Source organism: Microcebus murinus, chromosome 23 (assembly GCF_040939455.1).
Source record: "Microcebus murinus isolate Inina chromosome 23, M.murinus_Inina_mat1.0, whole genome shotgun sequence".
In the NCBI taxonomy this organism is placed as follows: Eukaryota; Metazoa; Chordata; class Mammalia; order Primates; family Cheirogaleidae; genus Microcebus; species Microcebus murinus.
In genome coordinates, this window is record NC_134126.1 from 22,977,649 (window position 1) to 23,109,216 (window position 131,568).

The window sequence follows — 131,568 nt, forward strand, 5'->3', positions numbered from 1 at the left end:
TCCCTGCGCCCAGCCTGTGGGCTTCTAAACACATGGGCCAGTCACGAGAGGTCCAGAGTGGAAACTGTGGCTTGTGTCATGCAACCCACCCCCACGGCACCTACCCCAACTTCTGCAAAAGTCCACTTGCAAGTCTGTTGTTTGGAATGCAAAACATATTTTCCCATAGAAACGCTAAAACAGCGGAATATTTTAGTTCCCGAGCCAGCTTCCAAAAGTCTATTTAATGCAGATAAAGCCCAAAGGTATAAACATTCTTTATTTATTGATGCATTCATCCCCAAGCATTTATCCAACACCAGTTATGTGTAATTTGCACATTATTTTATTATTGTGAGATCCTAATCAAACACAATCTTCTAAACACATCACTGTCTTCAATTTTTATAGCTTTCATTGTTTTTAACTTCCAAATGGTCTTCTCTTTTCTCAAACATAATTCCCTTCTTCTCTCCTTCCCTCTAACTCACCCTTCCCACCTTAAGAGAAAAAGGCAAAGCGTGTGTAAGAGTCAATGAAAATGTTCATTTGTCAGAGACAGAGAGTCCCCAATGCCTCTTGGCACCCGAGGGCTCCTCTGCCCTGTGGGGGGCCCAGGCCAGGCTCACATGAGAAGCTGCTCCCTGCGCTTCCGCGGGGCACTGCCGCGACTTGGGTGAAACTGAGAATTAGCTCCTCATCCGTTATCTTTGCAATTACTAAGGGTGTACCACCGACCTGAACAAAAAGCCACTTTTAAAGGCTTAACACAATCACTCTTGGTTATTTTTTGCCTTCCCATAAAATGCAAAGGTAATTGGAGCACATTGCCAGCTCAGCACTTCACGTGTTTATTTCCTTCCATGTCGCTGCATGTCTGGCTGTCAAAGGACAGACATGCGCTGTCGCTCCTGAGGAGCAGGAGATGGCCACGTTGGGGTGGAGATTGCAAACCCTCACCAAATTAAGGTCTTTGGTATTTTCTCCAAGTTTCTTCTGGGCGGGAGTATCATGCTAGATGGCAAACTTAAACTGATGTAGTCGTTCACTCATTCATATGTTCATTCTTTCACCAAATACTTACTGAATGCTCTCTGTGTGCCAGGCACTGTGCTTGGTGCTGAAGGTGCCTGTGGCATTACCGAGACAATATTATCTCTACACATGGAAGAAAGCCCAAGGAGAGTATTCTCTCCTATCCACCTTCCCCCAACCCCTGCCCCAAATAAACTGCTACCTGCTTAGGGGAGAAGTGCGAGTGGGGAGAGGGTGAGATAGGGCGAACTAACTCCATGCATGGGTCCTACTCATTCCTAATCAAGCTCAGGGTCAGGAGATAATAGAAACCTCATGAAAAATCAGGGAGCCCCAGAACAGAGGAGACTTGCACCGCCTTCTACAGGTGACTTCCCAGAGGAGCCCATGAGTGAGGGTAGAAGCAGCATGGCTGGGTGACGGGCCAGGAGCAGCCTCACACGTGTGCAGAAAAAGTGGCCAAGACCTCCCAGTGGCTACTGCCTCCCACAAGCAGGACCCAAGAGGGCTGAGAGAGGCTGGAGGACACAGCCAGTTTGGGAAAAGGAGGATGCAAAAGTTACTGGAGCGCTGGCTCAGGCCTGTAATCCTAGCACTCTGGGAGGCCGAGGCAGACGGATTGCTCGAGGTCAGGAGTTCAAAACCAGCCTGAGCAAGAGCGAGACCCTGTCTCTACCATAAATAGAAAGAAATTTTAATTGGCCAACTAATATATATAGAAAAAATTAGCCAGGCCTGGTGGCGCATGCCTGTAGTCCCAGCTACTCGGGAGGCTGAGGCAGCAGGATAGCTTGAGCCCAGGAGTTTGAGGTTGCTGTGAGCTAGGCTGACGCCACCGCACTCACTCTAGCTTGGGCAACAAAGCGAGACTGTGCCTCAGAAAAAACAAAGGTTACTGGAGGCTACAACAGGGCCTGGGTCATTTAGGAAGAAGCCCAGAGGATGGGTGCCAATGATCAAAGGCCGAGGGGACCCTGTATTTCAGCAAAGCCATTGTGGACAAACACCAACAACCGTGGAGCAGGCACCTCTCTTGGCACCAGGACAAAAGTAACCGCCACCCCCGCCCCACATTGTACCTAGAACTGAGAGCCCCTCCAGGAAGACTGCAAGAAAGAGACTCAAGGCAGAATGCTGAATTTGACTAAGCTGATAACCGGAAACAACTCCATAATCATTAATTTGAGTTTATCTGAAGACGACTAGATTACGTTTCCCGTGACAGAGGGAGGGTTCAGAAATTAAGAATTACAAAATATAATCTATTATATTTTGCACGTGAGAGTGTGTGGTCTAGGAAACTTGTTCCTGCTTTACAGACGAATAAAGAATCACACATCTTCATAAATCCTCTGGGAAAACAAATAGCTGGTGACTTAGAGGTTGAGAGGGAGGAACTAACATTGGATGGGCCCTCTCTTTGAGGAGGGCCCTCCAAAGAGAGCTGAAGCCTGGACGAGAAGGAGCCAGCCTTGCAAAGCATTATAAGAAGAGTGCCGTAGGCAGAGGGAATAGCACAAGCCAAGGTCCTGGGGCAGGAAAGAGCTCAGTGATTGAGGGACTGATGGGAGTTTAGCGTGACCTGGCGCAGTTAGCAAGGCAGAGGGGGCATAGGCAAGTTTGGAGAGATAGACAGGGCCTTTGGGCCCACCAGTGGTCAACAGGCCCAAAGCTGCCACACACAGAAGTCCTGCTCTTCTTGCATCCTGGCTTTGTTAATAATCCTTCCTCTCTTCTCATCATACTTATGGTTCTGCCTCACCATCGAGGCCCTTCTCCCTGTGCCTTTGGAGACCCATCCCCCATGCAGCCCTCAGAACACAACTTCCCTTGTAGAACTTCTCCTTTTGGTACCTGGCAGGTTGGAGAGGGCTCTTGAAAATGGGCAGCCACAGGGCTGTGTTTACATGCAGTGTTTACACCCAGATTCCTGGGTCTGTCTCCCAGGCTCTCTCATGCAGTAGGCCTGGGCGGGGCCCTGCAACCTGCATGGTTAACAAGCTCCACGAAAGTTCCATGCAGGTGGCCTGGGAGCCACACTTGGAGAAACTCCAGGTGAAAAAGAGAGGCCATATGTAGGCAAGAGGGAGAAAGAGAGGGGCGACTTAATGAGGAATTTTAACTCCAGGGGAGCATGATGGTCTTTTGTGTGTCAACTTGACTGGGCCACCGGGTTCCCAGATATTTGGCCACACGTTATTCTGGGTGTTTCCGTGAGGGTGTTTTGGGTGATGTTAACATTTAGATGGAGACACTGAGTAAAGCAGGTGGCCCTCCCTCAGGAGGTGGGCCCTATCCAATCACTTGAAGCCCTGAAGGTAACACAAAGACTGCATAAAAGGGAACTCCTCCTGTCTGACTGCCTTGAGCTGGGACATCTGTTTTTTTTCCTGCCTTTGGACTTGAACTGGAACATCGGCTCTTCCTGGGTGTTGGGCCTCCCAGCCACGGGCCACTGTTGGTTCTCCTGGCTCTGGAAGCTTGCTGGCTGCAGCTCTTGCGACTCATCAGCCTCCATAATGGCACGAGCCCCTTCCCTTGTCATAAATCTCTTTTATGTTTCTATGGATCCTATTGGTTCTGTTTCTCTGGAGAACCCTGACTAATACAGTGACAGCTGGTTTCTCTTTTCCGAATGCTCAGAACCTTGTCATACCGTAGAGGAAACTCCCGATGGTAAAGGTTGTTAATAAGTACATATTGGGCCGGGCGCAGTGGCTCACACCTGTAATCCTAGCACTCTGGGAGGCAGAGGCGGGCGGATCACTCAAAGTCAGGAGTTGGAAACCAGCCTAAGCAAGAGCGAGACCCTGTCTCTACTAAAAATAGAAATAAATTAATTGGCCAACTAAAATATATAGAAAAAAGTAGCTGGGCACAGTGGCAGGTGCCTGTAGTCCCAGCTACTCGGGAGGCTGAGGCAGGAGGATCGCTTGAGCCCAGGCGTTGGAGGTTGCTGTGAGCTAGGCTGACGCCACGGCACTCTAGTCTAGGCAACAGAGTGAGACTCTGTCTCAAAAAAAAAAAAAATATATATATATATATATACACATACATATTGGTATAAGAAATCAACAAGTGCTTTGTGGCATGGGTCTCTCAGGGGAAATTTTAAGAAATAATTATAACTACTATTTATGAGTATCCTGTGTGTGAGGCGTGACACTTTATCTCCACTCCTTATAAATACTCAAGCAACCTCTGGCTTTCTTGCAAGCTTCCCCTCCAGGACGGCAGAGATGCCATCCGCTTGGGTCACTTCCGTTTCTGCGCAGTAGAGCCTGGCCCGCAGGAAGTGCTCGGGAAATATCTGCTGAACGCGTCAGTGGGTTTATTTCTAATCTTTACAACAACGCCACGTGGTAGATACTATGATTCCCATTTTAAAAAAAGCAAACTGATGCTCAGCAGGAGGGTGGTTATTCTCTGATTACTGCGCCCCACCCCCACCCCCTTCCATCCGCGTCCTGCCCCGCTCTGTGCCCGGGGAGGCTGACCTGCACAGGCGCATAACCCCGCTCCTGGCCGGGGACAGAGAGAGCTCAGGGTTAGGACCTCTGCTCCAGGGTATGGGTCCCACAGTGGCTGTGCTTCTCCAGGGCCACAGTGGCTCCAGCTTTCTACAGCATCCAATAAAATATTCCCCCCTCTTGGCCCTGTAGGCCTGGGGCAGTAGTGGTTTCCTGCTATTACTACTCCCTGGGTGCTTCAACATCCCTGGCTGGTTCCCTTAATCCTGCCAATGCCTCAGTTAAACCCTTTGTCTGTGCCATCAGTTTCCTGCTGGGATCCTGACTTGATAAAAGAGAAATTAAGTAACAAAGTCGCACAGCTAAAAGGTGGGGGAGGCAGGCTTCAGGCTGCAGCGTCTAGCTCTGATGCCCCTTTTCATTTCGGTGTACCTCGTGACCTCTTCTCTCAGAAATTGGTTAAGAATGATCCTACTTCATGGCAGCCTGTGCTGTCTTCTAGGACATTCTGTAGCCTTGGCATTCTTTAGCACTCTGTCATGGAAATAGGGCTCAGCCTGCTGTGGCCCAAGAGACCTGGATTTGAATCTAAGTTCTGCTATGAGCTATGTAAATCTGAGCCAGGGCTTGACTTCTCTGAGCCTCTGTTTCTCCGTTTGTAAAATTGGCTTATACTACAGCAGGAGGGAATGAGCATTAAATAAACCCAAGCTTAGCCAAGTTGGCATTTCCATCCCGTTCTCCTAAGTTTGGGTTTCATGGCAATGCCTGAATATCTTCCTGACATTACTCAGTCTCAGTTTAAAAAATGCTGCTCAATCTCTATGCAGGAAGAGATGTCAGGAGTTTTGGCTGTTTTTTTTTTTTAGTTTTTTTTTTAAATAAAACAACACTACATGGGCATGTTTCAGGAGGAGGTTTCCAGAGTCCTCAGCACAGGGTACAGAAGCCCAAGCCTTCTTTCAGGCATTCAGTTTTACTTACTCTCTGTGACATGGTGAAAGGTGAACCTCATGCTCAGCATGTTTTTTTCTCCAGCACTAATGACTGTGCCTAAAATAGGGCTTTGTCGGGGAGAGCCCACACGTCCCTCCCCTTGGAGGAGTTCTGAAGGCCACACTGCTTTGCAAGGTGCCATGGGTTTGAGAGCCATTGGTTGGCAAACCCAGTCTCTTTATAAGTCTCACAATGTGTAAGTGAAAATGCATGAGTACGAACTCACCAATACAGAATTTATTGGATTTGGGGCAAAGGCTGGCCAGGTTCCTTCTAAAGGATCGTACAAAACAAAGGTTAATATTTTAGGTGAGAAGGGTTGGCAGATAAAGTACAAGATGTCCAGTTAAATGTGAATTTCAGATAAACAACAAATACAAGTATGCCCGCTGCAATATTTGGGATATCCTTATGCTAAAAATTCTTTGTTTTTATCTGAAATTCACATTTACCCAGGCATGGTGTATTTTTATTTGCTAAACCCGGTAGCAAGGAAAGGAAAATGTTTCACTGGCTTGAGAGAATGTTGTTTTCAGGCATCCTTCACTCATTTCAGAAGCTTTATTTTACTCGGAAACCAATGTACTTGTTATAAATTGTTTTTTTATATTCATTAAAAGAGGACTCTAAATAACATTCTGTATCTGAGTTCTAATGTCTATGTTCTAGAAAATAATAAAACTGTATTTCCTTAGGGATATGCAATTATATTCTTTATCTAGAGGCCATGTATCTAATATCAAATGTTAGAACACTGCCAAGCTTTTATCGTATATGGGTGTGTGATATTTCATATGTATATATTAAATATGCCTCTTGGTACTGAGTAATTATTTTATCCTTTTCATTTGTATGGTTTGCATTTTTATAGTATAGGCCGTATTTTGTTTATGCTGTTTATTTCTCTTCAAACCATTGTCATATAAAGTATAACTTTGATAGTAGTGCAAAGATCTAATAAACCACAAACATTTTTTTGTATTTTAAATTGCATAAAGCACAGTTCTGTTGGCAAAAACAATGACAATGACAACAACCACAAAACAAACTCCTACATACCCACAAAAGATGCCATGGGTTTCAAGCAGTTTACTCAAGGCACTGCTGATGTTTTCATAGACACCCACTCAAAACTGATTTTTCTAGTCATTGATGTTCTGAGTTCTTGATTTGGGGATTTTCTATTTCAAAGGAGCAGAGGGAAGCAGAGTAGGAAAATGGCTAGGGTTTCCACTACAGGCGCACACACACCAAGAACAGAAAGTAGTGTGAATAAAGGCAGAAGCCCCACTGAACCACAGGACCAAGAACTCACAGGGGCATTTCCTCTGGGGCCTGCAGACCTGGACACGATCAGTCCTGTAAGCCAGTGGTCTCCACATTAAAAATGCACTAGATGAGAAAATTCCTGGCCTGGATAAAGTTGAAGAACACATTAGTGAAGTGGAAAAGGGTGCTAAGTAATGCACTCAGAATATAAACTAAGAAGAGAAAGTACTAAGAGACATGGAAGATCAATTAATAGATACCAGCCCTTGTCTAATAATTCTGAAAGAAGAGATAGGAGGAAATGACAGTGAAGCAGTATTTGAAGAGACAAAGCTAAGGATTTTCCCAAATTGAAGACTTGATATTAAACATACATTTGAGTGCCAAGCATAGAAATAAGGATAGATTTATACCTAAATACCCTTAGCAAAATTGCAAACACTTAAGGATACAGAAATAAGCAAAAGTTAATATATCACCTCATACCTGTCAGAAAGGCTGTTATCCATAAGATAAAAGATAATAAACGGTGGTGAGGATGTGAAGGAAATCAAAACCTGCACAGCGTGGGTGGGAATGTAGATTAGTACAGCCATTATGGAAAACAGTGCAGAGGTTCCTCAAAAATTAAAAATAGAACTACCATCTGATCCAGAAATCCCACTGCTGGGTATCTGTTCAAAGGAAATGGAAGTGGTATTTAGAAGAGAGATCAGTCTGCACTCCCATGTTTATTGCTGCATTATTCACAATAGGCAAGATATGGAATCAAATGCCTATCAATGGATGTGTGGACAGAGAAAATGCATATACACAATGGAATACATTCAGCCTTAAAAAAGAAGGAAATTCTGTCATCTGCCACAACATAGATGAACCTGGAAGTCATTATGTTAGGTGAAATAGGCCAGGCATAGAAAGACAAATACCACATGTTCCCATTCATATGTGGGAGCTAAAAAGAGTTGATCTCATAGAAGTAGAGAGTAGAATGGTGGTTACCAGGAGCTGGCATGGTTGAGGGACTTTGGAGTTGGGGAGATATTGGCCAAAGGATACACATTTCAGTTAGGTAAGAGGAGTAAGTTTAAGAGATCTATTATACAACATGGTGACTATAGTTAATAACAATATACTGCATTCTTAAAAAAATGCTGAGAGTGGATATTAAGTATTCTCAGCACAAAATGATAATTATGTGAAGTGATGTCTATGTTATTAGCCAGATTTAGTCATTCCATGATGTATTTTTACTTTAAAACATTATGTTGTATATTATGAAAAAAAGTACATTATATATTATGAACACATATAACTTTATTTGTCAATTTAAAAAAAAGGTTAATAAGATAAAAGATGGATTATCTACAAAGGAATTCATTTGACAGAAGCCTTCTCAGACAACAATAGATTCTAAAGATAACAAGGGTAGTATGTTCAAAGTGCAGAGCGAAAATAATTGTTAATCTAGAATTCTACATCCTGAAAAACAAAGACATTTCAGACATCCAAAGATCAAGAGGTTTTACCAACCACAGACTGTCACTTTAAGAACTACTAAAGAATATTTTATTTTGATAAAGATAATTACCTGATTGTTAAAAAATAACTTCATATTTAAAAAACTACAATCCTGGAACCAAAATAAATAGGGAACAGGGCTTAAAATCTAACTAAAAAGTTCTGAGGCCCTTGTTGTGGTCAAGAGGACAATGAAGGTTCTATTTAAATATATATATATATACATATATATATATTCAGTAAAAACAAAATGAAAAGATAAACAAAAACAGGACAATAAATGAGTAAAGTGTTCAACTTATGAAACTAGGCAAAGAACAACACAGAAATGTAAATTAGAAATAACAAAATAGTTAATGTAAGAGAAAAAGGGAAGAAATTGTATTTATGGAAGAGGAATAAAACAAACAGTTGATTTTTGAAACAACTTGCTGAAAAAGATAAACCCTAAGTACAACAAATCAAGAAAAAGGAGACAAACACAAACAGAAACTAGGAATAAAAAGAGATGGAAATAGATACAGTGGAGATTTTAAAATATGTAAAAGGATACTATTAACTTTATCCCAATAAATATGGAAACTTAGAAGAAATGGATAATGTTCAAGAAAAGAAAATTTGCTAATTTATTCAGATGAAATCAGAGTAAAGCCTTAGCCATTAAAGAAATTAAATTATTAATCAAAAGTTCTTCCACCTCCAAGACACGGGGCCCGCATGATTTTAGCAGATCTTCAAAAAATAGATAAACCCTGTTTTAAAAAACAAAAACTGTTTTGGAGGATGAGAGAAAAAGGGAAGAGAATTACCTAACTTAGTTTTTGAGATATTAAAGTCAGACAGGAATAGTACAAGTAAAGAAAATTGTAACTTAATCTCATTTTTTATTTAGATACAAAATCTTAAAATATCATGACCAAGTGGAATTTAAGTGAAGGCATCATTCGACTAGAAAACCTATTAAACAGATTAAAAAGAAAAGCCTTTTTCTTTTATATTTTATCTTGTTAGTATCATCTCAATAAATGCAGAAAAGACATTTGACACAATGCAGCATTCATTCATGTTTTTTTAAAAAAAACCTTAGCAAACTATGTACAGAAGGCAACTTTCTTTACCTGACAAAGGCCATATATCAAAACTCTACAAGCAAATATTACACTAACTAGTGCTATTTTAGAGACATTTCCATTAAAGTCAGGAATAACATCAGGATACCAGTTATAAGCCTCTGTTCAGCATTACATTGAAGTTCTTATCTATTCAATACGAAGGAATGGAGACAGAGAGATTGCAAACTGTTCTTGTCTGCAGAAAATGTGACTGTCTAAAGAACCCAAGAAAATTCACAGAGAAACTCTTAGAACTAAAAGGTATCCAACAAAAGTGCTAGATACAAAAATCATCCAGAAATAAATTGGATTTCTAATAGTAATAACTAATTAGTAAATATAATAGAAAAAACAATCCTATTCATAACAGTAACAGAAATTATGTGGCACCTAGAGATAAATTCATTAAAAAGTAGGCAAAACCTCTATGAAGAACACTATGAAAGTAATATTGAATAAAATAAAGGAAGACCTAAATAAATGGAGAGTATTACCATGTTTATTGATTGGAGTATTCAGTAACATAAAGAATGTTGACCATCTCTATATTTATTTACAGATTTGATGAAATTTTAGTATTAAAAATCCCTGAAATGTGTGTGTATGTGCAGTTCTTAACAAGCTAATTCTAAAAATCATGTGAAAATGCCAAACAAAAGCCAAGACAATTTTGAAGAAAAAGAAGAGAAGGTGGCAGGACTTGTCTTATTCGATAATTAGACTTATTAATAAGATTATGGTGTTACTGGCACAAGAAACAGACCAAGTTGAATGGAACAGAACAAAAGGCCCAATATAATCTATGCACATGAGGAAACTCTATACACAACTGAAACAGCATCACAAAGCAATAGGGGAAAAATCGTGGGACTGGGACAACTGGTTATCCCTGTGGGAGAAAGTGAAATTAGATTCCCACTCACACCATCGATAAAGATTAAAGACCTAAATATGGAAAGCGAAACTCTACCACTTTGAGAAGAAACTATGGGAAGATACATTTATTATCATCAATCAGGGGGAAGTTTTTAATATAAGATACAAACATACAAATAATAAAATAAAAGGCGTATATTTTACTACATTAAGACAAAAAACTTATGTACAAAAAAGACAATATAAGCAAAATGGAAAGATATTATAGAATGGTAGAAAGTATCTACAATTAATATAACAAAAATGGGAGATATTTTAAGAAGCAGATATTATATAAGCTTACTTCTTTGATCACAGGGGAACCCAACTAGCTATTAAAAATAGAAATTCAGACAAAAATAACTAAAGTAGAAGGACAGAACAAAAACTAAATAAAACAAAAATGATAGTATAAGAACAGCAGTTAGAAGATAATTATAATAAGAGCATACCATATCAAAAGTTGTGACATGCTATCAGAGCTGTAAAGATAAAGTATAGTCTTATTGGTTTTATTAATAATTATTTTCAAGGAAAGGAAAAATGAAACTATTCAACTCAAGGATTTATAAAAACAACAATGACAACAAAATCTCTAAGAAATCAGGAGAAGAATAAAGGCAAAATTCAAACTAAAGGAATTAGAATATAGGGAAACTTACAGAATTAATTCAAAGGCTACTTTTAAAAACAGCAATAAAATAGATAAATGTTTAGAAAAACTAAAGAAGAAAAAGACTCTATTGAAAATAAAACTAGAGATAAAAAGAGGATTCAGCACCAGATATTATATTTGAAATATAATATTATATTTTATAAAATTATAAGTTATAAATTTGAAAACCTAGATGAAATGGATCATCTTCTGGAAATATATACATTACCAAAAGTAGGAGTATAAAACCTAAATACACCAGTCACGGCTAAAGCAACTGTAAAAGAAAAGAAGGAATGATTTTCCTCCAGAAAAAAGTGTCTAGGCCTAGCAAACCTTATAGCAAAAAATCCTTCAAATCTTAAGGAATTGGTAATCACCATGTTTCAACAATTTCAAAACTTTGAAAATTATGGAAAGTTTATTTAATTTATTTACAGAGGTAACTCTAATGGCAAATCTTGAAAAAGACAGCTCAGAAAAATTATAAAACTATCTAAACTATGAACATAGAAAAGAAAATCCAAACATAAATCGTATCAAAAGAATAACCCATGTAGGGTTTAAACTAGAATGAAAAGATTTTATGTTTTAATATTTGAAAAATTCAGTAGTGTAATATATTGCATCCACAGGTCTAAAAAGAAAATCAAAATAAGATTCTCAATAGATGCAGAAAAAAACATTCAAATCCAACAGCTAGTCCTTATTCAAAAACAAGTACAAATTTAAGAACTTCTTAACATAAGAAAAAGTCGATTTCAAATAGTCAAGACCATCTTTAAGAATAGAATACTAAAGCAATATTATTAAAATCGGTAAAAAAGCATATATAGTTTATTGCCATTTTTATTGAATTTTGATCTGGGAGTTCTAACCAATGAACTAGGGTACTTATAAAATATGATGCATAAACATTGGAAAAAAGTAAATAGATTTGTAATTATTTGTAGATGATATAATTACATTCCTAGAAACTCAAAAGAACAATTCAACTAAAAATTATTAGAATTGATATGTGAGTTTAAAAAACAGCTACATATAAAAAAGACACAAAAGCCAATAGCTTTTCTACACAGAAATTTTCTGTATAAAAATTTTCTATAGCAATTTCCTATATAGATTTTCTTTATAGAAATACTATGAATATCCAGCTAGAAAATATAATTAAAAAAATAAAATTACAATAGCAAAAATCAATAATGATGATGTTGGGAACTTCTGTAAAATGCCTTGGAGAATGCTTTAAGGAGAATGTGAGAGACCCATATTTAAAAAACTATAAAATGGTATTGAGAAATGTAGAAGATTTTATACTAAGTTTTTTGGCAATGATGTCAGTGTTTTGCAAATTAATTTGTATGCACAAGAAAATTTCTATAAAAATCTCAACAAGATTCTTTTCAGAATTTCACAGAATCATTCTAATGTTCACTGAAAGAATAATTATGTATAAACAGCAAAGAAAATGTTGAAGATGAAAAGTAATGATGAGACGGTGGCCCTACTAGCTCTTGAACCATTTTAAAGTAAGTGTCAATAAAACAGTGTGGAACTGACAAAAGAACAAATGCACAAACGTAGAAATCAATGGCACAGAATAGATATTCTAAGATCACATTATATATAAGAACTTAATCTTTGGTAAAGAAAAAAATCACACATCAGTAAAGAATAAAATTATTATTTAATAAACTGTGCTGGGTTCATTGATTATTTAGAAAAAAATTAATTTAGAGACCTTAAATCATTGTCAAAATTACTTTAGATGGATAAATAGAGGCAGTTAGATATAAAATACATAAACATTAAGATAAAACTAAAGAAAAACTAGAAGCACATGAAAAAATGTTCAATAACTTTAATTATCAAGGAAATGCAAATTAAAATTACAATGAGCTACCCCTGAACACCGAACAGAAAGGCTAAAATAAAAAAGACGAACAACACCAAATGTTGATGAGGACATGGAGCAACTGGAATTCTCATGCATTGTTGGTGGGAGTGTAAAACCATACAACCACTTTGGAAATAAGTCTGGCAGTTTCTTATAAAATTAAACATATATTTATCCTATGCCCTAGCAATTCCACCCCTAGGTATTTACCCAAGAGAAATGAAAGCATACGCCTACAAAAGGACATTTACAAAAATGTTCATAGCTTCTTTATTCACGATGGCCCCAAACTGGAAACAGCCCGGGTGTCCATCAATAGAAGAATGAATAAATGAGCTGTCAAATGGACACACTATAACGAAAGCTTAGTTTTAGCAACAAAAAGACACAAAGTCCTAAAGTTATACCAACATGAATGAATTTCAAAACCATTATGCTGAATGAAAGAAATCTTACACAAGAGTTCATGCTGCATGATTTCATTTATAGAAAGATCTAAAATAGGCAAAACTAATCTATGGTTAAAAAAACTAAAAGCCATGGTTGCCTCTGGGTAGAGTGGGAGTGAGGGTTGACCAGGAAAGGACACAAGGGAACTTTCTGGGCTGATGGTAATTTCTTTTTTTAAAAAACAGGTTTATTTAGATGTAATTTATATAATTCAACCATTTAAAATATACAATTCAATGTTTTTAAATATATCCATAGATATGTGCAACCATCACCTGAAAAAGTAACCTGTACCCTTTGGATTTTTATATCTTGATAGGTACATGCATCATTTATGATTTGTCAAAACTCACTGAATGATCCAAGATTTGTGCATTTCCCTATAATTATATAAAATATGTAAAGTTTATCTTTAAAAGGCTTTTTTATTAGAAGAAGATATGAAATAATTTTCAAAGTTCTATATGAAAAAGCTCATTCTTCAGAAAAAAATGGATAGTTTAAATCTTAAAACCTCTGTGTCAAAAAAATGTGTAAATATAACTAACATTCAAATGCAAATATCAGGCTAGAGAATAATTATTATTTAAAAAATAATAGACAAGGAGATCTTTGTCTATATATTTTATACATGTGTAAAACATTCTAAATTATTGCTGATATTAAGATACCAACAGATATATAGGAAAAGACTGAACAGAAAATTCATAAACAGAAAATAAAACTTGTTAACAAACATAAGGGGAAGTTTGTGTTTACAGAAATTAATATTGAAATTACATCAAGAGCAACATATATCAAAGGCCCTACAATTTCATACTCTGATTTATTTAACTTTGAGAAATACATTTATTCTCCTTTGAGAAAATATATTTAAAGTAACTAAGAATTGTTATGCACAAAGATTTGGCTGCAAGAAGTTTATTGCAGTACTGTTTGCAATTTCCAAGAGTCAAGTATTACTCAAATGTTTAACATAGAGTATTATTAGTTAAATAAATTACAGTACAAAAATATTACATTAACTTAGGACTCTTGTATAACCATTAAGCATTGTGCTGTAGAAGAATACTTAATCATGTGGGAAGATGTTTACATTTTGAGTTTTAAAAAGGCCAAAAAAATTCCTTGATCCTGTTATGCCAGCACCTTCCCTACTTCCTAGACATTCAGCTTCTGTCGAATTTCTCCCTTCCCTTCAGAAGCTATTCCTATTTTTTACTCTGGTAGGAGGAAACAGGCTGGCAGAGAAAAAATAAAATGCTTTAAAAATAAAAACAAGAAGGGTGCAAAATACCTTTTGGTTAACTTTTTTATTGGACATCTACCAAAATTAACAAACAAATGAAAAACAAGAAAACAAAGAGAAAAGAAGTAAGGGCAGGAAGGAAAGATGGAGGGAGCAAGGAAAAAAAGAGAGAAGGAAGAAAGGAGAAAGAAATAAAGGAGTACTATGAAGAAAAATTAGAATGAGTTTATTCTATGAGGGTTCCAAACAGCCAACATTTATTTTAGAATATATGTTAAACATTTGGATCCATCAACAATCTACTAACTTAATAATACTATTAAATTATTTATAAGTGTCTATAAAATAAATAAACCAGGATCAAAAGCAAGGAGATTTTTTACTTGAGATGACTTAGGGAATGGTCATCCAAAACCAAATTAGAACGCCTGGTCCAATAAACATTAACGTAGCTACAGTAATTATGGGGTAGAAGATGTGAAATTACGACTGTTTTGGACATACAGCTTTGAGATAAAGAGAGTAGTGGAGGTCAGACCTTAGAAATGCCCCCAGTCGGGATTGATCTCACTGGAGAGTCTGCCTAGGACCAAAATACCAAATGACAGTCACTGGGAGAGCACAATAAATTTTCTTTCTGGCATCATCCTCAGATGTTTGGGATGGGACCACAGATCTTGACTATCTTTAATAACCGTTTTGGATTGATTGGCCACGAATATACCGGCTTATATTTACTGTTTGAAGTAAGCCCAACAGTGTTATTAAGGAATCCAGGGAAAAGAGATCAGCCAATACAGGTAGTCCACAAAAGCACACCTGAGCCTCTTAGTGGGGGGTAGGTCACCATTCTTGGTGTGTATTTTTCTCCAAAGGCCCTCCTTTTTCCATGATGCAATTTTAGAATATGCAAAGGGCATGTACTCAAGGGACAAGATTTAATAAAATTATTTTTACTGCTTCATCAAAGACATTCTTAAGTGAACAGGAATATTTTTTTTGTGGAATTAAGCTTGGTAGCTCAAAAGTAATTATCCATTTATAAAGGATTTATTGATAAGTGAATGCATAGTTAGTTCATGACTTTTTACATTAAAAAAAAGGTTTTCTTGTCCACTCTCCATGTGAATGACACCTTGCTAGTTGCTGGAGCACAGCTGAGGAGGAAAGAAGGCATGCTTGAGGAGGAAAGTAGCCCCGAACAAGAATGGGAAGAAGAGTTGATTTAGGGATGGAGGGAAGGGGGAAAACAGGAAAGGGAGACAAAGAGAAGCCAATGCTGGAGAAGAAAGAACAAGAGAACAAGGATTTTGTAAAAAGCTATAGCTATACTTGCAAGCCTTCATCAAAATTTAGAAATATGCCCTCACATATAAAATCAAGTGGATGTTTTTCCTGGAAAAAAATGGCAGGATTAAGTTTTCATAATTTCACCTTTTTGTATAGCTTCATTTATTTTTTAAAAAATTATTCCTTTAAATGTGTATCTGAGAGCAGAACTTGTATTTTAAGAGCTTATCCAGCCCAACCACGTCTTCACCTGTCATTACAATGCTCAGATGCCCGGATCACTTCATTGTCATTACACATGCAGTGATAATTTCAGGTCAAGAATCAGGGGTGCAATTAAGTCTGACAGCTCTCCTGATTTATCTCCAACATATAAATTAATTAAAATTACTGCCACGTTTTTAAATGAGCCTCTTCTAAGGGCGTGTTCCTGAGTTGAGTGTGCTACTTTCATCTGATTTCAGCAGTTAGTCCCCAAGGATATGAGCAGTTATTTTTCCTGATTAATGCTAATGCCTTCAGTAGAGGCATCTCCAAGCCTGGCCCCATTTGCTGAGCCCCCAGGCCCAGAGCAGGGAGAACTAAAGGCGAGAAGAGACCAACTAATCAGAACAGAGCTCTGGTACTCATAGCTCTTATCTCATTCATTAATTCTGTAAATACTTACTGAGCACCTACTAAATTAGACACTGGGTCTACAAAGTGGGCAGAACCCATCCGTGTTTTCCCAGAGCTCAAGTCTTTTCCTCTGGGGCAGGCAGAGCAAGTGTTATTAATATTCCCATTACAAGATGAGCAAATAGAGGCAAGGAACCAACACTAAGCTCTGGAGCAAGGCTGGAGCCCAGCTTTCCTCTCCTGAGGTCTAAATACTCAGCATACTCAATGGCTCTTTAAACTTTTTCCTTAATAATTAGACAAAGGAGCTTTATTTAAGAAGGCATTCCCCTAGCCCCCTCCCCCATGGGCTACTGCCCCCCATCTTTAAAACTGGGAGAAATAATGTCGTGTCCTCATTTCTGCCTTAGAAGCAGCAACACATTTCTTTGAACAACTTCAGACTATTATTACAGTTATCAACCCTGGTGATAGTATAAAGAAACAATGTGCTGAAGTCGTTAAACCCATCTTTCCCTAGAGTTGGGTAAATGAAAACTAAGACGATAATTTTTTTTTTTCTATAAAAGGTCAGACATCAAGGTGTTCGGATAACAATGCTTGATCTGTCATGGTCCTTGGGGAATCCCGAGTTCACCTGCCTTTCAGAACTTCCGACTCTTTTTTGCACAGAATCAGAGCCGAGAGAGAGAAAAGGGCTGTTTTTCCTGACAGCATTTTCTTATTCCTTCACTCATCTCAGCTGTCAGCAGCAGCTGGGTCTTTCAGTGTGCTCAAATGCCCGCTGCCTTGTAAACCTTCTCTCTAATACCGTGCATTACTCATAGTTTGAAAATCACGTTGACTCCCGAAACATAATTATGTTAATGTCAGATGAGTCAGCGGGAGGGCACCAAGCTGCTCCTAGGGCAGCTGCGCCTCCCGCCACCCTCCTCTAACCGCCTGGGTGCCCGGGGCTTAAAAAAAACAAAAACAAAAACAAAAAAACCCCATTTTATGCTTATGACTCAAAGAACAGCTTCAAAGAACCGGCCAATTTTGTTTTTGCTGCAACATGAAAGGAACAGTTGAAGTAAAATTGCTAACCCTAGGTTAATCTATTTACATGAAGAAGAAACAGGAATTTGGAGAGTTTCTATAGAAAATCTGTGATCCTCCCCACACACACATGAGTTGGGACATGTCACTCTGGTCCCTATGCAGTGATGATCTGTGACTTCCCAGGTTCCCCTAGGAGGAGTTTTTAAATGTGTAGGGTGTGACGCCAAGCAGCCCAGGAGGTGCATGGTCCGAGACTGTTCTCCTTGGCACCAGTGGGGACTGGGAAGCCACTGATTTGCGGGGGGGACTCTAGACCCTGGCTGGGCTGGCCCCTCCACCATCTTTGCTCCAGCGGCATGACCCCTCAGACCGAGCTTGCAGCCACTTTATTGGGCTGTTTTCAGCATCATTTGTAACCTCTTGATCGTCTCTCCTCCCTCAGCTGCTGCGAAAGGAACAGGAACGGAGCACGACAGGACTGGCGGTTTCCACGCTAGCTGACCATGACCCCTCCCCACCCTCCCCAGCCTTGGTCCTAGTTCAACCTGCCAGTCCCCTCTCAGTCTGCCTTACCTTCCCTGTCCAAACTCAGGGCGTCACTTAAATACATCCACAGAGTGCTTGGTTATCTCGCGGGTGTCTCACAATAACCCATATTTTATAAACGAGAAAACTGAGTTTCAGAGAAGGCGTGCCCTTGTCCAGAGTTGCACAGCGAGTGGCAGAACCAGACACTCAAACTTGTGTCCTTGCTACTCTGCCAATAGCAGAACAGCAGATCCACATTTAAAGCGATGCAGAGTACCAGCTGGGCCGGACGGCCCCCAAATACATGTGTTTTCACAGATCAGAGGAGTAACCAAAATCTAAAGAGAGACGATGACTTACTTGCCCAAGGTCAAACACAAGGTCTCCTGACTTCCACTCCAGGGCTTTTCCTCTCTAACCTCTTCACCTCCACACTTTGGACTTATTCCAGCTTAGATGCAGCAAGAGTTAGATATCCCCATATCCAGACCACATCCATCTTACACTGCTGATACAAAGCATTCTATTCCCAAAGCACTAGGGCCCCAGAAAAGGAGGGGAACACACAGGAGGGAAGGGGTTAACCAAATCCAGTAGATTTCCCATCATAAGATGAGTAATCAATACCCCAGATTGACTACAGCACTGATCAGCAGTATCCTCAAAATATAGATTTATCCAGGATAAGACCAAGAGGGCACCACTGCCTCAGTGGGGTGCTGATATGGCCCCACAGTTGTTTTGTAACTTGCGTGGGGGTGGGGGAAAAGCCTAAACCAACCTAGAGATTCGGCAGTGCCCTAACTCAAGGCCTTTTCCATCCCCATCCCTCCAACCACCTCGTTGGGTGCCATGTGCACAGAACTTCTCACTGTCCCACCCCTCTTTGGGGTGGCACCCACCCAGCATGGCCACAGTGGGTATCCCCCCAGCTGGAGGATTCCTGACCAAACACCTTTCTCCCGTGACATTTTCCCCACTTGGCCCCAAAGACAAAGAAAAGTCAAGACTCACATTTTGGGGTGAGGGGCTGAAAATCCTTAGGAAACTGTGGAGCAACCTACTTAGAGAAGGATTTCTCCTCTCGTTGGGTCTTCCCATCTGGTCCCATCCAATTTATCCTCAAGGCATGGTTGGTCAACTAAAGCTGGCCCCGCCCCCAACACCCCAAAGCAACCAACAGCTGTTGCTATATTGAGTGGCAATATGATGTCATATCATAGGTGACTAACCCACCGAGGCTTCCCTGCGAGCCATCATCTAAATATGACAGCCTTCCATCATCCTGACCTTTTCACGGGAGAAAGCTGAGTGAGGGGCTTGACACTGACCCGGGGCTCCAGTGCACTGCTGGCCTTCTGTGGCCAGCACCTCTGGCTGGGCAACTGAGGACACCCATGCTCCCCGCCCCCACCCCCACAGATTCCCTTTCTAGTAGGAGAGACACTTTCACCCAAGACAGCTTTCCCCACTGGCCTGATTTAAAATTAGTAGCCAACTGAATAGATAATAATCAATATAATAATCACAGTCATTAGGGAGAAATTGGGGGTGGGAGGATTGTATATATCTACCATGCCATGTATTCCAGGTGCTGGGTTAGAGTCTTTTCATATAGCTTTGCATCGAACTCTCAAAATGCTCTGAGGAAAGCACGACAATCTCTGTGGAGTTAGAGAAACTGAGATCAGAGAGGTTAAGAAACTTTCCCAAGGTTACAGAGCTGGCCAGTGAGGGGGCTCAGACTGCAGCCCAAGTCTGTGTGACCCCACAGTGGAGTGAGCACTACAGAAAGGTGTTAGCACCTCACCTGGCTTTTGAAAAAAAAAATAGACTTTATTTTGTAGAGCAGTTTTATATTCAGAACAAAATTGAGAGGCAAGTACAAGAGCGATTTCCCACATACCCCCTCTCTTTACACTTCCACAGGCTCCTCCATTACCCACACCTCCCACCAGACTGGTATATTTCTTACAATCAATGAACCTCATTAACACATCAGTATTCCCAGAAGTCCATAGTTTACGTTGGGGTTCTCTCTTGGCGTTGTACATTCTGTGAGTTTGGGCAAATTTTTGATCACATGTATCTACCAATATAGTATACCGAATAGTGTCACTGCCCTAAAAATCCTCTGTGCTCTGCGCATTCACCCCTCCTTCCCACGAACACACAACAACCCCTGCTCTTTTTACTTGCTCTGTCGTTTTGCCTTTTCCGGGATGTCATATACAATCATGAGTCACTTAAAGGTGGGAATATGTCCTGAGAAATGCATTGTTGGGTGATTTTGTCATTGTGCAAACATCATAGAGTGTACGCACACGAATCTTGATGGTACAGCCCACTATACACACCTAGGCTGTATGGTACACACAGCCTGCTGTTCCCAGGCTGCCAACCTGGTAGCACTTTATGGTACTGAACACTGCAGGCAGCTGTAACACAGTGGTAAGCATTCGTGTATCTACACATAGAAAAGGTAATGTGTTGTGCTACTACGTTACAACAACTATGAAGTTACTAGATGATAGTAGTTTTTGAGCTCCATTATAATCCTATGGGACCACTGTCATACATTCAGTCCATTACTGACTGCAACATTGTTATGCTTTGCGCGGTGGTGTGTCCATGTGGTTATTCTACCCATCCACCCATTCGTCTAGTATGTATTGAGCATTCTTATGGCTGAATGTGTCTCCCCCAAAAAATCATATGTTGAACCCCTATCCCCCAGTATGAGGGTATTTGGAGGTGGGGCCTTTGGGAGGTAATTAGGTTTAGATTAAGTCACGAGGATGGTGCCCTCATGATGGGATTAGTGCCCTTATGAGAAGAGGCAGAGACAGAAGAGCTCTCTCTCCAGGGGCACACACCAAGGAAAGGCCATGTGAGGACACAGCAAGAAGGTGGCTGTCTGCAACCCAAGGAGCTGGCTCTCACCAGACACTGAGTCTACTGGGACCTTGATCTTGAACTCCCCAGGGGCTCCAGAACTGGGAGAAAGAAACGTCTACTGTTTACTCCACCCAGTCTAGGGTATTTTGTTAAAGCAGCCCAGGTTGGCTAAGACAAACACCTCCCATATGTTGATCTTAGATGACAAGTCCTTAGAGGACACTGAATCTGTTTAGCTGTAATTTTTTGTGCAGAGTTACAACTATCATAGCTCCTTACTCCATTAATAAATATTTTGATGGGGAGGTGGAGAAGTGTGTGGGAAGATAAAGACAAAGCTGGTGACTGAAAATAAGAAGCCTGTGAGGCCATCTGAATTAGTAATTATTAATTATTATCATCAAGTTATTCATTACTTATTATGCATAACATACTATATTACAATTATTGAATTATCGTGATTATTACTACTATAACAAAACCTTATGCTGCACTTTTTGTGTTGCAGAAACTAAGTGCTTTTATACACATGGTGAATCTAATTGTTGCCTGAAAAAGTTGTACAGGCTGAAATATAAACAAATAAAGTTTCGAATAAATTCCTGGAGGGCAGCTCTAGAGCAAGTTATTAGCATGGAGTTAGGAATAACCAGGGTGCATTTCTAACCTATGACAATGATGTCATGAAGGGCAAGTGACATAGTCCAGCCCAAACCATCTGAGTGTGGAACAGGAGCTATTGGAGCAGGAGCTGAAGTGGACAGAGCTCCTGGTTGACCTGAGGGCCGCTGCTAAGGAGTCACCATGGAATTGGATTCAGCCAGGCATCCCTGAGCCCCCGCAACGCTGGGAAACCCTCCCGCCTCTGTCAGGGAGCAGGCTGTGTGTGTCCCGCTGCCCTGTGCCTCTTCCTCCGCGAAAGGAAGGAGGGCTTTGCTTTGTGTCACACAGTGAGTCACCGGCACAGTTGGAAAATGACCCAGGATTCCTGCTCTTTCCATTGCCAGGGCTGCTTGCTGGAGATCACAATCCTTCCACATTAGTGGCCTGTCACATTTATGGCTCTTAATGACATTTAATGGGGCTTTGGGGATAGAGAAAGGGTGGGGAGTGAAGGCTGGCAGATTAAAAAGTCAAAACCTGAAATGACACGCAAGATCTGTATTACCGAAGGTTTAAAAATGGCAATCCACCTCACCGTGTCATTCCACTGGGAAAGGTTTCCTGGGTTTGAGGAGGAACAAGCCACTCACCTGTCTTGAAACTGGGTGGTAGAGAGAGAGAAGGAAAGGGGACACGGGAATGGACAGTGGGCCTAAAAGATCACGTTCTCCAATTCTTCCCTACGATTGCGCATCTATATTTTTACTTCATGTCATTACATGTTTTCCCTTCCATCATATATGACATGTTTCAGTTTGCCATGCACGTTCACGATCACTGCACTACCTGAGTCTTACAGGGGTGTGTCTGATCCATGGAGAAGAAGTGGTCTGGAAGTCAGGTGACTAGGAGTCTCTAGTCACTAACAGGGCCAGGAAGGTCAACTCACCTGGACCTTAGTTATAAAACAGGGGGGGGCCTGCCTGGTTGGCCTGAAGGTAATCTATTGCTCTAAGCCTCCATATCTGTGTGTCCAGCCCCAATAGAGAGGAACATGTGGCTACCCCCACCCCCTAAATACCTGTGGCTGCTTGTGGTTTTCTCCCTCTCCTGGGGAGCTCGCAGAAGCTGTTTTGCCACAGGCACTAGAAAACCTGGCCAAACAGGAAGAGCAGTGGGCAATGCTTCTATTAGCCTGAGGGGCAGGAGCAGGGGGACACAAAGGGGAGAGCTTGGTGGCCACTGGAGACTGGGGAGGGAAGAGGAGTCAGTGTGAAATGTTTCCCAGCAGTGAGCTGGGGCAGGAAGGTGATTCTGGCACAGCCAGCATGTGCAGCCTGAGCATGGTGCCGTGACACCTAGCCGAAGACCAATAATGATTGTTAGAAGATAGTAGTGACAGCGGCTCACTCACATGGCTCCTTTTCCAGTACACAGTCACCATCACTTTGCTCAAAACTTGGAGAAGCTGTCGTTGTCTCTAATTAGTTTTTGGCACAAACAGACTGTTCCGATAGAAAACGTTCTCTTGTCTCACAGTGCAGAGGGGATTAGGACAGAGGAGAAACGAAGTATTGCTTCTGCATTTGGGCAGACTGACCACTGGCATGCCAGGGGAGGGCTCTGTAGGCAGGATGGCCTCTCTGGTTTCCAGAGAGGAAACACAGAGACAAGGACAGGTCTGGCAGGGCTGGGACCAGCAAGGTGCCCAAGGTGCAAAGTCGAAGGGGGCCCTCTTTCTCAGGGTCCTGCATGGTCCTCTGTAAACTGCTAGCTCCCTGTGATAGTGCTGCACCATCGAGTGCTGGACGGAGATCCTGGCCTCTGGAAGCTTCCCCAGGCAACAGTAGCACAGGAGGAGGGTTTGCAGACAAGTGCATGAGTTTTAACGCCCAGGGCATTAAGTAACTGGTCACATGATCAATGACAGTTTAGACACAGTCAAAACAGTGCCCAGCTGGCCCAAGTTGATGGATTACATAAATACATATTTAAACCACAGCCTTTCTCTACCAGCAGAGGCATGAGCATGCGCTGAGAGGCTGTAAGTGAAGGGTTAAGGAGTTAGGGGCCATCGAAAACTGTTCCTGAATTTAGGGTCCGAATCAGGGGGCAACTGAGACAGCTATCTATCTGGTTAATCAAGGAGGGCTTCCAGGAGGAGGTTCTGAGACCTCAAGGAACCTTCAAGGAGGCCCAGTTGCTCTCCTGTGTTCATCACCATCCCGACAGTCAACACTCCTAAGTACAAAGGGGAGTAAGACCGGCTGTGAATACACGGGAGGGGGAGTGGAGTCGTCTACCCAGAGCTGTCACGGTCCCAGGCTTGGCCCCTTTAAGACATCGAAACTCTGAACATTGTACCAGCGGCCTCGCGGCCTCCTCTTGGCGCGCTTACGTCACCCTTCGGGGAAGCGGCTGACGTCAGCGCGTTCTTGGCGACGGGGGCGGGGCAGCTGACTCACCCGACCGCGCCCCTTGCCCCCGGCCCCGCCCCCGCCCGGCCGCGCGCACGTGAGCGCGCCGCGCTGCGTGCTAATTTTAGCTCGCGCGGCGTCCTCGGGGTCTCGCGAGGTAAAGACCGGCCGAGGGGGCGAGGCGGGCGGCGAGCGTCGGTCTGCTCTTCCCCTTCGTTCCCCGCCGTGGGTCCTCCTCGAGGACGGGGCCCCGCACGAGGGTTGGGGGCCCCGCAGGGCGACTCGAGGCCGGGCCGGAGGGTGTCCTCCGCGTGGCCGCGCACCCCTCACCCGGCCCTGCTCAGGGTGGGCGCCCAGGTGTCTTCCTGGACGGCGACCCCGGGCCTGTCGTGGGCAGGCAGGGTTCTGGAAAGTTCCCTGGTGGACGGGGTGAGGTGTGGGGCTCGGGCCGGCAGCGTGGACAGAGCCCGCCCGGGCGTCGGTGACCAACGCCGCTGCCACAAAACCCAGGTGCTGCGCCTGAGCCCTGCGTACCGGGGTGACCGTCCAGGAACCAGATAAAAGCTGCTTTTTTTAAAGCAGGCGGTGCCAGGCACCTTGTGAAATCGACACTCTGGGTCCTTGGTGAAAGTCGGGGTCCTGGAAGGAAGCTCTGTCAGCGAAAAGTGAACCGCAATTTTCACTTTGCAGGGCGAGCTGCCGTGTCACAGTGACCCGCTTTCTGTCGGTGTGGTGTCCTCAGGTTTCGCAGGGTTTGTTTCCCTAGGCAGGTATGAAAAAGCAATGTTCGTACAGCCTTGGACCTCATGAGATGATGTTGAAAATCACGATATATTAAATATAATGACAAACTGGGCAGGTTAAATGGTAGTATGGGAACATTTCCCAATGGTTGGGTCAACTTTTTCTATTTCAAGTTTTTGAAGGCTATACCCTTAAAAGAAAACTTAGTCTATGCCCTTTTCTTAGGGAAGAATGGTGGGAGGTTAGTTGTGGAATGAAGAAGGTAGCTTTGGGGATTGTGACATGAATGAATGACAGGAATTGGCAAGTATAATTTTCAGTTGTTTTTCCAGAAATACCACATTGGCCTTTGTAAATCGGAAATCTTTCAGATGTGGCTATGGAACTTGCAAGCTCTTTAGGGTTTTATATCCACCTTAAAACCGTTTTTATAGGCCTGACAGCTACTAACAATCTAATATTTGTAACAAATGCATCCACGAGTACGCATAGTGTTTTATGTTGCTTATATAGCAACAGAGGTCTCTTCTAATTTTGCACAGGTGCAACCAAATTTTCCTCAGTGTAATTTTGGGGAGGCCCTTAAATTGAACAGGTGTGAACGATGATGGATCATGTTCTCAAATTGAGCTGGTTTCCCATTGTGTGTGTATATGATGTATAAGAACCTTAAGATAAAAGTTCTCATGTTCAGAAATTAAAATTTTGGGGCTGGAAGCAGAGGTTTTGCTTGATAAATACTTAACCTTGGAATGGGCCACCTGCATGCTGTAGGTAGCCTGTTAGCATTTCTGCAAAGCCTTCCCTGCCCCCACCTGTACCTGTTTGCTTTGAACACACTTCTGTTATTCAGTTATTGGTCACTGTTGGGAATCCCGTTTGCATACATATTTTCTTCCCCCACTATACTAAGCTCTTGGGAGTGTGGATTAGTATCTGTCTTTGTATCTCTTCCATCTAGAATAGCTTATGTAGTAAGAGCTACATTTTTTGTGGTGTTTTGTTTCATTGAATAGATGTGGGTTTCCAGAACCAGATTGACATTTTGGAAATGGAAAGTTTTTGTTTTTAAATAATTGAGAGGGATTGCACTGCAGATCTAGGTTGCTACTAGGGGATACAGTATTCTTTTTAATGCCCTTCTAACCCTTTTCCAGCTCCTACCACCACCATCCATGAGGCAGGAACAAAGTAAAATAAAACCAACAACCAAACTCTAAATTATTCTGGGATCTAATAGTACCGTGTACTTTTAGATTCAAGATGGTGGGGCTTTGTCTAGCTCTCCAGGCCATAACTATCATCCACACACTGGCATTGTTAGATTCTTGTCTCAGAGGAGTTGGCTAATCTTCATAATCTTTTAAAATAGAAATTTCAGTACCTCTGCTGCTTCTGTGAATAGTTAAGACTAGTTGCTAAATGGGTGTTTACATTGGAAATAGAATCAATTTCTACGCAATCATGGCCTACTCTGAGATTTAAGAGTATAAAATGAAGAGATGTTATTTATTTTTTTCCATAGTCATTATTGTTAAAGAGAGGGAGATCTTTATAGTAAAACTATACTAGCCAGAACTCTAAGCAGACTGGAGTTGTTGTCACACTCAATTTTATGAAAGACTAATGACAGCATAGTAAGTTGCTATCAGAGATTTCGTTTTGAAAATATGTTACAGTGATTACTAATGTTTTTTTCAATGATAACCCAGCATTCTGCAAAATCCTATATCAGAAGACTTAAGGCACATCCACTATGTTTAATTAATTAAGTCAAGAAAGTAGAGGTGTGTGTTTGAAAGATTTTAACACAATTCTAATTAGGGTTTTAGAATGTGGTCCAGCTAAAATTTCTCATACAGAGTTACATGAGGGAAAAAACAGGTAGTGGCTTTCATAGAAATGGAAGACTACAAGGAAAGAAGAAACAAAGGACACTTTGCTGTTGGCTAGGGTAAACTTTGACAATTCTTACTCACTTTGATACCACCCTTATCACCAAGAATACATCTTTAGGCCCTGTTTCAATTTGGATTTGGATTTTTTTTACCCTCAAAGTAGAGCCTTCTATAATAACAACAACAATGTTCATTTATTGAGCACTGTGTGCTGGGCCCTGTGCTCAATACTTTATGTACTTCAATCAATCCCTGTTACAATCTTATGCTAAATGAACTATTTCCATTTTATAGGCTCAAGGAGGTTAAGGTACTTGGTTAAGGTCACACTGCTACTAAGAAACAGAACCATGATTTGAACCCACATTATATTAGTGTTCTCCAGAGAAACAAAACCAATAGGATATATAGGCATAGCTCACTTTATTGTGCTTTGCTTTTATTGCACTTTGCAAATATTCCTTTTCTTTTTTTTTTTTTTAACAAATTGAGCAAGCCTATTGGTAGCATTTTTCCAACAGCATGTGCTCACTTTGTATTGCTGTATCAGCATGTTTTAGCAATAAAGTATTTTTAAAGTAAGGTATGTATTAATACATTTTTTTAGACATAACGCTATTGCACACTTGATAGACTATAGTGTAAACATAACTTTTATATGCACTAGGAAACCAAAAAATTTGTGTGAATCACTATTGTGATAGTTTATTGCAGTGGTCTGGAACCTAACCCACGATATAACTGAGGTGTGCTTATGTGTGTATGTGTGATTATATATATGATTTATTATAAGGAATTGACTCATGCAATTATGGAGGGTAGCAAGTCCCCAGATCAGGATCAGTAGGCAAGTTTGAGACCCAGGAGAGCTGATGGTATACTTCTAGTCTAAGTCCAAAGGCAGGAAGAGCTAGTGTCCCAGTTTGAAGGTAGTCAGACCGGAAGAATTCTTACTCTGGGGAGGATTAACATTTTTATACTATTCAGACCTTTAGCTGATTGGATGAAGCCCATCTACATTATGGAGTGCATTCTGCTTTACTCATTCTACCAATTTACATGTTAATCTCATTGAAAAACATCCTCACAGAAATACCAGAATAATGTTTGACCAAATATCTGGGCACCGCATGGTCCAGTCAAGTTTGACACTCAGCCTTATTAACTGTCACACAGATCAATCTGAGTTTCAAAGCTGTTGGCCTTAAACTTATGGCACAGTGTCTCCTTCCATTCCTTCCACTTTAGGAGTCACAAAGTAGTTTTAACCCCAAGTCTTTTATTTCCTTACTTGGAACATCTGTCAAAGCTCATCCCACTTATATCTGAAGAGCACAGTTAATTATTGCAGGTGTTTAAGTATCAGCAACTAACTCAGAATTTCCTTCCACAGTAGCACAAACAATATAGCCATTTCATTCCCGAGAATAACTTCCCAGTTATATATATAACTCTCTAGTTATACTCCAGACTTTCTTTTTATTCATGTAGCCCTTTGAACAAATTCCTTCCATACCAGCAAATCTCACCTGACTCCTTGTTCCAGTCCTCTCTATTGACCTCCTTGAAGGGCACCAAGCCCTGATGATAGAGTCCAGTGAGCCCATGAGATTCCTTTCTTTCAACTGCCTCCTTAGGTCCAAACTTTCTTATTGCTTGCTCCTCACTTACTTCTGCCATCATTCTTGCTGTCATTTTAAAATTCTAACCTCTCAACCCCCTGTGCCCCAAGAGAGGCAACTGCCAGTATAAGGACTTCACGTGGTTGAGTTCAGAATTGTGCACTCAACATCCTAGAGATTGCTTGTTTTAAAATACTATCATGATCTATTTGGTTTTTTTAAAATAAATAATAGTTTATTAAATATATTTACTTGATTGCAATTTTGGAAAAAATAAAAGTTATTAGAATAATTTTTACCTAGTTGGCACTGTTCTGTTACACAATGTTATGTAGGTGGGTGTCATGAGTATCATAATACCACTTTCTTTAGCATTTTTTCATGAAGAGCCTCTGAGCATTTCTTCGTAGCAGGAAGTTAGTTCTTTAACATCCAGAACAAAGTCATTCTCAATTTAGTAATGCTTTGAATATTTTCTCTTCTTTTCCAATTTTTAATGCTATTTTTTGTTGTTGTATATTATTAAAGATAAAAACATCAAGTAGCATTTTAAAAACATGTTGATAGACAAAATCAAATTTTATTAATATTCAAAAGATGTGGTGGAGCCTGTCTAGCTTTTAAAAATGAAAATTTTAACATGGATTTTGGAAGATGGGCTTCATTGGGGGAGGGCAATTGTTACAGATAGTTAATCACATATGACATTGTCATTTAAGGTATTTTTCATCCTTCTAAAAGTTAATTTACCAAGCACAACACTTGAAGGGTATTTTTTCTTAAAACCACAAATAAAAATACATTTCAGTCTTCTTCCACATTAGAAAAGAAATCAGGCATGTATTTTTTTGATTGACAAATGACATCTGCCACAATTACATTGCTTTAATCAAGGCAAGAGAGATCTTCCTGTTATACAGTACATTTGTTCCAGGGTTTTTAAGGCTTGGAATTACATTATCCCTTCTAATTTAAATTGGGTTGGTTGTCTTTGGTGTATGTGATGGAATATTAATAAAAACAGGATAGTAAAGTAAGGATGCATGAAAATCTAAGTTGAGAAGATTCATATATAATTTGTTACTGTATTTAATTCCCTCTTCCTGTGTTCTTAATAGTCTTTATTTTTTTAATCCAGTTCAGTGAACATAATTTTTTTTCTTTTGCCTTTTTTAGAAGCCGAGCTACAATAATGTTTTAGGAAGCAAGGGAATCTATCATCAAGTAATGAAGCTAGCTAGTAATTCTTTGTCTTTAAGCTATTAAATATAGAGTTTTGGGTATATATTGTAAACAGCATTATGGTAATAGTCTGGAAGTTTAAATCATAATTTTTAACAGCCTTAGAGTATTATTTTCTGTTTGAGATATTTTTAAATATAACATTGCCTCAGCAACATGTGGTTATAATAAATATTTTGCAATCAAAATAATTTTAAAAATACCTCAAATATTTTTAAATCCTGTTTAAAAGTATTGATATTGATAAATTGGGTTATATAATATAAATTGCTTTATTAGCTCTATAAATAAATACAATTACTAGACCTCTGCCACTCCTGAAAATAAAATTTGGTTTGCCCCTACATTGTATATTTTTAATTTTATTTTTATTTTATAGCTGAGTAAGATTTCAGGCTTTTTTTTTTAAGTCAGGTTTAGTCAGGTATAATTACATGCAGTAAAATTTACCCTTTTAGGTGTAAAAGTTCTGTGAATTCTGACAAACACAGGTCTATAATCATTACCACAATCAAGACAAAACATTTCCATTACCCCAGGAAGTTACCTTGTACTCCTTTGCAGTCAATCCCATTCCTAAAAATAAAATTTAAAATACAATTAATGAAAATAAAACTTTTATACACTGGCATTGGGCCATTGTTGTTTTAAGTTGGATTATAACTTTAATTAGTGGGAAAGAAAACATAATTGAAACAAACCTAAGATTTTGAATATATTACTCTAAAATGATTGAGTAGAAGTGTTAGAAACAAAATATAAAGAATTGATTTTTATTGTGTTTTATTCCATCTCCCTGTTGTATGTTTACCTTTCTTCATACCACATCCCATCCCCCAAATATTATGGTATGACTAAGTCCTTAAGACATTTTCTCTTGCTAGCTTGCATTTTAGTCTTTTCCTTGAATATTAAAAGTGGGATATTGTTTCTGCTCTCATGAAATAAACAACTTAAGGGCAACCGTATTATTTATCTTCATCTGTTTATTACCATCTCTTCTATACAAAAGAAGCCTAAATATTTGTTAAATGGATGAAATTTTCATTGGGATGGTTTTAAACTGCACAAAGAAGGATCTGAGAATGACTTGGATTTTCTCCTGTAAATGTTGAGAGTAAAAGCACTACTAGATTAAAACTTAAAATAGGTTCAAAACCTAGGTTTTAGAGTTGGATCTAAATTTTGACACCATCTTTTTCGTTTTGAAACTTCAGGCAAATTAATTCTCTGAGGATCAGTTTTGTATGTATAAAACTCCAATAAAAAATTGCATGTCCCATTAGAACTGCTGTGAAGAGGAATTTGAGATTAAAGTACTTGGCCCAGTTACTTGCTTACAGCAAACATTCGATAAATGATAGCTTCTGGTGTTAAATTATGATTAGAGTTTATAGAGCCTCTTACCTGTATTAAAAAAAAAACTTTAGACAAGTTAAATTTAGCAGAGTTTTTTTGAGCAAAGAATGATTCAAGAATTGGATAACCCTCAAAATCGGAACAGGTTCAGAGAACTCTGGCCTGCAAGTGGTCAGGCAGCATTTATGGATAGAAAATAGAAGTAAGATACAGAGACAGCTCAGTTGGTTTTAGCTTGGGCATTTGCCTCATTTGAACATGGTCTGATCACTTGGCCATCTGGAATTGACTGAAGCTCAGCTGCTGTGATTGGCTGAGACTCAGCTATTTGTTACAAAAGTATACTCCTAAATTAGGCTTTCAGTTAGTTTACTTACTAAGTACTCAAGTACAAAGGTGTCTTCAGGCCAAATTTAGTTTAACAATTCCCCCTCCTTGGGTCAACCTTCAGTGTTGAGAGATCGACCAAAACCTTGGGCATTGACACTACTCTCTGTCACCATCATAAGAATTTCATTTGGTCTTAGTATAGAATTCACAAGTCATAACATCACATCAGTTGAGTGATTCTTTATGTTCTTGCTGATTTAGTCAAGGTGAGATTATTCTATGCTTGATGGATGGCTGCATACAAACATTTCAGACTTGAGAGGATATGGCACACTGGGGGACTATCATGATTTCTATTAGGAGGATAATACTAAAAGAGCAAAGTTTACTCCTTAGCAGGAGCCCCTATGAACTAAACAAGTCAAATTTAGGAGATATAGGCAGTTCAACAATATTTTAGTCCAAATTGGTCATAGCCCTTGTGAAAAGTGTGATGGCAGTTAAGGACCATAGTTTGCTATAGAATGGTTTGATTTAAAGAAGTAACCAATTTTGTCATTAGCCTATTGACACAAGTCATAGTAATCTGGAGACCCACTAGAGGAACATAAAAACTTGAAAACCTTGGAAAAGCCAATCTTGCCATTGCCACTCAGGATTCCTGCAAACCAACTGTTAGCCGATTCCATAGACACATTAGGTGTTCCTTTCCCTTGAGAAATCTCCTTAATTTATTTGGTGTCTAAAGAAACAATGGTATCTCATAAAAAAAAAAATAAAGCATCACAAAAACCGAAACAAAACACCAAAAAGAAACAACAATATCAACTACCCTTTTAGTTAAGCTTTCTATAGTGGCAAAAAATCAGGGGAGAAATATGTACACCATTCAGTTTTGTTCAATAGCATACATAAGCCCACAGTTTGAGCAAAAGGGAAATCAAAAGCGGCTGGATGTTTCAGCAAATGTTTTTATTAAACATGTATGTTATCCACCTTTTGGATAACAAAAGGTGTGAACCACTGGGAGGTCTGGTTGGCCACACAGGCCAAGATATTCCCCCAATTTATGGAATAGTTTAAAATTCCATACTACTGGTACTCCAGTACTGCCAAGAGTGAACCCTCAGGAATCCCACTGGAATCCTTCTTCAGTGGAAACTAGCTTATCTTCATAAGCCCAACCATTGCTCTGTGTTTTTTGTTTGTTTGTGGGGTTTATTTTTTGGTACGGCATAAGCCTTAGCTAAAGGCACCCACAGATTATGGTCTCATGGGTTTCCCCATAAGGGGATGGAAGGCATTAAGACAGCAGGAAATAGGGGAAAAGGGAAAAAGACAATGCATTCATGATGTCAGAGAAATCTTGATCCACAAACTTGGGAAAGCTGTCCTTGTCTAGGAAGCTGTCTGCTTTTGGGGAAAAACTTCCTGGGTCAACTTTACCTTAATTTCTCCACCACATGTAGTCTAGGAGCCTGGAGGGGCCCTTCTGATTTGAGAGCAGTGGATCCAAGACTTGAGACCCTGAAGTTTTACTGCATAGAGAAACTTGGTGTGGTCTGTTCCAAGAGAGTTCAAGGGCTGATTTTTCAAGTCTTTCTCTGTTGTTGATTCCAAAATACCCAATCTCTGGTTTCTAGATCACGAAGGGTTTGGTCGTCTCAGTCGGTGGATCATGAAAAGCTTCGTTTGCCTGGTGAAATTACACTTCAGCATAATGCATTAAAGCAGGGGTCCTCACACTTTTTAAACAGAGGGCCAGTTCACTGTCCCTCAGACTGTTGGAGGGCCGGACTATAGTTTTAAAAAAACTATGAACAAATTCCTATGCACACTGCACATATCTTATTTTGAAGTAAAAAAACGCAAATGGGCAAAAACACCCACATGTGGCCCACGGGCCGTAGTTTGAGGACGCCTCCATTAAAGCCTGGGAACGTTTGCTCATATCAGAGTTTAGGAGAGTAAGAGCTACATGAGGTTTTATTATTGAGAACATAGGCCTTCCAGTGACTGTTTCATAAAGGTTCAACTTACGTTTCCCACTAGGGGTGGATCTAATTGCCATCAAGGCCAGCAGCAAGGCTATCCAATCTATTCAGTTAACTTTGCCAATTTCAGTTTTTAAGATGCCATTTGTCCTTTCAGCCTTTCCAGAAGACTGAGGGTGATAGGGATGATGGTAATGCTGTTGTGTTTGTAATACATTGTCTAATTGTTTTCCAGTAAAATGGATATCTCCATCACTGGAGATTTCTCTAGGAATGTAACATAAAAGAAACACATTTTTAAACAACATTTTAGCTACTGTTATAGTATTGGCCTTCCTGCATGGAAAGCTTCTATTCAACCAGGGAACATGGACTATTTCAGGAACATATTCAGATCCTGTTGAAGGCAGTAATTGAATGACTCCCCTCTGTAAATGTTCAAATGGTCCATTGAGTAGCAGAAATGTACTACTTGGAGTTTTTAATGTCTTTCCAGAATCATGGGTTTGACAAACCAAATATTGGTTATAAACCATTTTAGCAATTTTAGAAGTCACCATACCAAGATTTTTCCATAATTGGTATCATTTTGTACACTCCATGTTGAGTTCTGGGGTGCAGACGTTTTAATAATGGAAGATTTAAGGTCTCATGAAGGACCAGGCAGTGTCTAGCTTGTTCAGGTTCTCCATGATCCATGCTTAACATTGGATATACAACCTCTTAAATATCAATTTTGTTTCTGTAATTCAGGTGCACAACACTGGCTTTTATTTGCTTGCTTGTTTTTAGACACAGGGACTTGCTTTGTTGCCCAGGCTGAAGTACATGGAGTACAGTGACATGATCATAGCTAACTGTAACCTATAACTCAATTCCTGGGCTCAAGTGATCCTCCTGCCTCATCCTCCTGAGTAGCTGGACTACAGGAGCACGCCACCATGCCTGGCTAATGTTTTTCATTCCAAAATTTTTTCAGAGAATGGAGTCTTGCTGTGTTGCCCAGGCTGGTCTTGAACTCCTGGCCTCAAGTAATCCTTCCACCTCAGGCTTCCAAGTAGCTACAATCACAGGCATGAGCCACCATACCCAGCCAGTTTAATAACTTTTTATAAGAAGAGGTATCCTTTTGAGATGCTCCAAGGGCCTATTGGGAAAATTCCAAAGTTAACTTGAGGTCAAGAAAAAGAATTAATTTAGAATTTGATTTTGGGAAGTTTGTCAAAAATATCAAAAGTTTTAAAACCTTTGATCAAAATAGGATCATAAGTCACTGTGAACAATAGTCATTCATTTAACCAAAGTGATAACTACAAGACTTCAAAGGCAAATACAGGTTACATGGTTGTAGATAAACCTTAGCTCTTTTAATAGAGATGACTTGTTTTTTTTTAAGTGATCAAAAACCTAATAAAGACAACATGAAGCACAGGTAATTATCTTGGTAAAACACGGAATTTTTATTTCCTAGGTCAATTACCTAAAAGGTAAAGAAAAATCTTTCCCAATTTCCTAATAAGAGCAGAGGCTAATACTCCAAGAAAACCTTATTGTTTTAACAGAGAGGACCAAACTCTAGTTTTGTATCAGTGTACTTTTGATATTAATACTCAATTTTTACAAAAACTTATAAATAATTTCCTTATAATCTTAGCCAGCTTGATAGCACATAAAAATCCTTTCATAGGATTCACCTTCCACAAACCTACAACCTTCTTGTATCTCTTCAGTTATTTGTCCTGTACTTTTCCTCTTTCTCATTTTGGAACAAACTGTCATTCTATTATACTTTAGTACAAAAATTATTCTCTTTTTCCTGTAACAAAAACACATCTTCCATACTTTATACATTCATTTACCAAAAACATGTCTTATTTTCCTTTCATATGGAGTTGTCTTCCTCACCATTTCTAGTTTTCATTACCATATATTCATTAGAATTTTTGACTCTTAGTAACCCTAATTTTTAATGAAAACCCAGGAGGTAAAGCAATTTTAAGCTGTCATACACCAACATTTTATGAGTATATGTTTCATAATTTATAGAAACATACTTTCTCATAGAATGATTTCTTCATGTTTACTGACAAACTGAAATATATTTAGCTTCTCTATGTCATGTAGGTATATATACTTTTAAGCTTAGTAATTAATGTTTCAGTATTTTGACTTACTTAGAAATGACTCAGACATAAATATCTATTGCTTAATTTAACATAATTTTAAAATTTAAATTACTTAAAAAGATTTTTGAAAATGTGACAAGTTCATTTATGAACTTTTATGCAATTTACATTCATGTAATTTACTTGTTCTTAACAATTATGCTTGAATTGCTCATTAAACAAAATTAGCCATTGTGGGGGGCCAAGGGAAAACTTCTCTTTGCTCTCTGAAGCTTCACTGAAGATCAACTTGCAAAAGGCAGATTAATAGGAGAAACAAACGTACAAATTTATTAGTGTGCACAGGGAGAAAATCAGAATGATTACCCCACCACACAATGGTGTACAGGTGGTTACATACCCCTCTTCTTAGGGGAAAGGGAGATAGGGGAAGTGTGGATTATTTTAGGGGGTAGTAAATGGTTTTTAGGGGAATTCACGGGGCTTGAAGAATATACACTGGCCTAGTACCACCAAGTCTGTTGGGCTCACAGAATGGATAATGGTTTATGACAAAAGTCTATCCAGGTGTGTTGACAGACTTCAGTCTTCTTGTGATATGAGTTCAGTTAATGAAAACACAGGAAGGGGACCAGAGATGATTGTTTTTTTCTTTTACAAGTTTGGATTTTAGGCAGATAAGGGAACTTCGAGAACAACTTCATCCCATGCTTTGGGAAGGAGAGGATTGAGAGATTGGGGGTGTGGGTGGAGTGTCAGACCTTGAGAGACTTCTTGTTCAATTCAGCATGTCAAAGTGCCATGCTTGGTGATACCAGTTTCTGAGCCCAAACACCATTGAAGGAGTTCAGGAAATGCCAAAATATGTATATTAGTATGCATATTTTTGGTACATCAATTACTTTGAGCTAAAGGCACTTGAAAAATAGCATTCTTTCCCCAGAAAACATTTACTCTGAGAACTAGACTAGACTAGACTAGACTAGACTAGACTAGACTAGACTAGAAAATCCCACAGTAGTCCGGTAGCATTCGTGGTAATGTTTTTATTCTGAAATAAATGACCATATATTAAATGAAGATTCAATGAAACAATATTTCCTCACAGTTAAATCTACATTTAGCATTGCTGTCAAAATATATCTAACCAGTTCTTTCATTTTTCATAAGTATTATTAATTTTTAGCTCTTTTTAAAAGTAGAAAAAAGTCTTTCTCAGACTTGATATGATTTATAAACAATGATCTCTGAAATACTGACTGATGTATTCCTATAAATAGAACTATCATAAATTTAGAAGTAATTTTTATAAGTGAGAATATATCACAGATGTTGAGTTTTTTCTTCATAAAAGTTTTCCCAAATTTAGCAAACTTTTACTTTAGAAAAATATAGACAGTAAGAATATTGTATAATTTTCAGTTATTTGAATCTTGTATTTTCTGTATTCAGAAGTTCTGTACTATATTAAAAAAAAAAAAAAAAGGCCGGGCGCAGTGGCTCACGCCTGTAATCCTAGCACTATGGGAGGCCGAGGCAGGCAGATTGAGGTCAGGAGTTCAAAACCAGCCTGAGCGAGACCCCATCTCTACTATAAATAGAAAGAAATTAATTGGCCAACTAATATACATAGAAAAAATCAGCCGGGCATGGTGGCGCATGCCTGTAGTCCCAGCTACTCGGGAGGCTGAGGCAGAAGGATCACTTGAGCCCAGGAGTCTGAGGTTGCTGTGAGCTAGGCTGACACCACAGCACTCACTCTAGCCTGGGCAACAAAGCGAGACTCTGTCTCAAAAAAAAAAAAAAAAAAAAAAAAAGAAAGAAACACTCAGATCAATAGAGAAACTAGTTAACTTGTATGTAAGGATAACTCTGTAGCCATAGGATCTAAATAACTAAAAATTGTGATTCATTGCTTTCCACAATCCTGTCAATATTCAAAAGCATATACTGGGCCCGGTGCAGTGACTCACGCTTGTAATACCAGCACTTTGAGAGGCAAAAAGAAAAGTCTTTAAACTTTTCTTTTAACTTCAATGTTAGTATATGCTGCTGCTGCTGCTTTTAGAGACAGGGTCTCACTCTGTCAAGTGATCCTCCTGCCTTGAAGTGCGAAGCACAAACCACCCTTCTGTCTCAGCCTCCCTAGTGGCTAGGACTACAGGTGTGTGCCATTGCGTGTGGCTAATTTTCAAATTTTAGTTTTTATTGGGACTGGGTCTCACTATGTTGTCCAGGCTGGTCTCCAAGGGCCTCATGTGATCCTCCCACTTCGGCCTTCCAAAGTGCTGCAATTACAGGCATGAGCCACTGCCTTCAGCCTAGACTCTTGTATATATAGTTGTGTCAACTAATTATGGGGGAACCAGTAATATTCCTTGTTCACCTGACTTAAGTATTTCAGTGTTAAATTCATTCTGTGGATGGAATAGAAGTAAAATATCCGTAACCATTGTATCTTATTTGTTTATTTTTTGATGATCATAGCGGCTTTATTCACAATTGCTAAAAACTTGAAGCAACCAAGATTTCCTTCAATGGATTTGATAATGGATAATAGATAAACCAACTGTGTGACACATATCTAATGAAATATTATTGATAAAAAATTAGTTATCAAGCTAAAAAAAAGACATTGATTAATCTTAAATGCATAATGCTATGTGAAAAAAGGCCAATCTGGAAAAGTTACATAGTTTATGAGTCCAATGACATGATATTTTGGAAAAGGCAGATCCTAAAGATGGCAAACACTTCTGTGGTTACCAGGAGTTGTGTTGGGGAGTGTTGTATAGATTAAGAACAGGAACTTTCAGTGCAGTGAAATTATTCTATATAATACTATAATGGTGAATACAAGACATTCTTACACATTTCAGAAACTGGGAAAATGAAGAACTGGTCAAGTGCAATGCTTTTTAAAATGTTTTGCTTTCAGGCTGTAGTCTCAGCTACTGGGGAGGCTGAGTGAGACCCTGTCTCAAAAAAAAATTTTTTTGTTGTTGTTCTGCTTTCTGAAAACTAACTGTCCAATTAAACTGTAATATTAGCATGTGACACTATAACTGCTTATTGCCCCTACTTACTTATCTCTTCCCCTGGACTATGAGACCCCCAAGTGAGAAATTATATCTTTTCATATTTGAGTCCTTAGTGCTTAGGAAACATGGAAAATACACAGTAAATTCTTGTTGAGTGAACATGAATGACTAGCAAATAGATACAAAAGGTGAGTTATAATCACCTGTATTTTGAAATAAATCAAATAAGTTTCTCTGCTCTTATTCGCTATCCTACAATCTCTTTTTTATACCCAATAAGCCTGGTCTGTTTTTGTCTCTATACGTGTGTGTGTGTGTGTGTGTGTGTGATGTGAATGTTTCAATGTAACACTGCCTTTCCACACTCACCTTCTTTTCTACCCCTCCAGTCTTGAATCAGAGGGACAGCCATAATTTGAGGGACAGCCATCATTTTCCCACTCCTTTTATAAAGGAAGTGTCTTTACATACTTTAGATGTCCATTAAACATTTTTTCTAGGTGAAGATACGTGATTCCTTTGTATTGGATGTATAATTTCATAGAATTATTAGAGGGAAAAGATAAACATAAAGTCATTTTTAAAAAGAAGCATCGGCATGGGATGGAGCAAACATCAGACGACTAGAAATACTTTATGGGAGGAGGTGCCGTAGTACAACCCGACCCCTGATTTGGGAGATCTAGAGTCTGGTTAGTACTGGGGCTCCCCTGACTAACTGCGAGACCTAGACTAGTCCCTGGGCTTCTAGTTTGTTTCCTCATCTGTAAAATCAAGAGGCTCAGTGACCTTTAAGATTCCTTCCAATTCTATGGTTCTATGCTTTGAATGGCTTTTAAATAACAAAAATTGCCAACATTTAGGCCTTAAGCTCCCCCCCCCCCGTGTTTTGCTCCATTGTGCTTTCACTAGATCATTATGACGCATACACGAGTTTTTTAGAATTTCTATTTTTCAGATGGGAGGCTAAGCGGGTGACTGTGGGTCATGTGATGGATTGCCTAACCTCGTCTTAGGCAGTGCTCTTGGATCATCACATGTTTGGAAAGAAAACAGGCTCATCTCTTCAGGACAAAAGAGCTTATTCTCCATGGCTGTGATGTTGGCTCAATCTGTTATTCTCGTAACTTTTTCAGATGAAATTGAGTAATCTCACTTTTCACATTTTCCCCTTCCCTCTCTCTCTTATACACAAACAAACCAATGTTGTTGTTGTTGTTTTAGAACAACTGCAATGTAAAAAAAAAAAAAATCACTATTCATTCTTCCTGGTATTCCAGGCTCCTAACATAATTCCTTTTAGCCTCCATAAGTTACTCCCAGCCTTTGTTCTATTTCCAGCGTTAGAGCATTCTTCTGGGTTCCTGATGTTGGTCCACCTCTCCTCTCCCCTGAACACTGGATCTCCACTCCTTCCATCAGCATTTTAAAGGCTTTGAGGGATGGACTCCTACATAGAGCACAGAGACACCAAACGTTGTACAACTACAGATAAATCCTGGCTTTTCAAATAGAAAAATGCATGTATGTATAAATTTAGACAGTGCAAAAGTCAGGCTTCTTTCCATCCAGACCCTGAGTCCTTCTCAGAAGTAATACTTTGAGTTTTGACATAACTTATATTTTAAATATAAACCAGACATTATCTTTGGTTTGACTTCCCTTCTCCAAATGAAAACGAAAAGCTTGTTTCTTTTGAGCAGTATATACAACCTGATTTATTACCATCATTTAACACCATGACATGCTCTATTTTAAGTTTTAAGATAAGTAATAGATAGTAAGTCAGAATTATATTAGAAACAAAAAAGGATTAAAGGTGCACCAAACTGAAAGCAAAGAATTGGTTTTGGTACACGTTCTACCCCTTGAATCAAGCAGTCTACAAGAGCCACCCACACAGAAATTCTGTGCTCCGGTGACTTTCTGTATCCACATCTACATGTGCATAATGAAATCCACCAGCATCACAATACAAATCCATATGACTCTTTTATTAAAGGAAGAAAACTAACATTTTTTGAGAGGCTAAATATGCCCAATATCTAATGCTAATAATAATATATAATTATCTCATTTAATTTTTAAGAACTTTAGAAGATCAGCCTGTTCTATGTGTGATGATATAGAAATATCTTCAAAATAAATCCTATAAAAAAAGATAAGATACAGATGAGCATGATGACATTGGTTAATGTAAAAATAAAAGTAGGTCCTTGCACATGCCTAGGAAAATTCTAGAAAGCATATTAACATAATACTAACAGTGGTTAACTCTGATAAATATTACTGGGGGTTGGGAATAAAGAAAAAGAATTTTAGTTTTCATTTTATATTCTTTTGCACTTAAAAAAAAAAAACTAAACTCCAGGGCAGGTACTGTCTTATTCTTGTGTCTGCTTTAGGAGAAAGGAAACAAGAGGAGACTTTGAAGATCTAAGAAAGTCAGTATTTGTAGTAGTGTATTTTATTTTATTGTTTTCTTCATCTGTGAAGAAAATGATATAAAGTATAAGAAAAGACATTTGCCTAAGTATAGATAAACTCATAAGATTTTCTTTTACAGGGATAAGAGGGGAGATCCTAAGTTGTCTTTGCTCTACCTTTGGAATATTTTTTTTTCTGCGACAGTCTCACTCTGTTGCCTGGTGTCACCCTAGCTCACTGCAACCTCAAACTTCTGAGCTCAAGCAATCCTCCTACCTTAGCCTCTTGAGTAGCTGGGACTACAGGCGGGCACCACCATCCCTGACTAATTTTTCTATTTTCAGTTGCCCAGCTAATTTTTCTTTCTATTTTTAGTAGAGACAGGGTCTTGCTCTTGCTTAGGCTGGCCTCAAACTCCTTAGGTTAAGCAATCCTCCCACCTTGGCCTAGAGTGCTAGGATTATAGCCATGAGCCACAGCACCCTGCCTCTGCCTTTGGAATCTAACTGCCAATTTTTTGGCAAATGTAGCTCAGAGATAAATGGAGGTGAAGCACAACAAAGACTTGCATATGCAATATGAAGCAATTTCAGTATGTGTTGCTTAATGACAGGGACACATTATGAGAAATGCATTGTTAGGTGATTTTGTTATGTGAACATCAATGTGCACTTATATGAACCTAAATGGTGTAGCCTACTACACACTAAGCTGTATGGTATAGCTTATTAGTCCTAGGCTGCAAACCTGTACAGCACGTGCCTGTACTTGGTACTGTAGGCAACTGCAACACAATGGTCAGTCTTTGGGTATGCAGACATATCTAAACATAGAAAAGGCATAGTAAAAATAAGGCATTTTGGCAGGGTGTGGTGGCTCACGCCTGTAATCCTAGCACTCTGGGAGGCTGAGGCGGGCAGATTGCTTGAGGTCAGGAGTTCGAAACCAGCCTGAGCAAGAGTGAGACCCCATCTCTACTATAAATAGAAAGAAATTAATTGGCCATCTAATATATATAGAAAAAATTAGCCGGGCATGGTGGTGCATGCCTGTAGTCCCAGCTACTCAGGAGGCTGAGGCAGGAGGAATGCTTGAGCCCAGGAGTTTGAGGTTGCTGTGAGCTAGGCTGATGCCACGGCACTCGCTCTAGTCTGGGCAACAAAGTGAGACTCTGTCTCTAAATAAATAAATAAAAAATAAATAAATAAATAAATAAATAAATAAATAAAAAAGCATTTTAATCTCATGGGACCATGGTTTGTAATTGACCAAAATGTCATTATACTGCACATGACTATACAGTGATTCAGTTCTTGTTGCTCAATGTAAGATTCACTCATGTCTTCATTCTTTGCTTTGGTGTGTAAAATATGTTTTACATTTGGATAAAATGCCCTCAAGTATAAGAATGTGTCTGAACACCTACATGGTGCCTGTATCCCCAGACAACTGTAAAACGCAAAGATAATCCAAATAGAGAGTTGGCTGAAAGACCTGCTATGTGATATTTGCAGGTTTCGGTTCAAATGAAGTATCAGTATTACCCTTAGTCCCAGGCAAGACGAAGCCTCTGTCCTGGGTTTCAGAGGGCTCAGCAATCTCTCTCTCTCTCTCTCTCTCTCTCTCTCTCTCTCTCTCTCTCTCTCTCTCTCTCTCTCTCTCTCTCTCTCTCTCTCTCTCTCTCTCACACACTTATTAAAGAGCACATGGCACCTCTACCGTAGGATCTGCTGCTTAGCACTGACCTCATCTAGCCTGTGACTCTGAACTTCTGCTCCAGTGACTAACAAAGTTCAAGTCCTGGAGAAACGCTTCACTACATCTCTTGCTATAAGGTTTTTGTAAATTACACGGCGCCAGCAGCAGGGGCAGATGTTGTTTTGAGGTACTGGGAGGATTTGAGTGGCAGAAGCACTTGGTATAATAAAAGACAGCCGGGCGCGGTGGCTCACGCCTGTAATCCTAGCACTCTGGGAGGCCGAGGCGGTCGGATCACTCAAGGTCAGGAGTTTGAAACCAGTCTGAGCAAGAGCGAGACCCCATCTCTACTATAAATAGAAAGAAATTAATTGGCCAACTAATGTATATAGAAAAAATTAGCTGGGCATGGTGGCACATGCCTGTAGTCCCAGCTACTCGGGAGGCTGAGGCAGGAGGATCGCTTGAGCCCAGGAGTTTGAGGTTGCTGTGCGCTAGGCTGACGCCATGGCACTCACTCTAGCCTGGACAACAAAGCGAGACTCTGTCTCAAAAAAAAAAAAAGTAAAGACAGTTAACTTGTCAAATTCTCAGAAGCCACAAAGGCAATAGATTCTTGCATAAAGAGGTACCCTTCCCTAGGAGGTCACTTGCCAGAGGTCACACTGCTGGTGACTGGTGACATCAGCAGTAGGTCTAGGTCTCCTGCTCTCCATCTGGTATCCGTTTCATGTTCCCTGCTGCCAGGGCCCGTTTGCTGAACCATTTAGAGCCTGCATTCCTCATGGTAGGGATCCAGCACACTGGATAGAATGTGCTCTTGTTTTCCAAACAAAATAAAATTTATCTGATGTTGTGATGATAATTTCTGAGTTCCATTATTCTATGTACTGAAATCATACAAATAGTCGAGAATTCAACTAGAAGGGCATCAGTGGAGGCCAACAATTTTTCTTCATCTCTCTCTGCCCCACCTCCTGCATCTCAGCAAGATAATGTTCAAACCCCTCCAGCCCTCTTCTTTCCGTCACTGTTTAGCCCTCTTTTTTAAAAAAAAAAAAGAAAGAAAACCAAAACAAAAAGCCTGTATGGATTTTATAACCCTTTTTGATAAAACGGTTTAATACCTTATAGAGCTTAAATTAGAAAATTCTTTTTGAAGTCTAACCTAAAGGGCTCCAAAGGAAACCCCTTTCAAATAAGTATGTATGTATGAAAAGAATATAGGAAGACCAGAAAACTGTCAGTGAAAAACAACATGGAAACCATAAAAGGTAACTTCAATTGCTAAACACAGACCACATAAGGAACTGAAACACGAAGGAAAAGGCACCAATCTGGAACTTAGGTCAATTCCTCCCAGAAGAGGAATGAAGCATGGCAGAACTGAAGGCTCGGGCTGATAAAAGCAGAAAACCCCGAAGAGGAAATGCAAGTCAAATGACAAAAGACAAAGGGAAATTGAGAATTCTTTCTATAAAGAGCTAGAGGAAGAAAAAGGGCAATACTGCCTTATTAGGTGTGAGAGGAGGAGATGTACACTCGCCAGCCCAGTCAACACACGGATTCAGAGGGGGCCAGACAGCTCCAGGGTGTGTAAGGCTGGTGGCGGGCCCCCTTCTCTCCCTAGATCAGAAAAAGAAAAGGCTCACGAGACCAGACCCACCAAGCACAAAACTGCCAGGCCCCACTGAGAGGAACCACACCCAGAAGTCCACCTAGATAAGAAAGTTTTGGCTCCCGAATTCTGCAAATACTGACAGCCCCTCCTATTTCTCAATGACCACCGAAGGTCGCCCCAGCTCTTCCCACCAAAAGTCCCTAGCCCAGCCCAAAGGGTATAAAAGGCCGCACCCCCTTCAAACAGGGGCAAGACTTCTGGGGCCCCCCTCTCTTGGGGCCCCAGAACCTCATCCGGGAGCACTAAATAAAGCCACATGGTTTGGCCCCACTCTTTCTCTCTGTCTTTTTGCCGCCACCGAAAAACCTTACACAGGGGAACAAGTGGGCTGGCTGTGCCCTAGAAGGACATTGGAGGTAGTAATTGTGCCTTCCTAAAAGGTTGTCACGAAGAGTCAATCAGACAATGTTTATAAGGCACATAGCACAATGTCTGGTACCTAATAAATGCTGGATAAGTGGAAGCTGTTATTAATATCATTACAACTTATTAATCCAAAGTTTTAGTCTTTCTTTATGATATTGGTTATTATAGACATAGTAGGGTAGTTATAGGACCTTCAAATACACAGGTAACTGCCCTCCCAGTATACTGGATAAGGCCATTGTTTCTAATAATCTGTTTTAATCAAAACCCTTGACGATGGGCCACGAGTGGCAAATTTTACTATGTTGAATTTATAAACAGGGAACATAGCAGCTTAAGCAATTCCCAACAAGATACAGCAAATCAGTGGCTTAGCTGAACAACAGACCTGCCTCTCAGAGTTCTGTACTCTAGCCAGGAAGTCCTGCTAAGACAAAAATAGCTGTTTAGTTATTTTACATTCTTTCTTAAAATCTGTATCATCAAGTACAATCTAAGCAGTGATTTAGACTGATTTAATTTAGAAAAATCTACATTTGCCCTGTGATAGTAAATATTTCTTAACAGGCCATTTATATTTGCAAACTAAGGACAGCAAACATGGAAGGGACTGAAGCAGTTAATATTTAAAATATCTTCATATTGCCACAAATCATTCACAAGTTGATATCCTCATTAGAAAAATCTCATCTTCCACATTTATCACACTAAAAATTTGTTTTATTTGGCCTTATTTTCTGCCTCTCTGTAATACTAATATAAATACTAGTGATATTAATATTAATGGCCAATACTTATTCCTGCTTTCTTACCACACCTCTTCCCTCTCTCTCAGGTCTCCTGCTTTCGGTTCTAAGATAGCACATAGAAGAAGGATATAAATTGGTTAAGAGACTTCAGAGTGAGCATTTACCCATCCCCATACTATCGTCAGGATCAGAAATCCCAGACAGCCAGAGACGGAAAACATATAGATTAGGGGTTTGCAGTTCTAAAATTCAAGGCTCAGTAAAATTTCAAAAAAATTGGGGGAATTGGCAATGAGATGCCACCCTTTAATTTTGCCAAGTAAGGACATTTAAAACAACAATTGCTACAATATGCTGAAAGCATTCTTTTTTTTTTTTTTTTTTCCTGAGACAGAGACTCACTCTGTTGCCCGGGCTAGAGTGCCATGGCATCAGCCTAGCTCACAGCAACCTCAAACTCCTGGGCTCAAGCGATCCTCCTGCCTCAGCCTCCCGAGTAGCTGGGACTACGGGCATGCGCCACTATGCCCGGCTGATTTTTTCAATATATATTAGTTACCAATTAATTTCTTTCTATTTATAGTAGAGACGGGGTCTCGCTCTTGCTCAGGCTGGTTTCAAACTCCTGACCTCAAGAGATCCTCCCACCTCGGCTTCCCAGAGTGCTAGGATTATAGGCGTGAGCCACCACGCCCGACCTAAAAGCATTTTTTACTAAAAGAAAGAACATGTCTACTTTAAGAAACACTTGGTAGGAAAGACATCAGAGTAAAGGCAGTCCACAAGAAATAATAAATGATTATTTTTTTTCTTATTTTTTTTTCTTTCAGCATATTATGGGGGTACAAATGTTAAGGTTACATATATTGCCCTTGCTCCCCCTCCCCCTCGATAAATGATTATTTTAACACATGTCACATGTATGTGTGTGTGTTTACTAAATTAAAAAAAAATAGTTTTTCCTCATTTTGCCGGAGACTAGTGAAAATGGACTAGCCTAATTTTGTGGATTGCTCTTTGGGAGTTGCTCTAGAGACTTTGAAAGAATCCTTTTTGGGGCTAGATAAGTGTAAAAGCCAAAAACAAGCAGGTGACTTTTATTGAGGGGCTGCTCTACTTCCAAGCCCTGTGCTAAGTGCTTTGCTTGCCTGAGGAGTGAAGAACTCCTGGTAATGTTTGAGTAACGCAGCCTGCCCCTGCTTTTGTCTGATTCTAATGACTGTGAATACCAACGCAAAACAGCTCATCGGTGAGTTGATCCTTCCAAAAAACACAATCGCTCTATGAAATTTTGAAACTGCAATATAACAAAGGCATGAGCAGCCTTTTGGAGGCTGTTGCATTAGCATCTAACCATAGGATTCAATGTTCTTCTTTCACAAAGGGACAGAAAGTTGCCAGGTTTTTTGGCACAGGCTTCTGGGCCATGACAAAGCACTGCTTTGACCAGTGTGCTGAGCCTGGTCTGAGACCACAACAACCAACCAGTTATGACAAACCAAAAATAGTCCCAAAGTCTAAATTGAGACACATGGAGAGTGACCACCCTGAGTCACCCAAACTCGTTCGTTACATACTTTATTTTTGGATGACTTTAATAGGGACTGAAAGTGTTTCATTTGGTGGTTCTTCTCTCTAATAAGAGCACAAAGAAAGGAACTAAGTCATGTGGTTCTGTCTCTAACTTTTCACCAAGGTTGAAACTAGCATAGATGATGTGATTCCTCCGCTTTGGAAAGCCCACAGCTAATTGGTTGGGATGATAAGTCTCTCTGAACTGACTAAACTGCCAAAAGGATCTTGGTTCACAATCCCTTGTGTAAGAAAACTGTGCTTCCAGGAAAGCATGTTATCATTTCAGGATCTTTGCTGCCATTCAGGGTGACAAAACACAGGTAAATGAGAATGTTGATGTGGAGTAGAATGTAATAGAGATCTTATTTGCCTTATTTGGGCTTTATTCCTATCTATTCAAGATGTTGAGTAAATTTTATGTGGTTATAATTTGCATTATAAATCTTCTAATTGTATTTCATCTCAGCAAATGTATTACTCTCCTCATCCTTAAAAATGAAGTTCATGAGTACATGTGACCCAGATTCTTCACCATCACCTATCTGGTCTTCCTACCACTCCAACCTCATATCTTATCGTTCTCCTTCCAGTCACTGCTCCTCATCATTCTCTTTGTTTTTGCAAAATGCCAAGATCATTCTACTTTAGTGCCTTTGCATTTGCTATTTCCTCTGCCTGCCGTGCTCTTCCTATCATCTTTACAAAGTTGGCTTCTCAAATATCATTCCTTACATAAGCCTTCTCCGACCACTTGGGCTGAATAGCCCATCATCATCAGTCACTCTCTAATATATCATAATATATCACCTTATTTTATTATCTTTATAGCACTTATGAATATCTAATAATATCTTGCTCATTTATTTGTTAACTTGTTATGTGCTTGCCCTCTCTAGAAGGAAATCCCCATGACAATAGGGACTTGTCTTGTTCATTCCTATAACCCAGCAATGAAATATGTCTGGCACATAGCAATATTCAATAAATATTTGTTGGAAGAATGAATGAATGATGGATGAAAGAATAGAAGAATTCCTGAGCATTATCATAGTTTGTCACCTTTATCACAGAGATTTCATGTCTAACTGGCACAAAGGCTAATGTAGGTTCATTAGTTCTCTTGAAAATTTTATCAGTAAAATTATCAATAAAGATAGGCCAATGATTCACGATTTTTCTTACCTGGCTTGGCACCCTACAATTGATCCTATCACTGAATAGTTGCCAAATATCCACTTCATTTAAGTTTTGTACCTCATTCTGAGAGAATGATCTGATAAAGGTACTAATAAAATTACAATAAAGAAGGGAAAGAGTAGATGTAGTGATTTGGAATAGATTAATACTTCTTTGTGGTTTTTTTTTGTTTGTTTTTTTTTTTTTTTTTTTTTTTTTGGAGACAGAGTCTTGCTCTGTTGCCTGGGCTAGAGAGTGCCATGGCTTTAGCCTAGCTCACAGCAACCTCAAACTTCTGGGCTTAAGCAGTCCTTCTGCCTCAGCCTTCCGAGTAGCTGGGACTACAGGGATGTGCTACCATGCCTGGCTAATTTTTTTCTATGTATTTTTAGTTGTCCTGCTAATTTCTTTCTATTTTTAGTAGAGAGAGAGAGTCTCGCTCTTGCTCAGGCTGGTCTTGAACTCCTGACCTCGAGGGATCCTCCCGAGTTGGCCTCCCAGAGTGCTAGGATTACAGGCATAAGCCACCATGCCCAGCCAGATTAATACTTCTTAAAAGTATTTATTTTAAGCCATCAGCTAACATAATAGTTACTATTAGGAAAAAAAAAACACTAAAGGCAAGAGGTCCATTATTCCCATTTTAAAAATATTGATATAGAAATTCTAACCAATGTAATAAGAAAAAGAAAGAAATGATACAATTATTTGAAGTAGAGACAAAATTATCTTTATAGATAATAATAATCCACCAGGAAAATTCAAGATAACTTTTTAAAAGGACTGATAATGGAGTTTAATAAGATAGAGTTATAAATTAAGCACATAAAAAGTGATAGACATTGTATTGAGCAGCAATAGTTACATAGGAAACATACAGGAAAGAAATAGCTACACATTTTGTGAATGTTAATATACCAGCCACAGTTTTTCTTTTCCTCATGTCTAAACATGGCATTAATCTTAAACAGAAGAATAGGGATTTTAATGCAATGTTGCATTTTCCTAGGGGAAAAAAAGCATAATTTATCACTTGTCCATTTATACTCCTTCTCTGTTTATAGTTCTATGCTAAGAACTATGGAGAAAACAAAGAGAAAAGAAGAAAGCATCATCCCTGCTCTCGAAGACTTTGCCATACTGTTGGAAAGAAATACTGTAAAGTAGGCATAGGAAACGACTAGAAAACCATTTCTGGCAACATTTATTTAGTAGTTATTGAGCATGTGTAATGAGAAGGTCCTTTTGCAAATTGTGTGTGGAGTGGGGGGTGGACTTACCATAAATACGATCAGAACTCAGTCCTTGCCATCTGTGCAAGCTATTAGGGAGAATACGGCACAAATCTTTATAAAGCAATTAATCTGAACTTTGAAAGAGGAAGGACAGCTTTCAATGAACAGATAGACCACATGGGATTCCAAGTGGAGAGCATGACTTTGGATAAGAAAGTGTGGGACGTATTTGTGAACACTGAGGAATCCTGTTTGGCTGGAAGATAGGTATACATGAAAGGGGATTGGGGAGTAAGACCAGATGGAAAGATTGGAGGTCAGGTCTCATAGATGCAGGTCTTCAATTCTTAACTGCAGAATTTTGATCATGTTGGCTGTCATCAGAGAGTCTTCAAACATTTCAGAGGAAGAAACCAACCTTATTGCTCTGTTGTAGGCATGTTTGACCGTGGCATATGGGCTGAGTTCAAGTGCAGAGAGACAGAGGGAGGGGCTGTTAGGAAGCTTGGGGGAAACAGGAAGCAGGAACCTGAACTGGAGTAAAGTTGAGAGACACTGCAGAGGTGGGCTAGGAAGACTTCAGCACCTAAACAGTACTTGGCCTTTAGTAGGCATTCGATAAATAGTCACCAAATTAATGAATAATTTTATATCCTCCCCTTAAAAATAAATTCTCAGAGCAGCATATAGCTTTCTTCCAAGAACTGTTCACAGTTGTGATCTTAAAAAACTTATTTGAAAGATTGCTGAATGCCTTTTCTCCCACCATCAGGGGTAAGACCTTGTCTCTCTTCTCTCTCTCATTTTCACTCTCTTTCTCTGTCTCCTTTGTTATTCCCTCACTACCTCCCCAGAGTCAGGCCTAAAGGAGGCATTCGGTGAATGCTTGTTGACCCTATAACTTGTCAACTCATCAGACGTGGCACTGAGAAATCCGGAGGAGTGCAAGATGAAAACAAAGTTTTGAACTTTATTTCAATGTTAGTGGCATGTTTTCCTTTACAAATATTAGTAGAAAAAGTTATTAGGAGGAGCTGGTTTGGGGGACAAGATTATTTGTTCACTTTTAAACTGCTGCGTTTGAAAGAGTAGGATGATTATTTAGATGAAGTGATCAGCAGACAATTGAGAGTCTGAAATGAGAACTCTGTAGGTAAGCTGGACTAGGGTTAAGCATCTGGGAGACATCTGCATAGAGGAGAAACTGGATTGAGGAAAAATCTTGGGACACACTCCTGTTTTCAGTAATGCACAGGATGGGTCAGCAAAGGAGAAAGAAGTAAGTCAGAGTTGAGAGATCAACTGTATCCTAATCCCGCCAAAGATAAGGGAAGATTTTCAAGAAAGTAGTTAACAGCTGCAGCCATTAGAAAGATTGGTGAAGATAAAATTCTAGAAAAGCGACTACCTCTGGCAGTTAGCGTGAGCGATTTCAGAGTTTGCGTAAGCGCGGAGGGAGTGTGGGAAGTGAAATCAGATTTAAATGGACAGATTTAATGGACAAGGCATGAGATAAAGGCAGTAGATACAGATTATTCTCTTAAGAAACTTGATAGTAAAGGGTGGGAAGAGAGAGACGTAGAGGTGTTTGACTTGTCTGGTTTTGTTTTTTGGTAGACATCCACCCTTAAGTAAATAACTTGGCCAGACTATTGGAACTACATGCCCATCCGGTCGAGGGTCTGTCACATAACTCCCGTGGTGCATTCTGTCCCCAGTGGCTCGTCCACAAAGAGCTGGCAAGGACCAGCTAGAGCAGCAGCGTAGGCTGGGTGCTGTGGGAGAAGATGCAGACTTGCAAATATAACAGGTGACAAGAGGCAGCAGGTTGGGAGAGACTATGACAAAGAGCAGAGACAGAAGTAATGACAGTGGTCCTCCGACGCCATTGACCGTAGTGCCAGGCGCTGGGATCTGGGTAAGGGAAGAATGGGAGAGATGAATAAGGTCTCGTGGGGGGGAAACTGACGGGTTCTTAGCTGGAATAGTGAGGGGCTGGAATGGCAGAGGAGGTATCCATCCCTCAGCTGAATTTGAAGGAGTCAGAGTGGGGAAGAGAAGGAACCTTCAGCCTGGGGACACTTAAAAACAACACAAGCCGGCCGAGCTTGGTGGCTCATGCCTATAATCCTAGCACTCTGGGAGGCCGAGGCGGGAGGTCACTCAAGGTCAGGAGTTCAAAACCAGCCTGAGCAAGAGCGAGACCCCGTCTCTACTAAAAATAGAAAGAAATTAATTGGCCAACTAAAAAATATATATAGAAAAAATTAGCCGGGCATGGTGTCACGCGCCTGTAGTCCCAGCTACTCGGGAGGCTGAGGCAGGAGGATCGCTTGAGCCCAGGAGTTGGAGGTTGCTGTGAGCTAGGCTGATGCCACGGCACTCTAACCCGGGGAACAGACTGAGACTCTGTGTCAAAAACAAAACAAAACAAAACAAAACAAAACAAAAAATAACATAGGCCTAAAGGCTGCTTTCTGTGTCGTCAGTGAAATCTCCCCCTGACTGCAGGTGACGTGGAGGCTTCCAGGTGAAAGAGGTCACAAAGGTGATCCTGAAAAACCATTCACTGACCCAAGGAGGTAGATAACCCTCCTTCATGCCTAAAGAAAAGGTTTCTTTTCTGCTTGTTTTCTGTTTTTCCCATGCTGTTTCTCCAAGCTGGAAGTGGAAATATACTTGTGTGTCATGATCACACTGCTGGTTAGGAAAATGGTTTTCCACCAAAATAAAAAATAAATAAATCTCCATGATCTGTGATATTCACGGGAAGGGCCATCTCTAGACCAGGCAGTGCTTGACCACTCACCTTTTTAGCATAGGAGGAAGGAAGGGCTCACCACAGTCATCAGAATCAACCCACTCTCTCCCCCACAGACTGCGGGGCGGATACAAACAGCCTTCCCAGATGCCCTGTCATCTTGTGTCATCTCTGTCATGAGACCAGGGACGGTGTCCCCTGAAGGTGCATGTGACTTCAGGTCTTCTCCCACCACATACCTTTATCATCACAGTCGTAGTTTTAAAGGAGCTGGTTGAACATACCCTTCTTAATACACTGGACAGCAGACCCTTTTCTTAAGAGCCACTTCATTGTTTGTACTGGGGCTGGACTAAGTGACCTCTGAGACCCTTTCCAAGTTCAAAAGGCTTTCAGGGCTGAGAGCTTGACTCATGAACTCCCTTGGGGGTCACTTGTAGCTTGTTTACTCCACTAGGAGAAGTCTGAACATATAGGGGAAATGAGCGTCCCAAAGCTTAAAGAGAGCATGGTTATAAGGAAGTGGCTTTATAATGTTCCACAAAGGGCGGCTACCGTGTTTCCCTGAAAATAAGACAGGGTCATATATTTATTTTTCCTCAAGAAGACACCCTAGGGCTTATTTTCAGGGGATGTGTTATTTTCCCCTCAAAGCCTCAGATTGCAGCACGCACAGCATGGCCGGGACCTGACAGGGGGAGCTGACCTTGTTGGTGGGGCTGCCCGCACCTCTCCGGTCACCTCTGGGGTAGTAGCTGTCATGATGGGGCAGATGAGAAGGGCTGCTCGTCTTCTTTCCTGTTCCTCGACGAAATGCATGGGTTGTGCAGATGCGCTGCATAGCCACGCCCGTCACTAGGGCTTATTTTCGGGGTAGGGCTTCTGTTGCGCAAATGCTTAGCAATCCTGCTAGGGCTTATTTTATGGGCAGGTCTTATTTTCGGGAAAACACGGTACTTCCTCAGGGAAGCAGAGAGAGGATGTCCAGAGTCTGGGGACTTGCAGGTGCAGGTGGTACCTTAAAGGACTGACGGATATTCCTTTCGCCTGTGATATTCCACAGTGACTATGCTGGGGCTTAGTGCAGTATTTTGTACAGCTTCTCTGATTAAAAATTTCCTAATAAGTACAACTTTTCAAGAAAGTCCTGAGGGCTTGGAATCTGTGGAATTGGTAGAAGACATTCACCAAAGGGTGGTGATGGACCGTGTCATCCAAGTCTACAGTATCCATGAAGTGCACGTGCTGACAAATCACGACCACTCTAGCGAACAGTCCAGATTTGTGGGTTTTGAAGAATCCACAACATGACATTTTCATTCCTTCTGGCTCAGTAACTAACTTTTGGAAGTTCTCTGGGATCGTTTGGGAGTTTCAGTCTATAAAAATCAAGGGGCCAATATAGGAAAAAAAAACCTCACATCCAGGAGCAAAAACAACATAGTCTTCTTGGGTGTCTCAACATGTTTATCTCAACTTCTGTTCTGCAGACTTGTCAAACAGTTTATATCAAAGACTCAGGAACAAATGGTGTGGCTGTGCTCTGGGGGACAAAGCACTTCGGAGATGGATAACAGCACGATTTCTCTTGGTGTCATCGTTTTTGGCAGCTCTAGCCTCCCGGCTCAGGCGTGCAGGCTGGTGTGAATGAGATGAAGGACGCGCTTTGTTAGAACTGGCCACTGTTCCTTGAGCAGAGATGGAAACCAGGGAGAATTCTCACTTTCATCTACAACGGGGCGCTTTCTTGATTCCTTTGTTTATTTCTCTTTTGGTGCACGACAAAATGCAGTTGTCCTTCGGTGTCCACAGGGGATTGGTCCCAGGATCTCTGCGGATACCAACATCTGCAGATGATCAAGTCCTCGGTATAAAACGCACACACTCCCAGACACTTGAAATCGTGTCTAGATTACTCGTAACACCTACTACAATGTAAATGCCGTATAGTTGTTATACTGTATTGTTTAGGGAATAATGACATGTTCACTACAGATGCTTTTTTTTTTTCCTTCTGAATATTTTCAATCCATGGTTGCTTGAATCCATGGAGGCAGAGCTGGTGGACAAGGAGGGCTGACTTATTTGGTGACAGTCATCGGACTATAGAGACTCGGAGTTCCCTGTCACTGTGTTACGGGTTTCACAGAGGCTCTTCGCGTTTTACAGAGGAAGCAGGCCCAGGGAGAGGGCCACACCCGCGAGAGAGGGTCATGGGCACACACTGACTGTCAGTCCTTCACTGTACCCAGTCACCACTGACCCGCCCCTCCCCCTTCCACAGACTACCTCCTGACCTTGTCTTATTTATTCTCTCCCCAAAATTTGTGCTTGAACTTGATTTGAGCCCAATTTCACCCCGATGCAAAGAGTATTGGGAAGAAAGCTCTATTTCTAGATGCGAGAACTTGACATGTTTCCTGCTGTCCGGAATGGAAGGTAGTAGGAACCAGCGGAGAGGCAGCCAGCGGATGGATTTGCTCCGAGGGAAGCGTCCCCTGTCCTCTCAAAGAAAGGCAGCTCTTCCTCAGCCACTGCATCACGTCTGGAGTCCTGGAATGCCACCTCACCACCTACTCCTGCAGGAGGAATCTCTCAGATATTCAATTTGATATTCAATCTGAGACGTCTCTCAGATATTCAGTTTGCATCCGTGTGGAAGTGGGAAGAATGCTCCCCCTCTTCTGGAGTTGCTGTGAGACTCGTGAGTTAGGGCATCTGAGAGTGCCCGGCGTGGCACTTCTCCAGAGGTGGCCCCTTTGTCTGCTCTTCCTTGAGCTGCGGCGAGCACTCCTTCTCCTGGAAAGCAGTGCGATGCTGCAGGCGCAGGGTGACACACGGCCTTGGTATCCCGGGGAGGACGGTTAATGGGAAATGACTTCAGTTTACTGCATCTTCTAGTAATCCTGTGATGCCATCGCCAAACAAAAAGCACATGACTACTGGTAAGCTCGCTGCACCTGAAAAAGAAATTGGATTCCACTCAGAAACGTAGGCTGTCAAGCTAATCGCTCTGATCCAATAACGTGGCCCTGCAGAGTGGCATCATCAGTCCTGAGACGCAGCGAGCAGGAGGGAGGGCAAGGAGGGAGGGGGAGCACTCAGGGAGGCAGCTGCCCGGCTCTCCAGATGCTCACGCCAATGAAAAATTCATAAGGAGATATTTTATAGCCAATGTCTAATACCACTGCTGGATCACAGGCTGATCTGAGCCAATCAATAGCATCCATCATCCTGAAAGGAACTAGTGAGTGCATGTTTATGAGAACTGGGAGGGTTTCCAAGCCAGGGCCAGTTTCTGGTTACTTGGTATGTGTCACCCTTAAAAATACAGGTCTTACTTTGAAAATGGAACCCAGGACCTTTTAAAAAATTACAGAGGTGAGAGGAAGAGAGAGGTAGTACTTTTTCAAATCTATGGGGGAAAATGCTTGAATTCTTTTTAAAAGTCAACCCAAGGACTAATTTTTAAATTGGAATAATTCTTTGGGTTTCAATCTTTGGTGGCCATTCTTTGTATATGATTTCTTTTTACTAAGCTCCAGATTTTTTTAAAATAACTCTTTAGCATCTGTCTTAAACTCCTCTAAATACAAATGGAAATGTATGACAATGAAATCACAAAAAGAAACATAAATAGAGTCAACTTTACCATTAGAAAACACTAAGTTCCGGGTTGGTTTGATTTTAAAAAGCTTTTAAAGATCATAGAAACTTCAACTTGAGTCTAAAGGTTTCTAGACCGGCTGTGATTTAAGGGCAAAGTGGGGTAGAGACTGCGGGAAGAGCCTTCGGGGCTGTGTGCTCAGATGTCTGTGGAGTATTTCAGGGGAAACCACACCTCGGCCTGCTTAGATGGGAAAAGCTCTGAGCAAACCAGGGCTTTCATGTGTGTGTTCCAGGCATGGCTAAATTATAGCCCTCCCTGAGGTCTTCAAAGCAGATTCCATCGGATGCCATCTCTCCCACCCGCACCCAAATTGTTTTTGAACAATGAATTAAACATCAAGAGCTCACAAATGGGAAGTCTTGGAAAATCAACGTGTGAGGTAGGAAGACAGGACGGGATAGGGAGAGTTTCATCCTTTCCTTGGGGATGGTCTCAGGAAAGAAGCTTTGCCTCGCACCTTCGTAGGCAAATAAGATTTCTTTTCATAGCTGTAAAAGTTAACACACGCTCATTGTGTTTGAAAGCTATAGAAAATACAGAAACGTAAAAATAAGAAAATAGCAATCATCCCTGAGCCTGGTATCCTGAAAAATCCACTTAACAAGGTGATATATTTTCTTCTAGGCTGAGATACACACACACACACACACACACACACATCTACTAAATTGGAATCTTAATATATATATAGTTTTATATCCTAACTTTCCAGTGTGTACTTATTTTGTAATCATTTTTACATCTCAGAATAGTCAGTTGTGATATTTTATTGACCAGTTAGTACTCTATTAAAGGAATATGCCATTCTGTGCCCTTCCTCTACTGAGAGACAGACCATGCATTTTCAAGCCCAGGACTGTGCTCATACAAGCTCCTGGCCTGGCCACCTGCCCTCCCGTCTCTGCGCACTGAACCCTTGCTGGGCTATTTGGTTCCAATGCTGCCCACCCTGAAGCCTGCCCTGCTTCCCTGCTTGGAATTAATCACTCCGGAGAAGCAGAAGAGTAGAGTCAGGGGAGCTTGGGCTTTGGGGGCTGACAAGCTTGGGCTCCATACCCGGGGCAGTGCTTACCAGCCGTGTGAACTTGGCAAGCTTTTTAACTAAGCTTCTGTCTCCTCACCTACAAAGCACGGACAATACTTTAGAGTATTAATGGAATGATTGAGTAGCAGAATGTATACGTTAGTTTTTTTCCCCTCCACCCTTTTTTGGTTTTCTGGTTTCTCTCTTTAGCGCAGAGTAGTGCTTAAGAGCTTGCGTGAGCTTGAGCAAATAACCTAGTCTCTCCGTGCCTCAGTTTCTTCATCTGTATTATGGGGATAATAACACCCATCTCTGCAGGTTTTTAGGGAAGATTAAATTAAATGGTCAACATAAGACACGTGGTGCTCAGGACAAGTAGGAGCACAATAAACTAAAGCCTTACAGGGCCTCGCATGGGTGTCATTTGATTGTTGTCACCAGAGCGTGAGCCCCTTTATGGCTTCACAGTGGACTGTAGGTTTGTAAGTTCTCCCCTGTTGGCTGCCTCTTTGGTTCTCTGCCTGGTGAGCTTCTGAGCAACCCAGTGCCAAGGGCTGGGCCATTCTTCCCTGCAAAGGGCTCTGGTCACCCGGACTTCCCCGCAATCCCTGCTGGATGGGCACCCCAGAAGGGAAGAGCCCTTCTGAGTGAGTGGGCAGGAGATGGGGGAGACCCTCTTTAACCCCTGCCTAGCATCCAGGTATCAGGCCAAAGAGAAGGAGAGTTTGGCTGTGAACTGCCTGAGATTTGATTTAGTGCCCAGAAGAAAGCCCCGAGAGAGAAAATTTCAGGGAATGGCCTTAGCAACCTCATCCCCCGCTTGGACCTCATCCTTCTGGGGGCCGGGGTGGCGATGTCTCTCTCTGACAGGGTGGTGGTGGCATCCTGGTTTGGTGTCACTAGGAAGGAGCACGATGAGAGGTTGGGATTCGCTCAGAAACCAGCACGGGGTAGCAGTCTTGGAGCGCGTCTGCGCACATGTTGCCGCCTAGCAGAGGTTCTCGAAGTGTGGTCCGGGAACTTCGGCATCACCTGGGACTGAGTCACAAATGCAGAGTCTCCCCCACCCCCAGATCTGGCCAGCCAGAAACTCTGGGGTGGGACCCAGTGGTTGGTGTTTGGTGAGCCCTGCAGGGGTGGTCTGGGGCACTCTTGAGTTGGAGGACCACTGCAGCCCAGGAACCCGCAGGAAGAGAAGGGAGAGGAGGGCAGTCCGACGGCATTCCTCTTCCTCAAGCCCTTTCTGGGGACCACTGTGCTCCTGCCCCGACGTTCTCACATCAATTCCTCTTTGTCGGCTTAAGCTTGTCTCAGAGGATTTCTGAACCAAAGAGTTGGGAGTAATAAAGCAGGGGTCATTCAAAGAAAAATTGTAAGATAAATGAAGCTCTGGGGTGCCCAGGCACCCTGGTTCAGCATCTCCCCATTTGGGCCTCCCCAAAGCCTCTGCTCAGGAAGCCAGCTGGTGACCAGAGCTCCCCGGCTCCCCCTTTCTGAGCCAAAGTCCAGCAGTTTGTCCAACTGTGTCCCTCACAATTCAACCCAAGGAGAAAAGATCAGATGTGGGCACAAATATACACGTGCGAATGTTCACCTCGGTATCGTTTATGTAGGATAAAATGGGGGGTGGCATCAGGGAACGACCCAAATAGCCAAGAGTGTAGATCACACAGATGATGGCACGCCTGTATGATGGAACACTATGCAGCCATTTGAAATGGTGTCTTCATGACACTCTTGGTGTCAAGGGGGAGTGGTATCTATATAATGACAAGTGTTAAGAATGGGTGCAAAGTAGTATACAGAGAATAAACCCACGAATGTGCACAGAGAAAAATCTAGAGGTAAATACAAAATGTTAAGAGTAATAATCATCTCTGGGTAATAATATCACAGAGTATTTTTTTTCTTTCTGCTTTGTTAACATTTTCCAATTTTCTTCCTTTTACTTTCTTTTTCTTTTTTCATTTTTTAACTTTTTGGTACTTCCCACTTTTCTACAATAAACATGTATATTACTATTGCAAATAGGAAAAGACATAATAATGTTGTGTGAATTGAGCTGGTCGTTTTATCCCTCCATCTCAGTTTCTTGCACTGCTGTGGTACCTCTCTGGGGTCCCCACCCAGAGGGGGGGGAATAATGACTATTGGCAGCTTCTCCCCCACAAAAAAAAAAAAAAAAAAAAAGATTTTCTCCTTTAACCTCCACTTCACCATATTGTTTACCAAGAATCAAATGAATCTGGAGGCGACTTTAGTTCCTCTGACCATCTTACTTTGATGACAGCAGTGACTAGCTGAGTTGTCATAACCAGAACGGGCGCAGGTGTGACCGTGCCAGGCCCAGACTGCAAACAGGCATGGCTGGGAAGGGCACGAAGCAAGGTCAGAGAGGCCACTGATGTGCAGGGCAGTTGAGAGGGGCCCAGCGCTGGCCTGAGCCGGCCACGGGCAGCCCTGCCACGGTGCCCTGAGGACATGGCCAGCTCTGGCAGCCAGTGGTCCTTGGAAACGAGCAAGTGGGCACATTCCGGCAGCCTGAAAATAACATGATGGCCCCCACAGCGCCTGGTGCTTCCTGAGTATTTATTAACCCAGTAAATATTTGTTAAGTGGAGGAATAAATGAAGCTTCATCCCGGTTTATGGCAACTGAGACCCTGCTGCAGAGAATGCCAGGCTGGGCCAGGGGTCTGGGCACAGAGAAGCTCACAGGGCACAGGGACCGGGACAGCTCCGCTGCACACAGAGAAATGGCATGGAGCAGCGGGGCAAGCAGGGGCTCTAGAAGCCAACCCAGGCATCGAGCCCACCTCTGCCCCCGAACCCCCTTGGGCCTCATTTGCGAACGGGCAACGTGAGGGTCACTCTGCCCACCTTGCAGGCCTGTTTACAATGCTTCTGTGAGTTCACACGAGGCACCTGCAGGACAGTTCCAGGTGTGCTTCGGTGGCTCTGGGGCCGCTGGTGTGGGATTAAAGCAGGAGCTCTGCTGTGACCTGGGCCACCAGGGCAGGGGAGGACGGGCATGCTGCCGCTCGCCCAGGAGCCCCGGCAGCCGCTGGCGCCAGCGCCAAGCCTGGGTGGCAACTGAGGCTACGGCTGCCCCCTCTGGCCCGTCTGGCGCAGAGGCTGGCCAGGCCTGGGCCTGGAGGTGGATTTAGCAACTGAGCCGGAGAAGCAGGGAGAGGCTGGGAAGCGAGGAGGGGACTGGCATCGAAGGCCAAAAGGATAGGAAACAGGCGAGGCGGGGGCGTGAGTGTCCCGCAGGATCTCAGGCAGGGGATAAAGGTCGGTCTTCTCTCTCTCAAGGGCAGTTTGGAGTCGCCTTTACTGGAGGTGACTTGTCTCCACAAGGAGTTCTTAGAGCTCTTTGCTGGTGTGCACAAGGCCCTGGGACCTCTGTTCACACGCTGTTTGCACGCAAGATGTAGGACTTTCGATGCTAAAACAGGGATGCAGGCCGGGCGCGGTGGCTCACGCCTGTAATCCTAGCACTCTGGGAGGCTGAGGCGGGAGGATCACTTGAGGTCAGGAGTTCGAGACCAGCCTGAGCAAGAGTGAGACCCTGTCTTTACTAAAAATAGAAAAAATTAGCTGGACATGGTGGTATGTGCCTGTAGTCCCAGCTATTGGGGAGGCTGAGGCAGGAGGATCACTAGAGCCTAGGACTTTGAGGGCTCCTGCCGTGGCAGCCCCCTCGGGGCCAGGGCATTTTCAGGGACGAGAGGTACTTACCCCTACCTGCTCAGTCCTTCTTCTCACATCCCCTGGCTCCTCTCTCTAGAGCTTTCTTGTTGCCAAGGGACATCCTTGCATCATAGGGTTCATCTCCACCTAGAGACAATGCTGTGCTCATGTTTATCCCGCTAATCCCCGAGCCCTGTCGCTCCCGTTCCCACCGCGCCTCAGGAAGATTCCCGCTCTCTCCCGGCTGCCTTGTGACATAGTCACCTCTGTTCCATGTCAGCATGTCCCAGATAGCACGCTTACTCGGGCTGGGGCTGTGTCTTGTTCTTATTTCTGCCCACTGCGATCCCAGCTCAGTGACTGTCCCACAGCAGGTGCTCAGCACACATTGGCCGGGTGTGATGAAGGGTGAGGGCGCGGGGGGCGGGGGCAGGCACTGTGGGTGGGCCACCCCAAATCCTCCCGCCACCTTCTCCCCTGGCCTTCTCCTACTGTGGCTTTGGAAACCAAAACTTCAATTGTCCAACTACTCTTGCGGCTAGCGAGATAGTGCTGGCCAAGAGGATATAAGGGCACATCTTCAAGGAAAGCTTTCTTTCCAGAATAAGAGGCAACTCGTGTAAGAGAAAAGCCTCTGATCCTTTTGACCTTCCATCTTCATCTTACCTGGAATGCAGACATGATGCCTGAAGGTGCAATAGCTATCTTGCAACCAAGAGGCAACGAGCAACAGTCAGAATGGCCAAGTGAAAAAGAAGAAACTACCTTTGATCTGGATGGTGACACTGATGACCACTGCTGCTGGGCTGAACAACCAGGTGGAGACTTCCTGAGATGTAGGACTTTCGATGCTAAAACAGGGATGCAGGCTGGGCGTGGTGGCTCACGCCTGTAATCCTAGCACTCTGGGAGGCCGAGGCGGGAGGATCACTTGAGGTCAGGAGTTCGAGACCAGCCTGAGCAAGAGCGAGACCCTGTCTCCACTAAAAATAGAAAAAATTAGCTGGGCATGGTGGCACATGCCTGTAGTCCCAGCTATTGGGGAGGCTGAGGCAGGAGGATCGCTAGAGCCCAGGACTTTGAGGTTGCCGTGAGCTAGGCTAACACCTTGGCACTCTAGCCCGGGCAACAGAACAAGATTCTGTTTCAAAATAGAAAAGAAAAGAAAACTAAAACAGGGATTTCATGCAAAATCCAGGTCTTGGGCGAACCTGGATGTCGCTCACCCTATCCCAGCCCTGGACTAACTATCTCCAGAGACATATTACACAGTGAGAAAAAGGAGCCTGTATCCATCTCAGCCATTTAGTGAGGTTTTCTCATTATTTATAGTCAAAAGCATTCCTGCCCATGGAAACTTGGTATTTCTAAGATTCAACAGACAGACGTGTACAGAGCTGCAGGTCATTGGTACTAGCCGCCTTCCCAGGGGTTATCTCAGCTGAGTCTGATAATGATGCTTCATGGTAGGTTTTGTTATACCCAAGGCCTTAAGAAGTTTAGCCCAATAGTCCTTTACGTTGCATGTCATGCCCTTCTCTTCCCAAAGCCCTCTGACTCATTTTCTTTTAACTCAATATGTGATCATATAATGTTATTCTAAGAGCAGGCATCATGCTTTTCCACTGAATTAAAGTTACTGTGAGACACAGTCACTGTGCCTTCCTTCTTATGGTTTCTCTCTGGATTTTTCTGGAAAAATCTTCGTGATCTAACTTGTTTATCTGTCATTGCTATTAATGAATAAATGCACGAGAGAAATGGTTTACACAGATTTAAATAATATTTTTTTAAAAAATTATTGTTGAATGGTTCAAAAGGTACACAGGGGAATGCAGTAAAAAGTTTCCTCTCCACCCCTGTTTTATAGACAAATGCTGGGAAATTTTCCATCAGTTTGAAATTGATGATTTTGAATGTGGGTAACAGTGATAGTCCCTTAAATTTGTATCCAGTGTTTGAAACCACAAAATACTTTCAAAGACACAATGTCAAACAAGAAGAGTGGGCCCCAAACAGAAACCCTCTGGATGACGGGAGGAGAGAACAGTCTTGTCTACACAGCGAGAACCAACCTCAACTGCAGTCAGAGACTGGCCTCAAAACCTGTCTCTCATACAAACTGGCTTTGTGACTTTGAGAAACTCACCCAACCACTTTGAGCCTCTGTAAAATTATGCTATGTAAAATGAGCACGATAATGCTAGAAGTGGTGTTATTTAAGGATTAAATTTATCGAAGAGAGTTTTACAAATTGAATGAGCTTCTGCAGCCTGGAACCTGCAGCGTGGAGGGTCAGCTAAGATCTAAACCCGGGTTTCTAACAACCTTCTCTGCTCCTGCAGGGGCAAACACGAACCCCCGTGAGCACAGAACTCCCCGGCAACCCTGACTAGGCTGGGCACCTGCTTCTACCCACAGGTGCGTATTTTGTTGCATCTGTTTCCAAGGGGACCAATGGACTCGCGCTTTCCCTGCTCTGGTCCTCACTCCCCGTGTGTAATCGGGGAGTGCCCGCTGGCCTCTGGTGCAGGGTGATGCTCGGGCGAGCAGGCGGTGACTGAAGCCCTGCCAGCTGTGTGGGCTGCCACCGGCAGCTCCGCGCTCAGATGCAGTTAGCCCCGTGTGTCACAATGCTTGGCAACGGTTGCGGGAGGCAGCGAGGCCTTTGCTCATGCCACTGTCCCGCTGAGTGGCTACGATTTCATTTAGCTGTTAGCTTGCTGGGCCTTTTGCAGCATCCTGTCCTGATCCTTCCTCCCTTGGCTAATGGGTCAGTCCATCATCCCAGACTTTTCAGGGAAGACCAGGGGCGTAAGTATAAAGTTCCTACGTCTTCTCCCTGAAGCAATTTCAGAATGATCACCTTGCATAATGAAAACATGCTACATGTTTTAGGAGGGAAATTTCCTGGGACTTCCCCATTCCTGCTGGGGTAGACTCTGACCCCGGCACCCAGGGACTCTGAGCTGGCTGTATACCAGGGTAGGCATTGAGATGCTTGTTCATGCAACATATTTTAATTGAGCACATACTGTGTGCTGGGAATAGGGCAGTGAACAATATAGATAAAAAGCCCTGCGTTTGTGGGGCTGACATCGTGGTGGGGAGGAGAATAAAGGGAAGAGCCAGGCAAATAAACTAAAAATAGGCGTGTTAAAAGATGCTATGAGGCCGGGTGCAGAGGCTCCTGCCTGTAATCCTAGCACTTTCGGAGGCTGAGGTGGGAGGATTGTTTGAGGTCAGGAGTTTGAGACCAGCCTGAGCAACAGAGTGAGACCCAATCTCTACGAAAAAAATAGAAAAATTAGCTGGGCATGTTAGCAAGCACCTGTCATTCCAGCTACTCCGGAGGCTGAGGCAGGAGGATGGCTTAAGCCTAGCAGTTTGAGGCTGCAGTGAGCTATGCTGACACATCTGCACTCTAGCCTGGGAGACAGAGTGAGACCTTATCTTAAAAAAAAAAAGGAAAAGAAAAAAAATAAAATAGGAAAGAAATCGGAGAGAAGGAGCTGGCCATAGGGGACGCTCTTCCCAGGACAGAGTAGGTCTGTGACTCTAACCTGGCCAGCTCCTCAGGGCTGGGTCTAATTCCTGCACCCCCAAGCACAGATGTGGGGGCTGCTAGGATGGAAAGAGCCCCCCAAATCCTCCCAATGCTGATGGCAGAAGTGTCCCCAACGAGCCGGATCCTACCCAACGCAACCCCCTCCATCCAACCCTGCCAGAATGTCCTTTCCATATTTTTCCCTCCTTCCTCCCCAAAATACTGGCTACCTGAACCCAGCCATTCAGACCTGCATGGTCCAGTGGGGAGACCAACCAGCCAGCAGACTGTGACAGCACAGAGACAAATGATCTGGCAGGGCCTGTACGACGCTTCAGGAACTGGGCTGTCCTGGGCTTCTGGAACTTTCAGGAGCCCTGAGCCCTGGGCGGGCTGGCAGGGCGGGGGAGGCTTCTGTAGGGTTCAGTCCTGTGTCTTGTAGGACAAGGAGCAGCATCCCTGGTCTCTTTCCACTAGATTCCGGTGGTACCCTGCCCCCAAAATAGGACCACCAAAATTTCTCTAGCCATTACCAAGTGTCCCCTGGGGGGAGGGGGTAAATTGCCCACAGTTGAGAGCCACTTGTTTAATTCAATGCCCCTTAGCTTATTTGACCCTTTATTTTTCTGGAACCTCTGTTAATGCTGCTCGTAGCCTGTGGCCGTGCTCTGCGAAGCACCGGCTTCCAGACCAAGCCACGGCCCCCATCACGGGGTGCAGGGTGTTGGCATCTGGGCCCTGCCTGGCGTTCTGGCCATGCTGTACCACGCAGCTCCCCACTTTTGCTGCAGTAGAGCCCAGCTGTTTGTGGCTGCCTACGCATATTCCGCATGTTACGTCCCTGACCTTTGCTCAGGCTGCTTCTGCTGCCTGGAACGCCCTTCCGCCTGTGCTCGCCCAGCTCATTGTTTCCTTCTCCGACACCCCGCTTGGGCACCTTTCATGGGGGGAAAGTTCCCAAAGCTCAGGCAGGGCTGGGCAGCCCACTGACCTCCTGAGCTCCCAGGACACCTGCAGCCCCAGCCCTTCCTGCCTCTGGCATATAAGATATGGGACCTGGAGCCCTGCAGGCCTACAGCGTAGGGAGTTCGGGGTGATGAACCCATTCCTCCCACTTGCCCCGCAAGGCAGAGACCCTGCGGTTCACCCCTGTTATCTCCCGAATCTGGCAACCCTGTCTGGCACAGAGTAGGAGCTCCATAAAGATCAAAATGAGCTGAGAAGTAAATAGAAGGAGAAGATGATCGAGATAAAGATAAAGGGAGCGAGGACAAGAGAGCGCAGGTTCAGAGCAGGGGAAGAACCGGGGGCTATCCTCTTTCACAAGGCAGGAAGAGGGGTTAAGTTCCCTGCCCTCGTGCCCTTCTCCTGCAGGCTCAATGCTCCTCCCACCTAACCTTTAAGCTCACATCCACCTCATTTTCCAACCCTTTAATCATCACTGTCGTTGGCATCCCCCCTGCCTTCTCCACGTTTTCTAGAGCGCTTTCGTGAGTAGCCCCATGGTGTGTTCAGAGCAGCAGGAACCCAGAGCCTGTTTCCCCCAGAGCTCGGCTCCCACTTAATTGGCTTGAAGATTGCACAATTCCCCGAGCCTCGCCTGCACCTGGCCTGGTGGCTGTTTGGAGGAGCCCTGCCTCTGGGCACCGGCAAGTTACTGTCCCAGAGAAGTGAGCGGAGGGAAGGTAATTGGTGATTATGCTGATTCTTTCCTTTCCTGTGTCAGGGGTCTGTGTGGCTGGGAAGCCAGACTCCTCAGGTTGGGAGGGTGGGCTGGGGGAGAAACCCAGGGGACCTGCCTGGAGAGGCTCTGTGCTCTGAGCCTGAGCATGGCGAGCGGCACTCCGGGAGACACCTGAGGGAGGCCACAGCTCCGCAGGGGCAGGTGTGGGTATGTACGGGGCCTACGCACGTTCTAGCCTCTGTCAACCCTGTCACAACAGTCCATGAGGGCGACATCATCTCCATGTTACAGGGATGAAGCCACGAGCAGAGAACCCGCAGCTGGAGGGACGTCCCAAGGCCACCCACTGGGAGGGAAGACACCGTGCATGCGTGTGCATGGAGCGTGGGGGGCGGGTGTCCTTCCGACCTGGATTCTGTAACTCCGAGTCCAGACTGTTTCCGCCACCGCACGGGTCCTTCTCGCGGTGCATTTGTAGGAGTCGGCGACGCACAGGAGGCGGTATTGGCGGGAAGCCCTCTAGCAGCCCCGAAATCCTATGACACAGGCCGGGATGCCACAGGGCAGCCGTGGACTGCCCGGCTGCGGCACCCCAGGCAGGCATGCCGGCCCCTCTGGCGGGCAGCGGCCCTTAACCGGTTTGGACCTGTGCCTCCCGGAGCCCTGGCGCTCCCGCTCTCAGGGGCCGCTGGGGACCTTCCCTGCCCGCGACCCCAGCGCAGGCCTGCCACCTGGCCTCACGGGCTGCTTATCACCGGGGCTGGCTGTTTCTCAGTCAGTCGGTCCGTCAGTCGTCAGTCAGTCACACAGGTGTCTCGGGCCGGCCGGGCACCGTCGCAGGTGGTGGAGACCCAGAGGAGAACGAGGCAGAGCGCCCGCTCTCAGGGGACCTCGTGGGTGGGGCGGGGGCAGGGTTAGTGAGGACCCCAAGGGCTCGGGGACCTGCCTTTCCCTCAACGAGGTCCAAGCTTCAGGACACACAGCTCTGAGGTGGGGGGCCTAGAGAGGACCCTGCCTAGGTCCCGAGAATGCATGAGAGACGCAGAAATGGCCCTCACTGAGCCCCACCCCACAAGCTCAAGGAGTTCCAGGCTGCTTGGTGAGAGGCCAGGGGGACTCCCGAAGGCAGAGAGGCTCTGCTAATTCGCCCACGGTGGTGGGTTGAGGTCACTTAGCCTAAATGTGGTTTCCAAATCTACTGCTCCGGCCCAACTGTACCCCACGCTGATGGGAGGAGTGGGTGGAGAGAGAGACACCTCATTTACACCCCCAGGTGCAGGCGGTGTAAGTGACCGGGCCTCTCTGTGTCTCATCCTCCTCTGTGACATAGGCACTCCACGAGGCCGCGTTCCCAGCAGTGTCGTGGGGCCTAGACGAGCGCACAGTGTCAGCCGCAGCCTGGCACCGAGCAAGGGGCAGAACGACGGCCCTGTGGCCGCATTGCCTCCCCTGCATCTGCCATAGGGAGTTCTCTTCCTGCCTCCACACCTCCTCGGCAGCCGTCCAGAGTCCAGGGACTGAACTGCCTAGGAAGAATGCGGTGACAGAATACTTGGCCACATCCGGAACTTCCCTTGTGGCAGCTGGTCCGAGATCAGGGGCTTCCCTTGGGAGCTGTCGTGCTGGCAAATGACTTCCCAGTCCAACCTCGGCCCGAACGCTGGGCTCAGTGGTGCCCTTTGTGGTGGCCCTGGCGAAGACACTTCACGGCCCCAATCTCCACCCCTCTCAACCAGGGATAATACAATAATACCTCTTGCCCATGCTACTGAGAGTATTAAATAATATAATGTGGGTGGCCACTGTTGGGTGTTCAAAAGAGCAATGAGAAGACAGAGCCCACAGGAGAGGAGGCAGGAGGAGGGCAGAGGCAGTGGGCTGGAGCGGGTACACTTAGGAGCATCGCTGGCTGCTGGCACTATGCTCAAGCTTGTCCCCTAATGTGCCTCACTGAATCTTTACAGAGGCCCCATGAATTAGGTATTATCCCCATTTCCCAATGAGGAAGAGACCCTAGAGAGATTAAGGAACCTGCCTGGAGTCACCCAGCTTGGAAGTGGCAGAGCCAGGATTTGAACCCTGGTCATCTACTGCCAAGGCCCATGCTTCCAGCCACTCAGCAGTGCCACCCACTGCAGGTGAGGTGCCAGGGTCTGTCCCAGGGGGCCTGAGGGGCTGAGTCACTAATCCTTTTCACATGACCACCCTGTAACTCCAGTGCCTGTCTGTGAAGTGGGCACGATTATGCCAGCCCCAGACAGATGTGACAGGGACCTTGGGGGTCCTTGCCCCCCCCCCCCCCCAGCGCTTGGAGGATTACCTCTGCTGCCTTGAGCCAGATCACTTGCTGTGCCAAATTGTTGGAATGGTTCAGTGACAAGTGTGCTGTTAGGAAGAAATTTACGATGCCTCATTCAGTGAGTCACCAAATCCCTGTGGCAAGGGGCACAGGCTAACTGAGGAACCATGGCCCCAGCTGCCTTGGCTCTGGCTACCTCCCCACTAGAGGCTCAGTGCTGGCCAGGGAGGAGGGAAGGCCAGGACAGCTGGGGAGGGCAGGCAGCCTCCAGTCGGGGAGGAGGTGGTGCCCTGCAGTGGACTTGCTTAGACCTCACGCTGGCATGATGGGCTGGAGAATTCCCTTCCTGCCCTCCACCGAGTGTCCCAAGATGCTTGAATCGGGCTCCAGGCCACTCTCCCACTCCTCTCCACCAGATTTGCACAACCCTCCCTAGCGCTGGGTCAGCCCTCAAATGTTTCAAAGAGTTTGGGTAAACCCTCTTCTCTCTGCCTTTGAGTCACAAAAGAGGAAGATGATAAAGAATTCAACTTCAAAAGGAGGAAGATTTAGCATAGATATTGCAATTCTGCTGGGATTGTTTCCCTCCCTCCCTTAAAAACTATACAACAGGCCTGGCACAGTGGCTCACACCTGTAATCCTAGCACTCTGGGAGGCTGAGGCAAGAGGATTGCTTGAGCTCAGGAGTTCGAGACCAGCTTGAGCAGGAGTCAGATCCCATCTCTATTAAAAATAGAAAAAATGAGCCAGGTGTGGTGACTCACACCTGTAGTCCCTGCTACTCGGGAGGCTGAGGCAGGAGGATCACTTGAGCCCAGGAGTTTGAGGTTGCTGTGAGCTATGATGATGCCACGGCACTCTAGGGGCCAACAGAGTCAGACTCTGTCTCAAAACAAGACAAACTATACAACATCATGTTCATAAGAAAAGTTCCAGCTTTAACAGTTGATTGTGTTGGTCATAAATGTGACTGTATTAGAACAGCGATCCCCAACCTTTTGGGCACCAGGGATGGTTTCATGGAAGACAGTTTTTCCACTGATGGGGACGGCTGGCAGGGGGAGGAAGGGCCTGGCACAGAATCTGTGCTCTGTCAATTATAGTCATGATTTTTAAGATTTTTGGGAAATTCGGGGGTGGAGAAGGAAAGCGGACATCACTGTCCAGAGTTTGGGAGGAGTCGAGGCGGCCTGGTTAAATGTCACACTTGCATCTGTCAGTAAGTTCTCCAGCTGTTGCTGAGCCGCAGATGATCTGCGGGCTCCCACCCATCCCGTCCGTACCCCAGCTAGCAGTGACGCCAGAGCCGGCTTGCAGAGTGGGTTGTGAGGAGCCGCGGTTGGACACAGTGGCTTTTCACATAAAGGCCCGATTCATTCCCAGGGACATGCTTGCGGGGTTTCCTTCTGACACAGCCGTCCCACGCGACAAGTGGCTTCCATGGGAGGGATGAGACGCAGCTCCCAGACGGGGCAGAGCTGGGAGGAGGCGGCCCCAGGCTCAGCTGGGGGCTGGGGCGCAGGTGGAAACTGACCAAAGGGTCTTGCACCTGACCTCCCACCGTCCCGGGCTCCGAGCAGCCCCCAGCGATCTATGCCCCACCCAGCAGTGGGGGCCTCTGTAGAAGCCCCGAGGCTGGGAATCCTGACCTCCTGGCCCAATATACGTACAGAGTTATTTAGACAAATATATCGAATGGGGAAAAGTCTGGAGAGAGAGATACTCTAAAATGTTAACCGTAGTTCTTTCTGGATGGTGGGACTTGGGCTGATTTCAATTTCTTCTTGCTCGTCGGTAGTTTCAGTTTTTACACAATGACTACACACTCCCTTTGAAGTTTTGATTAATGGTGGCGACACTAAAGAACAAGGTGTCGGATCCCCAGCTGGGACGTGAACTCCAGCAACCAGCTGGAGGGTCTGGGCTGGTCGCTGCCACCCTAGAAGCACAGAAGGGGCACAAGTGTCATCAGAGAAGGAGAGAAGTGCTCAGAGCCCAGCGGTTATCACTCTTCCTAAAGAAGAGCTACTTTTTTATTTTCTGGAGGTCTTCAACCGTCACTGTTAGCTTTCTGGCCCAAAGAGGAGAGCAAGATCACAGGCAGGGACTTAGAAATGAGCCACCGCAGCCTGGAATTCAGGCTCCACTAGTATCTTCCAGGCATGCTCCGCCAGACAATTGTCAGATGCTTTCACCGTCATTATCTATTTAATTCTTAACCCTTCCCGTCTCACTGGAAGCTCCGCAGGGCAAGGACGGTGTGCACCTCCTTGGCCTCGTGTCACCAGTGCCTAGGACCTTGTCCCGTGCTGCACTGACTATTGAATGCTGATGCTCTGCCCCATGTTGCCAGCAAGGAAACTCAGGTTCAGAGAAATCAAGGGACTGTCTCAAGATCCCACAGCGAGTGAGCACTGGAGTCGGGCTTCGAGGGTGAATTCTGACCCCATCAACCTCGGCTCGCACTCGCCTGCCCTGAGAGGCCTGTATCAAGACACACATGTCACAAGAGAGGCACATCTGCGGCAGGTGCCCGAGCCAGCCAGCGGGCAGCAGTAGGGGCCAGGGAGGGGCAGCCTGGCCACGAGAGGGCTGAGTACATGGTGAAGCCAAGAAGTGTCACCGCCGGGAGACAGCACAGCCTCCGGGCCAGATGTCCAAATTCTGGCTCCACTTAGGAACCATGTGACCCCGGGCAAGTTAATCATCCTGAACCTCAGTTTCTCATCTGTAAAATGGGAGCAATACCTCATAGGGCAGTGAGGATTCGATGAATTAATAGAGTAGTTAGAACAGTAACTGGCCCTGATAGGTGTGTGGGCGGGGGTAGTAAACAGCATCTCACAGGTAGATGTCCACAGGACGAGTGTCCACGCACGAGGACCAGCCACTTCTGCATTCCTGGTCACAGAGAGTGAGGACGTGTGTGGAAATGCCCAGTGATGGGCCACCCTTAGCCAGATGTCCTGGATCAGTTAGGCTTTACTAAGTAAAATCCATCCCAAACATAAGGGGCTTAGAACAATCCTGAGTTCATTGATCATAATTCCTAGACTAGCAGCAGCCGGGCAGTTTTGCTGTCGCCCTGCCTGGGCCCACTGGTAGGACTGCCATCGGCTGGGATGTCAGCTGGGGGTGGGTTGGTCTAGGGCAGGGCTTCTCAACATCAGCACTGTTGACATCTGGGGCGAGAAGACTGGTGTGGGGAGACTGTCCTGTGCATTGTAAAGTGTTTAGCGGCATCCCTGGCCTCTGCCCACTGCATGCCGGTAGGACGACCAAAACTGTCTCCAGACATCACCAGATGTCCCCAAGGGGCAAACTGTCCTCTGGCTGAGAATCACTGGAAACTAGGGGAACTCGGTAGGGACAACAGGTCTTTGCTCCCTCTGGCCGTATCCTCCCGAGGCTCACCCAGATAACTTCCCACGAGAACAGAGGGGTCCCTGAAGCAATAAAGAACTGTCCCCATGCACAAGTGCCATTTGCGCCTCTACTTCCATCACATTTGCTGGTGTCCCATTGGCCAAAACGAATCACGTGGCCAAGCCCAGAGCCAGCGTGGGCAGACACTACACAACAACGTGGCAACAGGGAGACGTGCCACGGTAACTCGTCCACCTCGACGGGGCAGGGAGGGGCCCTGTGACCTTGACCTCGGGCTGGTCTCTTTGGCTCTGTGACCTCATCTGCACAATGAGGGAGGCGCTTATTCCCAGTGGTCCCTGGGCTCTGCGGCCGCTCTGTGCCGTGAGCCCCAGACCGTTGAGAGATGACCGATTTCACACGGCCGGTGGGGTGACATCAGGGGAGCGCCACGCTCATGCGGGGCAGAGGGTGTCTCTCCTGGGTCCCGGTGCAACCCAAACTGGGATCGGCTGGCCTTGCTGGCCCTTCCCAGTGGCCTTTCCCAGACTGGAAATTCTGGGATTTTAATATAAGAACGGGAAAAACGACCTTGGGGGCCTACAGCATCTCATAGTTCTCAAAAAGCTTCTCCATGCTCTCTGGGGTAAGATAACCCCAGACCCCCTAATTGCAGCGGCTCATTTAGTTCACTGTGCACTGCGGGTGTTCCTGACGGGAGGAAGGAAACCCTGTCATTCAGGCGCCCAGGAGAGGAGACAGTCCCCTTTCCACTCCCTAGCAATGACATCCTCCCAACAGACAAGGGGAAACAGCAAAGAGCCACGTGGGAGGCTGCTGTGTGGGACCAGGCCTGGGGAGGGGGCCGCCTCCCTCTCCCCACCTTCCACGGGTGAGAACTCGTGCACACAGCTCGGGAAGCTGGGAAGGAAGGGAGCTGTGAGCCCAGGGGGGAGGAACACACTTAACCCACTCAGAGAAGCTTCTGCCATGAAAGCGCTTCCTCATCATGTCCCCGCAAGATCCCTAGAGACAAGGGATGCTCCTGCACGGTCCCGCACGCTCCCAGCAGGGGGCTTGCTCTATGGAGACAGTAGGGACACAGCCCCACATTTGGTTGAGTCCAAAAGCCAAACCAGAGCTTCTATATTTGCCATTTTATCTGAGTTTTAAATATATATATATGACACATGGCAGTGTCCCATGCCACTGTGCTCCCGGGCTCCAGGGCCAAGTCCCAGCCCTGCTGCTTATTGTCACTGTGAGTTGGGACAAGAAACTTCAAGTCTGTTTTTCCGCTCATAAAATCAGGGTGGTACTGTTATCCTAAAGACACATAGTGAATATCGTGTGAGCCGAAAATTCCCGTGACATGCCCTTTGCACGCTGTCGCCTGCTCTCCCTGCTGCCATCCGGCGAGGCCACCCCCGTCTGAAGCCCCCAGGCCTCCCTCTGCTGTAGCACAGAGCCGAGGTCCTTGCTCTGAAAGGACAGATCTGATTCCAACTGCAGTTTCTACTTTTCCCCTTTCTGGGCCCAGCTACAAAGAATGAATTACCGTCCCCCACCCGTGACCCCTCGGTTTCCACCCCGCCTTGGGGTTTTGTCTCCATGCTTTTGTTCAAGCTGTTTTCTCTTCCTAAATGCCTTCTCTCTTGTTTCCAAAGCATGCATAGCAGGATACCAACTCTTTCATGAAGTAACCTTTACCCCTTCTGAATTCTTGTCATTCTCACCTGGTGGCACTGGTTTGTCTCATAAATATTAATGCTGCAAACTTGGTGACACTGTTCTGTCTCATAACTATTATAGCTGCAAGTTCAATTACAGTGCATGAGTGGGTGCTCGGGAGAGACATACAGAGCAGGGGAAGGCATGTCCCGGTCCTTGAGGAGCTTTCTGACTGCTTAGAGAGAGAGATGCAAACACAGCCAGCACCCGGCATTAGAGAAAGGCCTTTAGAATGTGCTCATAAGGAGAGGAAGCAGCGCTGGGTGCTGCAGGGAGGAGGGAGAGACTTCCCAGAGGAGGTCAAGGGAGCCAGGACTTGAAAGGTTCCTGGGATTCCAGCAGGTCAGGGGAGAGGGACAGCTGGGTGCAGGAGGTGTGACACTGCATTGTGGTTCAGGGAGGGTGGAGTGGTGTATCCCCTAAGGACAGGATTCCCACTGGCTCATCTTTGCCTCCTTGGACCAATTTCCTGCTGCAGGACCCTGTCTATCTCACGCTGTGGTGAGTGTCACAGGGCCACAGAGCACTGGGGCACTGTGCTAGTCCCCTGCCCCGTGGAGGGAGGGCCTCCCCGTGGTGCATATTTGGAGAATATCTATGAAGTGAATTGTGGGAAGCCAGTGAACAGACTCCTGGGCCTGGTCTCAACTCTTTCAGAGCCCTCTATAGCAAAGCATGTCTCTCTGGGCCTCAGTTTCCCCAACTGAGGGAGAGTGAGGGTGACTTCTAAGGCATGGCAAGTGGATGAAGCCCGAAGGCTGCCGTGGGTTCAGGATGCCTGAGTACACATCGCCCAGCTTTCTGAATGATTTTGAGTAAGACTAATCTCTCTAAGCCTGTTTCCTTGTTTGTAAAAGAGAGCAATACTGCAAAACCCAACCAGAACTCCATAAGTAGGGGCCAAAGAATTCAACAGCACAAAACTTGGAGTCTCATTATGGTGAGGATAAAGAAGATGGGGAACTTGGAGCCAATTGTGTTGTATCTGAATTCGATTATTACAAGGTTTGGCAATAGGATTCCTGTGGATAAAATGTGTTAATATAGAAAATGCTTCACACAAATGTCTTAGTCTGTTTTCTGCTGCTATCCTAGAATACTCCAGACTAAGTAATTTATAAAGAGAAGAAATGTATTTCTCATGGTTGTGGGGACTGGGAGGTCCAAGAGCATGGCACTGGCACCTGGGGAGGGCCTCCCTGTTGTGTCATCCCATGGCAGACAGGTAGAAGGAAGCATAATCATGGGAGAGCTCACTTTTATAACAAATCCACTCCGTCGATAACTAACGTACTCCTGTGACAAGAGCATTAATCCATTTGTGAGGGTGGAGCCCCTATGACCAAATCACTTCTTAAAGGCCCTATCTCTTCAGATTATGAGACTGACTCACTGCCTACTGTGCTACGGGGGCAGATCCCATCTCTTAATACTGTTGCAATGGCAATTAAATTTCCACATGAGTTTTGGCCAGGACATTTAAACCATAACACACAGTAAGCACACAAGGAAAGTGACTAAACGAGTGGTGGTAAAACGAGAGCTTCCCAGTCGGGCTAAAGTGTGGGCACACTCTTGGTTCTGGGGACAGGTCAGGGCTGGATCCTGGCAGGGCCAAGCCATCACTCTCTGGGGCCTGGAATCCTATAACCTGACACTACAGCTGCTCCCAGGGCTGGTTCACCTCTGCCCAGGATTAGAGTCTGGAGCTCCTGGGGATAGCCCTGACTTGATTACCTCTGGGCAGGCAGAGAAATGTTTTGCAGACTCTCAACGGGTGAGGGGGAAATGGACAGGACAGAGAAGTCGGTAGAGACCACTCTTCTCCTTTTTGTTAAAAATGCTCAGAACTATGGGCATGGTTGATAGCCCCAGCAGTTCTTTTGGCTTCTGTCCCAAGAGAAAACTTAAGCTTCTCTTTGTCCCAGGGGAAAAACAGCATAAGAGCAAAGCCAGCTCCTGCCTCTCCAGCCCTGGTGAGACCCCTTGGCCCAGGCCCTCTTCCCTCCCTGGGCAGGGTGGGGCTATCAGCCTTCCCACTCCTGGCACCCCTCACTGTGACCAGCTGCTGATGCCACCACACTAGGGGGCAGCTCAGGGAGGAGCCTGGGTCCCAGGAGCATTCTAGATAAGAACTGGGAGGGGATCCTGGAAGCCCTTCTTTTACAGAGGAAGAACTGAAGCCCAGTGATGGGCCACCCAGGCCTCCCAGGCTGATCTTCTCTGCCCCCTTTGCTGGTTCTTTCCCGCCTCCTGCCCTCTGAACGTTGATGCACCCAGAGCTCAGTGCTTGGACACCCCACATGCATGCCATCTTGGTGATGTCACCCAGGCCTGTGGCTTTACGTACCATGTCTAGGTACATATGGATTCATCTCAAATGGGTGTCTCTAGCCTGGTTGCATGGGGAGTCTGGCAGGCATCTCCCTCCGATGTGGCGTTCCTGATCTTTCCTCCTCCCACAGGCTTCCCCACATGAGCTCATGGCACAGATCTTGGAGACACGCTTGGCTTGTGTTTCTCTCATACCCACACCCGATCCACCAGCAACCCCTTCAACCCGCATTCGGATTCTGACCACCTCTCCCATCGCCCCCAGCGCCCCTGCCAGGTCTGCACTAGTCTCCTTGGGGGTGTCCCGGCTTCCGCCCTTGGGCTTCTGCAGTCTGTCATGAGCTCGCTCAGCAGCCAGACCTTCCTGGGGAGACAAAAGTCAGCTGAGGTCCCTCCTCTGCTCAAAGCCTTCCAATGGTAACCCTCCCATTCAGAGAAAGAGCCAGTGTCAGGGCAGCAGCCCATGTTACCTCCCTCTCTCAGCTTCTAGCACTTTCTCCCTGCTTGCTCTGTTCCAGCCACCATGGCCTCAGATAAACCAGGTGCTCCTCTCCCTCAAGGCCTCTGCATTTGCATCTCCTCTGCCTGGGACATTTGCCCCAGGTGCCTGTGTGGCACACACACCCTCTGCCACCGGGAACCACTTTATTCCAGGTCTTTATTCAAATACCACCTTTTCAGTGAGACAGTCCCCAATCTCCTTAACTAAAACTGCACCCCTATTCTGTCCCTCTTTAGTTTTTTTCCATGACACATATTGCAATTGAGTATACTGTGACTTTATGTTGCTTATTGTTGGTCTCCTCTGATTGCAATGGAAGTTTCCTGAAAGTAAAGATTCTTGTCTGACACTTAGCAGGTGCCCAGTGAATATTCAAAGGAAAGAATGAACAGGAAGCAATGGTTCTGGTGTGTCTGTCTGTGTTGACTTTCCTGGTGACAGCACTTAGCACGTCACACTGGGCACCAATACATAGAAAAGCAAGAAAACACCTTAGGCCATCAAGCTCGGTTGCTGCTTCAGTTGAGGGATGCTGAGGCCCAGCAAGGTGTTAGAAGATTCCAGAGCACTACAGCACAATGACTTTAGAGCTGGGGCTGAGACCCAATCCCCCAGGTCCCCAGGCAGGGCCTGTCCTCTGGTCCTCCTGCCACCCACAGCTGGAGGTCACTGCTTTCCGACAACTATCTCCAGTCTCCTGAGCTGTAAATTTGGAATGAGGAACCTACAGCAAACAAATAAAGGAGGTACAAGGGCTGGGTATTTTTAGCCTCACTGGTTTCTAAGTGCACACATCTATAGAAAGCTCTACAAATGTGGCTATATATAGGTAATAAATCGGGAAGCTGGTTGAGTGGGTGGTGGGTCAGCTCTTCTGGGGGTGGCTGACTAAGCCTGTTGCAACACAGTTTTGAGCCAGAGCAGCTAATTCCAAAGAAACTGGCCCTGCTGAATCATCTGGAAGCCACACACCTCTCACTGGGAGTTCAGAAAGAGTCTGAGGAGTTAGATCCTCTTTTCTCAGTCATCCAGAAGCACCGATGGAAGTCAAAGGCCCACCCAGCCTTAGAGCTTGGTAACTGACAAAAGCTTTATGGCCAAATCTCCCTAGTGCCCATTGTTCTCTCTTTGAGGGTAGATGGGGATGTTGAAGAAGGACCCTGGGCAGAAACCTGGAACCTCTACATCCCCAATGGAGCAGATGAGCCTCTCGTGGCTCTTGGTTCCTTTGGCCACCAAGAACTTTCTCTGATCTCAGACCTGGTGGAGCAGACAAGGTCTGGGTGAGCAGGGAGCACTTCCCGCCAACCAGGCCCTCTGTCCTCATGCATGATCTCATTTCATATGACAGCTCTGCTAGGGAGATACTTGGATTATCATCCCCCCTTTACAGCTGGAGAAATTGAGGCAGGGCAGGAAACCTGAGTCAGAGTCCAAGCTACACGGGGCCTTCCTTCATCCAGCAAGGAGTCATTAGCATCTACTGCGTGGAGGGCACTTCTGAGGCTCTGAGGTTCGTGGCTGGATCCAGGGTTGGGTGCTGCAAAGCCCCGGCTGGGCCCCGAGCTAAGTGAGGCATGCACAACGATCCTACTGGCTGCTCGTGGAAAGGGGATGAGAGCAGGTCGCCCTCCTGTCATCCGGGGGCAACCTGAGAACAGTCTCCTGATCCAGGCTGTAGAAACAGAGTCTTGTGCCCACCACGCAGGGTGGAAGGACCAATCCCTGAGGCTGGGGCAGACTTCTGTCCTGGTGTAGCTTCTATCCTAGGTGAGCGACACAGGAAATGAACACAGACCAATCCGTGAGATAATTTAAGATGGTTATAAAGGTTCTAAGTAAAATAAAACAGGGTGATGGAGCTGTTATGATTTGAACTGTGTTCCATCAAAATGTATATATTGAAGTCCTAGCCCCCAGTACTGCAGAATGTGACTTATTTGGAGAAAGAGTCACAAAATATTACTATTCATTTTTCCCCAAATATTTTAAAATGTAAAAACCACACTAAGCTCAGAAGCAATACAAAAACAGAGTATTTATATGTATTTCAACAGCGTCCTGCTAATGGACTTTAGGCTGGTTCCAGTCCTTTGCTATCACACATGACTGCAGTGATAAACTTGTCCACAGGAGTTTGATCGAGTCTGATCAGCCTTTCTTTTCTCCTCTGAGGCTTCTCCACCTCCTTCCCCATCTCTTTAAGTCTTCATCTTGTTCCCTTGGTACCAAACAGTTAACATCAAATGTACTGAGAGCTTCAAACCTTGCCAGGTGCTGAGCATCAGCCCATAGCCCACAGGACTGATTTCTTCTTCCCAATCCTGTAACATAAATCCTGAAGTCTGGTGGACCAGAGCTTGTATAGCGGCTCCCCACCACACTTCAGTTTCCCAGGCTCCTCCTACCCTTTTGCTCTGCCATACTTAGGATGTGATGTGACTTCCACCTTCAAGGTTGCCATATGGTCATGACATGGCCACTGTGGCTTCAGACATCATATTTTCATTCCAGATAAGAAAGGGGGCAAGAGGGTAAGGGGTGAAAGGGCACACATCAGTTGAGTCAGCCTCCTTTAAAGAGGTTTCTCAAAAGCCCTTCCCAGAGACTTCCATTTTCATCTCACTGGCCGTATCTGTGATCCACGAAAACTGTAGCTGCAAGGGAGTCTGGGAAGTGTAGCTTCTTCGCTGGGGGAGCACATTGCTCCCCCAAACCAAATTGGGATTCTGTTAATAAAGAAAATAAAGGAGTAGATAGGGGGTGGATAGTTGCCTCTACCACTGTTGGGATAATCCAGGAGGACTTCATGGAGGAAATGGGCTTCAGGGGGATTCAGGTAAGAACCTACCATGGGCCACGCCCTTTATTAATTGTTGTACATCTGGGGCGGGAGAGGCACCTGTAGAACTCACATGTGAGGAAGGAGTTCCAGTTCCCATTTTAGGCATAAGGGAGACAAAACCTAAAGCCATTCAATAACTCACTCAGGCTCACCCAGCTAGTCAATGGCAGAGTGTAGATTCCAACTCCAAAATCTACCAGGCTTCCTTCTCCTTGCTGGACTCACCACTCCAGTGTTGGTGTATGTCCATAGAGATGAAGGAAAAAAGGGTTCAGAGATGAGGAAGCTCTCTGTGTGTTTCCAGAACACTCCGACAGGGCTCTAGGCCTCAGAAGGGAAAAAAAGCAAAGGGCAGTCTCAAGTCTCAGATTGCTCAAGGTGGGGATTTTTGAACATAGAGACACCTTGTTTACTTATAGGTTAATTCCCCGGAGGATTTAATCCAGGTGTCCTCAAACTTTTTAAACAGGGGGCCAGTTCACTGTCCCTCAGACCGTTGAAGGGCCGGACTAAAGTTTTAAAAAAACTACGAACAAATTCCTATGCCCACTGCACATATCTTATTTTGAAATAAAAAAAACAAACAGGCAAAAACACCTGCATGTGGCCCGAGGGTCGTAGTTTGAGGACCCTTGGTTTCATCTGTTTGCACTTAAAAAAGCATCAACTTGAAATAAAAGTGAAAACTCAAGGGAAATCTGGAAGAGACATTTTGGGAGGTGAGAGCCTTTTGTTGGGGGCCCTGGGGGCAGGACAAGGCAGCGGGTGGCAGGCAGACTCCGGGCTGGGGAGCAGGTGGGTCTCCCCTTGCGATCACGGTCCCTCCTGCTGTGGGACAGCAGCCAGTGGAGGCTGGCACTTGTCAGGAGCTGGGCAGGGGCCAGACCTGTGCAGAGCGTGGCCGGGCTGCGCTGAGTCCTGGGAACGTTCTCGCCTTGGGCTAAGTGGCCAGCGGCAGAGCTGGGGGTGCCCTATACCTGGGGCCACGTCCCTGCCCTCCTGGTCACCTGTGTGGCTCAACAAGTGAAAAGAAACTGCCTCCACCCCACCCCCAGCACCACCACGGGGATGTCATGGGACCAGAGGAAAGCCTAGGGCCTCTCGTTTCACCCCAGATTCTGCAGCTCAGGCAGGTAGGGACCTGGGGAATGGGGGCATGGTTTGATCAGGGTAAGGGGGGATTGCCTGGGCAGCGGCTGTGGCTGAGCGCCCCTCCTGGGCAGAACCTGGAACTGCATGCGGAGCGACTTAATGGTCAAATGCAACACTGCCCCTTAGGAGCTGGGTGGCCTGTGAAGCAAGTTAACTGTCTCTGACTCTCGCCTTCTGCAACCGAGAACCTGAATAACTAACTCTGCCTCGTGAGGTGATGTACATAACGATCCTGGATCCAAGCAAGTGTTTGGAAAACCTAACACGCCGATTTCACTGATGTGCTGGAGTTACTATTGTCAACATCCTGGTCTGGACGATGATGGCACCATTAACTCCAGTCTGGAAATAGAAAGAGGAACAGGTTGGTGTGGGGGTGGCAGGGGAGGCAGAGGATCATCAGTTATTTCTGTTTCAAAGAGAGGACAGAGCCAGCGAGTGACTGCAAACAGTTAATGCTTAGGATGGTTGAAAATGGGAAACAGAACAAACCATATTTCAACACCATGCGGATTTATCAGTACACAGGCATTTGTTAAGCCCTTATGATGTGCTCAGCACGGTTCTCAGCTCTCCGACAGATATAAGAGAAGTAGAGTAGAAACCCAGCTTGTCCAACCATTGGGAAATTGTGGCAGGGGGATTTTCTAGACACCCAAAAAATGTACCATCCACACACACTTTAAGTGCTTCTTTAAAATATTTTGGATGAAAATGCTTTTTAAACATGTTGTGCTCATCTTTGGCTTCTCAGAAGCTAGGGAACATGGTTTTGTTATGAACATCATGTATTCTGCTGTCTTGTAATGGCCTTGGAGACTGTTGGGAAGTGAGTGGCTGTTTTCTTTTTGTTTTTGTTGTTTTGTGGGTTTTCTTACATCTGCTTTTATACTTTTTTTCCTAGATATTCTGCTACTGTCAGGCTTTCATGTGTGAATTTTCCCCGCTCTTTTTGAGCCACCCTTCTAGTGCTTTCACTTTATTCCTTCTAATTTGCTCTGAGGTTGGAGTCCAGATATAAATGATCCATGTATTTGTAGCCCATCTTGGCCCAAAAAGGAGTTAAGAAGATTATTACAATTTCTTAAGAACTTACTATGTGCCAACCATTCTATCGGCTGTTTTGCAAACATTTCACGTTTTTCAACAGAACTGTAAGCTGGAGATGTTTATCTCCATTTTATAGAGGCTCAGAGAGTTTGAGCAACATTCCCAAGCTCACACAGCTATTAGTGAGTGGCAGGGCTAGAGTTCAGACACGCTGGGAACATTCATGCTTTTTCCTCTTAGCATCACCACTGGTGAGTGGCAAATTGCATGCTGCTTTCTATTGATTGTTATCGTATTGGGCTGTGATAGTTTTATCTTTCCAAGTAGAATACACACCCATTAAGGGCAGTGACCTGGCTGTCTACTTATGTCCTGCCCACACCATTGGGCCCAGTGCCAGGACTACAGGTGTTCAACAGCTATTTTGCAAAGAACAAGAGTTTGGAAGAATGTGGGCAAGAGCTTTTGCCCGCTCCCATGCCAACCCCTCATACCTTCCTGCTTCCTAAGACGTGTGACTTGCTACCAGGCATTTTCTGAGCAGAATGTCTGCAAAAAGTACAAAGCCTTTCCTTGGCTTAAACCAACAACTGTTGGAGCCTCCGGGGCCACTCTAGGCTGGGAGTGGTGGGGTCAGGCTGCCTGCCTCTCCCTGGGGGTGGACACAGAGGCCAAGCCCAGGGGATACATTATAGGGAAGTGGCAGCCAGGTGGGGGAGGCTGGTGTCGAGTCCAGGATTTTTGCTAAAGTTCTAAAGCTGGTGCCTCTGAGAAAACCCTTTCATAGAGAGCTTCTTTCTTGGAAGAAGAGTGACTACAATTCCAGTGCAGCCGACTTTCCAGCTAAAGCAAAAAAGCAGGCTGGCACCCCAGCAGGGCCTGATTCTGCTAAGTAATGCTTGCTCTGAATCTTTGCTCTGTGGCTACAGCTTTGAGGAGGAAAAACTGTCCCATGACATGACTTACATATTTCGCTGTGACAGGACAGTTTCTGTTTGTGTTTTGGTTCTCCATCAGGAACACTGAGCTCAGTGGGGAAATCCACCCCCCCAACCGCCCATGTGAGCAGGGCACACAGGCCAGGTCACATGACCACTGCCCGTGAGCCAGGCATTTCTCTGGGTGACATCACACCCTTGCTGATTGCCCAGGTGTTTCACGGCCTCCCAGGGCCAGCATGGAACTTTCATCATTTCTGATGCCTGGCTCTTAATTTGTTTGTCTTTGGTTAATGCTAAACCTAGATTGGGGTCTGGGGAAGTGGTTGAGACGACCAGACTGTAAACATGTCCTGCAGAGAGCTTGGGGGAGGTGGCCCTGGGGCCACCTCAGGTCTTCTGGGTTGAGAGCCTAGGCAGAGGGGTTGACTGCGTCCAGCTCGTCTTGCTGCTCTTGCGTCAGCCCCAGGACGTGCTTCAGATTCAGAACCTCTTTGGATCAGTCTTAAAAGCCCGGGGCCAGGCACTGCTGCCTCGTGTGCCCTTTTGTCCCTCTCTCCCCTTTTCCCCTCTTCAGAGGGGACCGGTGCCGGAGGACCCTCTGCTCGGTCCATCTATTTGCCTGGGGTCAGAGCGCAGCCTCCCCCCCACCCCCTCACTTCGGGCCTGTGGGCAGATCATCCCGCAGACCCGTGGGGGGCCAGGGCTGGGTCACTGCAGAGTCCCCTCTTCCTTGATCTTATGGAAGAGGAGACTAGGGCTGGCAAGGTGACTTCCCCAAGTACTCATAACTGACTACCGAACCCACTTCAATCACCCACCTCCTTGCAGGGCACCTTCACTGCTATGGCCTCAGTTTACCCATCTGCTGAGGAGTGGGAAACGAGCCCCATCCTCCCGACGGCAGGGTGACGGTTGGGATTTGCCAGCAGGGTTTTAGAAAGGGCACATTCCTCCACTCTCCAGAGGTTCTGCAACCCGAACGTGTGACGCTGTGAAAACGCAGATGGCTGCCCCCCGGCGCCACGCCGCAGGGTCTCCCACTCGGTGGCTCTGCGCTGGGCTCAGAGCATCCGCACGTCTAACAAGTTCTAGGTGATGCTGATGCTGCTGGTCCAGGGCCCACCCTTGGAGGACCACCATTCTAAAGCACACAGCTCCCGGACACAGCACGGCGAGTCACCCAAAAGGGGCGAGGGGCCGGTGTGCCGGAGCTGGCCGGCACCAGCTCCTGGGAGTTGGTAGCTTGAAATCAACCAGAGTGGGAGTGTTGACACCTCAGAAATCTGCAGACGCCACACACCAGGGCTCTTTTCCCTCGCAGAGCTGGTTGTTAGACATTGAGCAGCACAGCGCTGGGTAAGAGGGTGATCTTTCTCTTCCTCCGCACTGTAAGGCTGGGTGTTGTGCCACAGAAACTGGACAGGAAAGATCAGAATATCTCTGTGACTCTATTTCCTTGATTTTAAAATTTTTACTTGAGAGACCTGTAAGCTGGCACGGTTCCACCAGCACTTTGGGTTCCCACGGCATCAAACCAAAGCCCATTGTCAACAGCAAAACAAAATGAGAGGCTTCACCAATCAGAAACCACCAAGTAACCTCTACCTAGCGACTTCCCACCAGATCACACCCAGATAAGGCCAATGCCTCGCTGCAGCCTAGCAAGACATTGCTTTGCTTTGCGTCCACATTCATCCTACAAAAGCCCACTGCTCATGTCGCCAGAGCGGAGCCCTCTGAACCTCTTCTGGTTCTGAAAGCCCAATTCGTGAATCATCCTTTGCTCAAATAAGCCTTTTTGTCTAAAGTTTGTTTTTTTTTAATACCTTGTCTGTGAATTGGAAACAATTGCACCTACCTCACTGGGCCATAAAATTAAATGAAAAAAAAAAAATACATGCGAATTGTTTGGCACAGTATGCAGCATAGAATAAGCGCTCAAAATGTTTGTGGTTGTCACTAAAATCCTTTAGATTGTAGGGACCTATGTATTTTCTTCCTATAAGAGTATAAAGTTCTATGTAACTGTCAATTCAGGAGGGGTGGAGACCCTGCCCTACCGTGCTTGACAGCTTTGGGGGTGTCTGTCTAACCTCCAGTCCTCCTTATCTGGGGACCACCACCCCAATCTGCAGCATGAGCCCCAGCCCTTGGGTTTGCATGTGAGACACCCCTGGCTTTGGCAGCTTACACTAGATATTCTGGGACCTCAGTTTCTCCCCCACGACCTCGGAACCCAGAGCCAGCCCGTAACTCACCATCCCAAAGTTGATGGAGCAAGCAGGCTCTGCCAGCCGCCAGAGGGCTCAAGTAAGGGGTGCAAAGAGAGGGGGGTGGAGCAGGTGGGCAGAGTAGGCAGTGGGGGGAGGTGGAGAAAGCATCCCGAGGATGCCTCTGCCTCTGGATCAGGGATCCCCTGAAGGTTTCCTGCTTCCCGGTCCCGGGCCTGGATCCTCACAATCAGCGTCTCCTTGGGCTTCAGTCAAATCAAGTTTCTGTTTGCTGCAACCTATGGCTCCCACCTCACCCCCTGTCTCCCCTCTTTGTGCAGCCCCCACGCCCCTCTGTACAGGCGCCGGCCCCAGGTGGGGCCAGGGAAGGGGTGGTTTCCAGTGCCAGCCCCATCCTGCCCACCGTGGGCTTGGGTAGGGTTCTAGGACTCTCTTCTGCAGTCCTCATCGAAAGCGAACTTGGGCAGGAGCCAAGTCTCCTTCTTCTGAATTTTCCCCATTATACGCGCAGAAATGAATATTTCCAGCATTAGCTACTCAGTATCTGAACATCATTCCCTGCCTAAGACCCTTCAGGCCTCCGTTGCTCTTGGCATGGAATCCAGTTAGCGGAGGGACTGGGTGAGTCTCCCCTTGCCCCCTCCTGCCTACTTCCTGCTCCCACTGGGCTCTGGGCGTCCTGACGCTGGCAGTTCCCCAAGACCCCACGTTTCTTCTGGCTTCTCTCTGTGCAGAATATTTTTTCCCCCGAGGCTCCAGCCACCTGCTCACCACTCTCGGGCCTCCCCTCGATGTCGATGCCCCTGGGAGGCCTCTCCCGACACCCTCTCGTGTGCCTTGTAGTCTTCCTGCTATCTCGGCACTTCGTAATGGCCTATTTACACGTCCCCCTCTGCTGCACCTCAAGTCCCCCGAGAGCAGGCACCCTGCGTCACCTCTCTTATTTCCCCAGAGCTGACACTGTCCGTGAGTGGGGTGCACACAACAGAAGCAGGCCGTAGGGGAGGGTGCAGCCGGTGAGTCCTGGCTGAGAGCACCGGACCAGGGAGAAGACTCCAATAAGAGAGCTACATGCATGCAGGCCTGAAGGCTGCAGAGCTTGTAACCTGCCCCCTAGAAAGGCCAGGAGACCTTCCTCAGGGACACAGAGCGAGAGGCCAGTGGTCCTGGCATGTAAGAGGGACTAGAGAGGTGGAGGCAGACGCTAAGGCTTAAAGGTGGACCCGGGGTTCCCGCCGTATTCACGGAGCACCTCGCGAGAACTAGACGCCAGGGCATAAAGTGGAGTGAGACCGGCCTGCACCGGCAGTTCGCAGGCCAGAGGGGAAGGCAGGAAACGGGAACTTCTGCTCAGCATGGACAATGCTAGAGTCCTGTAGGAGCACAGAGGAGGGAGGGATGGATTCTGCCCAACCTGGAGGACGGGGTGGGGCCGGGAAGACATGGGAGCTGGGCTGGGGCATGGAGCGGGGCGGGAGCTCCTGGGGTTGGGGGTGGCAGGCGAGGAGTCGGCTTGAAGAAGGGGGCAATGCCAGAAAGGGCCGAGGCACGGCCAGGGAACAGCAGCTGAGGTGGTTAGAGCTGTAGGGGGGAGAGAGAGAGAGAGAGAGAGAGAGAGGGAGGGCCTGCACCGGGAGGAGAGGCTGGGAGGGCCGCCGGGGAGCCAGACTGGACGGTTAGGCGGCCTGGCCAAGGGGTCTGGACGCGGCTCCTCTGCAGGGAGGAGCACCAACGGCTCCTGAGCAGGAGCACGGCGACCAGAGCTGTGTGTTGGAAAGTGAACTCTGACCCTGCGTGGAGGAGGCTGGGAGGGGCAGCGCCAGGAGGGAGGGAGGGCGGGAGGACTAGGTGGAGGCTGTCTGTGGAGGACGTTCTGGGTCACAGCCAACAGGCCTTGGCCCCCAGGCTGGGGGAGCACGGAGGATGGGGGAGGCAACACGGCTTCCTCAGAGCAAGATGCGGAGGAGGAGCACCAATACTTGAGGAGCACCTTTAAAATCTGGGGAAGAATGCACGGGTGGCTCTCAGAGAGCATCTGGGAGGTGCTCGGGCCAGATGCAAGGTGGCGAGCCCAGTGGGAAGGGAGGCCCGTGCGACAGGTCTGCCACCTGAGGCTCCTCAGAGAACGGCTTTATACCTGGAACAGTGTGGGCGCTTCAGGGAAGAGGGGACGCCTGGTGTGGGGGAGGGGGGTGAGTTGGGATGTGTTTGATGTTAGGGGAGAGTGGGACGTTGATGTCAAGATGCTGGGCTCATATCCCACAACGAATCAGGTATCGAAACATCACATCATACCCCGTAAATAAATACGGTCCTTAGTGGACAATTAAAATTAAAACTTTTTTTAAAAAAAGACGCCCAAGCCGAGTGCCTTACACAGAGGGTGCCCAGGATGCACTGCAGAGCGAGAGCCAGGACTGCAGGGCCACACGTCATGCGCCAGAGAAGCCGGGGTGGCCGAGCCCGTGGCGGAATCCAGTGCTCCGGCCCCCGGCTGTCAGCCCGGGTCCCCGAGCGTGAGCATGTGTGAGTGAGCAGGCGAGCGAGCCACCACGCGCAGGCAGGGCTTGCTGGGGAATGGAAAGTTCCGGTTCATTCCACTGAACCCCATCTTCTCCCAGAACCCACCTCCCCACCCTCCCACCCCCCACCATTTCCAGGCGATTCCTGCCGTGTGCTGGGACGGGGACCTAACAGGACCTTCCCGTGTGTGTCCCGCCCTCCAGCAGACCAGGAGCTTTCTGAGCACGGAGCTGTGTCCCCTCCCTTCCTATTCCCCACAGCGCCCAGGGAGGACCAGCACGTGTTGGGGACAGGCACACCGCGGGACACTCAGAGTCTCCCAGACAGAGGGCATGCCGGAGATGCCTTTTCTTGCCAGAAATCCCATTTCTTCCCACCAGGAATCGGGGCCCAACCCCACCGGCACAGAGTAAGCAGTGACCTAGTGACCGCCTGGCACTTCCTGGTTTGGACAAGGCCGGTCAATTCAGGTGGCAGCACGGCTCCCCTGGCTGTTTGCCAACCCTGCTGCGCGTAGGTGTGAGACCCGCCGGGGATTCTGGGGGAAGGGGCAGGAAAGGGCTGTTTTTATGTGGACCTGCCCGGCCCACCTGGCCCAGAGGCTCCGTGTTATCAAATGTTTTTTTAGTTCCTATGGCAACCGAATCACAAGAGCCAGGATTTGTTATTGTTCCGGGAGAAAAGGGAAGGGCCACACTGCAGGACTGACGTCCATCCGTCAGCCGGGCGGCTGAGTCACCCCGCCACGGTCTGGTGCACCCACGGAGTCACTTCCCTGTGGTCTGAGGCTCTCACCGGCCTCCCGTCTTTGGCAAGAGGTCGTGCGTCTGTCCGTGAGCGCACAACAGGCCACCCGTGCCGCAGGCAGGTAGCCGGGCGGGGGTGGGGGTCACTGCTGGGGCACAGTCCTGCCTGCGGGGACTGAGAGCCTCTGGGGAGGCGCAGTCACTGTCCTCTCGGAGCACACGTATGTATTCCCAGGCAGTTTCTAGGGCCACCTGCCGATTGGCTTACTCTGTGACCTCAGCCAAGCCACTGGGCCTCTCTGAGCGCCAGCCTCTTTATGCACAAAACAGGGAAAATAGTACTATCTCATCACACTGTTATGGGAAAGAAATGAAATAACGCCAGTGGTGCTCTGAGCACCATAGATATCCCGAGTGGCATTGCTGATGGCCACACGTCTCTGCACTACCTGGAAGGTGAAACAGAGGGAGCTCCTGCTACTCCCCAAACACAGGGGCCACCCACCTGCGGGGCAGCCATGGGAGGCCGGGACCAACACAGCCAGCCCCACCCACCAGCACCAGAACCTGAACTAAGAAGCATCAACTGCTCAGACATAGAAGAGAACAGAGCCGGAGACCCAACGGGTCACCTGGACTGGGTGGGTGAGAAAGTGGGGTGGGGGCAGAGGAGAGGCAGGGAGGTGGGTGTTCCCAGAGCATCCCAGAGAGGTGCTCAGGCCACCCAGTGGGCAGCAGGTGTCCCGGGGTGCTGATAATGCCCTCGGCCTAGGACTGTGCTGGCCAAGCAGCTTCTGATAACAGTTTGGTTTCTGGGCAGAATTCCCCACCAGAGAAAGGGTGCCGAGGGGTGAACGCAGCCCACGCTCACCGCGGAAGGCTGAATCAGCCCCCTGGTAGTCACACTCGGGCTGCAGTGTGCGTCACCCCAAACCCGGCCACCTCAGACGCTTCTACCCACCTTTGTAGGATTTCTAGGCCTACAAAGTGGAAAACCAGCCCCTAGAATGTGATGGCTCTAGGAAGGAAATACACCCCACGGGGTCCCCTCACCCACCCAGGGGAGTCCAGCCTTCCCCAGGGGGAGCCCCGGAATCACCCGGTCTGCAGAGTCATCTTCCATGCTGACCTCTGCTGGACCCTAGAGCCAGACCAGCTACCTCCCCCCCGCTGGCCCTAAAGCAGAGCTTTCCAGACTGTTCATCAAGACCCACACATGGGTCACGGAATCAGTTTAGTGGGAGGGATTCTTAAAAAATTAGATGGAACAGAATAACATACATCAGGGTGCTTCACAGGGAGAAAGGATGAGTATAACTTCATGAGTCTTTGGTGCATGTTCGTATATACATATGTGTGTGTGTGTGTGTTGTTTGTATGTATACACACACATACCTACACACTACCTGGATACATATGAGCCAAGGCCCCAGCAATAGAAAAAATGGTACATTCTAATTGGATAGTTTGAGAGGCATTTATTAGACACTATTTACCAAGGCGTGGGCAGGGTGTAGGGACAGCGGGGCTCAGTTACCACCCTTGGGCTTGAAGGTTTGATGGAGGCAAGCGCCTGCAGAGCTTAGAGACAGAGAGGGTGATGTGGAGAGAGCCGTGCCCGTCAGCTGAGGGGACCGGACAGCCTGTGGTGACCACGACGGGGAATAAACACTCCTCTCCCGCCCTCTGGCCGGGGCTGCCCACTGGCTGAACCCGAGGGAAGCCGGAGGGCAGGAGAGCGGGGAGCAGGTCCTTAAGTGGGGAAACACCCAGTGTCTAATGTGTGCACAGGATGCAGCAGGAAATGCAAGTATTTCTTATTATGGTTCTCAGTGACATTCTAAAGCAATACCCTGGAGGCAAGTGTCTGACATGAAGTCACTGCCAGGAAGAAGCCGGACGTTTCTGAACGCCCCAGGTCACGGTCAGCGGCGGAGGAAAAGGCTTTGGGAGGCGACGCTAATGCCGGTGAGGAAACAGCAGCCGGAAAGGCAGCCGAGCGGGCGCTGGCCGCATTCTGCAGCCGGGGCGGAGCCACCTCCTTCACCCAGGTGCCAGGTGGCGGCGCTGAGCCCTGGCCCTACGGGCTGTGGGCCGGGGGTGAGCAGCGCAGGGAGGGAGCGGGGGCGTGTGTGGGAGAGGGGAACAAAGGGGCCTGTGGTCGCCCACGCCCACGCCGGCCGGTTGCCTCAGCTCCGCAGGGACAAAGGGCAGAGTTCTATTTCCAGCTCCCCGTGGGAGCAGGAAAAAACGAAGTTCTTGTATTCCGCACGCTTGCGGTTGGCTCGCTCATCCCTGGCCTACGGGTTTTTTCCTGTCTCTCAGCCTCGTTTCCACGGCCCACGAGGCTGCTGGGCCCGTGGAGGCCGGGTCACAAGCTGGAGGTCCCACGGCTGCCTGAGCAGCAGGCTCTGGGCTCCGAGTCTGCTGCCGCCGCTGGTGGCCCAGCCCATACACAGGTGTCCTGGGAAAAGCTTAGACCGTCAACCACAGGTCCCTTTCACACGCTCGGCAGGTGGCCCAGTCCAGAGCTGGGCGTGGAAGGACCGCAGAAGAGAGAATTTTCTGGAAAGGACATTATTTCCTCTAATGGGAGAAATCTCATTTTGCCCTTTCTGTTTCCTTGGGCAATAGGACGAGGACGCTCTACCCTTTGCGGAGCCGGGCTCCTCCTGGGTTACTCACCTACGGCCGAGTTGTTTGCTCAGGAGGTAACGAGGTGGAGCGCATTTAACCTTTGGACATTCCTCCTCCTCCAGAACCTCTCTGGCACGCTCCTGTCACGGTCAGGGCTGGGACGGGGCCGTAGCACATGGCCGAAGGTGGCTCCTGGGCTGTGCCCGCTCTGTGCCCTCTCCCCCGCCCCAAGGAAATGACTCGCCAGTGCCATATCTTTTAAGTCAACCAAAACTGAAAGCCGTGGATTTACTACTTAACCTTAACCAGGACATCACTAAACTCCACAGTGAAGGAAAAGAAAAGAGAAAGTCCAAGAGGACCAGTCTCTTTCAGGCCTTGACCAATGACCTGAGCCCAGAGTGTGGGTGTCAATGCCCGGACAGCATGGCTTGCTGCTTCGCTTCACGCCGTGCTCCTCTGCCAAAATCCAAGGGGTGTCAGCTCCCCTCTGCACCTTGCACCTCCGGCCCTGCGTGATCGGTGACCTGTCGTAAATTGAGAGAGACCCGGTGGAGAGCAGCGGCTCTTCCTTACTCCTCTCATTTTATGCCCGTTGTCTGCAACAGTGCCTGGCGGTCATGGGGCTTTGGGAAATACGAACAGATTAAAAGAATTAATTACACATTCATTACAGCTAAGTTTTCCAATGCTGAGGGGGAAAAAATGAAGAGCTATCCATGAGTTTCTATATATATATATATATTTTTTTTTTTTTTTTGGTGGGGGAAGGCAGTGAAAACCTTTCCTATTCCAAGAAAATCTACTCTAAGCCCCAAAATAAAATCAAAGAAAAGCAGCATAATCAAATAAGTGTGCCAGGTTTAGGAGATAAAAATACAGAATAAAAGGGGGGGGGGAACCAAATGGTTTCTCTACTTACATAACGCTTTTGACACCAAATATGTGGGGTTTTCAGGCCAAGCGATTCCCTCATTCTCTAGGGTCACCAACTGTGTGTCCTACAATTTCATTCAATTCTGACACTACTCAGAGTTAGCACAGACCCTGCAGGTTAAAGGCTCAGTCCCACAAGACCGTCCCCACTTCAGACACCAGTTGCAAGCAGTGGGTCCCTGGGTTAGTCACACTTCTGCCCGACTTGGCTACAAATCAGGAGTTCCCAAGACCCCCTGCTCAAGCTTGATAATTTTCTATAATGGCTTGAAGAACTCAAGGAAACACTTTACTTGCCATAGCTGGTTTCTTATACAAGATATTATAAAGGACACAAGTGAACAGCTAGAGGAAGAGGCACTGCATGGAGAGTGAGGTCCGGCAGGGTCCCAAACACAAGAGTTTCTGTCCCCATGGAGTTGGGTATAAGCAACTGGTAACCACCCTCCCAGCAGGTGGTTACATTCACCAACCCGGAAGCTCTCTGAACCCTGTCATTTAGGGTTTTATGGAGGTTCTACTGTGGCAGGCAAGATTGATTAAGTCACCGGCCATTGGTGACTAACTCAGTCTCCAGCCCCTCGTCCCTTCCAGGAGGTGGGGAGAGCTGAAAGTTCCAATCATGCCTTGGGCTTTCTGGCAACCAGGCCCCTATCCTGAAGCTATCGAGGCGTCCCAAGCCACCAGCCATCTCATTAGCATACAAAAAGACACCCTGGATATTGCAAAGGTCTTAGAAGATCTGTGCTAGGCACTGGGGACTAGGACCAAATATTACAACAAAAGATGCTTCTATCTCTTCCATTTCCTATCACTTAGGAAATTACAGGAGTTTTTGGGAGCCCTGTGCCAGGAACTGGGAGTAAGGACAAAGTATGTATTTCTCATTATATCATAATATCACACAGGACTTCCAGTTAAGTTTGCATTTTAAGAAAATAATTTGTAAACATCTCAAACATTGCATGGGACACATTTATACTAAAAGTTTGTCATATGTAACTGGGTGTCCTGCATTTTATCTGGCAGCCTCCACCCAGGGCTGTGCACACTCGGGACGCCAGAGGAACCCAGGGGCTGTGCAGCCGGGCTGTAAACCACTGCTTTAGGGACAAGCGTGTTCTCCCATTCTGCCTCTCTCCTGCCACCGGAGGAGCTGTTCTGCTTCTGAGCAGGGCTAAGGCTCCTTCCTTAGTTCCAGAGGTCCCAGCAACTCTGTGTGGGCCCCAGCTATAATGAAAGGCCACTGTGACTCAGTTTCCTGAAGCCTGGGAGTATTCCTTAAGGGTCAGAATAACTCTATATGCAGCCAACATTTATGACAATCATCTGTACCCGTTCACGCAGCCGTTTCAGATTGCTTCAGACCCCGTTGTCACCGAAATGCTCCTTTTCCCTGACAGACGGCTGCCTGCCCCGTGAAGGCATATTATTACAAAGCCGTAGCCACCTTGCTTTCTCCTCCTTGCCCCCCAGCCCTCTCCTCCAGGGGTGAACAGAGGAGTGACTGCATTCAAGCCATTCGTCTTGGTTCTGTTGAGTGGATACTGGTGGCCTCAATGTGACCAGTGCTAGAGGTGATCGGACGAGCACCTCACCTCTCTCTCTTCACTCCCCTCACCCTCCAAAAGGGGCTAAGAGGCTCCTTGGATAATCGAGTGAATCCCTGAGTGCCTTCCAGAATGAGCTGGCTCCCGGAGGGGCTGCAGGTGAATCTCAGTCAAGCACAGGTGTTGATTTTTGCCTGCTCAGGTTTGAGCCCCTTCCTATGTGGGCGAGTCCAGCAGGGTGCGGTCTTGGTGGGAAACAGACAGTCCTCTGGGGCCCAGGTATGACCCAGGCTCAGCCCAAGGGATGCTCGTGTTTCGGGCTTTGACTCTCAAGGGAGAGATGGGCAGCTGGAAGTGACATGGCCGTGGCGATGAGATCAAGAGTCCAGCGGTCGGTGGCAACTGGCTGCAGCACACACAGGCCTCCTAACCAGACGGAGTGGCTGTGTGACTGGGTTCCCAGCTTCCTGTCTCTCTTAGGTATGTTCCCTGCCCATTTTCCTGAACCTACTTTGCCAGACACCGTAAACCATCCAACATCCTTTCCCATCAGTGGGTTCTGAGCTTGAGTTAGCCGGCGTGAGTTCCTTGCTGCTTGCAGCAAGAGCACACACAGGCAAAAGCTGCAGGGTGCCAAGCTTCACCCCAGCACTCGCTGCCCCTGTTCCGTGGCACTGTTAAATAAAGTGTATAGGAGAGCATTGTTTTGGACTGAGCTCCTGCCCCGGCCCCCAACAGACCACACCAAAATGGAGCCGCTTGTGCTAAGTGCCATGCAATCGACTGAAACTTTAACCACTTCGGGACCAGTGTCGACTATAGTCGATAGCCACAGATGAACGCACACAGTGACTTTAGCCGACAGCCGTGATATGAAGGCGCACAGCCGAGCATCGACTTTAGCGTTAATAACAAAATTTGACTTTTCTAATTTTTCATTTATCAAAATAAAATTGTGAACATTTAAAAATAATGTAACGAAACATATATGTATATGTTACCTATTCTGATTCCCATTACAAGTAAAGCTGCCTGTAAAGTAAAACAAGCTTTCAGTGCTTTAAAACTTTCCTCATCACACAAAAGCAAAACGTCCCAAAGTGGTTAAGGAAGCAGGAAAATCCCCAAACAGATGAAATTTTCCTAAAAACAGGAGATTCACAGCAACCAGTCAGAAAGGGCCCAGTCAACCTGAGCTGGCTTGAGGAGAAAACAGAATAATTTTAAAAAATCAGGTGGGCTGACATCAGGTTACTATTCCAGGTTGCTTTCCTTGTAAGGGTTAAAGCAACGTTGCAACATGTACATGTTCCCGGGATCAGGACATAGGCATATCTTTTGGGGGGGCCACCATTCAACCCACTACAATATCCATTATGAAAGGCTGTGCAGAGAGACACTAACCAACCCCAACATCTCGGTGGCATTTCAAAAGGTGGCCGCTCTGTCATCCCGGGTCCTGGAATGAGGACAACTCAGAGGAGAGTCCCAAACCAACCCAAAGTGATCATAACTTCTGTTGTGTCAAGCCAATGAGATGTTGGGGTTGGTTACTGTCTGACCCTGAGGCACCGTCCCAAACCCCCTGCACCTGAATCGCCATGGGAGCCCAAGCTGCGGTGATTTTCCAAGTTCCATTCACACACCCGTGATTTTGATGATCAGCCAGGATTGGGAACTCCAACTTTATTCCATACCGATCCTGAGAGCTCTCTGCACAGCCTTTCATAATGGATACTGTCGTGGGTTGAATGGTGGCCCCCAAAAAGATATGCACATGTCCTGATCCCAGGAACATGTAAATGTTCCATCATTTTGAAAAAGGATCTTTGCAGAGGTAATTAAGTTAAGGGTCCTGAAATGATGGAATCACCCTGGATTACCCACGTGGGCCCTGAATTCAATGACAGGAGTCCTTATAAGAGTGAATCAGGGCCGGGCGTGGTGGCTCACACCTGTAATCCTAGCACTCTGGGAGACCGAGGCAGGCAGATTGCTCGAGGTCAGAAGTTCGAAACCAGCCTGAGCAAGAGTGAGACCCCGTCTCTACTATAAAAATAGAAAGAAATTAATTGGCCAACTAATATATATAGAAAAAATTAGCCGGGCATGGTGGTGCATGCCTGCAGTCCCAGCTACTGGAGAGGCTGAGGCAGGAGGATTGCTTGAGCCCAGGAGATTGAGGTTTCTGTGAGCTAGGCTGACGCCACGGCACTCACTCTAGCCTGGGCAACAGAGTGAGACTCTGTCTCAAAAAAAAAAAAAAAGAGTGAATCAGAAGGAGATTTGACACAGTCTTGTAGAAAAAGGCCATAGGAAGAGGGAGACAGAGATGGGAGTGATGCAGCCACAAGCCAAGGAATACAGACAGCCACCAAGAACTGGCAGAAGCAAGGAATGAATTCTTCCCTAGAGCTTCTGTAAGGACTGTGGCCCTGCTCATATCTTAATTTCAGACTTCTGGCTCGCAGAACTGTGAGAGAGTACATTTCTGTTGTGTTAAGCCACCAAGTTTGTGGCAATTTCTTACAGCCACAAATAGACTCAACAGAAGAGGGCATCCATGGCCCTGTCTTCCCCCAGGCAGCTCCCAGTCTCCTGAGGGACATGGCAGCCGCGTCAGAGAGATGGGGTGGGCAGAAGGAGGCAGCTCCGGGACCAGGGCTGACCGCTTGGGACACACGCTCGGGCGGATGGTAGAGGGAATTTTGAGCAGCGGTCTGAAGAGATCTGTGTGGCCGCTGAGTAGAGGAGCGAGGGGAGGGGGCTTCAGAGAGAGGCTGGCGGGTGTGGACAGCAGGATGGGGGCCTGGCCGGGACTGAGCCCCACAGGAGCAGAATCTTGGGGAGTGTGGGGGCATTTGGTGGGATGGAACAGCTGGTGGGGCCTTGAAACCCAAGCTGACATCCCTTCATACTGATAATTATACAGCCAGAATGGTAACTGGAAAAAATGCTTATGATCTCAAAATAGGCCAAAACAGCAAAATTCCAAATCGTATCTATGCCCAGACCACAACTATACGTGTGTGTGTGTGTGTGTGTGTGTGTGTGTGTGTGTACAGAGACTGGAACACGAGAAAATTATGGGATGGATTCGTGAACCATTTTTTCTTTCATATTTTATTGTTATTGAAGTTGCCACACTGTTTAATAAACCAAGTTCAAAATGAGAAGTTTGGGGTTAATATGGAAAAAATAAGTAGCCACTCAGTGTTCTTGAAGAACGGTGGGGTGGAGTGGGGAAGAGAAAAGGTGATGATGAAAATAAAGGTCAAGGATGATAGTTGGGCCAGCTCCGTGCATAGAAGAGTGGCCATGGCGTGGCAGAGGCCCAGAGACCTGCAACATTCCAGCAGTGAGGCACAGCGGTGTCTGCAGGGACAGAGCGGGAGGGGGTGTCCGCAGACGCCCAAGCCGTCTGGACACTCGCCTACATTCCACTGCCCCCTAGTGGCCAGTCTGGGAAGCCACTCAAACCTTTCAGCAGCCTCCCTAGAACAGCACGTGGCAGCACAGAGAGGGACCTCCTGGCTCTGCAGGTCAGAGGACACAGTGCTTCCGCTGAGCATAGCAATTCTTTATCATGGGGCCAGCCTGGCTGGAAGAGCTGTGACAGGCAAAGAGCAGGGAATGGCATGAGCAAGAGCACGGAGACTTGAGACTATGCCGACCATCAGAAAATGCAAGTTGTTTGACAGGGCCAGAGGGTAGGCTTTGGAGCGGGTGGGGAAGGATGAGTCAGAGAGGTGAGCTGAGGCTTTGCCTCTGGGGGCGTTTGGAATGCGGTCGTAGAGAGTGGAAAACCTTCCAAGGGTTTAAGCAGGGGTGTAATAGACGGAATCCTTGTGGAAAGCAACATTATCAAATTTGCACTTTGGAAAGAGTCTAGCAGCAGTGTGGACCATGGAATGGAGAAGATAGAAGCTGAGGCCCTGCACTAAGCAACGTCAGTGGTGATGAAGAGAACACATCCATTCTTTATTTATTCATCCAAGACATACCCCGGGCACAGTGTACCACGCTGGCATTGCAAAGCTGCACCCAGGAACCCGCATTCCCCCTGTCTGCACAGCGTGGAAGAAAGCTGCTGGCTTTGCCCACATATTTTGAGCCCCAAAATCCTGACAGCAATTCAGAGATCTACAACAACCTTGGAAGGGTCTTTAATGCTGGGCTTTGCAGAAATGATGTGAGAGCACTGGGGACACACTGTGGCCTGAGAACTCTGCATCTGGAGCCCTTTGCCACCCACCGATCCACCCCTCCACTGTGCTCTGTCCTCCGGGCACGAGCGGGAACCGCGGACGTGGTAAAACAGCCCTCACCAGGGGAGAACTTTGGTGAGAACTGAAAGGCAGTTAACTTTGTTGTGAAGATAGATGCAGAAAGCATGTGGCTCAGCAGAAATAGGATTTAGATAATAATGCTCAGTCTGAATATTCATTTTCTAAGCGCTGTTGAGCCTGAGGACCCCTCTGACTTTGGGTGGGCATGTTTGGGATCCCACCTTTAATGTCTCATGTTGCTCTGTGCTTTACACCAACCATTGCCAGTGACAGTTGGAGCCTAATTTATGCAGGCAAATCAGCAGCCTTGTCTAGCATCAACAACTGGCATATTGATCACTAACAACTCTGAGAACTAAATATGATTGTGTCCCCATCTTACAGATATGGAAATTGAGGCAGAGCAAAGTGGATTCCACCCAAGGCAGCCTGGCTCCTGACCGTTTGCTATTCCTGCCTCAGCGCTGGTCGCACGGCCATGCCCAAAACCACTTTGGAGAGTGGTTTGCCTCTAACTGTCCTCTACCCCGTCCACTACCCTCATTCAGCCTGTTTCCTCTCCCTGAAGTTCATTGTATGGCTAAATAAATCCCAACTAATATTAACTGGGAAGAGAAGCACCTCCTGCCTTCTCTTCTGGAACCTTCCTTTCTGTCATTTGCCACAGAGTTCGTGTTTTCAGAAAGTCCAGGGTGCAGGGTCCCACATTAGAACTAACAAGCAGGGCATAGCCTCTGACCCGGGGAAATTTAGGTCCAAGGGGGAGTCCAGACAGGTAAACTATCAAGTCTGTTTCTTATTCCAGCTATCAGCATGGCCAGACAAACCAGTGTTTTTTAAACAGTGAGCTGCCACACATTAGTGAGTTATGAAAACAATGTAGTGTATCTCAAGCCGCATTTTATTCAATGAAATGGAATGAAACACAAAATATCAGGTGCATTTCATTTAATATGATGAAGAATTGTTTCAGGAAATTTTCAGTTTAAGTTGTGTGTATGTGTGTGTGTGTGTGAGAGCACTTGGTTACAATATAAAATGTATTTCTTACTGTCAAAAAAGTTAAAGAGGCCAGGGGTGGTGACTCACACCTGTAATCCTAGCATTTTTGGGGAGGACAAGGCAGGAAGATCGCTTGAGGCCAGGAGTCCAGCCTGGGCAACATAGTGAGATCCTGTCTATTACAAAAATAAGAAAAAAATTAGCCAGGCATGGTGGTGTGCACATATAATCCTAGCTACTTAGGAGTCGGGAGCCACAGCCTGAGACCCCCCCGGCTCTGAGCCAATCCTGGGGGTGTCTGGGGATGGCCTTTGGCCAACTCGGGCAGACCAAGTTTAATCGTGGAGCAGGAGAGCCACCGCGGTTCTAGACCACGCGTGGGGTAGAATGAGCTGGTGCATGGGAACCAGTAGCAAGCCAGCACTTCCCTCACATTGAAGAGAGCTTTGTGATTTTGCAGTTGTTTTCAAATCCCTTCCTACCTTTTGTCCTCTCCACAATTCTACCCAATTATTATCTCATTTTTAATCGAAGAGAAAAATAAGACTCAGATAGAATGATTTGCCTGAGAGCACGCAGCAAGCTAATGGCCAAGTTGCGAGAAGAACCCAGCCCTGGAGCCCAGCTATGACCCATTGCCCCATGGCGTTTGGGGGCACAGTGTCCCAAGAGGGGGCAGACCCAGGCTACAGCTCATGAACTGGACTCTGGCAGGTTGAAGCCTAAAGGCGTCTGAAAAATGTCTCAATGGATTAAAGCGACCTCTGGCGGTGGCACATGGAAGATACATCCTTTGTTTATTATAGTTTTCGGTATTGATCAGAATTTTTGCATACATTGTGACATGTGTAATCAGACAAAATAATCACATTGCTCTTGCAGGGGTGGACCAGGTGGAAATGCCATCGTCATGCGGTCCAGGTAGGGCCCTTCGCCCACCGGCAGCTGCTCTCGTGGGCGGGTCTCCGGTCTCCTAATGCCAGAGCACCCTCACGCTCTTTTCCTGAGGACGATTTCACGAGTTCCAACTTCCAGTTCTCTCAGCTCGGCCCTCTTATTGGCAATCTCGGCGACCCTCCCCCATCCTTCCAGGGTTTTCCAGCAATCCTTTGCACACAGCTCCTTGGCGGGAGGTTGGGGGGTCACATGGCTGGGTGAGGGTGTCTTCTGACTCATGGAGTGGAAAGAAACGCTACATGCAGAAGCAGCACACAGGGCCTCCGTTGTGAGTCGGGATGACAACAGGGGGTAGGAAGTGAATCACTCGAGACTGGCCTGTGCGCACCCTTGCAAAGCCAGGGCGGCTGGACGCCCAGACAGGTGCAGGGAGAATACGGTTAAGGTCTCCTACAGACCAGGAAACAGGCTCTGACTTCTCCATGCCATGCCCCCCTGAGCCCACCAGGTACAGGAGACACGTGCCACTCTCGTCAGGAAGGACCTAATAAATAACGTGCTAGCACGGTCCTTACAAAGGCCAGGCAAGACCCAAGTCCTTGGCGTGTGCCGTCCCACTGCATCATCCCGACGGCCCCATGAGAATGTCAGTGAACCCATTTTGCAGATGGGAAAATTCTTCCCAGAGACATGAAGTAACTTGTGCACAGCCACTAAAGAGAATTCTAACAGCATCTGTGATCCTGTCATTTTTCTGGGACAGTGTTCCTCCTTCTGAGTCCTCCAGTCCTCAAACCGTGGTGTGGATTGGTCAGAGTTTGACCGAATAGCAGCGGCCACTAGGTAGGTTTCCAGAATCTTGCATGCGCCGTGGCTGTAGGACAGGGCTGCCCAGGAAGACCATGAGGACCAGTTATTGACACCCACATGCATGGAAATCAAGCCCCGAGTTTGCTATTGTACAGACTTGGAGTTAGAGTTGAGGACTGTCACCTGCACATGCCGGTCAACAGACACGCCCACATCACAACCCTTGGCTTTCCCAAGCTAGGGATTCTTTCAGCAAGCCTGGCTTCAGAAGGGGCCAGAAGCCACCGGTGAGGAGGGAGAACTTTCCTTTCCTTTGTCTGCTTGTTGCTTGCATTATTTTTTTCCTGCAAGTACGTACGACTCAGTATCATATGAAGGTATTTGGAAGATGCCTGGCGGAGAGCAGTCCCGAGTGCACGCGTGGCCTGCGGCTCACTGCTCTCGGACCCCCAGGGTCTCGGCGAGGCGGACAGGCCTTCTTGGGGCAGACAGGTGAGGAGTGTGGATGAGCAGCCTGCAAAGAAACTGCATGTCTGCCGCTCGCTCCTGGAACCTGCAAACCTGTTGTTTTGCATTCCTAACGGCCACGTCCAGCTTCTTTTCCATCTCTTGGGGGCATTTCTCAGCCCACCACTAATGTGAGCTCCTCCGGTGTCAAAGGTCCCCCTCTTGCAGGCCTCTGGCTGAGCTGACGTCCCAAGCCACGCAGGCCACGCTCGTACTGCTTGCCCTGGGGAAAAGCCTGGGTCTTGCACCTGCCCTGGGTTAGGGCAGGCAGATTAGCCCAGACAGCAAAAGAGGTGTCCTGGGGCTAACTCTGAAAAGCACAAGGTCATCTCCCAAAGCCCCTGGAGCCATCTCAGGGTGCCCAGGGCCACCTATTCCACTCCTGACAAAACCCTAGAAGCCCACGCGGTGCGGAGGATGGTGGGTCTGGCCATGCTGCAGTTTGCATGTGGTTTGTCTCCTCCCAAACTCACGTTGAAATTTGATCCCCAAAGTGACAGCGTTGGGAGGTGGGGCCTAGAGGGACGTGTTGGGGTCATGGGGGCAGATCCCTCATGAGTGGATTAATGAGTGAGTTCTAGCTCTCAAGGGAGTAGATTAGCTCCCGAGAGCAGGTTATCAGAAAGGGTCAGGCTTCCCGGGTTTCTCTCTTGCTTCCTCTCTGGCCATGTGCTCTCTGCACACGCCCACTCCCCTTCGCTCTTCCCCATGAGCTGAAGCAGCCCGGGGCCGTCACCAGTGCAGCTGTCCAAGCCCGACCTCTCCAGCCACTGGAATCATGAGTCAAATAAGCCTCTTTTCTTTATAGATCACCCAGCCTCAGGTATCCTGTGACGGCAACACAAAACACACTGGGACAGGTGTGACCTCCCACGTGCACTCTGCCCAGGACTGAGCTGGCGCCTCTCCAGTTCTGCTCAAGCTCAGCTTGAAAGCACCAGGTCAGGACTTCCGGAGACCTGGGCCCAGCTTCCGGGAGTCGAGCGTGGGCTCCTCCCTCCAGCCCCACAGGCTCTGCGTGAGGGCTGCGAGCATGGTTTGAACAAAAGAAGGCTGTCGGCTTAGGGTAAGCTGAAGGTTCTCTAACTTTGAGGCCACAGAAGCACATTCTTCACATGCAGTTGAACACGACAGACCGATAAAATCAGAGAAGCTACTTGGCTGACGAAGGTTTGGGGCTGGGCCCTGCGTCCTGCCCCTCCAAGCCAAGCCCTCACTCCCCAGGCCCTGGAGGCACCAGCTAGGAACCCCTACACCACTTCACCACGGGGTTTGAAAACCATCCCAGGGTCCTCCTGGTTGGGCACCCCCTGCCTCGGGGATCCTCGTCTTGTTTGGGTCCGGCAGCCCCTCTCTGCCCATCAGAGCCCCAGAGCCCCAAAGGGGTTTCGGGGTGGCCCCCCGGGCAAGCCAGGCTGTAGTGGGAGCAGGGTAAGGAGGCAGGGCATGCAGTGCGGGCAGCTTGCTGATTCTTCTCCCCTAGAAATCCGGCCTGGGGCCCAAGGTGTCCCTTCACCTGCGACTCCAGAACAATTGGTCCAGAGCGAGGAGCAGTGACCCTGCCCAGACTGAGCAAGCGGGCGGCGGACACAGCAGTAGGGCGGAGCCACGTCAAGCAATGGGGAAATGTCCTCCAGGGAGAGGCACGGGGCTTGGAAAGGAAGACGCCTGAGGCCACCCCTGCCACCAGGAAGACGGGTGCTACAGGTGGCCAGGGACAGAGGAATGCCAGGCAGGCTGGGCGCCCCAGGTGGGAGTCAGGCACTTCCTCCGGGGGTGTCCCAGATGGTCTCGGTTGGGGTGGACAAGGGGCAGGCCAGCTAGAGGGGACCCACAGCAAAGGTATCCACCTAGGGGAGGACCCCACTTGTCCCCAGGCCCTGGTGTATAGCAACTATTAACTAAACGAAGTTTGCATGAAGGAGGAAGGCGGAGAGGGAGGGAGGGAACAGATCCCTTTAGCCAGCAATCCTTGTCCTGGAGAGAGGAAATAAAACCATCATCAATGAGAATTTTTTGCTGAATAACTTTACTGAATAAATAAACTGTAGATCGTAAAGATTACATCCTTTAAAAGAGCTAGAGAGATGAAGTCTCGAGAGATGAGTTCAGGGAGCTCCCCTTTTGGGATCAGTTTCCTGTGGATTCTGCATAGAACCTCACCCCCGCTAACCTCCCAGAGCTACCAATAACCCAGTGACAAGGGCTGCCCGGCAGAGCCACCCCCACCTGCTCACACACGTAGCTGGGGGCCCAGAGAACTACAAAGGTGGACAAGAATCTGAACTTCCCTGGGAGCAGGATGGCCCCAGATGTCCCAGGAGGCTCTGACTCCCGGGCTGGAATGCAAAGCCTGGCTCAGAATCCCTCTCCTGAGCTCAGCCCTGGGGCCGCGTTACCCTCATCAACACGCCTCATTCCTCCCCAGCCCAGGGAAGTCCTTGTCCTCCTGGGAGCAGCAGCGCTGGCTGTCAGCCCACCTGGGGGCCCTGCCACTCCGCTGCTCCCCAGCGCTGCCGGGTCAGGGCCCCTGTCCTCCTGCGAGCCCGGGGCTTGGAGCTTCCCGGAAGGAGAAGGTTCCCTGTGAGCTTTCGGAACAGGTGGGTCGGGTGGAGAATGAGGGGGTCAGGTCACACCAGGGGTGTTCCTAAGGGCACAGGGCTGTGATGTGCCTTACAGGGGACACGCAAGAGTGACATAGGCTCCGTGCAGGCACAAGTCACAGTGCTGTCGTCCGGGAGCTCAATGCTAATGTACGAACAACAGACAGTAAAGAAGGCGCCTTTAACAGAAACACACAAAGCAAGGCTCCGTGCTGAGGGGCGGCCTGTACCCTCTGGGCCCCACACCCCCCTCACTCACTGCAGTGTGACCTGCAGGCTCAGGGTTGGGGCAAACAAGGGAGTCTGAGGCAGGCGTGGGGTATTGAGCCACCAGTCAGCAATGGGTGGAAGGGGAGGGTCACAGCGGTGGCCCAGAGGCCAGAGCTGTCCAGGCCATGCAGAGTTTGGCCTCAGCTTCATGTCCAACGTGGGCTGGGCTTTGCTGCGCGAGGCTGTGGTCCCTCAGCCGGGCCCATGGCCTTGGGGGACGTGCGTGGCAGGGTGTGTGTGTGGGTGGGTAGCTGGTGGGCGGGGCGGTGGCTGCAGAGACATCCTTTCCTCACGGACTACCTACTCACACCCCCTGCTCTGCCCGCCCCCAGGCACCTGCACCCCTTCCCCACTGCGAATGCTGACTGTGGCTGTCACCCCACTTCACAAAAGACAGACCCCTTCCACTGCCTGGCCAGCACTCCCGTCCTCACCCTTCACCGGAGACCCCTGGAGGGCCCGTTGCAGTCTCAGGACCCAAGAGAAGCAGAAGGATCCTTCCGTTCTCACAGCCTGAGCCCCGAGCCCCACTGGGGGTGCTGGGGTGGGGCAGGGTGCTGTGGTGGAGGGTGGGCCTTCAGGCCCTTCAGTGCTTCGTTGTGCCTTTTCATCTAGCCAGCTGTGACAGGGACCTCTGTGACCCAAGCTGGGGACCAGCCCACGGTTTCCATGGGAAACCAAATCCTGGATCCTGAGTTGCCAGCCTGCTCAGAGTGGAATCTGAGATCTGGGTGATTTGGGTGCAGAAGTCGCAGCCCAGAAGCGCCGTGGCTGCGCTGCCTGGTCCCTGGCCCTCGGTGGGGCCACCCAGCCTCCCACCCCACCCAGCTCCCGCCCACACTGTGCACCGCCCTCGTGCCTTCCCCGCGCTCTGCCATCTCCCACTGCCAGTCGCCCCAAGAGCCAGCACAGCCCTGGGCAAACAGAGCCTCCAAATACGGTCCATCCTCACTGTTCATGGATTCTGTACTTGCACACTCACCTGCTTGCAGGATGTGCCTGTAATCCTCGCACCCAGTGCTTGCCGGGGTCATTCGCAGGCACACAGGGTGGGGAAGAACTGGGGACTCTCAACACGCACGTTCCAGCTGAGACGGAACAAAGTGTGCTCGGCCTCCGTAAACAAGTGTCTCTTTTGCAGTCTATGCACTGCCACATTTTTCACATTTTTGTGCTTTGTGTTGGTGATTTTGCTGTTTAAAATGGCCCCAAGCACAGCCCTGAAGTGCGGTCTGGCGTCCCTAACTAAACACGAGGAGCCTGGGACGGGCCTCCCAGCGAGCACTCTGGTTAGATGAGCTTCGTTGGGGCGCGAGTTACAGCGCCATTGGTCGTGAGTCCAATGTCAATGAGCCAACAGCAGACAGGAAAGGCGGCGTCTTTACAGAGACACACATAACACCAGAGGCTGGCAGGAGTCGACCCTGTGTTTCCTGTAGGAGCAAAGGTTCCGTATCTGCCGATCCAGTGCTCACAGAGACTTTGCAAAACAGAACTACCCAAATAATGAGAATCAACACCTGGATTTAGTGGGTCGGAATTCCCTGGGCTTGGGCCCTGGCACCTGTGTTTCTCGAAGTTTCACAGGTGATTCCAGTGCTGGGCCTGATTGGGAACCGATGCAGCCCTGAGGCCTGGGAGGACCCGGATGGAATCAGGTGAGGCTCAGAGCGGAAGCTTCTGGCACCACCGCGAGGGGTCGTGTGACACAGTGTTGTGTTGTGAGCACAGGTCTGACTGGGCATGAGGGGCCTGGAGACTCTGTGTGGCCTCAGGCAAGTCATCCAACCTTCAGGACCTCAGTTTCCCCACCCGTAACACCTGGACTTGAAGCGAACACTTAGGTTTGCTCTGAGATGCAGACGTATCTTCTGGGCTGGGACCCCGGGAGTCCACGGGCACGAAGGGCTAAGGCGTCTTTCAAGAAAGAACTCACACGAAGAGAGCAGGTAGATGGTCTTGGTCCAAGAGTGCTGAGCACAAACCTGGGGAGGGACAGCAGGCGGGACAGGAGGACCCCTTGGTGTTGGTCACTGAGGTCAGCCTCTAGCCTGTGAAGCCCTGAGCCTAAGGAGACGGCAGAAAAGGCCGCGCGGCCAAGGGCCTTGGCGAGACCCAGGAAGCACAAGGCCACAGAGCGTTGGAAGTGACATGTGGCCCGGGGCAGACACAGGCGTGTCCCCTCTAAGGAGGGCACCATGCACTGTGTAGGGGCGGGGACCCTCTGGCACTCTCTGTTGGGGAGGGAACCCCCAGGGGCAGCAACCCTCCCCCACCTGTGGTGTGGAACCTTCTGGAACTTTGGAGGCACCGAGGGCAGCTGCTGCAGAGGTCCCCTCAGTCAGATGACCAGAGCTGGGCAGGTGAGGAGTGAGCTCCCGAGCTCAGGCAGGATGCTCCCTGGGACAGCCCCAGCGGTCCTGCACAGAGGCTGGGGCCAGTGCACAGCCCGAGAGACACTGTTAGCTCCTGTCCGGGACCATTTTCCCCCCGGGCTTGCGTGGCCGGGGAGCTGGGCGTCAGGAGGGGCAGGGCTGGTAGCTAGCAGAGAGTTTTGAAACAGCGCAGAAAAGAGCCAGACAAACACAATGGCCCGTGTTACATCAGTCCTTTCCGACCCACCCCTGGCAGAACAGCATCCTCCATGAACCGGAACCGGGCGGGACCGATTTCGCAGATCCCTGCGAGGCGCTGACAAACGTCCCTGGCGAGGCCGGGCCTGGCGGAAGAGGTGTGTCAGGGACGTCACAGTTCTCTCAGCAGCCTGATATGTACTGTATGCTGGCCAGTGTTTACCCTCCCTGCCTGCCTTTCTGTCAACAGAGCTCTATTTTGCACACTGTTTCTTTGTTTGCTTTGGGTTGAGAAACTGTATTTATTCTTATGCACAATAGCCAAGATATGGAAACAACCCAAATGTCCCTCAACAGATGAATGGATAAAGAAAATGTAGCACATGCATACAATAGAATATTATTTACTTTTAAAAAAGAAGGAAATCTTGCCAATTGCAACAACTCGATGAACCTAGAGGGTATTATTATGCTCAGTGAAATAAGCCAGGCACAGAAAGACAAATGCCACGTGATCTAGAATAGTCAAACTCGCAGAAGCAGAGAGTGGGTAGCATGGTGCTTGCAGGGGTCCAGGGGGATGGGAAAATGGAGAAATGCTGCTCAGTGGATCTAAAGTTTCAGGTATGCCAGATGAATAAGTTCTAGAGATATGCTGTACAACATAGTGTCTGTAGTTAACAATACAGTATTGTGCCCTTTAAAATGTATTAAGAAGATAGATCTCATGTTGGGTTCTAAAAGAAAACAAACACACACAAAAGAACACAAGGAAATTTCTGGAGGTGATGGATACGTTCAGTACCTGGATTAAGGTGGTGGTGTCGCAGGTGTGTGTATATGGCCACACTCACAAGATGTGCACTTTAAACGTGTGCAATTTGTCATGTGTCAATCACACCTCAATAAAGCTTTTTAAATTATTAAAATGAAAACCCAAACAGAAACTGTGTTTCCCCCCAATACAAAACCAGAAGAGCTAGACAAAAGGAAAATTGATAAGGGCAGGGAGCTGCAGAGCGATCCTGCCTGGTGGGCCACCTGCTTTGCGGAAGTTTTGTCATCTAGGGCTTCATTATCCTCTTCTGAGACTGTCTGCCCCCGGCCCCCACCCCTCAGTGCTCCCATCAGCCAGACCTGCTCAATCAGACCTCAAGGGCCACAAGTATGTTCAGGGTCCTGCCATGTAGCAGGTCCTCGGTGGATGTTGGGCTCCTTTTCTTTCTTGGGTTCTTGCAAGAACAAAGGTGCAGTCAAGCTACTTCCAGGAAAAGAGATTTTATCAGTGAGGAAGATGAGAACGGGACAGGAAACAGAAACTCCCAGGCTCAGAGGCAGCTGCCTTCTTTGTCCCTTCTTCCAACAGCGCTGGGATCTCACGCAAGTTTTCCTCTTCCCTCTGCCCAGCTTCCCCATCTGATCCGCTTGCACTTGGTGAGTCTCAGAGAAGCCCGTGGCCTCTCTTCCCGGGAACACCTGGAGGCCAGGCCAGAGGTTCGGTGCAGATCAGCAGGGAGGCGGGTGTGGGGTGTGTGCTAGATGACAGGAAAAGGATGGCACCCGCCCCCTCTCCCTGAGATGTGAGGAAGAGCCCGGGGAAGAGCCAAGAACAGAATCATGGACCTCTCTAAGGACAAACCAGCCCTTCTTTCTCCACTGGGGGGTCAGACAACTGCTTTTGCTCTCCCCTGGACTCCCCAGGGCAGGAAAGGCCCCCATAGTCCAGGCAGTGGTTTAGATCTCCTAACGTGAGTGTCGGAGAATGCCAGAAGGTTCATGCAGAGGCATTGCCACCCCTAGGCAAGGCAACAAAGGGGAGCATTTGGAATGACCAAAACTTAGAGACAGAGGAGCGTCTCTCGTAGGGCTGGGACAGAGACATCTGAGGGGGAGGCTCCTGCTGGCTGGTGTTGACTCCTCCGAGCTGGGGGTGATGAAGTTAGTTCTACGAGTGCTGCCAAGACTGTAAATGCAATATAGCTGCTGCCATGGGCAGGGACTGCTGCTGTGGGAGTGAAGTACCACAAAGGCCATTCCCAGGAACAGGGAGAGAGTAAACAGGAAGGAGCAGGTCTGCCCCTCCAGCTTCTTTCCAGCATCCTTCTAGCACCTTCTATTGGCTAAGTCTGACAGGGAGCAGCTGGCAAAGCCAAGTGCCTTGCTGGATCCCAGCCCCGGCATCACAGAACAGAGAACAGAAGAAAGACCAGGGCACCCCGGGGCTGGGGCTCTCATGCGCACGCGCACACCTGTGCACACAGGTATACGCGCACACCTGGACCATGAGCACCCTCCCTGCAGACTGCATTGGGGGTCCTGGCCCTTGGGTGTCACAACAAAGTCAGTAAACCTCAAGGCCCTGACTTTGGGGACTTTTCTGATTCCAAACTGCCAGCCCTACACATCACCCGTCGTCACCCTCTCCCCAAACGGCCACTGGTTCGAGTCCTTTCTGTGAAAAGGAAGCTCAGAGTTCCCCGTCTCCGGAGGGACACCCGGGCCCTCGGGCAGGAGCTGTCAGCAGTGGCCACGCTGCTGTCCTGGGCAGACTCCTGCAGAGGGTCAGAGGAAAGCAAGCTCCGTGCTGAACTGCTGGCAGGAGGTACAGTCTGGCCACATTCTTCTGGTCTGTGGCTAATTAGGCCCCTCCGCCACCCTATTGTTTTCCACCTCTGCACTTTGTGTCCTTCAGAGCACGTGTCCTGGTGTTTTGATGGTTTGTTGGTGGCCTGTCCCCTCCTCCAGATGGCCAGAGGGGGCCATGCCAGCTTGCTCCACCGCTGCAGACTCAGAGCTGGCACCTCGTAACTGTCACGTAACTGTCACGTGTTTGTCAAGGGAAGCCATTAAGAGATATAAAATAGTTCCAGAAGAGTGCAATAAATGGACAAATGATGGATTTGTGAATGAGGGGGTGTGTGGCGTAATAAACTCCGAAGAATGTTGTAGAAGGCAGTTGTTCTCTTCCACAAGCCGTTTCCAGACTGAGAGGACAGGGGGACGGACGATCACTCTGCCGTCCAAAACGTTTCTTTGTGCCTGTGGCCCTGCACAGCCCTGTACGCCTGTGGGGGTCGGGGCCTGACCCCAGGCTCCTCCCCTCGTCACAACTTCATATCCTGAGACGTGGGAGGCAATGGGCTCTCTGAGGGTTAGAGCTGGTGGTACCCCATGGATTCCAAGGGGGGCTCCATGTCCCAATCCCCTGGGGAGCATTTGAAAACACCAATTTCTGGACGCTGACACTAGTTTCTGATTCTTGTAGGCCTGTAGTTCAGTGTAGCATAGTGGATCCCCAGAAACGTGAGCTCAGTTCCTAGCCCTGCCACGCACTGTGTGATCTTGGGAAAATTACTTGACCTCTCTGTGCCTTGATTTCTGTAAAATGGAGACAATAGCAGTATCCACCTCACAGGCTTGCTGTGAGGCTCAAAGTCAGCAATGTATGTAAAGCCCTTGGTGCAATACCTGACTCACAGTAAAGACTGAATAAACGTAGCTATTATTGTGATTATTATCTCACCACTGCTTAGCGGCTGACGTGGAGCGAGCATTCAAGCCTCCTGATCCTGGATCCAGTGTTCTTTCCAACACGTCACTCTGAATGTGCACACAGCCTTCCCTCTGAAGCCAGACTCGGCGCCTGACAAAGTGAACATGTATATAGTTGCCGCTCCTGGGATCAAACCGTGTGGAGCAGAGCGCTGCCCTAGAGAACGAAGGGCAAGATCGGACCCCTGGGGAACAGAGAGCTGGAGAGCACGGGCGTTTGGCAGAGCAGCTTTCAGGTCCTTTGGGAAGCCACTTGGCTGCTCCTGTTAGCATTTCATTATGGAAATATTGGGAACCAAAAATAGAAGTTCTTGAGCGGAGTTTAATCCTCTGGGCTTTACAGAACAGCTGCCGGAGAGTTCCGTGAATCTACCACCAGGGGGCACTGTTGTCCCGTGCAAGTGCTTGCTGGCGGGTTAGAACAGGTCGGAAGTTCCCATGAAAAACCTTTGGCAAGCTCTTATCCCAGCTTGCCCTGCTCAGTACCCTGTGGCTGGGGGTCTCTGCAGATCTCCAGCTCCTGGAAACCACTTTGCAACTCAGCCCACAGCTCTTTTCCTTGAGGACCGTTAAAAGCACAGCGGGTTCTTACATTTATTTTTCTCACTTCTTCCTCCCACCGCCCCCAACCTTAGGATCAGCAGTGCCTGACATATAATAGGCATGCAATATGCATCTGGTTTGTTGATGGATGGCTATGCAAAATCAGGTCTCATTCATAAATTGTGAGAAATATCAAAGAACAAAATTTCAAAAAATTGAGTTTTCAAGATCAAATTGGTGTTTATTAGCAACTCCTGAACTGGGCAGCATCCAGTCTACAAAACAGAAAAGAGTTCCCATGAGCTGAACTTTATAGGCAGAAAAGAGTGAAGAAAGCAGACACAAGGAACAAGATGCAGATTGGTCATTTCAAAGTTACTTTCGTTATAGGGAATCTTGTTAGCCTAATGGGATATGGCTTTCATCTCTCTCCTGATTTCTCAAAAAGTCAGATCTTACACGTCAACAGCTTAAGTTTCAGTTTTGGTGACGTGGAACCTTAGCATGAGTGACTCCATCTTGGTTTGGTCTGTTGGGGCCTCGTGCAGGAGCTCAGGCCGGATCAGTGGCCTCCCACACATTGTATTTAACAGAAGGAAACTGCTTGAGTTTTGAAGGAATGGTGGCTAAAAGGGAAAGGGGAGGAAGTGAGGGGGCTTGGGCAGGAAGGAAGCAGAGGTATTTCAGGGATCCTGGATAGTAAGAGACTCCTCGGTGCTAAGGTCAAATCCTCCACCTCAGGACCCTGGGTGACATGCCCCAGGAGTACGGGGGAGATGAGCCAATGGAGCCCCCAGCCACTGCTCACCTGGCCTCCAGGTGGGCATGACAGCCCCCACGGCCATTGTTACCCTCTCATGTCTTCGGTGGCTTGCAGCTGCCACCACAGGCTCTGAGCTCCCACTGGTGGGCTGGGTCCCACCGCCCATCTGGGGGATGCCATGGGTACCATGACCTGCACCACACATCCTTAGTTCTAGAGAGTCTCTCTCAAAGGACTGCATGTCTTGCTTGCCGCAGAAATCTGCGAAGACTAGAGGATTATACTATGTGTTAGAAAGGAAGAAAGAAAAAGAAGGAAGGAAGGAAGGAAGGAAGGAAGGAAGGAAGGAAGGAAGGAAGGAAGGAAGGAAGGAAGGAAGGAAGGAAGGAAAGAAGGAAAGGGAGGAGAGGGGAAATAGAGTCTCCAAAGGACCTCAAGATACCTGCCCTGCCCAGGATTTTAGCAACGCTGCCACCAGCTTAGCAAGCCACATCCTAATTCCAACTCCCCGGATGGGGGCTCCCCCACAAGACTCGATCTTCAGGTACAAGGAGTATAACTGGGCAGAATGGAAAGCGCTCAGGGTGGAAGGAAGACCTGCCTTGGAATCCCAGCTCCAGCACCTCTCAGTTGTCAGAGCTGTGGTTTCCCAGGCAAGTTACTTATTCTTCCTAAGACCCACTTTGTCCTCTGTGAAATGCTAGTGCCTCCTTGCGGAGAATGAAATAAAGCAGTAGACACTGAGTGCCGGCGCGCGGCTCGCGCCTGGCCCGGTGCAGTGCTGCCACTGGACACAGCGGCGGACTGAGACTCGAGGCACGTGGGACCTCGGCGGCAGGAAGCCTGGCTTCAGCTGGGGGGCATGACAGGAGGGGTTTGCCTGTGTAGAGGGAAACGCAGCCACGGAGATGCAGCAAACCCAATGTTCCAGGAAGTGGGGGTCGGGGGACAGGGAGCAAAAGACTGGCTCACAAATGCCGGAGGAGACGGCGGCAGCCTGGCTGACCAGGCCAGCTGTGAACAGGGCTGTGCCCCCACCCGCCCGCCGGAGACCTTGGGCTTCCGCTCTCTGACACCTCAGGGTCACACTCCAGGCTCTGGCGGCAGCACTGGCCATGCGCCCAGCTGGAGGGTAGAGGGTGCCCAGAGCCGGGGAAGCCCAAGACCTAGGCAGGGACCCAAACTGTCGGGCGAGGGCTGGGACAAGCTCAGCACAGTGGGGACACCCAGGCACACCTGAGAGTCCACCTCCCGCAGCCAGACTGAACCTCCTGCTGGTGGCTTCTGACATCCTCTAACCACTCAGGGAAGGCACAAGACAGGACGGGGCAGCCAGAAGCGGCCCTGGGTGACCCCACAAGGCAGGGGCGGGGACAGCAATCCAGGGACTGACAGGGTCGAATGGTCTGGGCAGATGGGGCAGTTCCTCCAGCTCAGTTTTGGGGGTTCCGAGCAGAGCAGGTGGTCTCCAGGAAGCCACGAGACAAGGAAAGGCAGCCCAGAGGGTGCCCTGACCAGCTGGGACCAGAGAGTCACCAGTGAGGGCGCCTTTGTTTCCCTCCCAGCCTCAAGGCTTTCCTAGGCCGGCCACCCCGGTTACCATTTGCTGTGCTGGTTGCCAGGGGAACCACTTGCTATTTTTATAGTCGCCCGGATGGTGAGGCAGCGGAAACGCTCAGGCGGTGGGGCCAGGAGCAGTGCCCAGGCGGGCTGTGCCGGGGGGCTCCGCTGGAGGGTGAGGAGCTGTCCTGGTGCCCCGGGATGGGGGCTCAGGATCCAGACTCACATCCCCGAGCAAGGGTGAAACGGGGACACAAGGAAGGGGGTGTGGCCCTGGGGGAGGAAACGCCAGTCTGTTCGCTCATTCACCACCTGTCATTTGCCCAGCCATTAATTTTCTCAGATTGTGCCAGGGGACAGGGACACACCTGTTAACGGGGCAAGTGCCTCCCAGCCTGGGGGGAGGCAGACGAGGTAAGGACAGTTACCGTTCAGCGGGATCTGGGCCACCACAGGGGCGTGCTGGGTCCCGTGTGCCCATCTTGGCACAGGGGAAGTGCTAGACAGCTTTCTTGATGACGTGACATCTAAGCCAAGACAGAGTTCTGCAGGCGATGGGGACAAGGGGGAAGAACATTCCAAGCAGAGGGAACAGCATGTGCAAGGGCCCAGGGGAGAGTGTGAGTGTGGCACCTTCTAGAACAGAAGTCACGTAACGTCTGGAGTGCACGCGAGGCCCAGTCCCGGGGAGGTGGAAAGCCGGGCAGAGACCCAGGCCAGCAGGAGGGTACGGGGCGAGACAAGCTGCAGTGCGGTGGGCGCACCCAGCTGCTATTGGACCTCTGGCAGCAAGACTAACGTCCAGGCAGAGCCCCTGGGGGAGAGCGGCGGGTCTCCCCGTTGCCCTGGGACTCAGGGAGAATCTGCAGGGCACCTGGGAAGCCTGAGGCTCTGTGGCTATAGGAGGGAGAAGGAGACTTCAGCAAGGGGACAGAGCACAGTAGCAGCTCAGCTGGACTTCCTCCAAAAAAGCCTGTTGCCACCCCTGACACATGCCTGAATGTTTTCTGTCCACTTATGTCAGGGGTCCTCAAACGTTTTAAATAGGGGGCCAGTTCACTGTCCCTCAGACCGTTGGAGGGACACTGTCGGCCTGGGACAAGTCGGCTACTAAGCAGGACAGGGGGTGGCGGCAAAAACACCCAGAGGGCCGGATAAATGTGCTAGGTGGCCCGCATGTGGCCCACGGGCAGTAGTTTGAGGACCCCTGACCTATGTCCATGCACCTGCTGGGAAGTCCAAGGTGCCCCTCGGCCCAGGAGGTAGGAGTGGAATGGAGTAGAAGGGGAAGAAATTTTGAAGAGAGACGACTGATCAGCCTCTCCCAGGGTCCAGAGACTGTTGGCCATGTCACATACACGATTGCACCTAATTCTAGTACTGGCCCCGTGATATGAATATTTTTGTCCTCCTTTTAAAGCTCGGAAAAGCGAGGGTCAGAGAAACTAAATAACTTCTCCAGGATCATATGGGTAGTAAGTGATGAAACCAGGATTCGATCGCAGGTCAGTCTAACTTTCAAGCCTGTCTGCCTCCACGGACGCGATTTGCTGTGTGCACACCTGCCCTAAGCCCTGCAGAGGCAAAGACAAGACGGGCCCTTTCGTGAGAATCGAAGGAGGTGGCATGGGAGGGAACCATTTTTCCAAAATGGTTAGGCAGGACTCTGCGCTTGCCTTGGTGAGTAGAAGTGATGCCGCCTGATATCAGAGGCTGATGTCACGAAAGGAGGGACAGTCCGGCCACCATATTGAGACGTTACCCATGGGGAGGTGGGCGCCCGCGGCTGGCAGCCAGCGTCACCCACGGGAAATGTGAGTGAGCCAGCCTCTGTCACTCCCGCTGAAGGCCCCAGACATCAGGGACAGACCGGCGGTCTCCACTGTGCTCTCTCAGAGTTACTGGCACCAGGATCTCTGTTTTGCACCACTACAGTATGGGGACATCTGGTGGCACAGCGACAGTAACTGGAATTAAGACTTCGTAAACTATAAAGTGCTGTGCACATGTAAGATGCTGTTAGTAAACCTGAGTTTGCATAATGGGATTGTGGGTATCTGGGGAAGTAAACTTGTGTCTCAGCCCTCCCCAGTTGTCCCTCAAAGCGGAGTGGGAGAAGCGGTTTGTGCACAGGTGCACGCATTTGGGAAATGATCTCCAGGATCGGGCACAGGGGACTGGGGAGAATGGAAACGGGAAGGAGGCTCAGCCCGTCCAAGGGCGTGTTACTGAGCTGACGCTGCTGTGACCAGCTAGGGCTCAGTGTCACCCAAACCCTCCGAGGAACCTGTGGAATGAGCCTTGGGACTGTGGGGAGACTCTGTCTGTCCGGGCTTCTAGCAGGTGTAGGTTGCCCCCGGAGGATGTTAAATGCTTGCACCTGCCGGTTTGCAAATGCCCCGGAAGGGCTTGAGCAGCTCTGCTGGGCAGGGAAGCCCAGGGAAGCAAGCCGAATCAGGCGCTGAGAGATTGCACTGGGCCGACAGGCTGTGAAATGGAGCATAGAAGATGACCAACACAATGTGGCATTAGATTAATCCTCTGGGCAATGATTACATCTGATGTCCTGGACAGAGGCCTGCAGGGCTAACTTCGGCCTGGTCGGCCACTTTCCCCGGAAAGCCTGTGCCGTTCCAGGCCTGCTCGAGCAAGGCCTCGTGTGCTCGACCGCCATCCATCAGAAGGTCCCCCCACCCACTGCCTGGGCCCCGCAGGTGATCTCGGTCATGGAGTCAGAACACTCACTGCCCGTCGGGGACTGGGCGTTGGGCAGAAGCATCCCAGGACCCCAGGGATGCCCAGCAGACCTTGCTGGTGGGAGACTGAGGCTTGAAAAGCTGCCTTTGGAAGGAAGTCAATGTAGAGGGTGAGTTTGCTTTCTTCGGACCCTTAGTTTTTCTCCTGAAGCCACCAGTGTGGTGGCGAGGAAACCCGCTGGAGGGAGCCTGAGGGTGTGAGGTGTGAGGCTAGACGTCTCCAGTCCAGGACAAGGCTGGGGCCGGGCTAGATCTTTGTGCCAGCCCAACTCCCAGGGACCTGGACCACTGGTCATGTCCCTCTGCCCCGCTCTCCTTGGACAGCCAACTCCAGCGCTCAGCCTCCAGGGCATTCCACGCTTAGTGGTCTTGTTGCAGTGGCTTTTCCGTGGTTCCAGGTAGGAAGCAGGCTCCACGCTCCGGGCCTTGTTTGCTGCTCTTCCCCGTTAGGGCGAGGGACCCTGCGGCCACTGGTCTGCAAGGGGGCATGGCTCCGTGCCACTGCCGGCCCCGGAAGCTCAGAGAGGGGAAGGCGCTGATCAGCATTCTGGGGTGCAGGAAAACTTAGATTTGGGGTAAAACTTCCCAAATTACACCAATATCAACAATACTCCAATGCACTGGGCACCCAGTGTAGACCAGGCATCGAGCTTCCTGTTGCAGGTGTTGAATTTGAACTCGTGCGGGAACTGTCTAAGAAGCCAACCCCTCTGCTCTCTGTCTCCCTCCCTTCAGCCTTCTCCTCTCCTGGGTAAATGAGCCTAGCTCCTTGCTTCCTTCTTCATCCCAGGGTGGCCTCCCCGCTACACCCAGAGCCCCTCAGCTGGAAGAAGCCTTGCCCTGCTGCTGGTGCCGTTCAGTCCTCAGGTTTGCCCGGGACGGAGGGGTTTCCTGGGATGCAGGACTCCCGGTGCTAAAACCAGGAGAGTCGCAGCCAAACCAGGAAGTGTGGTCACCCTCTACAGTCCTGTTTGCGGGAGACAGGCTCGTCAACGGGCCATTACAGCCAAGCAGGTGAGTCTAGGCTGCAGGGCATGCCAGAGGAGACGGCTTCCTGGCACCAGGGCTGAGCCTTGAAAGGAAGATGTGAACATTTGGAGCGAAGAAAACATTGTAAACAAATGTGGCAGGAGGAGGGGGAGCAAGGAGCAGCAGGCTCGGGGCCTCAGGGATCTGTGTGAGTCTTTCATCAGGCCTGTGGACATCTAGCAATGACAGTGTCCAGGCCAGCCTGTGCCCCCTCCCCTGGGGTTGCACCCGCCCTTTCTGGAACCTGAGAGGCAGATTTTTGTGTACACTGTCCTGGCAAAGTCTGGCCCAGAATTACTAAGTGAGAGACAGCCTTTGATGTGCACTCAGGGAACCCTCTGCATCGAGGGAGTGGAACTCTAGTCCCCCCTGTGGCATGGCCATGCGGGAAGTGCTGGGCACTTAAGTAAAAGAAGTCATGTCTCAGGTGTGCCCTAGAACTTGTGCACCACTTGTATTCATTCATACACAGCTGTTCTAGTACAGACTACCTTGGCTGCATGAACAAATTCCAGGATTCCAGGCCAAAGAGTCCCACCCACCAAGTCCCAGGCCCATGACTCTGGATGGCCACCAAGCTCCCAGCCTCTTGAGGGGGACCCAGTTCACTGTTAGACTCTCTAGTCCTGGGACCCGTGAAAGAATAAAGCAGAGGTCAAACTTGGTCCTCAGGAAAGATCTGAGAAGGGTAGTCCCTGCGGTGGCTGATGAGGCATGATGCAGCGTCTCTCAAAGCGTGTCTGGGCCCAAGTGTCTCACAATCCCCTGGGCAGCTCATTAAAAATGCAGTTCCTAGGCCTCGTTCTGCTAGAAATACCGAATCAAAAGCGCTGGGGGTGGGACCCAGTAGTCAACAACATTTTGAACAATCACCTGAAAAGATTCTTCTTTTTAATGTGAAAGTTCTCTCTTGGGGGCAGTTGCTATTTATTTTACTAAAACACAAAGCTTTATGTCAAAGAAATGTATCTCCACTGTGCAGTTTCTGGGATCAGTCTCACGCAGGGTTTCTCAGCCTCAGCACAACTGACGACGTCTTGGACCAGATAACCTTTGGGGGGGAGGGCCTGTGCATAATGGGATGTTTATCTGCATCCCCAGCCTCTACATGCCAGCAGCAGCCTGCAGCTGTGACAACCAAAACTGAAAAATGTCTGCAGACATTGCCCAATGTCCCCTAGAGAGAAAAATCTGCACCCTCCCCAAAGGGATTTCCTCCTAAAATCTGTCCTCATTCTCATGTAAGGAGTGTGTTCACCATTCTTGGAGTGACCTCCAGCCAGGCTCTGCCCAAGCTAGACCCCAGCCCTCCTTCCCACTTTCCAGCGACACGGGGGCTGAAGCCAGTTCCCACCTCCCTCCCTCCTGGTTTCCTAGCTCCCTTTCCCACCATCCCCCCTTCCATCCCACCACCTTCCATTCCTGCCACATTGCTTGGATGCCCCTTGCCGCCCAGCCCCCCTTCGTGGGCAGGGGTGACAGAAAGCAGGACCCTGGCAGGGCAGGCCCCCACCCCTTACAAGTGGTGCTGACGGGGCTCCCAGGAGATGCCCTGAGTGGAAGAATGCTCCTTTTGTGAAAAATAGGAAGTTTATTTTTGTTCTTATTATAAACTAAACATGGTCATGGTAGAAAATCTGGCAAGGACAGAAAATGATAAAGAAGAAATAAAGGTCATGCATAATTCCACTGCCCAGACATATGACGTTGACATTTAGGAAGCTTCCACTTTGGCTATTGCTGCCACCCTGGCTGGTGTGCGGACAGGGACACCCAGGTAGATAGAACACTTGACCGAGGACGGTAAGAAACATTCACGCTTCCAGGTAAGCAACTGTTTTATTCAGATCTGCGTGACTCAGAGTCTCCAGGCAGCCCACTTTGCAGGAGACTGAGTGCTTGAGTGGTGTCCTGCCGCACCCTCCCACGGAGCTGCTCCTGCAGGTGGGACGTCAGAACTCGTCCTTGATGTCAAAGTGGGGCTGGTCTTCAGGCTTGAAGTCCAGGTTGGGGCTGCCGTCCTCGTTGAGAATTCTCCGGGCTGTGTAGCCGACGATAGGATATTTGGCTTTGTACACTTTGGTGAAGACGTCATCCAGGGACTCCAGCTCCTTGGCCGTGAGCCCCGTCTTGCAGAGAAAAGCCCAAGAAACACAGGGATGGGGGTGAGTGGACTGTGTTTGGCACAGGCCTTTTTCCATCCCTACCTTCCCCTCCCCACACCCTAATGCAAGAAAAAAAAAATCTCAATAAACCAAATAATGGACCATTGACTTAAGAGACAACCCTGTAGGTTGGTGAAGGTTGGGGGGTATGACATAGGGGAGCAATGGCTTCATCGTCTTTTGCTGTTTGACTGATGCAGGAGTCAAAGACTCCAGAGAACACCCACCCAGAGGTGGGGTGCGGCATGCTTTGCTGCCGTCTGTGTACCTCCTCCCTCCTGATTAATCTCACCACGCTCTGCCCTCTTCCCATCACAACTTTAGACACCCTTGCCCTTCCTTAAGTTCTTTATTTGTTTCTATAATGTTGTGTTTAGGAGTTTGGCTCCTCTCAACCTATCTGAACGTTGATTTGATGTTGAGCACATGTAGGGTGAATGCCAGTCTTAGTGTTGCAATTATTTAGACCCTCAATAGGTTTTGTTTTTTAATGCTATCTTTTTCTTCACAGAAATACGAGCACAGAGGGAGACCTTGCTTCCCAGCCCAGTTCACCCACTAAGCTACCAACTGTGGCCGGAGGTCTCAGAGACTAACAGCAAAGCGGTAAGGGGCTGGGCGGGTGCAGACCAGAAGGGGAATCAGGCTGCCAAGGCAGTTTGGGGCCAAACTGTGATGATCACAGAGTTGGATCACAGGTTCACAAGAGTCTGGACGTGACTCTGTAGGCAAAAGGGAGCCATGGAAGGTTTCTGAGTAGCTGTGGCACAAAGTAAGATAATCTATTTCAAGAAAATGGTTGGCCACCATACCAAGTAGACTGGAGGGTAAACAGGTTAGTTGGGAAGCTTTGCTCTTGCTCAGAGGTTAATAAAAAGAAAAAGCTATGGCCCAGAGGGTGGGGCATTTTGACAAAGGCTCAAAATCGGGCTCACAGTGTCATGGGTGAGATCTGCAGGATCCAGGGACATCTTGGCCACCCCCCTAGTGGAGTCCTTCCCGGTCAAGGCGTTGTAGGGGGCTCCTCGTCCATAAAACTCTGCAGCGGGGCAGAAGGCAGAGGGTGTGAGTGTGCGTGCACATGCACAGTGGCCAGGAACTGGCACACAGTTGCAGGGGGCGGTCTGGAGGGGGGGGTTCCCGAGGCCCCACCCAACCCTAAAAAGGGCTCCAGGCCCAAGGAGAGGCAGAGCATCGACAACAGAGAGTCCAGTAAGTCACCCACCCCCAGCCACCAAGTTGGATTCTACTAATTCAAAATATGGAATAAGTCCCATATGCAGGCTGAGAGGTGATTTTTAGAAAATACAGAATGAAAATACTCTCTTAAAAGCATTAAAAATGCAAACAAGAAAAATGCTTGGTGTTCTTAAATGTTGGTGGAAGCCAACCAAGCCTACTGCTATTCAGCAGTGTCTGGTATCAAATAAAAGATGAACCATTACAAACTACCTCCATGGCAGCATTTGTAGTTACAATTAGGGAAACCATTAGATGCCATTAAAATGCTCTATAATATCTTATAATATCAACTCTTTGCTAAGGAACACTTCTCTCAGTGCTTCAACTAGGCTAAATCATCAAGTCTGAGCTTGACTCTACAGGCACTGGGGAGCCATGGAAGGCTTTTGCACAGGAGCATGGCATTACTAGGGCAAAAAAACTGCTGAAGTAAAACATTGACAAATATTAAATCAATCTGGTTATTTTGAAATGGAAGGAAAAGGACTTGCCCAATGTCCTCTCCCTTTCTTAACACCTTCAAGTGCCCACTCTGGCTTCCCAACTCCCTGGAAATAAAGATTCAAAATGCCAAGCCACTTACCCTTTCCGGAAGTGACATCAAACACCACTCCCTTCACTGCCAAGTAGATGGGCTGATCTTCCTAGAAAGCAAAGGAGAAGCTGTGAGGAGGGTGGGGCGAGCCCAGCTCTTCCAGGGTGAGTTAGCACAATGTCTTCCTCTCGCAAGCTGTGCAAAGAGTGGTGGGTAAAGTCACAAGGGGCCTTCCGGCAAGCTTGGTCCTCGCCTGCCTGGGCAATGGCATGCCCATGCACAAAACTCTGGAAAATTCACAAAGTCTCATGACAAGGGCATGGCAATCCCCCCCTTGATAAAGAAAATTGGAATCTGAAGCAACTTCATGCAGGTAAGAATTCAAAATAATATTAAATGATGAATTATTTAAATCAGTCCAAATTTCAAATTTCATCTTCACCAATGGACTTACGTGGATGTAACTGGTATAAATAATCTATTTTATATTTCACTTTTTATAGTTCCTTCATTCCTTCATATAAACATTTCAGCATACCGAAATAACCAGAATGGCTGTCACTTAAATAGCTCCATGGGACCCCGTCTTCTATTAGTGATACTGCGTACCTGTTTGTTTAACTAGTCTTCTATTTTGGGTATTTGGGTTGTTTCCAATCCTTGGAACTATAAATGGCAGCATTATGAGTAATACCTTTCTACAAATTACTTTCTAATTTGATGACTTACTTCTTTGAGGCATATTTCAATATATAAAATTCCTGGACCTAAGTATATGAACAACTTAGTCACTTTTTATACTTTTCCAGTTTGCCCTTCAAAAACATTAAACTGTTTACAGTGCTCAAAATATGCAAGTAATGCTGTTTCCCCACAGTTCTACTAATGGTGGGTTTTATTTTTTGCTATATTAGCAGGTATAAAATGTCACCTTAGAATTTCCCCCACCAAGAGAGAATAACACAAAAGCAGATGGCATGGATCTTCTAACTTCCACCAGGTTGGGCTCAGGCTGAGATGACTACCACAGTCCTAGGACACCCAAGTCTGATCTGTCTTTTGTGTCAGCCCAATTGTGGGTGCAGAGACATCGGCCAGGAGGCTCACAGGCCAGATAAGAGTGGGAGTCACAGTTGGGTCTATAGGAATCTTAGGATCAACAAGCACTTGCTGCTTGGCCTTCCCTTTGGGGTGGGCTTTAGGGTTCTTGCCCTTGTGGAGCTTATGGTCAAGTGTTTGCATGACCGTATCTAACAGAGAGAGGAACTGAGGCTCAGAGAAGTTAAACAACTCACCCAATGAAACATCCATCACTGGCACTTAACCCAAGTTTGTTTCTCTAAGTGTAACTTGGGGATGACACCTATCCACTTTGCAGGAAGGCTGAAAAACAGTGTATGTGAGTGCCCAGCAGCTCAGTTAATGGTTAGCTTTTACTATCCCTAATTAGCTCTTCAAGACAGTCCCCAGAACTTCTGCTGGCTTTGGTGGACCCTGCTCCACCTCACCCAGCCAGGGTTATTTTAAGTGGCATGGCTTCACGGGCCAGCAGATTGCATTTTTCTTTGTGATAATTTATTGCCTTTTCTTCCCTGTGATTACTTGCTCCTTGGCTTTGATTGCTTCTCAAGTGAGACTATGTATTTATATCAATTTCTGAAATATATTACAGCTATAATTTAACCATGTGTTTTGCCACATTTTCCATTCGGTGGCTTTTTCTTGGATATATATTTTCTGTGTGCAAAGAGTCATATAAATATAACATTCACATCCATGAGATATAAAAACAAGCATCTCATGACTAACACTCCCCATTTCTTCAACAGTAAAATATTTATCTCCTCATTAAACTACAGGGTGTCCCAAAAGTCGCCATACATAGGAGAAATGGGAAATTGTAGCCTGTAGCTAAATGTACCTTTTTTTTTTTTTTACTAAATATTCATTACAAAATTTTATAAAACATTTCCTTTGTATGGAGACTTTTGGGACCCCCTGTATACAGTGAAGGCACAAGCCCTAAGAGGAAGCTGTAATAAAGGGTAGAAAAGAACGCCCACGCCTTTTGAGTGATTCCTGCTACATGGGAATTTCACAGGCCATACAGAGCAACAGTCAGGGCTGGGCGCGGTGGCTCACGCCTGTAATCCTAGCTCTCTGAGAGGCCGAAGCGGGCGGATTGCGGGCGGATTGCTCGAGGTCAGGAGTTCAAAACCAGCCTGAGCAAGAGTGAGACCCCGTCTCTACTATAAATAGAAAGAAATTAATTGGCCAACTGATATATATATAAAAAATTAGCTGGGCACGGTGGCGCATGCCTGTAGTCCCAGCTACTAGGGAGGCTGAGGCAGAAGGATTGCTTGAGCCCAGGAGATTGAGGTTGCTGTGAGCTAGGCTGACGCCACGGCACTCACTCTAGCCTGGACAACAAAGCGAGACTCTGTCTCAAAAAAAAAAAAAAAAAAGCAACAGTCAGAGCAGTTAAACACCAGGTGTGCTACGGGGTGAGTTCTGATCACGTGAAGATGGATATCCACTGACAGCAGAGCCCCCAGGCATGGATTTTCAGGCCTGGGAAATAGCAACTGAGAAGGTGGGGGTGTGGGGGTGGAGGGGTCCTCCCCTCTCCCTCCTTAGGAAACACAAATGCAGACTCAGTAATAGAAATATCCAGAAAGACACGATAAAGACACATGCTCAGCACCAGCTTCACACCATGTCTCCCCACTCCCTCGCCCACCTGCACAGGTGAGATCTTTTGTGATCTAGAGTTGGATGTATATAAATGGATATATCACTTTTTATTTATGTATAACCACAACACGTCATAAATAACAGCAAGAGAGCTGTCTTTTTCCAAGAGACCAAAGGAGGAGTCACCACTGTATCATGGTCCTAGCTCAAGTCTTCAAGTCCACCAGGCCTGGGTTTGAGCCACCACTTATGAGCTGTGTTGCCTTAAACTTAACGTCTCTGTGCCTCAGATTTCTCCTCTGTGATATGAGGATAATAAAAGCATCAATCAGCTCGATGGGCTTTTATGAGGATTAACCATGGTAAGAGATAGAAAGGATTTAGAAGTTTAGGGAAATATATGCTAGTTTCTTTTATCCTCCTCTAGGTTTTGAAAGTTTTAAGATCAAAAAGGAAATCGGATAACCAAGCAGAAGGACATTACAGGTTTTTTTTAAAGGAAAGATAGAAAAAAATGTATTTCCCAGGGGACAGGGACTCTGGAAGTATGTGAGGTTAAAACTAGAAGGGGCCTTAAAAAGAATCTATCTAATGTCTTCATTTTCCGGATGAGGACATCTAGGCTCAGGGAGGTTAAGTGACTTGCTTGTCCAGAGTCACAGAGTAAATTAGAGGGAGAGAAGGTTCTGGAACCTGGAGCCTTGGAATCCAAGGCTCTGTCCACTCTCTTGTCCTGCCCAACCAGAGGGCACATTTGGCACAAAAGGGCACTTGCCTGGGCCCAAGCGAGAGTGACAGTGTCCTGGGACAGTCATCCAAAGACTCAGGGCCACCTGGCCAGAGGTACCCAGACAGCAGGGAATCAGAGAAACTGCCCTATAAATGAGACCAGGGCCCTTATCTTTCTTTGGGTCTTGGGATCTCCTGCCCTCTGGGCTTCCTCCCTGCCTGCAGTCAGGCAGAGGCCAGTGGAGAGTGCCATGATAGTCACCGTGACAAAGTGATACAAGGGCAGCAGGGCAAAGAGGAAGAAAGGCCTTTTAGCACAGTGGAAGGAGGGAGTCCTGGCGCTGGGTGCAGGCAGGAAGGCAGGGTCCAGCAGCTGGCCCACGCTTCCCAAGCCTGTTTTGAACTCTCTTTCCTTGCATTCTGTGCTGGAGGTCTCCCAGACTATTCTGACAGTTGGAGATTCCCTAGAAGGAAGATTCAAAAAACTCAGCACATAGTTGTACTCATGGCCAGCATGGAAAAAGACAGAGGTAGAATCTGGGGGAATCCACGTGCAGGTTTCCTTATGCTCTCTCCCTCCCATGCAGGATCACGCAGATCACACTCTTCCCCCAGCAACAAAACATAATGTGTGCCATGTGCATGCCCAAGGAAGCCCACTAGACTGAGCACCCAGGGTTTTTATTGGGGGCTGGTCACGCAGGCACTCTCTGCCTGGCACGTACAATGTTCAGCATGAACCACACTGTCTGTACATACAGCCGGGGCAGAGTGGGCCACCCTGATTGGTGAGGGAAGGATGGCAAATCTCCAGAAGTCCAGACACTGGCCACTCTTGCAAATGGGCTTTCCTAAGGAGAGCAGACCTGCTATTTTAACTTCTGCACAGATCCCCTGACTCTGAACCACCTAGTTCCCTCTGCTGCCCCCAAGGAAGGCCTGCCCTAACATGCCGTCACACCCCGGTCATGTCCCTTTCCCTCTGTGTCCTCATCCACTCAAGGTTCTAGCCAACCTCTTCACAAATGATCCCCAATCCGGCCATCCCATCTGCTTCCCCTTTGACAACCTAGTCCATCTAAGCGAAGCTAACTCAGGAGTTAGGGAGCCCAGGCCAGAGCGTTTTAACAAGAGGACATCGGGTCCCTTCCTGCTCTACCACTAACAGGTGGCATGCCTCAGTTTCCTCACCTGTAAAAGCAAGAGACTGGTTTCTGTCGGCTCTGAAATGCTATGATAGTATGATCTCCCCACCAACCCTGATCCCCCCACGCCCTTGCCACGTGCAGCCTCTTGTTTCCACACTACAGCCATCGCGCGGGACCCCACCAGCCCGCACCGACAGGTGGCTGGGAGTTTTCTGGACGCGTCCAGACTACTGACCCACATGCTGTGAGTGTCGGAGGGGGGGTCTTTGTCTCTAACCTCCCGTCCCCCCGTCTGCGCAGGGCCCCAGCTGTGGCTCAGACACTAAACGTGGGTTTGAGGAGACTGCAGCACAGGCGACCTGGGATATAGGGGCAGGAGGAGGAAGTGCGGGCAAAGACCTGCCTCCATTTACCCCCCAACCCTGGGAGTGGCTTTGCTGCCCTCCCTCCCTCCGCTGCCACGCCCCCCGTAAGTAGGCAGAGTGACCTCCCTCCGCCGATGCGAACGTTAAAAACGAAACGCTCTGAGGCTCGTGCGCAGACCGCCACCGAGAGGCGGCTGGGGGGATCTCCCGGGAAGAAAGAGGGAGTGTGCAGGCCACCAGCGCGCCCCGATGGTTGAGGACCCGCCCTTATCCCTCGGCCGTCCGTCCCGGCCTGGGCACGGGAGGCCCCGCAGGCCCGGCCCGGCGCGGAGCCCAGGCTTCGGGAGGGGTTGGCCGCGCGTCCACCGCGCCGCCCCCGCCGCCGGCGCCTCCCGGGTCCCGCTCCCCGCAGGCCGGCGCGGCCCCCAGTCCCGCGGCCGCGCCGCCCCGCCTACCTCCGCGCCGCCGTAGCGCGCCAGCTCCTCCTCCGTGAAGAGCCGCACCGGAGGCCCCCGCTCGGCGGGGCGCGGCGCCTGCCCGGCCCGGGCCGCGAGCGCCAGGACCAGGCCCAGGGCCAGCGCTGCCAGCGGCCGCCGCGGCGCGGGGACCCCCATGGCGAGCTCGCGGCGCGGGGCGAGCGCGGCCCAGGCGGCCAGGCCCGGAAGCACGCCCCGTGCCCGGGGCCGCCCCGAGGGCGGGGAGCCCGGGATCCCCCGCCTCCCGCGCGCCTCCTGCGCCCCCGGCGCTCCGGCTTGGCAGGGCAGGGCCTCTGGAAACTTCCGAGCTGGGTTATGACCCCGGACTCCTCACTCCACAGTAGGGACTGAAAGTTAGCAAAGAGCGACAGGTGTTACCGCAGTTCCTTGATTAGGTACGTGGGTGACACAGCCCGACATTCCACCACCTAGGAAGATATATTTATAAAGTAGAACCCCCTAGCTGTATTAATGCGCTTTTATTTGGGGCCAATTTTTTTTTTCTTTCTAGTTGTGTTGAAATCTCTGGTCGCCAAAGGAATTTTTGCAAAGGGCAGGGCACAGCACAGCTACCCCGAAATAATAACTAACATATGTGCAAGCCTTAGCTCATTAATTTATTTGACAAGTAGTTTTTGAGGGCCTCCGTGTACCAGGTCACCGGGGACAGAGGCATCCCTGAACAAGACAGAGCCATGCCCACATTGTATGGGCAGACAGACAAAAAGCGAGATAGGGGAGGAGCATGTTAGATGGCGGTAAATACCAGGGAGAGAAATAAAGCAGGGCGGAGGGATAGGGAGCGCTGGGGGTTGCCACTTCATTAATAAATAGGCTGGCCAGGGACGGCTTCACTGAAAAGATGGTATTTGTTTAGAAAGGAAGGAAAGAAGAGCAACGGGGCAAAGACTCAAGGGCATGAATGCCAAGGAAGGTGGGTGCCCTGCTTGTTAGAAAAACAGCAAGCAGGGAAGAGGGTAGGAGATGAGCTCAGGGAGGTAAGGGAGTGAGAGGGTTTGGGGGGCACCTTGCAGGGCCGCACCCATTATTTTGAAAAGACTTTGGCTTTCACTCTGCATGAACTGGCTTTCACTCTGCATGAACGGAACAAAAGCGTTAGTTAACTGGATAACTCTCGCTGAAGCAGGGAGGCTACTGCATAAATCCAGGTGGGAGACGGTGGTGCCTTGGAGCAGAATGGGGTGGGGGTGAGAAATGGGTGGACTGTGGAGACCTTTTGAAGGTGTGGCTGATAGGATTTGCTGGCAGATGAGACACAGGGTGAGAGAGGAGAGGAGTCAAGGATGGCCCCAAGGTTTTTGGCCTCAGCAACTGGAAAGATGGAGTTGCCATTTATAGAGATAGGAGCAGGTTTAGGGGAAGCTCAAGATCAGTTTGGGGCTTGTTCAGTTTGAGGGGCATATTTGACATCTCACTGGGCATAGCAAATTGACAGTTAAATATGTGAGTCTGGAATTGGGGGAAGAGTTCCAGGCTGGAGATAGAAATTTTGGAATCATTGGCAAATAGGTTGTATTTAAAGCCATAGAGGTGAGTGAGATCATCAGAGGAAGTGTGTGTAGGTAGAGAGTGAGCTCTTGGGGCCCTTAACACATAGTGATTGGGACAATGGGCAAAGGAGACCAGAGAAGGACTTTACCGTGTGCCAGACACTGGTTTCAGCACTTTTACATGTATTAACTCATTTAATCCTCACTATAACTCTATGATGTAAGAAATTTTATTTTATTTTTAGAGACAAGGTCTTGCTCTGTCACCCAGGCTGGAGTGCAGTGGCACAATCTTTACTCGCTGAAGCCTTGAACTTCTGTGCTCAAGCTATCTTTCTGAGTAGCTGGGACTATGGGTATGCCACCACACCTGGCTAATTTTTAATTTTTTTGTAGAGATGGGGTGTCACTATGTTGCCCAGGCTGGTCTCAAACTCCTGGCCTCAAGCAATCCTCCTGCCTCCTCCTGCCTTGGCCTCCAAAAGTGCTGGGATTACAGGCGTGAGCCACCCGGCCATGCAATGTAAGAACTATTATTATCCTCCATGTTATAGATGATGACACTGAAGTGCAGGGACCTTAAGTACCTTGCCCACGGTCACACAGTGAGTGGCAGAGCTAAGTCAAGCACAGGCCATGTGTCCCCCACTCTGCCTAACCACCAGGCTATACCTCCCCCCTCAGGGACTGTACCAAACGTGTATACATTTACATATTCAACAGAACAGGCTTCTAGTGCAGCGTGACCCATACAGGATCTGTCCACTAACCATCTGAATCTCAATTTCTGTGTTCGTAACATGCCAGCCTGCCTGCTTCATACAACTGGGTTGAAACTGACAGCGACAGTGGATGCAGAAGGCTGTGGGTCTGCAGTGTATACCTTACACTGTGTCACAGGATCTCCAGGTTGAAAGAGGCCTTTCTAAACCCTGGCTAGAATATCATCCCCTTCCCAGTGCATCATGTTCCTTGATAACATCCCTGCAGTACAGCATGCTGCTTCTGTGCTTGAGCCCTTTCTTTCCACAGTTCTGTTTGTCAAGAGCCTCTTTAAGCCAAAAGATCCTCTCTGTAATTTCTACTGATCACATCTAGCCCCCGCCCTCCCTGAGATGCTGAAGATGCATCTGTAATTGAAGAATATGTTCATATGCCCTTGAATTTCTCCAGGCACCCTCTGATTGACCTTTTCTATTTGGATCCAGATTCATTTTTCCAAAGCACTTGGGATATCAGTCATTCACCTGCAAGAAAAATAGAAACTATTCTGAGTAAAACAGGATGGCTCTAATGCAGGGAGTTGGCTACAACAGGTGATGAAACAGGTTGAAAGAACCCCGAGGCAACTCAGAGATTAGCAACAGCAGGTGATTAGCAACAGCAGGAAGCCACCATCCGGCCAGTGGAAGGGTAGAGGTGGTGGTTATTAACGTCTAGGGGCCTGGGTTACCTGGCTAAGCTAAAAGCACAGCAAGCCTTTGTACCAGGGCAAGGGAAACTGCCAGAGGCAAAGAAAAAGGAAAAGAAAACCTCTGGCTTCTCTCATGCACTGATCTCTAACTCTCAGCAGTGCCTCTTCTTGACTGAACTCAGTGGCAACCCAAGGGCCAGCCCCTGCACCCCAAGAGCAGAGCAGGGGAAAGCAAGACCTGGATCTGAGAGCAAGGCAGTCGGGGATCAGCACAACCCAGCCTCTGTGATCTGGCCTCTGCCCGCCTCTCTGACTCTGTCTCCTTTATGCTGCTCCAGCCTGGCGCCTTTGTACTGTACCTGTGCCCTCTGACTGGGGTGCAGACCAGCATGTGCTGGCCCCTTCTTGTCATTCAGGTCTCACCTCAAAAGTAACTACCATCAGGGGGCCTCTCTTGACACCCTCCAGATACATTAGCAGCACCCCGCCCCCCACCTGCTCCATGACTGTCACACATCCTGTTGTGTTTTCTTTCAAGCTCTTATTGCCGTGTGAAATTACTTTGTTCATTTATTTATTCAGCAACGATTTGAGTACCTAGTAAGTGCCAGGCACTGTCGGAGGCACTAGGATACAGCAGTGAACGACGCTGAACAACACTGAACCTCACCTTCGTGGAGCTTCCATCCTAGTGGGGGGAGACTGAAAAGGATGTCAGAAGATGGTATGTGCTAGGGAGAAACATAAAGCAGAGCAGGGGTGTGCTGGAAGTTGGGTTTGCTGCTTTTATAGGATGCTCAGAGGGGGCATCACTGACTAGGTGGCATTTAGAGAAAGACCTGAAGGAGGTGAGGAAGTGAGTCACATGGATATCTAGGAGGGGAGCATTTGGGACAGAGGGAAGAGCCAGTGTGAAGGCTCTTAGGCCGGCTGGGCACAGTGGCTCATGCCTGTAATCCTAGCTCTCTGGGAGGCCGAGGCGGGTGGATCATTTGAACTCAGGAGTTCGAAACCAACCTGAGCAAGAGTGAGACCCCCGTCTCTACTATAAATAGAAAGAAATGAATTGGCCAACTAATATATATAGAAAAAATTAGCCGGGCATGATGGCACATACCTGTAGTCCCAGCTACTCAGGAGGCTGAGGCAGCAGGATCGCTTGAGCCCAGGAGTTTGAGGTTGCTGTGACCTAGGCTGACGCCACGGCACTCACTGTAGCCTGGACAACAAAGCGAGACTCTGTCTCAAAAAAAAAGGCTCTTAGGCCAACATATGCTCCGCATGTTGGAGCTGAGAGAGTGAGGGGTAGGAGGATTAGGAAAGGTAGGGGCTGGGGGACAGATCCTATAGGGACTTACAGGTGTGAACTAAAGGTCTCTGAAAAGGAATTTGGAGGACTTTATTCCTGTGAACAGTTTGCAAACTGGGCAAACATAGCCCCTGTTGTAAAATGAAAGTATGTTCTAGGAAACAAAGAGAAGGTTCCAATTTTATAGTAAAAGTTTCCATCCAGTTTCCTAATCACCTCTGTTTATGCAAATGAAGCATTGAAACTTGCTTAGTGCTGATTGCTTAGTCACATCCATCTGAGCACTAATTGGCTGAGACTGGTGAACTCTGATTGGTTGATTCAGGTGAGCTCTGAAAGTCTCAGAGTTAAACAGGTGTAGGTTTGGGGGGAACTCAGAGTGTGTGTGTGACCTCTTCTTGTCACGTGGTGTCTTGGCTGTTTTAGGCCCACCTAGCCACTTGGGATCCATCTTGAAGGATTGACTCTTTCAGTTTCACATTTGTCCCCCCAGGAAACTGTGGGGACTTTGGCTTTGGAAGGGTTGGCGCAGAGGAGTGATATGATCTGACTTGGTTAATAGGCTCTCCCTGTCCATTGGGACTGGACCACAGGACAGCAAGTGTGGAGGTAGACCACCCAGGAAGCTATTGAAAACAATCAACGAGAAATGCTGGTGACTTACTACATGGTGGAGGTGGGGACGAGTGGTCAGATTCTGAGAAAGTTTAAAGATAGAGCCAACAGGATTTGCTGATTTAGATGTGGGGTGTGAAAGAAAGGGAGGAGTTGAGATGACTCCAAGAGTTTCGGCCAGAGCTGAAACTGAGGGTGGAGATGAATACGATGAGAAAGATTGTGTGGGGGGTAGATTTAAGATAGAAGATCCCCAGGTTCAGCTTTGAACCTTGTAATGACCACTAACGCTAATATACTACTGACATGCACCTTTAGTGCTCAGATGTATCTGACTAAGCAATCAGCACTAGGCAAGTTTGAATCCTTCATGTGCATAAACAGGCCTGATTGGGAAACTGGGTGGAAACTTTTAGTATAAGACTGGACCCCTCTCTTTGTAGATAGTGTTCTTGGACTGTACAGGTGATAACTCATTTAATTCTCTCAGAGCTCTATGAATAGGTAGTAATATTTCTCTTTTACATACGAGGTAACTGAGGCACAGGAAAATTAAATAACTTTCCCAGGATCACAAAATCAGTAAGCAGCAGAGCCAGGACTAAAGGATCAGGCAGTCTGGCTGCAGCATTTATGATTTCATTGACTACACTCCTGCTGCTGCAGGTGGACATCCAGTGGAGAAGTTGCCTAGGGAGCTGGGCACGTGAGCCTGGGCCTCAGGGGACAGCTGGGAGGCTGGAAATAATGCACTTGTATATACTTGGGAATTGTGTTCGTTTCCTAAGGCTGCTGTACCAAGGTACCACAAAGTGGGCAGCTTAAAACAACAGAAATTCATTCTATCAAGGTTCTGGAAGCTAGAATTTTGGATTCAAGGAGTTGGCAGGGTCATGTACCCTCTGAGACTCTGGGCAGAATCCTTTCTTGCCTCTTCCTAGATTTTGGTGGTTGCTGGCAATCCTTGGGATGCTGCCTGTTGCTTGGCCAAGCGATGGAGCCTCCACCTGTAACAAGCAGGTGAATGATTAAAGCCACTTTGGCTCGCAGCCGTATCACTCCAATCTCTGCTTCTGTCCTCATGTGGCCGTTGTCCTCGTGTGTCTGTATTCACATGGTCTTCTGTGTTTTTACAAGGGCATAAGTCATATTCGATTAAGGGATCACCTTACTCCAGCATGACCTCATGTTAATTACATCTGCAATGATGCTATTTCCAAATAAGGTCACATTCTGAAGTCCTGGGATTAAGACTTCAAAAAAAAAATTTTTTTTTTTTTTGAGACAGAGTCTCACTCTGTCACTTTGGGTAGAGTGCAGTGGCATCTTCATAGCTCACTGCAACCTCAAACTCCAAGGCTCAAGCAATCTTCCTGCCTCAGCCTCCTGAGCAGCTAGCTGGGACTACAGGTTTGTGCCACCACACCTGATTTTTTTCTATTTTTGGTAAAGACAGCTGGCCTCGACCAAATTCTGAGCTAAAGCCATCTTCCTGCCTCAGCCTCCCAGAGTGCTAGGATTACAGGCATGAGCCACTGCGCCAGGCCTAGGACTTCAACATAGTTTGAAGGGGACACAATTGAACCCATAACAAGAATCTTTAGGGTATAGATGGTAATTCAAGCCATGAGTCTAGAGGTGACCACTTCAGCCCCTGGGGATTGAGCAGAAGGGAGATGGAAGACCTAGCTTTGGAGAAGGACACCCTGTAGAGTGGAGATAAGGAGAAGCCAGCAGAGGAGGCCAAGGAGCAGCAAGTGAGATAGGAGCAAGGTGGGAT

The 131,568-nt window shown here is 47.5% G+C and overlaps 1 protein-coding gene and 1 long non-coding RNA gene across 2 annotated transcripts; one reads left to right on the plus strand and one right to left on the minus strand.

Annotated features, from left to right (window-relative positions):
• Positions 1 to 24,042: 24,042 nt before the first annotated feature.
• LOC105880539 (uncharacterized) lies at positions 24,043 to 99,717 on the plus strand. The gene is made up of 4 exons (XR_012914552.1): positions 24,043 to 24,100; positions 24,634 to 24,713; positions 62,699 to 62,774; positions 98,602 to 99,717. It is a non-coding gene; the product is annotated as an uncharacterized LOC105880539 (long non-coding RNA).
• Positions 99,718 to 117,402: 17,685 nt separating this feature from the next.
• On the minus strand, positions 117,403 to 125,173 carry NENF (neudesin neurotrophic factor). The gene is made up of 4 exons (XM_012781608.3): positions 124,919 to 125,173; positions 119,573 to 119,633; positions 118,683 to 118,786; positions 117,403 to 117,711 (listed from the first exon to the last, which is right to left on the minus strand). Exons 1-4 carry the CDS (start codon positions 125,075 to 125,077, stop codon positions 117,535 to 117,537), a joined length of 501 nt encoding a protein of 166 aa, XP_012637062.3. The 5' UTR covers positions 125,078 to 125,173; the 3' UTR covers positions 117,403 to 117,534.
• Positions 125,174 to 131,568: the final 6,395 nt, after the last annotated feature.

What these genes read in the sequence shown, in the direction of transcription:
- NENF (XM_012781608.3), bottom strand. Translation starts at nt 125,077, where the DNA reads ATGGGGGTCCCCGCGCCGCGGCGGCCGCTGGCAGCGCTGGCCCTGGGC. An exon ending in CGCGCTACGGCGGCGCGGAG is followed by an intron (nt 119,634 to 124,918) that starts GTAGGCGGGGCG and finishes TTTGCTTTCTAG; the next exon opens with GAAGATCAGCCCATCTACTT. An exon ending in CAGATCTCACCCATGACACT is followed by an intron (nt 117,712 to 118,682) that starts GTGAGCCCGATT and finishes TTTCTCTGCAAG; the next exon opens with ACGGGGCTCACGGCCAAGGA.